We start from the raw sequence: 109,825 nt of genomic DNA, 5'->3' as shown, positions 1-109,825 counted from the left end.
CCTAGGCCATCTTCAGTATTTATCATGTTTCATCGCTTCTTTTTTATTTTGTTTCCAAGAACGTTGTACGTAGTTAAGAGACTGCTAAATCAGAGTCTTTTTCAGTGATATTTTCAGGCCCGTTTTGCTAACGACAAATAAGTAATTATCTTTTGAATTAAAAATAATATATTATAAAAAATGATCTCTTTTGTAAAGTAAAAAATAATTATTTAAAAAATAAGAAATTTAGAGGGATGGATAAATCTTTTCTTGGAATATTTTAGAACACAAAAAATACAAAAAGTCTAAGAACATGCTTTCCAGACACAATTACATTCGAAACTTCGAACGATTCTTACCGCAATTGTACTTTAAAAACTTTCATACACAATTGTGCTAGAAACTGTTCGGCGTATATTGACCAATATGCATTGAATTGACAAATTATACTCCCTCTGTCCCGATTTGTTTGTCCTCTTTTTGACTTTTTTAGAGCGTTTGACCTCTCAAAAAATTGGCTATAATTTTCAATTCGTAATATTTTTAATAAGCAATATGGATCTTGTTTGATAGGTCTCAATTAGTTTTATTATACAAAATCTTCAAAATTATAAAAAATATTATAAAATATAAGATATAAATATATTTTTGAAAGACACGTATTTCGACAATTGGACAAACAAATTGGGACGGATGGAGTATTTCAAAAGGGAGGCTTAATTATCCATCCTCAAATCTCATCCAACTTAAGTATTCATCCTCCATTTTTTGAACAGTTATGATTTCATCCCTGTTTTTTTTTATACCAAAAGTGCCCCTAATATCTATATATATACCAGAAAATGAGACCAAAACATAATCTTTCCCATCCCGTCCCACGATTTTCGTTCAATCCCTAAAATTATGGATCCCAAAAATTCGGGTGGGATTATATATAAGTAAGTATCTCTCTCTCTCTCTCTCTCTCTCTCTCTCTCTCTCTCTCTCTCTCTCTCTCTCTCCATCCAAAGTCCTCCATTTGTCCTCCATAAACAACCGCCGCCATTCACACGTCCTCCGGTGGGCGGCGATCCACTCGTCGTCCGACGTCTTCCACTTTATCGCCGCCGTTTCCCTCCTCCCTCTCGCCGATCAATCATCCTCCGTCATCATCAATAAAGCCGACAGAAATCTCCCTTCGGTACCGTTGTTGTCGACCGATTCCCTCCTCCCTTTCGCCAATCAATCATCTTCTATCGTCAATGAAGTTTAATAGAGAAGTGGGCGTTATCGTTGTCGCCGGAGCAAATCTTCAAGATGTAATTATTTGAAGTTTTTTTTTGTTTATATGGTTTGGGTATTCATGGTTTATTAACCATGAATCGGCGATTGAATAGTCATGTTTTTTTTCTCGTCTTGTTCGTTGATTTTTTTTATTTATAGCTTGTTTGGGTATTCTTACCATGATTATTAATGAAGGTTTCCATGACAATACACAGATTGAATGGTTTTTTGTTTATTTGAACCATTTACCATGAAATATTTGTTCGAATCATGGGATATTAATCGTGTCCACGTAGTAATGTCATGGTAATTTAACAATTTGAATGTCATGTTATATATATTTTTTACAGTAATTTAGCCATGTTCCATGTAATAAGATCAATGAAAAATATGACTTTCTGTTATCTGGTTAGCCAACTCGAAGAATGAAGAAAAAATGCAAATATGTGGTCAACTTATCATGTTATATTCCTAAAAATAAGTAATCAATCATAACCTCTTAACCAGAATAGGAACCGCGTTGAGGGAGTTGCCCGCAACCAACCTATTCACCAAAACGTCTCCGGAGGATATTCTTATTATCACTACGATAGTAGGAATGAATTTGAAGGCGAGTTATTCGAGGGTCATGATGATTATCAGTCGATAAAGCGACAAACAAATTTCAAGTATTACAATAAGTTGCCAAAATTTAGTGGTCTTGAATTTTTTGAAGATCGTTTGGATTGGATATTGGACATTGATGATTTTTTTGAGTATACGAAAACTCCTTTTGAACAAAGGTGGAGGTTTTTATTATTGAAGCTTACGGGCCCGGCGCTACAATGGTGGTTAAAATTACAATCGTCAAGAGATCGATTGGGCAAGCGTCGAATTCATGCATGGTCGAGAATTAAAAAACTTTTGGTGGAGAGATTTTTGCCCTGGAACTATGAGGAATTACTGAAGGAAAAATATGGGCCAAAGCAACAGAATACAACCATTATTGCCAAAGATGTTGAAGAAGTTGCAAAAGAGGTGGGAGATCGGATTGAACTTGGTGACGAAGAAGAAGCTGGCGATGAAGAAGTTGGTGGCAAAGAGGAATGTTTGAGTGCCCTTATGCTCGAACATCGGTTGGATTTAGATGGAGGTGCAACCAATGAGGTAATTGCAAGCAAGGATGAAAATATCGCAACATTGTATCAAGTACGAGAACCAAAGGAAGAGGAAAGTCATAAATCAGGACATATAATTTCTCGACATGATGATGTCTTCCCTAATATTGAGCCTTGTGAGCCACACGAAAGTATGAGTGGTCCCAATGGTGAATTTGGTACAAGATCTCTTAATGCTACATCATTCATACATGATGTACCAATTAATTTTGCGATGGATCAACATAAAGAGAAATTGGAATTTCTGCATGACGTTCAATTTATTGATTTTCTTGGGTTGGAGCAGTTTGAGTTTTTACTCAATTCTCGTATTGTGAAAATTGTCAATCAATTGAAGTGTGCAAAAAAACTATCTTGGCAAGTGTTCCTTTATTGGAAGACGAGCGAGAAGTTGAAGTATTCCAAATATTTATTTATTTGGAAAGACAGATGGCAAGTTTCTAATGAGAACTCGAGGGCGAGTTCTTTTGAAGAAAAGGAGACTGATGTAGGACAAAAATGGAGAGTTTTTGTATTTTATTTTTATTGTTTTAGAATAAGAATTTGACTAGGAATATTTTCGTTTAGGTTAGAATTATTAACTTTATTAAATAAAATCTTAATTTTTGATTTTTGCCTTTATTAGGATTCTTGGTCTACAAGAATTAAGATTTTATTATAATTAATTAGGAAATATGTTTTATTTAATGCCGCTTGTTTTGGCATGATTTATTATTTCTTTTACAGTAGGATTTCTAGGGTTAGGGTCTTATAAAAAGGGCTGTAACCTATTCAATTATTCAACTTTTAAGCTTTTTGATCAATAATATTCAGAGATTTTCTCTTTCTTTCTTGTGCGCAAGAATTGCTCGTTGCGACGAGTTGTTTATCTCGTTTGGACTAGTACGCTAACTAGTCTCTCGTGAATTCCGCTGCGTCAAGTGGTATCAGAGCAAGGCTTTGCCTGGTTCGATGTCACCAAACAAAGTTGAAGACACACCCATTGACGTTGGTCGTGGGCGTGCTGACCTAAGGAAGATGATGGAGGATACCCGAACACAAATGCAGGATCGAAGCACTCAGTTAGCCGAAATCCGTCAAGATACTCGCACTCAGTTTGCAGAGATTCGTGATTTACTGCATGGGTTGACTCTACAAATTCACCAAAGGCCAGAAAGGGTTGAGAAGGATCGCGCGTTGGGATTTGCCCATCGCCAACCTCTTAACCAGAATAGGAACCGCGTTGAGGGAGTTGCCCGCAACCAACCTATTCACCAAAACGTCTCCGGAGGATATTCTTATTATCACTACGATAGTAGGAATGAATTTGAAGGCGAGTTATTCGAGGGTCATGATGATTATCAGTCGATAAAGCGACAAACAAATTCATTTCAAATGTGTTCATAATGCTCAATAAAATTGTCTAAATATATATATTTTTAATTTCTCCTCTTATCTTTTTTTATCCAACATCTCTCCCTTCTATGTTTCCCGCTCTCACTCTATGTAAATTTACAAAATTACGTTAATCTTGCATTAGATTTTTGTGATTATTGATCCGTTTCGAAAATGGAATTGGAAGGACTTATATGTGCTAGGAGTCTGGATTCGGATTAATCCGATTATTGGATTTGAGTTTAATCTGTGTCACTGCTGGTCATTGATGTCATTTTATTTGGGAGGTTGAAGGAAGATTTTTGTCATATCCGTATCAAAATTACACATACCAATGTGCTTAATTGATGTTGTTCAAAAGCTAGATGTTTTTATAAATTTTCCCATATACATATGTTAACGGCACAATGGTAGAAAAGGAAAAATATAGCAACCATGTCAAAAAAGTACTACTCTACTAATATTTTTTGATGCGCGCAAAAATAGTTAGAATCAATCACAAGAGTTGCTATATGGTCATCTCCGACCCTTAATTAAATTAGAATGAAATTTGAGTAATTTAATGACGCACTCTCGTAATTAATTTTGTAAATCTATTTTTAAAAATGTCAATAAATTATTTAGAAAATTCTAAATTTTGATGAAAAAAACCAATTCTAGTAAAAGGGACTTTCACTCGAAGGAGTTGACTAAATATACAGAAATGCTACTCACACAGAATTTTGTGCATAAATCATGCACAGATTGTGATGTGAGGTCCACTTCGGATCTCACACAAACGATCTGACCATTTCATTAAATGTAAAATATTTTTTAAGAGTGCCCTCTAAAATTCAGCTCAATCTGTTATCTATAGATGCTCGATCCAATCATCTAACTTTTCATTATTCTAATATCTAATTGAAAATTTAGATCATTGGATCGAACACGTATAAGCATCAGATTGAGCTTATTTTCCGAGAAAACCTTTGAAAAATATTTTATATTTAATGAACAAATCGAATCGTTTATATAGAATCCGGAGTGAGCCTCACACTCCAGTCTATGCACAAAATCTATGCACAGTTGCTATATGAGTAGCATGACTGATAATATACTACGAGTACTTTGTTGAAAGATACGCTTTACAAGTTACAATCGCTTTCCTTTCCTGGTCCTGATTGGGTGGAAAAATTGGCAGGATCACAAATCCAGACCCTTAATCCAGGGCCGTCGATTATTTGGGTCCCACTAGATCAACGTTAAATGATCATTCAACGTAAGAGAACTACACCGGGACTACAGCACCCAATCTCTCCCCTCTCCTTCAGTTGTGGTTTAATTAAGAAACACTCACTCATTAATTAATAGCGACATTAAATAATGGTCTTCGCAAAACGTAAAACACAGCGCACTGAAGAACCGTCGAAGTCACAGCGAATTCGTAACACGACGATGAACTAATTCTCTCTCTAGAACAGATCTGTTACGCTCTCTAGCAGAATTTGGCTGTGTTCGTCTCTCTATCTAGCTACCATGATTTCGATGCACAAGCTCAAATCAGTGGATTTCTACAGGTGAGGGCATCTGGCTACATTGTCTAAATTTGATTATATTTGACGGAATTTACTGGTCGTAAGTGGTAATTTGTTTTCAGATCCGAGATAGATAGCCATGAGTTGATGAACGTGTTTAGTATTTTATACACTTGTTTGTTTTTCCCGTTTTGTGCGTTTCAGCTGATGTCTGGACTTGTCATCACTCGCGAATTGTTAGGTTCTGATTCTCAATGGAGTTTTCTTTTGGTTAGACTTTGTTTGAAAGGTCAGGTTGAGTAAATTGTGATAGGTGTAGAACTCGTTGGCCAAGTTTGATTGAGTGAACTAGTAGTGAGGGATTAGTATACTCGATCGCAAGCAGTGGCAGATACAGAAATTCGGTACAGGAGGGGCACTTATTTGTCATAAGTTTTGAAACTGTTCTCTCCCTGTCGAGAGCACGACATCATTTTAAGTCAAAAAAATTTAGTATGTGCTTTAGAGATGAGTTTTCTTACTAAATTTAAAAGCACTAATTACATAAGCAATGAACACACAAATTTGAAGATATCAAAAGCATTCGTTGAAATGTGTAGCAATTAAATTAGGAACCAAAGTTCTAAACTCGAAAACACAATATAGTCAATAGGTTTTGTATAAAACTGAGCAAACGATTGGCCATTTTATAGAGGAAGTTAAACACATTGGTTAAGGGGTTGCTTTCTTACCTTTGGAGACTTGTAAGAGTGATATATTTGATAGGTTTTAAATACTAATGGGGCACTAGAGCAATTCCTGTGGAGTTAAATGTAACATACTATCAATTCCTTGCCGATAAAAAAAAAAAAAAAATTACTATAGAATAGATTTGTAGGGATATAAATGAGAGAATCGAAAATCCCCTGGTCAGTGATTGATTTGGTAGCAAAGTGTTAAGAAGTAAAAGTTTATTACTTGCTAGAAGCATGCGGAAAGCATAGGTTGTAGTGCCTTATGGAATGAATTTAAAGGGAGAACTGCAGGTGGTAATTTGTAGTGACTAGAGAAATTTATGCAGAGGAAGGACAGCTTAAACCTGTGTCTCTGGTGGTTGAAGGGGCAGGCAAATGCATCAAAAGATTGGTGGTCAATGTAGATGACTTAGACTTCTTAGATGCACGTTTCTTCAGATGAGCACGTGTGCACTTTGGTTGTGCAAAAAGCTGGTGTATTTTTCTTTATCCCCGAAATGTGCCTCACCGAAAGAAGAGACTTCTTCGTCTGTGAAAGAGGAAAGAGAAATGAAGCAATGATGAAACACACCTCTGTGCCTGTATCTTGCTTCAGTTTCCCCTTCCTGTAAGAACTAAGAAGATTGTTCAACTTTTGATTTTGTTTTGACACTATAGGCAAATGCACTCAGATCCTGAATTTTTGCGCCACAAACAATAGAAATTACTGTTCACTGTTTCCTTGATTAACTTTTTCGTAGAAGGAGACAAGGTTATGATAAACCAATTGCGACCCCTTTATTGTTTTCTTTTTTCTCTTGGTTTGGTTGACTAGCAGAACAAAAGTTTCTCAAAATTTGTTTGTCATGTCGTGGTTATTGATGGTCCTTTATATTGAGGTCATTTTGTTGTGGGTTTCACTTGAATTTCATTCACAACTCTTCCTTTTTTTCTCAGGAAAATTCCCAGAGATTTGACAGAAGCATCATTATCTGGTGCCGGATTATCCATTATAGCCGCCCTTTCCATGATATTTTTGTTTGGAATGGTAGGAAGCTCATTTATATTTCGTTGATGATTTATGGATTGGATATATTAATGTGACTATTCATCATTATTTGGTTATATGTTTGATTCTAGTGGATTGCATTCTCTTTTGCCTTTTGTTGGTTTTCTGTCTTCCTTCTTGCTGTCATTAACTATCCTATTTTCATTGCAAAAATTTGCTTCATTTCCTCACTGCATTATCTATCCTTTCTCTTTTTCAGAGGCTAGAAGGGTTATGGGTAAATTGAACTGACATCCCCTATGGGATTGCAGTGAAGGCATGAATACCCCTGACATACTGCGTATTACTGTCCCCTCCTTGAGGTTTATATTCAGATTACACTTGTCCCCTACTGTTAGTTGACCGTTTAAGTCATCCATTAGAATTTGATTAGACCAGCTCTAAATTTTTGCCTTCATTTTATAAATTCTGGCCTTCTGCAAAATTCTTCTTATCTGTCTTGTCTCCATGAAGGAAAAAAATACAGACCAGTAGTTACACCATCTCTGCCATCAACACATTCTTGGCCACTGGCATCTTTGCCCCGGCCTCCGCCAGACCTTAGCAACACAACAATCCTACCATCAAACAACTCTTCACCTAACTGTAATGGGGTTCGTCCTATGTCTTTACAGGGAGAGTTATATATGTACACATTTCTACCCATATATTGGCATAACTAGTTAAACACTTTAATATGAATGAATATTAACTATACGTTATAAAACCATAACTTGAAAATTCTTAAAATTGCAGCAAGAAGTTTAACACTAGAGAATACGAATGAGCTCTAGATTTCTGCTTTAAAGGGTGCACTACAGAATATCCTGACTTGCACAATGTAAATGCCACAAGCATTGTGATGCTCAACGAGACTGTTGCTTTGGCCAGAAAGATTTGTGAGGGATAGAACGGATTGCCCTGCACCTCTTCTTTCAAAAGCAAGTGTTGCTGCCAAGCTAAGTTCCAATTGGAGGATTAGGAATCAAAGATACAACTAAGTTACTTCACAAACTTTTAGGAGGTTTGCTGATCTTAAAATTCTTGGTATGTCAAGTAACTTCCCTCCATCTAACTGGTTCAAAACTAAGGTTTCGATTCAATGCGTAATTGGACACCTACTTTTTAAAGGCGGCCGCCAAACATGCGTCTCTGAGGTGTTTTGGTCACTGCAAAGTGCACAATTCATTTGCTGCCAATAGAAATTACAAAAATTGGAAGATAATTTGGAGAAGGATTGGATGGGGTTAGTTATGCTGGTTGTGATGGTGATGAAATTGGTCTAAATTGGGGCACGGCATTGATGGACTTGGTGGCTATTGTGATGTGATGGTGGCTGCTTTGCAACATTGTATTTGGATGCAGTCCCATGTTAGAGAAGAATGTAGGTGCTAGCAGCTGTGGAGTAGAGTGGTGATGGTGGAGAAAAGAAAGAGGAGGCAGTGGAGGTGTTTCTGTTGTGGTGGACGGAGAAAGCGGGGGCCAGATTTGGTTTCTGGTGTGGAGACCCCTCTAAAATCTCATATATATGTTGTGAGAGAGGAGGAAGGGAGAATAGTTAGTCAATAGGTAGTTAGCTAATTTATTCTGCAAATAGTAAGGGTACAAATATTGACATTGGAGGTCTGAATGTGGGGGTAATCTGCATTAGTAAAAAATGGAACATAATTTATGCAATGCTTAATTGTGTTTTGCTTTTTGTGTTCTACGGAGTATAAACTCTCAGTTTTATTTTTGCAGGAACTAAGTAGTTATTTGAAAGTGAGCACAGCAACATCTGTAATTGTTGACAAAAGTTCTGATGGGGAATTTTTGCGCATTGATTTCAATATTAGGTATGGTGTAATGACCATCATTCTGTTCCTCACAAAGAATCATCCGTTTTGTGTTCTTTTTGTTATCAATTTTTTAGATACTGTGAGAAGTACTGTTAAAAACGCATACTAGTCTTATTTGTGTAAAACAATTGGACACAAATTCAGTGCTTTTACTAGAATGGAGGTCTTAATTTGTGTTGGCGGGGAACCTCTGTCACATATATCCGTATTCATTTGGTATGTTGATAAATATTTCTCCTGAAAATGTTCTATGAATTTCCTGTGAAGTATTTCTACTCAGTCTTATTTATGTTAGCTGAGATTCGTCCTGCCATGTGTACAGTATGTTGGTTTTGCATGTCATATTCAGTCAATGTCTCTGCTTTCTGTTTGAAATGTCAATCTTCTTTTAATTGTTCTGTTTATCTAAGATTCCCTTCTCTTTTTATTATGTAGCTTTCCTGCACTCTCATGTGAATTTGCATCCGTTGACGTGAGCGATGTCTTGGGAACAGTAAGTTTCACTGACTTAATTCGCTTCAATTCGTTACTTCGCGAAGTGTAAAGTTGAGCATTGAACGTAGTCAAGGGATTGATTAAACAAAAATTGATTGTCCAAACACTTGAATTGCAATGTAGCAGCAAATCGAACTGTGTGACATATTTATGGGTTTTTGGTAGCACGTGCGGTCTGTGGTATGTGGATTTGGGTACAAGTACAAGTTGTAGCTATGTGTCTATGTTGTTTCTGATAATATGCTTATTTCATTTTCCAGGGTAAATTCGAGCATTACCATAGTTAAGTGGGTGCTTATCACAAGGTGCAATAGAGCATTTCACATCTAATATGGGAACGTTGGTTAAAATTGTGTTTACAACTTCTCTTGTTTAGTTGTACACTTGCACTCTTTCTGAAGTCTCCCATGAACTAATCACATCCAAACTGAATGCCTGTGTACTTCAGAAATTCCTCTTAGGGCTTTATTATTTCTTCTGTGGGTATAAGTATAACTTAAACCCAGTGCAATATCCTAACCTTCCTTGGAACTCATCCACTCAAGTCCGACCACATTTTCCACCACCATCTTCTTCCAATTTATCTGACAGTGTATACGCATATGTTCAGGTGTCTTTTTTTATGTGCACACTTGTACGCATTTTTGGTAGTCCCCAATTTATTGTTGCTTAGATTGTGTATCATGGCCTGCGAGTTGTTTATTTGGGTACCATCCTACCTGTTAGACTGTTTTTAAATGTATTGTCCACCTCTCATCCATTCAGTTTTACTGATCGTTAACCACTTGTCAATTTTCTTTTGCTCTCTCTGTGCGATGTGAACTGTCCTGAACTTTTGTCATCTCATTTCCAGAACAGGTTAAATATAACAAAAACCCTCCGGAAATATCCAATTGATTCAAATTTAAGACCTACTGGCTCCGAGTATCTGGCAGGGGTAACTTCAAGAGATATTAAGCACGATGATGAAGTTGATGAAGAGTATTCTGAAGATTCTGTTATACTGAATGGACAGAATTTTGAAAGTGTTGCACATAGGTAGGAGGACTAAATATATTTTCTACAGCCTCGTATGACTGTGTTTTGGTGCTTTGTCAATTGTCGTGGGAGATTTTATAACAGGAGCAGATGAACATTTGTTTTCAGGCACCCAATTTTGGTTGTCAATTTTTATGCTCCTTGGTGCTATTGGAGTAACCGGCTGGTAATTTTCAATCTCCTTTGCTTTCGTATAGAATACTTTGGAGATTGGTTCTAGTTTCAGTGGGCCTGGCTGCTCATACTCGAAGGCCATTTACTGAAATCTCTGGTTGACACTGTTGCCTCATTCATACCAATTTTTAGTTTGTTCTTGGCTTTATGATTAGAAATATCCCCAAGAAATCCTCTTAAAACTTTTTTCATCCAATAAAACCTCAAACATTTTTCATGTGATTTCCCTTTTGGCTTCATATCCCCACAATACATACCGCGTGGTAGGCCTATTTGTATAAGATATCTGTCAAGCTATGATCCTCCATAGACTCCTAGGGTCTGGGTTTCTTCATTTTGGTTGAGTCTGGGAAACGAACTACCACATTGAACAGTTCCCCGGGCAATGGGGAAAAGATGCCCCATAACCTTGGGATTTTCTTGAAATGAAAGTACCGGGAGACAAGAACATAGATTGTCCTATTTGTCTGACTCCGATAAAGTTCCTTTACAGATAATACTGCTGTAGCTTTCTTATTTTGCTTCTCTCTCAAAAAATATTTGCTCTTGATTTCTCTGAGAGTGTCCAACAGGGCTTCCACTCTGGATTATTGCTCCCCGTCTGACAAAATGGCTAGTAAAGAGGCAGTGCTTCTGTCATTGTTTCTCAAGATCCATGAGCCACATTAATGCAACGATGGAAGACCAGTTTCACCTTGTCATATGATGTATTCTAGATTTGGTTTTACCTACTGGGTGGAACTATGGAATATGTTCGATTTATACCTTATCTGTTTCTCCTAAATTATGCTTGCATTTTTGCTTGGCTTTCCATATTCCGGTTTGAAAATAAGCAATGTTTGCTTATCCCAAAGAAATATATTTACTCACATCTTGAGTATTGAAAATAAACTATGTTTGCTTATCCCAAAGAAATATATTTATGCACATCTTGAGTTGTTTAAGACTTCTATGTTACAATTGTTGTCTTTATTTTGCTAATTTTAGATCTTTCCGTTGTTCTTAATTAACTATATATGGCCTCGCACATGAATTGATTGAGAAGTATGCATTGCAGCATTCCACACTTTCGTTGCTGTTTCAATCATAGCTAACACTTATTACTGTCATTTGCCTTCTCGTCTGTTTCAGAAACCTTCATGGGAGAAAGCAGCCAGGATTGTTAGAGAAAGGTCTAGTTGCATCCTGTTGTTTCTTGTCCTGATAATTGGAGAATAGCATACCACTGTATCCTTTTTGACATGCAGAAACTAAACTTATTTTGACTAGTTTCTTATTATCTGATGTCAAACTCATTTTCCAGATATGACCCAGAAATGGATGGCCGTATTGTTTTGGGGAAGGTTGACTGCACTGAACAAGCTGACTTGTGTAGAAGGTCTTTCTTGCATCAATTCTTTCCTGACCTGTATTGGATTTGGATTAGCTTGACAATGGATGTTGTGGTCTACATTGATTGCCAGATTTACTGATATTACCTTGTTACCTTTTCATCCAAGTCCAAATGTCTTTTTGATCTTTGATTTATCTATTGTCACCACTCACGCTACGTGGGTCGTATTGAGTACAAATGCAGTTTAAGTTTTTTTATCCTCTTGTTTTTAATGTTTTTATGTTTCTTCTGCTCTCTCTAACTTATTGAGCTATCATTGGTTCTCTGATATTACATTGCCATCTATATTTGTAACTTCTTTTTTGGTTCCTTCTTGGTAGCATTTTTTTGACATTATTGATTGACATCTGATTAACTTCTCATATAGGTAGTGCTGTGCTTGTGTGCTGTAGACTGATCCTTGTGGAATTTTGCTAGGACTCTAACCTGTGTTGTTTTATCACAATTTTGTTGACTTTTTTAACTTCATTGTTCTTGGTAGCTAGCGTTAGTGACACAATCTTCTTTCTTTGGAGTTTCCAAACGATAATATCCTTCGCTAACATTATATGGTTTACGATCATATCTTGCAAAGACGTATCAATTATGGTGGTAACTCTTTGAAATGGCACACCATTCGCAGATCACTCATGTTGAACTTTTTTCTTCACCGTGATGCCTTTTAAGTTCTGCTAGTGGCTCTTGTAGTCTGTGATTTCTTTGATGTTTGGGTTTTCCAGAAAATGTCTCTACTGAGAGATAAATGGTAATTTCTTAGTTCTTCCATTGACGGTGGTAAATCTTTTGAACGGCATACAACTTTGCTGCTACCCAAGTCTCGTCTGTCAATTTCATTCTTTCTATGCCTTTGTAGTTTGGTTAATTGCTTGTGATTGCTGTTTTTGCTTCCCATTACTTGCTGTTTTTGCTTCCCATTACTTGCTGTTTTTGCTTCCCATTACTTGCTATTGTTGCTTCCCATTAACAGAAACGTCATATTGGTTGTTCAGGCATCACATACAAGGGTATCCGTCTATTCGCATTTTTCGTAAAGGAAGTGATCTTAGGTAATACTCGTACGTATCTTAGATGTCTTCAGTAAACTATTTGTGATTCTTTCAATGGTTCATATGGTTATATCATAGAACTCTATTTTAGGACTTGGACTTTTTTGGATACAACTCCAAATTTTGATTATGTTCCTTATTGATGCATTATCCCTTGTTGTTCTTCTAACAGTTCAACAACGCAACCTTGTGTCCGAGTATGGTATTGAATCTATAGATACGTTGTTTTCTTGACATTCTACTCATGTCCTTTTCCCATCACTTACACAAAACCAGACTTTTCATGATTCTGTACATTTGTGGAGTATGGAACCCTGTATGGAACAATCGGTGATAAGATAGCAAGATAGGGTACAGAGTATTTTTGCATTGAAGAATATAAACTTTTAAACCTCTTTGCGTCATTATACCATCATACGTCCATGTCTTGTGGGTGCTCTAGTTTGTCCTCTTACGGGTTAATCCCATTGTCTACTCTTGCTTTGGCACTGTGGTTACATAGAAATTTCATTTCTGGAGCTTTGCAAAAATTGATAGCTCAGTCACATTCTTCTGGGGAAAATAATGCTTGACCTAAACCTTGCCTGGGTGACACGTAGTTAAATTTGTAAACGAGAACAGTATATGAATTAGATTAGGGAAACGGCAGATACAGAGTGGGAGGTGGCTGATTTCATGTTTTGTTCCAATACTTGTGCCATTACTTTCAGGAATCAGAGACTATGTCTGCCATTATTACCTGATGGCTATAAAAATAACTTAAAAGCTTCTCTGTTCTGTATTCATGTAGTTACTTCTAGGACATCACATTACTTGATGAATGAAGTCTGATTTTGAGAGTTAAGTTCTGCGGCCTAATGGACTATCTTGTTATGTCACTTGCTATAGGGAGGACCATGGGCAACATGATCATGAATCATATCATGGAGATCGAGATACAGACACTCTTGTCAAAGTAACTGAAAGTTTGAGTTGAATGGCTGTTTTCACCTGTTAGCTTGTTTATACTTGGGAAAATCTCATCCCTGCTGTGGTGAATACAACATGACTTGATCTCAAATTTCCATCCCTTTGCAGACAATGGAAAATTTGGTTGCACCTATTCCATTGGAGTCTCAGCGGCTGGCATTAGAGAATGTTCAAGATGATGCAAAAAGACCTGCACCATTAGTAGGAGGTTGTAGAATCGAAGGTTTTGTGCGTGTTAAGAAGGTAAAGTTTCACTTAGAAGTATGTCATATATTTTTGTCTAGAAACATTGTCCTTGCATATGCTTTTATGCCCATATTTATTAGCTGGGATTACACTCTTGACTGCTCCTCGTACTCTTCAGGTTCCTGGTAATCTTGTCATATCAGCTCGTTCGGGGGCCCACTCCTTTGATGCCTCTAAGATGAACATGTCGCACATCATTTCCCATCTTTCCTTTGGTAAAAAGATCACTCCTGAAGTGATGAGGGATATGCAGCGAGTAGTACCTTATCTTGGTGGAAGCCATGACAAGTTGAATGGCCGGCATTATATCACTAACACGCTTGATTCAAATGCCAATGTTACTGTAAGTTCTGTAGTTCTTATCCTCCTTACATAGCTTTGAACTGAAGTGGCAAGGTACTTACCAAAAAAGAACTTGTATATGTTGGGAGTGGTCGTTCTTCCATATTGTTCTTTGCTGCTTGGCCATTAGCATGTCTTTGTGAGGGGACAAGTTATTGGTGTTGTGACATGGAGGGGAAAGAAGATGTGTTCGGTGTGTGTGTGTGTGTGTGTGTGTGTGTGTGTGTGAGAGAGAGAGAGAGAGAGAGAGAGAGAGAGAGAGAGAGAGAGAGAGAGAGAGAGAGAGAGAGAGAGAGAGTTGTGCTTGAAGAATCTTGAGTTTGTAAATTGTGATGAATTCTTAATGTTCGATTTCTGCACTTGTCCATTGATTACTGCACTTTGACTTGTCCATTTTCCTATTTTCTTTATCTTTGTTACTGTTTCCTTTGCAGATTGAGCATTATCTTCAAATCGTGAAGACAGAGGTGATAACAAGAAGAACTCTTCATGAGGACAAAGTAGTCGAGGAGTACGAGTACACCGCTCACAGTAGTCTTGTACACAGTTTGGATATCCCTGTTGCGAAATTCCATTTTCAACTATCTCCGATGCAGGTTTGAAGTACTTCATTACAGTTTTTTTTTTTTTTTTTTTGAGAGATATTTCATTACAGTTCATATAAGAGTGGACTCTATTTTTTTCCCTTCTCCTTTTCATCTTGTAATATATTCTCTATTTATTCAGGTATTAATATTAGAAAACTCGAAGTCCTTTTCGCACTTCATCACTAATGTCTGTGCCATTATTGGTGGCGTTTTCACGGTTAGTTAATTTAACTCATTTTCCTTTTTTCCGTGTCTCTCAATTGATCGGCAATATGCTATTCTTTCTAACTGTCTTCCTGGGTGATTTCAGGTTGCTGGGATATTGGATTCAATCCTGCACAACACCATGAAATTTGTGAAGAAAGTTGAACTAGGAAAGAATTTTTGATAGAAATCTGAAATTTAGTTGATATACATGAATATGCTCCATCGCCCATGTAATTCAAAACTTTAGCTCTAACGAGATGATGGTACTGTATAGTAGATTTGTAACTGAGTACTGGTTAAATATAAGAACCGGAACAGTTTAGCCATTCCAGTTGATAATATAGAAAATAATTTCGTACGACATGCCAATATTTGTGTCTGTTCTAATGTTTTATTTGTTTTGTTTTTTCGGAATTCATTTTATGATCAGTTTAATGTGGAATTACTGATGTTTTGTCCCCAGATTCTCTGTCCCGTTCTCCACGAGGCAGATTTAGACGCGCGTTTGCTGATGTATGTGGGTCCTACATGCATCAATCGTGTCTGGACATTCTGAGTCCGTAGCTGCTTTTTTCGATCGATCCATGTGAAAAATGCGCTTGTGTTGCGTCTTATTACACAGATAATAAGAAACAAAGCAAGAAAATTTCTCGTAAATTCAATTTATTTCCTTTTGTACATTGTTCTTACATGGTAGATTAACAATTATCGAACCCGCAATCTGCAAAACCCAGCTTATTTATCAAATGTATAGCACAACGAACATCAAATACCAACAAACCTTGAAGTAATTAAACCCTGGGATCAAGGTGGCTGAAAATCATGAATAGACAAAGAACACAAAACAATCAATCAAACTCAAAAGCAAATCCTGGAGAAATTAGAGAACCAAAAGAAGAGATGAACCCAGTAAAGCCCCAATGGACCCAACGAAACTCACGACAACAGAAGTTGCACCATTTTTTTTCTTCTTTGATGGAGTCTGATCGGCTGAAGGCCCCGGCGATGGGGTAGGCTCCTCTGATCCAGCTGGCGGAGAAGCTGACGGTGGAGGAGAAGCTACTGGCGGTGGAGGAGAAGCAGCTGATGGCGGTGGAGAAGGTGCAGATTTCTTGCCGCTTCTATCTGCCAAGACAACCACCAGCAGCTTTTCATTCTTGAGGCAGTGGTCTTTGACTCCACTTATGAAGTAGATAGGCCCAGACTGGCTGAACTTGAATTCTGTGTGCCCGTCTGTGTATTTTGCAATGGGTGTTGCTGTGCTGCAATTGTTGTAGTCATCCTTGTTCACTAGAAGCACTACGTCTTTGTCTGGTGGGTACACAAACACTGCAATAGAACAAAAACAAGAACAAACACATTACAAGGTCTTAGGCCGGACATCGAAATGATTAGTAACTCTTGCTGCAGATTCCAATGATCATATCGCGTGTTGAATCGGGGGGGTCCTATACAATCCACACTCACATTGTATTACTGATAAGACTCGGGACTGTTCGGATTATTTACTTTTTCTACGGAGTATTACTTAAAAACAAAAGGCTGAATGTGAGAGTCGGAACGCCTTACAATGTCCCAAAAATCCATGTCTCCCTGCTCAACGCATTGTAATCCGTAAGGATCATGCTTTGAGATTGTACATACTGAAAATTTACACTACATCACGTGGTTAAGAGTGCACCGGAGACGTTAAGTAGGAATTTTTAGGACAAAAATTGCTTAGTGGCGAGAGTACTCTATTTGTCAAACGGAACAGGATAAAAGGTTTTCACTTACACAGAGTGTCTCCGATTTGAAACCGGCTTCTTTCTGCCCATTGATTCAGCGCATTTGAATCACTGGGGATTGTCCAGCCATTCGAGCCACCAACCGTGAACTCATACGCACCACCTTTTTGGACCAACAGAAAAAGACTGAAAAGCCCCAGAGCATAAAATGCCTTCAGATTACGAGCCATTTTGGAACACAAGAAAAGGATGAGCCGGAAAACTGAAAGCTCGAATGTAACTGCGGTGAGGCTAATGGGTGAACAAGAACGTTTTCATGAGGGTTTTTGTAGGCAAAACTCTTTAGAAGGTGTGAAAGTGAAGCTTTTGCTGCTTTTGGGTATATATTCTTCATCTGTGTTTTGATGTCTTGTCTTCTGGTGCAAAGCATAATGGGCACTTTTCTGTGGAGAGGGAGAGAGAGAGATAGAGAGCTAGGCTGTTCTTTGGGCTCTTTTTAAACCTTGTCAGCTACTTATTCTTGAGGTGCTATACTTTGCTTTGTTTTAACAATCTGTGGGAATATTCATATCTTGTTGTTTGGGCTACAAAATGCCACTCTAGCAGAATCCACTTTGGAAATGTTCGATCTGGTTGAAGGAACAGTTTTCATTGATGAAAAGTAACATCTGATCACAGGCTAATGTTCAAGGCCGAGTAACATATATTATGCTCAGTAACCCAGAGGGTAAGCTAAAGTAATAAGAATGACCGAGATAAGTACCTTGTAAGCATAGGTCTCAAGTTCGACTCCCACTAAGAGTAAAATCTCTTGAACCACCCTCCGAGCAAGTGAAATTTTGTGCGAAATAGTTGTGAAAGGGGACTCAGGTTTACCGTGCGACTGCGCTTCCTAACTACAATGGGGGGATTGATTCCGAATTTAGAAGAAATATGTATTCAATACTATTGGGCCCCAGTTAAGAAATGGATTGCACGAGCAGGACATTAAGTCCAAGCATTGATAATTTGATATGGTGAAGGTAACCAAGTACCCATCATTTACTATTAAATAATTGGTTATAGAAGCTAGTTTCTCACTTATCAACCTCCAACCAAGTTGTCAAATTCACCTAATAGTACTACTCAATAACTACTTCCTTCTGACTTGTGGCATTGCAACTTGCAAGTGAAGATCATGAACTCTCAACCTCTACCTTGGATATCCCTTGGCAAAGGATTCTCAATTTCAATCACCGTAAAAAAAAGAGAGGTTGAAATCATTTAGAGCCCTTTTATTTCATATATAATGAGTTTATGACTTGGTAAACAAGGGGAAATTACACCGCAACAATAACTGTAAAATTGGAATGTTGTTCACACGCACCTATTAAAGTGTGGAGTGAAAACCCTCCTATCTCCTCTCGAGTAATTATTGGTGCTGGGTTTAGTGATCTAACACCCTCCGTCACCAAATATAAATGTGATAACAACATATCTAATTTCAAACCCACATAAAGTGTAAAGAAGTAATTATTCACTGGTGTTGTGTTTAGTGTCCTAACAACCTCCGCCATCGAATATTCATTTGATACCAAGTAAATTTTTTAATCTCGGACTCATATAAATTATACTCCAAATAATATAAAGACACCACATGACGAATCGGAAACCCTGTGGTGCAGGACGCACTACAGGGTGTGTAGGGCGTATCACAGTCGTCCCGGGAATGTGTTTCAACGGCCTAGATTCAAATAAAACTTTTTTCAAAAAAGAGTTAACAATGGTCAAGATTGCTGAAAACACTCACGAACGGCCAAGATTTGCCCTACAAGGCGCATCCCCGGGTCCCCACATGACAGTGAAATAAGAGCATCCCATAATTTTTCTCCCCTGTCATGGTTTCATTACAAGTGGCACGAAGTTCCCAGGAACGAAGGCGAGTGGACACCATGTCCGTTATTCTCTTTCCGCTAAACCAATAGGAAAATTACTCAAAACTAGATTTCTCAGCATCAATTAAAACATCTACTCCAATAACACGGAGCGAGACAAGCCAACAGCAATCTAGATTCTAGAGGATCAGAAAACAACTCACCCACGTCGGAGTTTAATTAATACTGCAGTAACACTTAAACGGTCGTCGTTTGATGTCGTCCACTGGGAAGTAGGGAACGACTTCACAAACAAAATATAGCAAAGGAAAAAAATAAAATAAAACCCCTCCAAAAATAGCACATTATTTCCATCTCAGAGCCAGCAGGCCTTGACCACCTCCACCCTCCGCCGCCGGCCAACCACCCCAAATAAACACCAAAAACATCAAACAAAAGCTAAATCCAACAACCCATTTGCATTTATTGTAACTTTCTTGACGTGGGTCCGTTGGTTGAACCATTTTGGCCGAGGAAGCATCTGATCTGGGATCATTTCTTGATTCTTTATCTGAAATCTGATCTGGGTATTTTTCTTTTCCGGTTTTGGGGGGAGATTCAGCTCTCACTGGGTGCGGGTTTTCTAGGGTTTTGATTTCTTTTTGGTTTTCCCGTGAGTGATTTGCTTGGGTACTTTCGAGAATGTGGAGGGACCCTGGTACTCCAGCTGATTTTTTCTATCAGGTGCGGCCTGAATGCGCCAATGATGTTCCAAAAACCAAATTCAAAATCAAGGTTTGTTTGATTCATTAGATGCCAATTATCTTCTTAGAAATTACCCATGATCATTTGATAACGTGCTAAATGCTGAATTTCAATCGGTGTTGGTTGATAACTGGTCAAAATGCTGCTTTTGTATTTATTTATAATGCAAAAACTAGATTGCTGATTAATTTTTTGCCCTGAATCTTATGGTCCAATGTAAGTGCATTTTTGTGCTTGGAACTTATTTTTGCTACTTTTTCGACTGAGACATGGATTTTAATTCTGAATTATGGTGCTTTATATTTGGCTTGGTTGACTTTTGTTGTTGAATATGTAATCTTGAAAAGGGAAGGTTTGGAAGGATGGGGCTTTTCTCTGGAGTCGAAGCTTGTATAGTTAATAGTTGTATACTTCAGTAAATAAAGGTTCTTCGTAAACAGATCAAATGCCATAAATCTGTCAAATGTATCTAAGCAGGATTTTTTCCTCAGATTCGGTCTGAAGTTCTTTAGATTGTCCTAATGATTCTCCAGAGTTTCTTTGATGCCCACTATTGCAGCTTTTGTAAGAAAAGTCATCAATATTAAACTTGTATGACAGGGTTGAGGGGTTTTGGACAATGTTAACGAAACCTAAGTTGAGGAATAGAATTGTTAATCAAACTCTCTCGTAGCCAAATATGCGTGCTTCCTTACAACTTATATGTCCTACATGGAAGGAATAAAACATTGTTGACTGCCCAGATACTTTCCCCATCACCTCCGTACCAGGAAACCAGAGAGGAAGATGGGAGATGTGCGTCCATGTATAGGAAAGAAAGGAATGATAATTTTCATAATGCTTATAATTCACAAAGATGCCAACTCGGCTATTTCAAGAAAATTTTGGTAGTGTTCGCCTATTCGGAATAGACTTTGCACTTGAAGAATATTGCGGACAGTTAAGCAAGCAGGTGGTATCAAAGAGAATGGAACCCTTCCAACTTCCATTGTGCTTCATTGGTTCGTTGCCTAAGCTTGCTTTGTTTGTGTATCTTTCCCATCCTTCTTTTTGGAGTATAAACTCACTTCCTAACCAAAGAATTGATGTCCTTTGTATCTGACATATAAATCTTTTCTCCCTTTAAAATAAAGAACAAAATTCCAGCATTTACAAAAAAAATTAGTGTTATACTGCTTTTTTTATGTTCTTTACCCGTGAGGCAAAGGTAAGAGGAAAGGAATTTAAGTTTGCTTTTCTAGAAATTGCAAGTAAGAACATGCTTTACGAGTAATTTGGTGAGATTTGGATTAGATCATGGGAAACGAGGAGGACTACTCTTTCTCCCTCCTGGGACAGAATGATTGCCCCAAAACTTAGTAGGCAAAGACAACTTTTGAAGTTACTTGTGGAAAAAGAAAATTAGAAACTTTTGAACTAAGGAATTCCTGATCACAACTTGCAGCTCATGTCACCTGTGGACCTGTGGTAAGCTGGCTACTGATCTATGCGATTGTATAGCTTTTAGACTTTGTGGAAATGGTAGAGACAAGTTTTCAATAGGAGCTTTACAATGATTCCTGATGACACAATGTTACTATATTTGATTTAAGTATCACGGGTCACTTCTAAAAACTCATAATGATTTAATTTTCTATGGCTTAGTTTGTAATGATTTTACTGATTTTAAATATTTCATCAGGCTGGCAGAACTCTTAGTGTGCGAAAGTGGCAGGCTGCATTTACTCCAGATGGCTATCTTGATATAGGCAGGACACTTGGTCGAATACAGCGCGGGGTAAGATTTCGTCTCCATGGTTTCAACTGCTATAAAAATATTACCCTAGCATGTAAGATGCTTCACATGGTAAGATGCTTCTTGGAATTAATTGATGTACACTAATTCTTTGTCTACGTGATCTCTGATCAGTCCTCTTTTTTGTTGTTTGATTGGTGGGTAGTGTATGAATATGGTAGAATAATTTTGCTCAAAAGGGAAGAGTGGGTATTAGCCAGTAACCAAAAAGCTAACATTGCTGACTTGCAAGTTTGAGTATTTCTTCTTACAGCCTTTCTTAATCAATTAGGCTGAACTCATGCACTCATACTCCTTTTTTTAGTGTCACAGATATTCCAAGTTTTGGTGTAGATAGTCCTGTCATTTGTTCATTCACATCTTGTGTTTAAGTCTTGTGTATCATGGTCCTTGTGTACACTATGAAATGCAATCCAGTTCCCAACTAACTGTGGTTGGATGCTGCCATGATAAGAATATGAACTTTACCTGGCCATTCACTGTATAAGATTCCAAATATGCGCTAAAGGCATAAAAATAAACTATTTGTTTTTGCTTTGCAAATGAATAATGCGATATGCCACTTAGTGCTTCTTATTTTGATACATACATCTGCTTCTTATAGATGTCTTCCTTCCACCAAATATTACCATTTGTTTTGGGGATTGACGCATCATAATGTAATCGTGGCAAAATTAGGGGATCCATCCTTCAATTCGAGGTGAAGTTTGGGAGTTTCTACTTGGTTGTTATGATCCCAAGAGCACATTTGATGAACGAGAGCAAATACGGCAACGTCGAAGGTGGTTGGCTTTCCTTGCTTCGCTTTCATGCATTAATTCTTGCTAGATATTATTAGGAACGTCATTCGTCACTACACCAGGATTTTGGGTCATTTTAGGCTCTGTTAGCTTTCAAAAGAATATACTGACCCTCCAAACTTTTAATATGGGCAGAATATTAACTTCTGTCCTAGGATTTGAGATCTAGCTGGCAAGATGATATTCTGGGTTCAGGTTTCAGCCCTTGGCCTGTGGTGCCAGTATGTATGAAAGGCTCCAAGCTCCAGTTGTTGTTCCACATTTAAGATATGCATTCGTGGAGTATGATTCTTGGTCACATCCTACTTAATTTTAGCATGCCATTATAACACTAAAAAAGATTCTATTTTCTTTGTCACGTAATTACTACAGGTTCCACTATGCAAATTAATGGCGAACAAGGCTGTATTACTCGATGTAACATAGAAATGCTGAAATTACACCTAGTGCACAGAAAAACATAGCCTGTACTGCTACAAAGCCACTCTGTATCTTTGGTACAAGGAAATAAATGTGCCTTCTGTAATGTAGAATTCTAGGATGAGGGATATGTAGCCCAGAAATCGGCACTTTTATTTACTGGTTTAGGAACACACTTGATTTATGCTTCAAAGCCACCTCTTCAAGCTTTGAGATGAATGTTGAATAGCTCTAAGATCCACCAAGACGTGTTTCACTCAAGTCCCCCTTAGAAGAGACTTCCTGGAGGCCTGCAGAGAGCCTAGTATGAAGTATGTCGTGGAGAATGAGACTCCCAGCATTGTACTTCATGCATTGATTGTACGGATGATGATAAGATGAGGAACAAACCAAACCTTTGGCTTTATTTGACTTGGTGTGTGAAAAATGTTTATTCGATAAGACTGGGACTGCTTCATTTCACCATGCTGGTTAATACAAACTTATTAAGTGACATTTGCCACATAGATTAGTGTATACCCGTTGGCTCTGGTTGCGGCATCTGTTATGTGTACTTGTGTACCCAATTAGTAACCTGCATGTGTTATCTTACTTCTTGTTGTACTCCCATTTGGTGCCTTTTCTCTTCCCATGTTGGGTCAAGTGTTGATTTTGGACATGCAAGGACATTCCTTCCATTTGCGTAAGTTTTCATTTTTGCTTTTGTAGTGGTTGAAAATTTGAAATGTCTGAGACTTGTAATCTTATATAGCTCAGAGATAGTCCTTATGTCTGGAACATTTTTACATTTCCTTGTCCTGAATGTGTTCGAATTTTGACTGCTATACATCCCACACTTTGTTTCTGGGGTGTAATCAACTCATAGGTTGGAAAAAGGCTTTCGATTTTAAAAAATTTCTCTAGACACTGCCGTTGTCAGACTAGTTATGTTACTGCGCGACGTGTACCATTGTCCGTTGTCTTTCCCCAAGATTTATCCTCTAAGTTGTCTAAGCATCTTATGCCTGTAATTGTTTCTTGTTCTTCTGCACATTCAGGACACAATATGCTGTGTTAAAAGAAGAGTGCCGCCTAGTGTTCCCCCTTGTTGGAAGTGGTAGGTTCATCACAGCTCCCGTGATTACGGATAGTGGCGAACCTATTCAAGATCCTATTGTGCTTCTGGAAGCAAGTCCAGATAAAGGACTGGCTTTACTTCCTGAAGAAAATGGTAATGGCAACAAATTTAAGCCTGTAACCGCCTAATCGGCTATTCATCAGATGCTGATGTCCTGAACTTATGCAAATACAGGCACTTCCCACAATTCAGCGACAGTGAAAGAGGTGGACAAGAAAATAATCCAATGGAAGCTTACACTACATCAAATAGGTTGGTGATACATATTAATGATGAATGGAAATTGCCTAGTGATTCTTTATTTTTAAAGATTTCATTTCTGCTACTGGTCCATCTCTATGATTCATGGATTAAGAACTAAATATTTTGGTCATATACCTTGTTTTCACGGTATCTGCTGGTTCTCATGTTGTGGTCCAAAGCCTGATGGTTAAAAAAAGTTATACATAATTAACAATATTCGCCCATGCTTTGAATTCAAATGAAAAAAAAAAAAAAAAAACGAATGCCATCTCATTAATATTTTAATTCAGACCATGTGGTGAAACCCTCTGAAGTTTCCAAATTGTTGCTACTCTTTTATAGTTGGACTGATATTCATGTAGGTCTTGATGTGGCTCGCACTGACAGAACCCTAGTTTTCTACGAGAAGCAGGAAAATTTGTCAAAACTTTGGGATATTCTGGCTGTCTATGCCTGGTTTGATACAGATGTTGGCTACTGTCAAGGTGTGTAGTAAGATGATCTAAACTCTTCCCCCAAATGGCCAAATGTTTTCCCTTAAAAGCAGTAATTAACAAATTGTTGGTGCTGAGATACTCTTTTATGCATATGCTGACCAGGAATGAGCGATCTTTGCTCCCCAATGATAATTCTCCTTGACGATGAAGCAGATGCATTTTGGTGCTTTGAACGTTTAATGCGCAGACTGGTATGTTTTTATGCTACCCACATGACCTAAAATTCTCAATTTAAAGCAGTTGCTTGATTATGAAATGAGCATGTGGAGTGTGGACTTACTTTCAGAAAATGTTCTTCAGCAATATGATATTTGTTATGATGATCCCATGCATCACAAAGATGAGAATAACTTTTGTTCATCGAACTTGCCAAGAGGGAAACGGCACTATGAAACTATTAATCCGTAGACATGATAAGTGGATAACATCTTATTCAAACAGAACATAACACCACTCGTCTCACAACCTGAGAAGGGACAGACCGACATGTTGAAATTTGTCACCATCACCTTGTTCCAGTAAATTTGAGGCTGCAAATTTTCAACTTGAGCACTGTTTCTATGAATTGTTCTCAAAAACTGTTTTTGAAAAAACCCGACCAAACAGGGCCCACCGGAATACATGTAGTTTCAGGGTTTCTAACTTTCTGGAACAACAAAAGCTCTTGCCATCAAGCAAACTGAGCTCAAAGCAGAAAGAGTTTCCATGTTTCCATTAGTAACAAGTAACTGCGTAAAGACTTGACAAGATTTAGCTTCTGTTCCCATTGGCTTGCTCCCAAAGATTTAAGTTAGGCGATTAGTTTCTCTGACCTGTCACTGATGAGGTTCTACAGCAGATTAGATGTCACTCTTTGAACTATTCCAGCTCCTTTAAGATTTAGTTGCATTATGTTATCTCCTTTTGAGTTTGATCCGTATTTGTATATATCAGTTGCACTCTGCGTATCTGGCACAGATTTATCTGTTTTAGCTACCGCAATCAATGTTACCTTTTCTCGATTGTAACTAAAGTTAGTTGCTTATGGTGTGCTCGCTACTTGGAATTTTAAAGCGAGGAAATTTCAGATGCACTGAAAACTCTATTGGGGTGGAGGCACAACTTAGTAAATTGGCATCAATTACTCAAGTTATTGATCCAAAGCTTCATCAGCATTTAGGTACTACCTCTTTAACGCAGTATGCTCAATCCTTAAATGTTTGTTTCCTGTGTTTTGTTTTACAAAGTAAATTAAACGTAGTTACCTCCTCTCTAAGACTCTAAGCCAGCACCTCCATAATATGAATGTAGTTTCTTGTTTGTGAACGGAAAAATCTTGCTAATGAATAAAGTTACTTAGCAACAAAAGGGAAGGACGATTTATACAGAGCCAGCGGAGAAGACATAAAAGATAGAGATACTGAAAGAGTACATTTTAACTTAGGCTGGAAAAGATGAACTTATGTACGCTTGAGGACTTTGCTCAACATAGCAAATGCTGTTTCTTGCTTTATTTCCCTATTTAATACCTTCACTAATGAGGGAAAATAAAAGGTAAGAAACAAAGTAAGATGCGAGTTGACGCCAATCATATTTACTGACTGATACTTTCTTGGTTTGTCAGTTGTCACGATTAGATTGTGGACCAGAGAGAGAGAACAATTCTTGGTATGTGCTTATACCCTACATTTAAGCAGAGACATATAGGAAGGACATGGTAAAACCGTAGGACCTATGAGATGGGACTTGTCCAGCCCACTAAAATTTACCAACTTGTTCCTTTCCTATCATTTATGTTTCATGCGGATATTGTTAACCAAAAATAGACAGAAATCCAAGATTAAGCCAATTGTATCTTTGACGAAAAACTTTTTTGTCTACAAATGGGCAAAAATGTTTAAGTTTGTCTCATTTGGTTATTCAGACGGTATACTGCCCTCCTCTTTTCCTCTTAATTTAGCTGCTCATGCCTGGAGGAATACTAATAAAATCTACCCATTTAATAAGACAGAGTCTAGGAGAGACAATCACGTTACTGATTGACATAATTTGTCAAGGGTCTTCAACATCTTTACTTCATTTTTATTGCTACATAGGTCCACATTTGTCCTCAGTATTATTTAGATTCAAAATTAATGCATCATGAGTTTCTTTTCTTTCTTGGACATCTGTTGATGAAATTGCTGCCTATACTGCAATTGAAATATATCCTCTGGTCTTCGAGCACAGAGACACTAGGCGGAGGCGACTATTTATTTGCTTTCCGGATGCTTATGGTTTTGTTTCGTCGAGAATTCTCTTTTGGTGATTCATTGTACCTTTGGGAGGTATGATCAATCACTCTCTCTTAGATCTTTGTTATTATACAAAATGAAATTACGTGAAGCGAAATCATATTCAGGGTACATTATTTGTAGGTGTTCCTGGAGAAGAAATTTATGTTCCGATTCTCCTGGGGTTTAGACTTTTCTTGTTTCTTCGCTAAGGGAACTATGTGTTCGCTTGTGTTCTTTGTTTAATTATCTTAGAATTCACTGCTATTTAGGTCTTGCTCTGTATGAAAATATTGGTTCTGATTGGAGGTACTTGTTCAACCATTACGACAAGAGCTGTCTTAGACATCTAGAGATCGAATAATACTTTTCTCACATATCAAGTCCTTTACCTGGATATGACTAGTCTTTGATCTTGCAAGTCAAAATTTTGAAGGATTTCAGGTGCACAACCAATCCTCAAATCGAATTTTGAAAAGCAACACTAATGCAAGAGCATGGCAGAGAGATTAGGGTGTTTGTAATCTTTTTTACGTCATTTCATGAATGTCAGACATTACTCCTATTTAAGGATTTGCCTCGTAGGACATGTTGGGGTGGGACCAAGAAGTGTCATTTACCCAAATTAGGAAATTGCATTTTCACTTTACCTGAAAACAAGTACGAAATTCCATCCTCAAATCAGAAAACTTGCACCAAGTGTTTGACAAATGACATGAAAGTCCAGGATTGTTGGTGTCCACCACTTGTGAGTGTCAGTATTTGGAACAATATATGTGCTTTTTTTTCTTCATGAGATTTTCTCACGTTTCTGAACTTGTAAACAGATGATGTGGGCTCTGGAATATGACCCTGACATGTTCTCCGTGTATGAGGATCCTGATTCAGTCACTGGAAAATCTGAGGGATCTAAAGGAAAAGCCAAGTCAACACGGCAATGTGGGAAGTACGAGAGAGAAAATATGAGAAGTGGAGCGAAAGATGATGTGGCCCCACTACCCATTTCTGTTTTCCTTGTTGCCGGTGTCTTGAAAGATAGAAGCACGAAGTTACTGACCGAGGCCCGAGGCCTAGATGATGTGGTTAAGGTTAGTTCGGTGACTTATGGCATTATGTATTCAACGCAACTTGTTAGAAATGGAAGCGACTGTCTATTAGGCTACTTTACCAGTTTGATAGGCCTATACTTAACAATAATGTACAAGGAACCTGCAAAAGTCCTGACCTTCTATCATTGTCTTGGCTTCTGGGAAAGTGTTACTGGTTTTCTCCTTTTCCCATTTATTTCATAAAAGCACTTATTGGAGTTCCTTTAGCTGGCTGAAAAAGTTTCGCTCTCTACGAGTTACCCTTTCTCAAACCCCAAAAAATGTGGGCTAAAACCATCTTATTAGTAACTATATCGCAACATTGCACTCTTTTTGTTCATTTACCTGGTTGGTTATACAACAATTTTTTTTATTTATGCTGTACAAAGTACAACTTTTCATCTCTCTCTCTCTCTCTCTCTCTCTCTCTCTCTCTCTCTCTCTCTCTCCAGATATTGAACGACATAACTGGAAACCTGGATGCCAAAAAAGCTTGCACCGGGGCAATGAAACTTCACAAGAAGTATCTAAGAAAGGTAATTTATAATTCTTGCTTTGTTTTATAGTTGTACTGGATTCCTACAATTGCTGCAATTAATACTTTATAGGAAAATTGATTCTACCAACCACAAAAAATGCAGGAGAAATAGAAAATCCTCACAATTGTTCCAGCCTAAAACCAAAAAAAATTGTCGAAACATGAGGAGATTGCAAATAATATGTTAGTTGCAGTATTTTCATGTTCCAGTAATTTGCTGCAATCTGCATTCTACACCATGGCTCTCTTGTACAGCACACGCTTTTTTAATGGCTGCATCTACCTAGGAGCCCAATGCCTTTTGATTTTACATTTCGATGTCAACCAACTTATGTGCTGCTCATTCTGTTCATAGGATCCAAAATATGTGAAGAGATTTGCCCATAAGCCGTTTTACATAGACCGAACTGTGAGATAGAAAATGTTCAGTTGTATTTTTAACTTCATGTATAAAGAGTTGCACTCGCGAATGCATGTTTCTTGTTTTGGAGTAGTTTTTTCTAGTTAGTAAAAGAAGAACTTTGGATACATCATTATCCGTATCCCCCATTCATTAGCTTATCTATTGCTGAAAGGAAGCAGCCAGCCAAAGTACAACAAATCAAGTTGCGCCAATCATGAAATCTGATTACAATTTCCATTTTCTTTTGAGCCATTTTCCGTTTTCCTGTTTGTTGTTTACGATTGAAATTGGTTTTATTTTTGTTGACTCCATTGCTACAGGCGAAGAAGACGTGACGGCAAGCCTGAAGCTTCTTTTCTGAATAAAGCAATTGATGATTTGGTCTAGTCATGCTGTTCAAAAAAAAAAAAATTGGTCTAGTCAAGAAATAACATGATTATTTCGCATGGCGGGAATTGATTTTTGCAGTAGGAGATACCTTACGCTCAAAGTCTTGTAAGCCACAGCAACCAGCGAAAACACAGTGCAATGATATGTTGCTTAAGGGTTACCCTTAATATGGGGAAGGCGATAATGTAAGGCATGGGGTCAACTAAGGGCCTTCGGACAGCCTGACCCTTTCAAATTGTAAGAAAAAATTTGTGTAGATTGCATATTCTATTCTACTTATTATATTTTTGTGGAATTGCTGATATGATCCAATTGAGTTGAATAAAAAAATTGTACGTTGAAGGTGAAATACTGGAGTTAATTCAGCCTTTTATTAATCAATGAGACCAACATATAAGGCAACAGATTTAAGATATTTAAGTTTCGAAACGATGTCAAAATTAGATGTGGTTTTTTACTGTATTTGATGATCCTAAACAAAAATAAGTATGTAGTTTTCTTCCATTACTTCCTTGAATTTTGGCAAAACAATTAAAAATAAATTGAAGTTCTCTTCTTAACTCTTTCCTAATTCTCAATGAAGAGCCGTTGAGTATCAGAGCTCAATAATAAACTAACAAAAGATTTGTATTTGGGCATTTGTATGAGGCAAACAAATAATTAGTTGGGGAATGATTTCTACACTTTTTTTAACAATAAAGAAAGTAACATTTCAATAATAATAAATAAAATATTACAAGAGAAAGGAAATAGATAAAACAACCCATGAAAACACAAAATGAAGTTGGCAATGTACGAACCTGCATAAATAATTTCTACACTATCCTTTTATTAATTGACACTCTTCTTTTTGTCTTTTTATTCATGTGAATTTACTAAAAAAAGCTTACACATCTTGAGTCATTTTTTTCGTATGAAGGCCAATTTGGTACTTTCACATGAATAAAGGAGGGAAAAAAAAAAGGGAGCGTCAAGGAATAAAAATAGAGTGTCAACATTATTTAACAACTGAATCACTTATCGATAGCAACATGTTCACTCTATTGATAACTACATTAAATAATTGACTAAGCAAATATTGAATTAATTTCAACCATCTTTCATTTTGATGCAGTAACCAAAGCTTAAGGTAAGAGAAAATCAATGAGAAAATAGGGACGAGTGGGGGGGGGGCGTATATGCTATTGTTTGTAATATGGGGAGAAGAGTGAAATTTCAAAACTTTTAGAGTTTGTGATAGGGGGAGAATGGTGATTTCATTCAAAACTTAGGGCGCCGCTATTCGCAGCACTTTATTTTCTCTTATAACCCGTTAAAAATTTTCAATTATACTCGACAGTTAGTTATCGAAATTGAGATATATTTTCAGTATCCAATTACCGAAATATAATATTTTTTTCAACAGCTATTTACTGAAAATGTATGTTCGGTAGTTGTTTACCGAAAGTTGAACATATTTTCGACATGTAGTTACTGAAATATAATTTTGTTTTCAACAGCTATTTACTGAAATGTTATTTATGATTTTCAACAACCATTTACCGAAATGTAGTGGGTTATGGGAGAAAATAAAAGGCTGCGAATAGCAGCGCCCAAAACTTAAGCTTCATCGTTCTCGATCGTCTCCTTCTCAAACAAGCAGGAAGCCGGAGAAACTATAAAACGTAAAACCCCGAATCGAAAAATCCAAAACCCTACCCAGCCCCAGCCCTACCCACCCCTACAATGGAGCCGAATGCCCAACGCTTGGACCTAGGAGATAGCGGAGATCGCTTGAGCGCTCTTCCAGAAGAGCTAGCCCTGAATATAATTGGTCGCCTCCCTACAAAGAGTGTGGTTGCTGTTGTGGTGTGCGTGAAAAAGTGATACGAAGCTGGGCTGTGGAGACAGGTTGAAGATCTTGATTTCGACCAAGGGTTGGTATTTGGAGAGTACCCTATCGATCAGAACACATTTTGTGCTTTCGTGAGAGTACCCTATCGATCAGAACACGTTTTGTGCTTTCGTCGGTCGAGTGTTGAGGTTTCTTGTTGTGCCAGTTCGACGATTCTATTTGGGTGCTTATTACAATATTGCACCAGATCTGATTGCGGGATGGATGTCTGAGGAAGTGAGATTGGGTGCAGTAGAGATCGAGCTCGATTCTTTCGAAACGGTACGTCTCCCAGAATCCTTGCTGTTGTCGACGACAGTTGGGAGTTTGTTCGATGCATCGACCCGCCCACTGCATGCTCAAGGCCCAATTTGTGTGGGAGTAACGACAAAGAGTCCACCACATTACTTGGGCCCAATATACATTGAATGACCCATATCCACTTAAAAGGCTAAGCCTTGTAAGTGATGAGTCATCCAATTATATATTAAGGTCCAACTCTTTTTCTGTTTATCCGATGTGGGACTCAACGTCCACACATGTTCTAACAAATCTCCCTCTCATGTGTGAACCGAACATTAGGCCTTAACCTCTTTCTGCATCCAAGCTCCCCCTTGATTCTGATCTATAACTCTCAACCCTATCTCTTGAACTGTGCTTATTCTGCACCCACTCAATCGATTCAGAGTCATCTCAATTGAGAGCCAACGTGCCTAGTCACCGGCACCATGCTCCCCGACGAGAACTCAATGAGCCAACGTGCTCATTCACCAGCACCATGCTCCCAGACGAGTCAACTCCATCGACAATGAGCCATCTAATACAGCACTCCAACATCGAGCCACCTTGCTTCATCGAGAGTCACCTTTTTGGACTTTATACCGCTCCACGAGTGTCTTCTGTGCAAACCCATTTAATGGTGCGTTGAGAGTCTTCCCATAGATCGTCAACCATCGGCTCTGATACCATTTGTTGGGAGTTTGTCCGATGCATCGACCCGCCCACTGCGTGCTCAAGGCCCAATTTGTGTGGGAGTAACAACAAAAAGTCCACCACATTACTTAGGCCCAATATACATTGAATGACCCATATCCACTTAAAAGGCTCTTTTTAAGGTCCAACTCTTTTTTTGTTTATCCGATGTGGGACTCAACGTTCACACATGTTCTAACAACGACCGTACACACCTTGCGCCTTGAGTCCCACGTGAGTATCACTTTAGCCTTGCCAAAAAATGTGTTTACCGCACTGCACACACTCCTCATGCAAAACCATTTTGATGATATGGATTTTCTGGGTGCAAATCTATTTCGTCGTATCCCTTCGCTTCATGAGCTGTACCTGGATAAATCAGTTTCGGAGGATTCATCGGTGACGATACAGATTGAATTGCCTCAACTCGAGAGGCTAGAGTTGCGTTTGGTTAGTCACGAAGAGGGTGTTGCTGAAATGGGTGATGCTGAAATGGGTGAGTGTAAGGTTATACTCGACACGCCGTGGCTGATATACGTGTCCTTATGTAGTGATTTCGAGGTTTCCTTCGAGGTTGTTGACTCTCCGATTGTGGTCACGGCACAACTACGTTTAGGAGTTTGCGCCCGGGGGAGGCAGGTTTTTGTCGACGAGGAGTATGGAGCGGAGGAGGATCGCGATATTGAAGAGGAGGAGGGGTATGCCTGGAGTGTTTTCAACCTGTTGAGCCGCCTGAGAAATGTTCAGACCCTGTCCCTTTCCGCGCCGACACGTTGTGTGAGTTCTCTTTAATATAATATGTATAGGCTTTTCAAATTTGTTCATCGAATTCTTAAATGTGTTCCATGTTTATTTGTTAGGAAGAGAGAAACCCTAACTTTGGGGTGTATTTCACTCTATGACTTGGGCCCTCGGGTTTTCTAATCTATAGGCGTGCATAAAATGTATTTATACATATGATTCTCATGACAAAACGTTTTTGGTAGGGTCTGTTGTATGCAGTTTTGGGGTCACACGGAAAACCAAGAAACCTGTTGGTATTCGATAAGATGGTCCCAAGTAGGCATGGTCTGGTTGATCTGATCAAAGCAAGCTTAGCATTCTGGGCAAAGTTAAAATTGGGATATTGATTAGTACGCTGTTGGAGATTTGTAGAGATACTTTGTAGGACATATGCTCTTATGGAAAACCAAAGAATTTTGAAACCAAGGAATTGCATTTTCAGTTAAGACGTGAATATTCTTGTTTTTTGCTGTCCATTGAAGTCTTAGCTGATGTTAGGTATCTATTTTTGCTTCGTCATTGTTTTGGATAGGAACTAAAGGGAGGGGTTGTTTATATATATATATATATATATATATATATATATATATATATATATATATATATATATATATATATATATATATAGTCCCCTTCTCCTAAGGACCACCTTAACTTAATAAAATAAGGACCTCCCTTTACCGATCGAATTTCGATGATCTGAGCCGCTCAATGTGTTCAGAGTATGATTTTAAGGGTACACGCGAGAAATCAGCAAAAAAAAAAAGACCGAGAAGGGCTTCATCCGAGCAGTTTTTGTTTATTGTTTATCGAATACCAACAGGTTTCTTGGTTTTCCGTGTGACCCCAAAACTGCATACAACAGAGCCTACCAAAAAACGTTTGTCATGAGAATCATATGTATGAATACATTTTATGCACGCCTATAGATTAGAAAACCCGAGGGCCCAAGTCATAGAGTGAACTACACCCCAAAGTTAGGGTCTCTTTCTTCCTAACAAATAAACATGGAACACATTTAAGAATTCGATGAACAAATTTGAAAAGCCTATACATATTATATTAAAGAGAATTCACACAATGTGTCGGCGCGGAAAGGGACAGGGTTTGAACATTTCTCAGGCGGCTCAACAGGTTGAAAACACTCCAGGCATACCCCTCCTCCTCTTCAATATCGCGATCCTCTTCAATATCGCGATCCTCCTCCGCTCCATACTCCTCGTCGACAAAAACCTGCCTCCCCCGGGTGCAAACTCCTAAACGTAGTTGTGCCGTGACCACAATCGGAGAGTCGACAACCTCGAAGGAAACCTCGAAATCACTACATAAGGACACGTATATCAGCCGCGGCGCGTCGAGTATAACCTTACACTCACCCATTTCAGCAACACCCTCTCCGTGACTAACCAAACGCAACTCTAGCCTCTCGAGTTGAGGCAATTCAATCTGTATCGTCACCGATGAATCCTCAAACTGATCCATCCAGGTACAGCTCATGAAGCGAAGGGATACGACGAAATAGATTGTTATTATAAGTGCTTTAGCAAAAAGGTGGAGGCACCTTTGGCTTTCACTACCCGATCTTGTGATTGATTTGCATAATAGGTGGCCACCTAATGCCAGGGCCAATGTAACCAATTTTGTTGACAGGCTTCTTTTAACCCTTCGCCCTCATTCATCTATTCATAGGTTTCGGCTGTCCTGTGACGGAAGGATTGACTGTACTCGTTTTTATTCATGGGTTTGTGCTGCAATCAGTTGCGATGTTCGCCAGCTCGATCTTGAATTTTTTACCCGATACAATAATGACCGCCCTTTAGTACCTATGCCTGAGCTTGGTGAGTTGCCTCGGAGCCTTTTCACTTCCAAAACCGTAGTGCTTTTAAAGATTCATGGTCGGTTTATGTTTAATGTTCCTGATAATGTTCGCTTGCCAAACCTTAAGATCCTTCATCTCCATTCGCTTATATATCTGGATGATGCATCCCCTCAAAGGCTCTTCTCAGGTTGTCCTGCCCTTGAGGATTTGGAGATCATTAGACACGGTTGGGATTATGCGTGGACTTTTGATGTTTCTGTGCCTTCGCTGAAAAGGTTTACATTGAAAATCAGTAGAAATAAAATGAAAAGGTTTGCAGAGTGTGAGTGCAAGATCATGGTTAATGCTCCAAACATTGAATACCTTGAAATTTCCGATTTTGGATCAGATAGAATTTTGATTGGTGGGTTGCCCTGCCTTGTTGAAGCACATGTGAGCATCTTTATGTTATTTGGATATTGGAAGAAAAGAGAAAAGGAATATGGAAATGATGCATACGGGCTACTTAGAAGTCTCTCAAATGTTAAGCGTCTATCGTTAACTGCTTCTACTTTGAAGGTAAGCATTCTAGTGGAATTCTGCGTGTGAGATGTTTACAGCTTGTTCTTTACATTCTTTTCATTGCCATAGTCATTTAGTTAATTATTTGCTTTCACTTCTAACCAGTAACTTCAATACCCCTAATTTGCAGTCTCTCCGTTACGCTGATCATGCCCATTTGCCAACATTTTGTAACTTGGTCCATCTGGAGCTAGGTTTGGATAAAGAGAATGGCCTGCTTCCGTTGCCGTATTTGCTTGAAAGCTCTCCTAAACTAGAAGTTCTTGTCTTTAGGGAGGTAAGTTTGTAATGCTTTAAATATTACTTTAGCGTTCCACACTTTTCTGTACCTGACATATTTAAACCTAATTTTCTCCCGTTGATTAGGGAATTACCCTCCCCGGGGGATTGACTTACAATTGCAGAGTCCGAGACTATAAATACCACTGGATTCCACCACAGGAAATTCCTAATTGTTTAATTTGTTGCCTCAAGGCAATAGTAGTTCACCAATTTTGTGGCGTTGAAGAAGAGATGAACCTGTTGAAGTACTTGTTGAAAAATGCAATGGTATCGGAGAAGATGATAATTTTCTGCCATCGTGGCTATTCTGTTAACTTTGGAGAAGAATTATCAAATTATGCGAAGTGCACCAGTAATTGCAAATTCATACTTCATATTCCCAAATGCCAAGGAAAAAGGAAAAGGAAGCTGAGAATAGTACCTGGCAGCTGAGCATTTTATGCATGCTTTCTGGACACCAATTTATCTTTGTAGCTGTTGGTTATGTTTTTTGTTTTTTTTTTATGGAACTATAAATGGGATTTTTGTACATATTTCATTTGGACCCGTATTTAATGTAGTGGTTTGTTAGTGCATGATGTGGATATCTCCTCAAACGACTTATTACTTAATTTTGCTGCTTCAGAGTATAACCACCCATCTGTGGAATTCCTTCAGTTAGTGGTTTGGGTTGTAGTTTTCCATCCATTGTGCCCTTTTGATATGTCAATTAAATTGATTTCGCATAGCAGCGGCCAAATTATTCTAGCTCTCTTACCCTACCGATCCGTATTCTACTGAGGGTTTCTTTCTATGTTCTGGATACGGATGCCAGTCTTTGTTTCTGTGGCTCTTTCTTATTCTGTGTGTCTATTCTCCATTTCCACTGACACTAAATTTCTCTTCTGTTTAGTCATGATCCCCTCCCTTGATCTTCTCCTCTCTAGATGTTCCCTCCAGTTCTCAATCACCCTACTCTTCAAGGTGGAACCATTGCTTCATTATCAGGTTTTGCTGGTGAAGACCCAGGCTTAGATAATCAATCTCCCTACTTTTCAGGGTGGAGCTATGGCTTCATCATCTGATTTTGCTGGTGATAACCCAGGCATCGATAATATTTTCCTTGATCTAGAAGATTGGCTCTGGGGAGTGTGAAGACTCTTTTCTGATGTGTCTTACTGGAGAACTTGGGCTACCAAATCTCATTTTGCCATGGAGGATAACCTTTTCGTGTTTCAGTTTTAGGACATGGAGGCCTGCCTATTTATCCTCCAGAACGGCCCCCTTGGTGCTTTTATGGAAAATTGTATGCTTCTTCAAACCTCGATTCCAGGCTTTCAAGTTTCAGATGGAGTTCAACTTGTGCCCTTTCTGAGCACGAGCGCACTGTTTCCTAGCCAGAACATGAACAAGTTTAAGGTTTGGTCAACGTGTGACCAGGAAACCAATGGAAGTAAACCCTCGTTTTTCCTATAGGCACGACAATCTGTGTTGCCGATTCATAATTTATGTCCATCTCAAAACCAATTTTGAAAGCAGCAGTGCGTGCCCGAGTAGAAATCAAATCCCTAAGGAGATAAAACCAGCAGCTTTAGCACATACACCTACACCTACTAGCAGTGAGAATGCGCCATGTCGAGGCTATTCACTCTCTTGCTCGAGGCTTGAACCTTTTTCTTTTTTGTTTTTTCCGTTAAAGGTCCTTGTTCACATGCCCAACTACCATTTATTCTCAATCTTTCACGGGCACAGGACAGCACAGCAGAGCCTCAAGCCCTCTGTTAAGACTTGACAAATAACACAGACCAAAGGAGTAAACCTTACAGAGACGAAAAATGATTGCATAAACAGAACCAAAGGACCCTAGTGCTTCCATTCTCAAATCAAAGGTAAAAGGAAAAGGAAAGGAGAGAAACATTGACAAAAAACAAGGCCTAATTCCACCTGAGCTATTGAGTTTGCTCACCCCCTTGTGGATCTACCAGCACCACCACCATCTCAACCAAACTGCTAACAAGTTTTATTTTATTGGACAACCTGGAAATTTTGTGCGCTTAAGCATCCACGGTTTCAGTGCCCATCCTCCGAGGAGTCTAGGATCAGCTCAGGGTGAATGCTTCCGACGTATGTTCCATCCAGTGCGTTTGGCAGTCCCAGTGACTTCAATGCCAGGTGAGCTGCCTTCTGCCCCGATATCATCACGGCTCCAAATGTCGGTCCCTGCACCACAGTGGAAAACATACTACTATGATACTACTATTAGATATCCGATGCATTTGCTTGTTTGAGTCTTTACCCTGCACACATCTTGAAAATACATGGATCGGAAGTTTGGAACCATGGGTTCCCTTTCCGTGTACCCCAAACACGGGTCTTCCAACCTCAAACAAGGCTTTTTAGTCTATCTCAACGTACAGGAAACAACCCAAAACAATTTTGAAAAACTTGAAGGAATAGCTTAAATAGCCTTTCTTCCCTGTACTTGATTCTTACTCAAGTTCTTCATGCTTGCAAACTCAAAACTCGTCAAATATTTTTATTTGGACAAAACAAACTAAACCACACATAAAGCAGGAGTACATAGTAAAACCAACTCTATGTATAGAACTCAAAATCAAGGATTATTTACACAAGGAATTTAGGACTCTCGGGGCTCCATCAATTTCAGCAACTTCCATGCCACTAACTATCATTCCCGGCACAATCTCTGTTAAACTTAATCCCACATCCACGTGCATCCGGGCTGCACATGCATGAGGGGTCGCCCGAGTCAAATCTCCTGGTTTCCTCAATTCGTACCTCCACGTGCATCCGGGCTGCACGTGAGGAGGAGTGTTAAACTTAATCCCACATCGCTCATCTTAGCCACCCAAGCTTGGTTAATATATTCTAGAGGTTACTCCATCTATTGCCAATTGGTTTTAGGTTGGAACCCTCCAACAAATCTAACTTTCTCCTGTGTAAGCTTCACAATCTCATCCTCAACGGTGTTCATTTCAAGTGCCTTCATCCCGGGAACATTATCTATCATCCCAATACTCTTAAGCGTCTCGACTCCAGTTGTGCCAAACGGTCCGTCGTGTCCACAAGAGCTCACGACAATTGTGGTCTCCATCACATTAGGGTCCTTGCACGACTGTGTGTCATGGTTCATCTACACCAAAGCCAAGTTGGTCACAACACCGCCGACTCTCCCTCCCTTCACGATGGATCAAATTAAGTCCTGAGCTAACACAGCGTTGAAGAGCTTCACATTTGGCTGAAGAGCTTCACATTTGGCATAGCCAAGTAGCCAACAACTTGCTCATGATGGTGGATGCGACAGAGCGGCGTGCTTGATCACCATGTAGGTGTCCTGCTCGAAAACTCCACCACATGCGGATAGCTCAATGAATGCTACCTATTTCAAAGACCATGTGACGCATGATGTCTTGTGCACATTCAGGCCACAATATGCTGTGTTAAAAGAAGAGCGTGCCACCTAGTGTTCCCCCTTTTTGGAAGTGGTAGGTTCATCATAGCTCCCGTGATTATGGATAATGTGCTTCTGAAAGCAAGTCCAGATAAACAACTGGCTTCACTTCCTCAAGAAAATGGTAATGCCAACAAATTTAAGCCTGTGCCGCCTAATCGGCTATTCATCAGATGCTAATGTCCTGAACTCATGCAAATACAGGCACTTCCTACAATTCAGCAACAGTGAAAGAGGTGGACAAGAAAATAATCCAGTGGAAGCTTAACACTACATCAGCTAGGTTGGTGATACATGTTAATGATGAATGGAAATTGCCTAGTGATTTGTTATTTTGTAAGATTTCACTTCTGCTACTGGTCCATCTATGTGATTCATGCATTAAGAACTGAATATTTAGGTCATATACCTCGTTTTAAAGGTATCCGCTACTTCTCATGTTGTAGTCCAAAGTCAGATGTTAAAAAAAGTTTACACAATTAACAAAATTCGCCTATGCTTTGAATTCAAATGAAAAAACCAGAATGACATCTCATTAATAATTTAATTCAGAATTTGTGGGAATCTGCTCTGAAGTTTCCAAACTGTTGCAACTTTTTTATGTTTGGACTTTGTATTCACGATAGGTCTCGATGTGGCTCACACTGACAGAACCCTAGTTTTCTATGAGAAGCAGAAAAATTTGTCAAAACTTTGGGATATTCTGGCTGTCTATGCCTGGTTTGATGCAGATGTTGGCTACTGTTAAGGTGTGTAGTAAGATGATCTGAACTCTTCCCCCTAATGTTTTCTCTTAAAAGCAATAATTTAACAAATTGCTGGTTTGAGATACTCTTTCATGCATATGCTGACCAGGAATGAGCGATCTTTGCTCCCCAATGATAATTCTCCTAGACGATGAAGCAGATGTATTTTGGTGCTTTGAACATTTAATGCGCAGACTGGTACGTTTTTATGCTACCCACATGACCTATGATTCTTAATTTAAAGCAGTCACTTGATTATGAATGAGCATGTGGAGTGTGGACTTACTTTCAGAAAATATGCTTCAACGATGTGATATTTGTTATGATGATCCCATGCATCACAAAGATGTGAATAACTTTTGTTCATTGAACTTGCCAAGAGGGAAATGGCACTATGAAACTATTAATCCGTAGACATGATATCATGGATACCATCTTATTCAAACAGAACATCACACCACTTGTTTCACAACCTGAGAAGGGACTGACATACATGTTGAAATTTGTCACCATCACCTTGTTCCAGTAAATTTGAGGCTGCAAATGTTCAACTTGAGCACTGTTTCTATGAATTGTTCTCAAAAACTGTTTTTGAAAAAAACCAACCAAACGGGGCCTAAGTCACCAAAATACATATTGTTTCAAGGTTTCTAACTTTCTGGAACAACAAAAGCTCTTGCCATCCAGCAAAACAGGTTAAAGAGTTTCCATGTTTCCGTTAGTTCAAGTAATGGCGAAAAGACTTGAAAAGATGTAGCTTCTCTTCCCGTAGCCTTGGTCCCAAAGGTTTTAGTTGTTGTCCTAGGTTGAATGTAGTGGAAATGTTTTTTGTTTTTTTTGAAGTAGTGGAAATGTTCAAGTTTTAGGGCGATTAATTTCTCTGACCGGTCACTGAAGAGGTTCAAGAGCAGATTATATGTCAGTTTATTGTGAACTATTCCAGCTCCTTTGAGATTTAGTTACATTATGTATCTCCTTTTAAGTTTGATCTATGTTTGTATATATCAGTTGCATTCTGCCTATCTACCTCAGTTTTATCAGTCGTAGCTACTACAATCAATGTTCCCTTTTCTTGATTGTAACTAAAGGTAACTGCTTATGATGTGCCTGCTGTTTAGAATTTTAAAGTGAGGAAATTTCAGATGCACTGAAAACTCTGTTGGGGTGGAGGCACAACTTAGTAATTTGGCATCAACTGCTCAAGTTATTGCTTCATCAGCATTTAGGTACTACCTCTTTAACGCAGTATGCTCAATCCATAATATTGTTTGTTTTCTGTGTTTCATTTAATAAAGTAGAGTAAATGAAGTTGCCTCCTATCTTCAACTCTAAGCCACCACCTCCGTACTTTGTCATTTTCAGCTACCTGTCTTTCTTGTTTGGGAATGCAAAAATCTTGCTGAATGAAGTTACTCAGCAACAAAAGGGAAGGAAGATTTAGAGGGCCAGTGGAGAAGACATAAAAGATAGAAGGCTTGCTAATTCTGTTTAGCTTCAAACTTGTTGCGTCAATTCTTGATTGAGATACTGTAAGAGTACATTTTAACTTAGGCTGGAAAAGATAAACTTGTGGTAAAGTTAAGGAGTTTGCTCAAGATAGCTAGGTATGGCTGTTTGTCGCTTCATTTCGCTGTCACTAATGAGAGAAAATAAAAGAAAAGTAAGATGCGAGTTGACGCAGATCATATTTACTGACTAATGCATTCTTGGTTTGTCAGTTGTCACTACTAGATTGTGGACCATATAGAGAAAGCAATTCTTGGTATGTGCTTATACCGTACATTTAAGCAGGGACATCTAGGAAGAACATGGTTAAACCCTAGGGCCTAGGAGATGGGACTTGTCCAGCCCAACTAAATTTTTCTGATCTTATTCTTTTCGTGATCATGTATGTTTCAGGAGGATATTTGTGAACCAAATAGACAGAAATCCAAGATTCAGCCAATTGTATGTTGACGAAAAACTTTTGTCTACAAATGAGCAAAAATGTATAAGTTTGTCTCATTTGTTTATTCAGATGCACATGCTCTACTGCCCTCTTCTTTTCCTCCTGATTTAGCTCCTTATGCCCGGAGGAATACTGATAAAATCTAACCATTTAATAGGACACAATCCAGGAGTGACAATCACGTTACTGAATGACATAATTTGTTAAGGGTCAAAAATGTCTTTACTTCATTTCTATTGCTACGTTGGTCCATATCTGTCCACACTATTATTTAGATTCTATTAAAACTAATGCATCCCGAGTTCCTTTTCTTTCTTGGACACATGTTGATGAAATTGCTGGCTAAACTGGTATTGAAATATATGCTTTGGTCTTTGAACGCAGAGACACTTGGTGGAGGTGACTATTTATTTGCTTTCCAGATGCTTATCGTTTTGTTAGTTGAGGATTCACTTTTGCGGACCATTGTAGCTTTGGGAGGTATGATTCAATTACTCACTCTTAGATCTTGCTAAAATACAAGAAGAAATTACTTGAAGTGGAACCATATTCAGGGATTTTTAAGTTATTTGTAGGTATCCCGGCAGAAGAAATTAATGTTCCGATTCTCCTGGGGTTTGGAATTATGTTTTCACTTGTCTTCTTTGTTTCCTTATCTTAGAATTCACTGCTATTTAGGTCCTGCTCTGTATCAAAATATTGGTTCTGGTTGGAGGTAAAACTTGTTCTAGCGTTAGCCGTTAAGATAAGAGCTGTCTTAGACATCTACTGATCGAATAATACTTTTCTTATATATCAAGTCTTTACCTGGATATGAGTAATCTGTGATATTGCAAGTCAAAATTTTGAAGGATTTCAGGTGCACAAGCAATCCTCAAACCGAATTCCAAGGTTCTTTGCCTGCCTATAGACGTAGACACACTTCACAAACACAACAAGGGCATCCTCACACACTAAATCGTGAAAAGCAACACTAATGCAAGCATGAGCATGGCAGATTTTTTTTGTATAATTTCATGAATGTCAGACTTTACTCCTATTAAAGGATTTGCCTCGTAGGACATGTTGGGGAGGGAACAAGAAGTGTCATTTACCCAAATTTGAAAGTACATTTTCACTTTACCCGAAAACAAGTACGAAATTCCATCCTCAAACCAGAAAACGTGCACTAAGTGTTAGACAATTGACATGCAAGTCCAGGATTGTTGGTGTCCACCACTTGTCTAACAGAGTTTTAGTATTTTGATTTTGGTCTTCTTAATGAGTTTTTCTCACATTTCGGAACTTGTAAACAGATGATGTGGGCTCTGGAATACGACCCTGACATGTTCTCCATGCATGAGGATCCTGATTCAGTCACTGGAAAGTCGGAGGGATCTAGAGGAAAAGCCAAGTCAACACGGCAATGTGGGAAGTACAAGAGAGAGAAGTATGAGAAGTGGAGCGAAAGATGATGTGGCCCCACTACCCATTTCTGTGCTCCTTGTTGCCAGTGTCCTGAAAGCATGAAGTTACTGACAGAGGCCTGAGGCCTAGATGATGTAGTTAAGGTTAGTTCGGTGACTTCATGGCATTATGTATTCTATCTCTGCAACTTGTTGAAAAAATGGAAGCGACTGTCCATTGGGCTACTTTATCAGTTTGATAGACTGATAGACATATACTAACAATAATGTGCAAGGAACCTGCATAAGTCCTGACCTTATATCATTGTCTTGGCTTCTGGGGAAGTGTTACTGGTCTTCTCCTTTGCCCATTTATTTCATAAAAGCACTTATTGGAGTTCCTTTATCTGGTTGAAAAAGTTTCGCTCTCTACGAGCTACCCTTTCACAAACCCCAAAAATGCGGGCTAAACCTATCTTATTAGTCTCTATATGCCAACATTGCACTCTTTTTGTTCATTTACCTAGCCGGTTATACAACAATTTTTTTTATTTATGCTGTACAGAGTAGAACTTTTCATCTCTCTCTCTCTCTCTCTCTCTCTCTCTCTCTCTCTCTCTCCAGATATTGAACGACATAACTGGAAACCTGGATGCCAAAAAAGCATGCACCGGGGCAATGAAACTTCACAAGAAGTATCTAAGAAAGGTAATTTATACTTCTTGCTTTGTTTTACAGTTGTACTGGATTCCTACAATTGCTGCAATTAATGCTTTATAGGAAAATCGATTCTACCAACCACAAAAAATGCAGGAGAAATAGAAAATCCTCACAATTGTTCCAGCCTAAAACCAAAAAAATTGTCGAAACACGAGGAGATTGCAAATAATATGTTAGTTGCAGTATTTTCATGTTCCAGTAATTTGCTGCAATCTGCATTCTACACCATGGCTCTCTTGTACAGCACACGCTTTTTTAATGGCTGCATCTACCTAGGAGCCCAATGCCTTTTGATTTTACATTTCGATGTCAACCAACTTATGTGCTGCTCATTCTATTCATAGGATCCAAAACGTGTGAAGAGATGCCCATAAGCCGTTTTGCATAGACCGAACTGTGAGATAGAAAATGTTACAGTTTTTTTTTTTAACTTCGTGTATGACAAGTTGCACTCGCGAATGCATGTTTCTTGTTTTGGAGTAGTTTTTTCTAGTTAGTAAAAGAACTTTGGATACATCATTATCCGTATCCCCCATTTATTAGCTTAGCTATTGCAGAAAGGAAGCAGCCAGCCAAAGTAACTACAACAAATCAAGTTGCGCCAATCATGAATTCTGATTACAATTTCCATTTTCTTTTGAGCCATTTTCCGTTTTCCTGTTTGTTGTTTACAATTGAAAATGTTTTAACTTTGTCGACTCCATTGCTACAGGCAAAGAAGACGTGACGGCAAGCCTGAAGCTTCTTTTCTGAATAAAGCAATTGATGATTTGGTCTAGTCAAGCCGTTCAAAAAAAAAAAAAAACTTGGTCTGGTCAAGAAATAACATGATTATTTCGCATGGCGGGAATTGATTTTTGCAGTATGAGATACCTTACACTGAAAGTCTTGTATTCCACAGCAAAAACATGGGAATGATATGTTGCATAAGGGTTACCCTTAATATGGGGACGGCGATAATGTAAGGCACGGGGTCAAGTTCAACCAAGGGCCTTCGGACAGCCTGACCCTTCCAAATTGTAAGAAAACATTGTGTAGATTGCATATTCTATTTATCATATTTTTGTGGAATTGCGGGTATCATAGTTGAATAAAAAAATGGCATGTTGAAGGTGAAATATTGGAGTTAATTCAGCCTTTTATTTATCAACGAGGCCAACATACAAGGAAACAGATTTAAAATATTTAAGTAAGTTTCGAAATGAAGTCAAAATTAGATGTGGTTTTCTTACTGTGTTTTTTTTTTATCGGCAAAAGATGAAATTTTATTAAAAACGGAGAAGGGGAAAGGGGATCCAACAAAAAGTTGAAAAATACACCTTAAGGGTAAAGCCCAAAACATCAAAAGGTCTACATGGGTCCAACAACAATTAAACAATACAACACAACCCAAATCCAAATAAAACAGATAAAGTCCAAAGCACCCAAACGTCCAACCAAGGACCGGCCCACCCATACCAACACCCAAAACCCTAAACGCTATAGACTCCACCGCCACACAAATCATTGGAAAACCAATCTCGCCGTTAAGCCAAGCCGGCCCCTTTCAGATGTAGAGACCGACGGCGGAAACCGGCCTACGACAATGAAGAACACAACATTCAAGGCAAGGGAGCACACCACCACCAAACAACTTGCCCCAAACAAACCCCAGCAACTCCGACGAAACCAAACAACAGTAACAAGCTAGAAGGATGAAACGCCAGCCCCGCGCCCGGAGGAAACTCGGAATGGCCTCCAACCGGACTTCGGCACACAAAACGACCTGAGCAAACCACCATGGGGCCACAACCACCTCACCACCACCAGACTGAATACCACCACAGATCAACACCGCATCTTTACCAATCGTTTGAATAACACCTGCAAAACAGAGATTAGAAAAATAAACCTAAACCTAAACGAGACACCACCGCCCTCCGCCTACACACACCATATCCAAACCAACAGCCACCAAACCAGGCCACCAAACAAACAATTGAGGCACCCACGCCGCTAGGCATTCCGGCAGAACCAAGGGACCACCAGTGGAGGCGAAACGCCACACCCTCCCACGCCGGGGAGGGCGGAACCCCAATGAGAATGGAGGAGAGGAAAAGAGGCACGATCTGGAAGAGGAGAGGATAGGAGAGAGAGACATAGAGGGGGAAGAGAGGAAATCGGGCCTGGGGGGAGGAGGGAAGGAGGGCACCTCCCCCTGGTAGGTGGCGGCGGCCAAGGAAAAAGTATGAGAAGAAGGGTTTCAAAATCGCCTGGATAGGAGAGAGAGAGAGAGAGGAGATGCTACCACGATAACTATTTTCCCATGTTTTCTTACTGTGTTTGATGATCCTAAACAAAAATAAGTAGTTTTCTTCCATAACCGCCTTGAATTTATGTTTTTACTCAATGTAGTGCTGTTGAGCATCAGAGATGATAATCTATACTATATACTATAAGAATGTAGTTACTAAAAATAAAACGAAGCCCCCCCTTTAACTCTCTCTCTCTTACATGAATTTTATGTAATACTCGATGAAGAGCCGTTGAGTATCAGAGCTCAATAATAAACAAACAAAAGAATTGTATTTGGGCATATGTATGAGACAAACAGAGAATAAATCGGGGAATGAATTTCACAATCTCCTTTTATTCATTTGCACTACTCTTTTTGTCTTTTTATCAATGTGCATTTACTAAACTATGCTTGCCTCTTGAGTAACTTTTTTCAACATGAAGGGTAATTTGGTACGTTCGTGTGAATAAAAGACAAATAAGGGAATATCAATAGATAAAAAAATGAGTATTAAAATCATTTTCCTTGAGTCACTTTTTTCAACATAAAAGGTAATTTGGTACATTCGTGTGAATAAAAGACAAATAAGGGAATATCAATGGATAAAAAATGAGTGTTAAAATCATTTCTCTAGATGTTGGAGGATAGCAACATGAAGGGCAATTTGGTACGTTCGTGTGAATAAAAGATAAAAAAGAAAATATTAAATGATAAAAATGAGTGTTAAAATCATTTCCCTAGATGTTGGAGGATAGCAACATGTTAGAACAGCTAAACGACTTATCAATAGTGACATTCACTTTATTGATAACTAAATCAAATAATTGACTAAGCAAATATTCAATTAATTTCAACCATCTTTCATTTGATGTAGTAACCAAAGCTTAATGTAAGAGTAAAAATCAATGAGAAAATAAGAGAAGGGGAAAAAAATAAGGCCAGAGCAAGGACAATGTGATGATTGATTGAGATGGTAGATACGTGAAACCAGTTTATAATTTAAGGACGAGTTTCTATAATTTAGAGAGAAGGTGCAAAAATCTCAAAGGGGTATATTCTATTTTTAGAAATATTATGTATATAATTGAAGGGATGAAGATGTGATAAGGGGAGTATAGAACAATTTCAAATATTAGACTTCATCATTCTAAACAAAAGCGGCAGGAGCTGTAAACATAAAATCCTAAATCTGAAAATCCAAAACCAAACCCACCTAAAGCCCATACAATGGAGCCAAATGCCAATCGCATGGCCCTAGGAGATCGCTTGAGCGCTCTCCCAGAATAGCTAGCCCTGAATATCATAGGTCACCTCTCTACGAAGAGCGTTGTTGTGGTTGTCTTGTGCGTTAAGAAGTGGTACGATGCTCGGCTATGGACTCAGGTTCAAGATCTTGATTTCAACCAGAATTTGGTGTTTCGAGAGAACCATACCGATCAAAATATCTTTCGAGGATTCAAGATGTTCGCTTATTACGACATTGAGCCAGATTTAATCGCCGAATGGATATCAAAGGCGGTGAGACTGGATTCGGTAGAAATTCACCTTGATTCTTTAGAAAAGTATGTCTTCCCGACTCTTTGTTATCGTCGACAACTAAACACAAGCTACGACTTTACTCTACTCTCATGTGAGTATTCCTTTAACTTTGGCCGAAAATATGTTTACCAGACTTCACACCCTTTGGATGTAAAACCATTTTAATGATCTTGATTTTCTCGGTGCAAACCTGTTTTGTAATCTTCCTACGCTTCATGGGTTGTACTTCAATGGAACCGAACCTGTTTTGTAATCTTCCTACGCTTCATGGGTTGTACTTCAATGGAACCGTTTCGGAGGAGGCTTCGGTGAGGATTCAGATTATATTGCCTCGGCTCGAGAGGCTGAAGTTGAGTTTTGTGAGTGATCCCGATGCAGAAATGAGTGGGTATGAGGTGATAGTTAACGCGCCGCAAAGGATATATTTGTCGTTATACAATGATTTCGAGGTTCACTTTCAAGATGTTGACTATCCAATTGTGGTCATGACACGATTCCATTTAGGAGTGTGCGCCTAGGGGAGTCGTGTCATGACCACAATGGGTGAGTCAACAACTTAAAAGCGAACCTCGAAACCGCTGTATAACGACAAATACATCACCAGCGGCGCGTCAACAATCACCTCACAACCATCCATTTCTGCATCGGGGTCTCCGTCACTCATGAAAACCAAACTCAACTCCAGCCTCTCGAGCCGAAGCAAAATAATCTAAATTCTCACTCGAAGCCTCATCCGAAACGGCTCCATTGAAGTAGAACTCATGGAATGTAGGAAGATTATGAAACAGTTTGCACAAAGAAAATCAAGATCATTAAAATGGTTTTAACATCCAAAGGGTGTGAAGCATGGTAAACATATTTTCGGCCAAAGCCAAGGGAATACTCGTGTGAGTCAAGTCGTAGCGTGTGTACAGTTGTCGACAATAGCAAAGAGTCAGGGAGACGTAGTGTTCTAAAGAATCAAGGTGAATTTCTACCACACCCAATCTCACCGCCTCTGATATCCATCCGGTGATTAAATTTGGCTCAATGTCGTAATAAGCGAACATCTTGAATCCTCGAATGGGCACAACAAAGCTTATCATCCGATCAACGAAGTCGCAAAAGGTATTTTGATTGATATGGTTCTCTCGAAATACCAAATCCTGATTGAAATCAAAATCTTGAACCCAAGTCCATAGTCGAGCATCGTACCACTTCTTAACACACAACAACCGCAACCACGCTCTTCATAGAGAGGCAACCTATGATAATCAGGGCTAGCTATTCTAGAAGAGTACTCAAGCGATCTCCCAGTGCCATACGTTTGGCATCCAGCTCCATTATAGGGTTTTAGGTGGGTAAAGCTAGGGCTTTAGGTTGGTAGGGTTTTGGATTTTCAAATTTAGAGTTTTACGTTTATAACTTCTACTGCTTGTTTGAGAACGATGAAGTCTAATTTTTGAAATTACACTATTATCCCCCTATCACATGTGCAACTTCACCCCTTCAATGATATACGAAATGTTTCTAACAATAGCATATACCCCCTGAGATTTTTGCACCTCCTCTCTCTAAATTACAAAAACTTGTCCCTAAATTACAAACTAACCTCATGTATCCACCATCTCAATCAATCATCCCATTGCCCTTGGTCTGGCCCTATTTTTTTCTTCCCCTATCTTCTCATTGATTTTTACCCTAACTAATCCCCTCCATAAATAATACCCCAAAACTCATCCCGCATCCCTAAGACTAGACATACACGAGCAAAGGAGTAAGCAGCAGAGACATGAAACTTGCATAGACAGAACAAACAGATCTAAGTGCTTCCATTCTCATGTCCAAGTTCAAGAGAAAAGGAAAGGAGAGAAACATTCTCAAAAACATGGCCTAATTCCACCTGAGCTATTGAGTTCAGCACCACCACCATCTCAACAAAACTACTAAAACGTTTTATTTATTGGACAACCTGGAAATTTTGTACGCTTACGCATCCACGGTTTCAGTGCCATCTACCGAGGCTAGGATCAGCTCAGGGTGAATGCTTCCGACGTATGTTCCATCCAGTGCGTTTGGCAGTCCCAATGACTTCAATGCCAGGTGAGCTGCCTTCTGCCCCGATATCATCATTGCTCCAAATGTCGGTCCCTGCGTCACAATATAAACGTACTACTATTAGACATCAGATGCATTTGCTTGTTTAAATCTTTACCCTGCACTCATCTTGGAAAAACATGGACTGGAAGTATGAAACCATGGAGTTCCTCTCAGCATGGTCCTTATCATCGCCCAAACACTTCTCTTACATCACAAAAACAATGTTTTTCGTCTATCCAAACTAGAGGAAACAGCCCAAAATCCTTATAAAAAAGAAAAAGAAAAAGCAATGGCTTAGCAACGAAATTGCTTCTTTCTTGACATTTGTCTTCTGTTGGTAAAATAACCTTTCTTTCCTGTACTTAATTAGCATTACTCTAGTTCTACGTACTCGCAAACTCAAAACCAATTAAGTATCTTTAGTTTGACAGAACAGAACAAAGATCAGGAAGGATTTAGTAAACCAACTCTATAGCATTCGAAACCAAGGAATATTTTTGCAAAGAATTTACCATTCTCGGGGCTCCGTCAATCTCAGCAACTTCCATGCCAGTAACGATCATTCCGGGCACAATCTCCCTAGTGAGCCTCACAATCGCATCCTCAGCGGTATTCATATCGAGAGCCTTCATCCCAGGAACACTATCTATCATCCCAATACTCTTAAGCCTCTTGACTCCAGTTGCACCAAAAGGCCCATCGTGTCCGCAAGAGCTCACGACAATCTTGGCTTCCATCACATTGGGGTCCATGCACGACTGTGTGTCGTGGTTCATTGACACCAAAGCCCAGTTGGTCACAACACCACCGACTCTCCCTGCCTTCACAATCAAGTCCTCAGCCGCCACGGCATTGAAGAGCTTCACATTTGGCCTGGCCAATAACTTGCTCATGATGGTGGATGTGAATAGAGCGGCATGCTTGATCACCACGTAGGTGTCCTGCTCATCGTACTCAATCTCAAGCTCATCAAGGAAGCGGTGGGCCGGCTTACGTACAACCATGGCCGAGAAGAGTTGTCCACCGAGCCATGCACCTCCTCCCGGGCTTACTGATTGCTCAATAATTGCCACCTATTTCAAGGAATAATGGCCATTTAGGAAAGAAATCGAGAAGGAACTAACAAAACACGTTACATGTCTTAGGGAAAAAATGTCACAAAAATTAGAACAGGCCACGAGTTCGGTAGGTGTGTTGGTGATTGCATTACCAAGCAAACCCAAGTCCTCTATTCTCTGTTCTTTATAAATTTACGGACTGCATATCTTCTTAAAACATGTCATGTTACCAAAATTCCTGTATGAACAAGCATAATTCTATATAACAAGGCTGAGATCACTGGCTCACCCAAAACCAACCCAAATTTCTCCAGATTGGATTAATCACTGTAAAGCTACCCCCCAAAAAAAGAGAGCTGCTCGCAATGAATAAAGTTGAGTTTTTAGAAACGAAGTCAACTTTTGGGGGATACTTAAAAGAAGTTGTTTTGATTATCTTAGGCGACTTTGACTAAAATAGATGAAATACAAATAAATTAGTTTTTTGGTGTGACCAAAAAAAAGAAAAAATTGGCGTTTTTAAGACACAGCCAAACAAAGCCTATGTCTGGTTGTAAAGGGGACAATTGAGAAATTCATTTTTGAGCAGTGATAAAAACACGTACAATTCTGGACACGTAGAACCAATGTTCTAAAAATCGCTTGATGCTAGTCGGGCAGAAAAGGGGCGCCTAGCGCCGACTAGTCGGCTGTCTAATCTAGGTGCCCGACCACCGCCTAGCGCCTACGCGGGGACTAATCGGCCTAGGTGGCCGCCTTTTAGAACAAAGCGTAGAACCATTCGATACATGTGGCTCCAAATTCATCGAACGACTAGATATACACTCTAGAATTCTAGAATTGCGTTCCTAGACTTTTAGTTCGTTCAGAACAAACAAAGCTCCGTATAGGCTGGCCCCACAAGATTTGATTAAGCAATTCATAGACATTTATAACAACTAAAAACAAAAAATCGCACGAAAATCCTCCAAACGAATACCCCACATGTCAAACCTAACCAAAAATAAAACTGCATGTACATCAAATTTCAAATCGCGCGTTGATACTATAAAATAGCTTCCAAAATCCAAAAGTGCAGCGCTTTCTAAATTCTGATAAGAAAAAATCACCTGGACATCTGGGTTCTTGCTGAGCTCGTAAGCGCAGGAAAGTCCAGCAGATCCAGCGCCGACGACGACGACGTCGGTGTCGGCGTAGGTGATCATATCCATCATGTACCTGCGGGTCATTTCTCGCGACACGATCGACTCCTTAATCGGATCGAACTTGAACGACTTGAGATCGTACGGCGGGGGTGAGGCGGCGGCTGACATGGTGATGGAGAGGTTGTTGTTGTTGTGTGCCTTGGTGGGTCGGACCAGGCCATGGAAGGAGGAGGATTGGGGCTCGAGGAAAGAGGTCTTGGGTTTGGTGGAGAGAGAGGAAAAGAGGGTTGTGGTCATGGTCGCCATTGATGGTGGTGATGAATTGTAAAAAAAAACTTTTTTTCCGATGATGGGGTTGAGGAGTGAGAGAGGATTCTCGTGAGAGAGAGAGTGAGGGTTAGGAGTGATATATAGTGGAAGGGAGGAGAAGGGTAGATTAGATCATTCAGTGTTCCTGCGCCACCGGCACGCAGTGTTCCAAGCCTTTTACTCTGTGATAAGGGTCTGGATCCCCTCGCCCAATGATTTGGACTAAACGAGACGGTTCAGATCAGGATTCTCCATTGGTACAATTAGTGATTCGGATTTTGTTATCAATTTTTATCGGTAAGAGTTTAGAAATACATCCAAATCATTGATTGCAGCAAATGAACGGTACGAATCTAGACTATCTCCTTCACTCCAGAATGTAGACCGGAGAGGATCCACTTCCTTGTAGAGAAAAAAAAAAAAGTTTAGGAACACATCTGTATGGGAGTTCTCGTGCATTGAACAAGTCTAGATGCACTTGTGTACACAATTGCGTTTTAATATTGTATATTCCTAACAATTGATCTTTTTTCATCATTTGTGGAGTTAGACATGACCTTGTTCGTTTGGGAAGTTTGATGGAGATTTTTGAGAGTAGAGATCAAAATATGGAAAAAATTTATTAGAGGCCGTGCCAGCGGTTTGAGTCCTCCAAACGAACAAGTTCACATATTTTCGTCTCTGAGTCTGTACGGATATGAGGTGGAAATGGATTTGGAGCATTATGTGATGGAGTTTTGAAGCACTGAATAGTTTTTCAGAGGAGAGGGGAAAATATCAGGAGGTGGTTTGGGTGAGTACACGTGTGGTGGAGATGGTCCGGATGGATAGGATTTGAAGGGTCCAGAGAGGGTTTGGGTACTTGCAACTTGGTCACACATGGCCCATGGGCTGATTTTACCTCTTGTCGAAAAGATCTCGGAAGGGAGAAATTTTTCGGTGCGGGGTATATTCCACGTGATACCCACTTAGCACCTCCGAGCCGTCCAATACAGTTTTGGACGGTTCGGATTAAAATCCTCTCTCTCCTCTCACCCCAATACTTTCCCTCGATCTTATTTTTCTCTCTCCAAATTCGAACCGTTCAAAAATGCAATGGACAGCTCGGATGTGCCGAGCGGGCACCACATGATACTCACCTGGCACTGAAAAATTTCCCAAAGGTAGGAAAATAATTTTTGCAGCATACTTTTTTTTGAAAAATGATTTTGGCCCTCCATTTTTTTATAATAGCACTCTAAAATTCATCTTTTAGTATCTCTTGCTATATATAAATTTTACACTGAAAGTGAAAGACAAGTTTTGGAGTGTTATCATAAAAAAGTAGAGTGCTAAATTTTTTTATTTTTTTGTAAATATAGTTCTAATATTGCTAGTCAATACTTAAAAATTGTGAACAGTACAAGCATTTTTAAAACACATTAAGATATATAAATTTTAGAACATAATTATAAAATAGTCAAGTGCAAGAATCAATTTTCAACTTGAACTATGTAAATATCAAATTTGCTGATTTTATTTGAGAGGTGAGACGACTATTGATACTTTGTAATATCAACTTTATACGTAGTTTTTGGTTCTAATAAAATTAGGTTTCGGAAAAGACTATTAGGTTGAAGGTGAGAGCATCTCACGTTGTGCTACAATGAGATTGAATGACATTATATTGTTAAACGTTCATATCAAACTTGAACTATATACTACTCGTTTCGAACAATAATAGTATTTCAGATCAACTTAGCTGATGATAACCTTAAGATCGTTTATCTTCGCCGATGTCATAATTTAGCAAAATTTGCAAATATGCGTTTCCAAGCGTAAGGTAGCTAGTTTTATTTTTTATTGATATTGACAATGTGAAAGAACTTCTATTGTTTCAATGCTCAATACATCGGATATCGATTTCTCTTCTTCATAAGAAGAAAACCGATCGAGATATCTATAAGTAACCAAAATTGTTTAATCCCGGTTGGTCATTCATCGTCTCTCTCAATGTGGAGAAATTTTTCAGTGCCGGGTGGGCACGGAACACGTAGTGCCGAGCACGTATCTACGCCGTCCAAATGTGGCTTGAGGGAGTATTTTGATAATTTTACACTAAAAAATTACCCAAACAGATCTGGGCCATCCAAAATACGTTTGGACGGCCGAGATCGTGCTCGACACCACGTGGTCCGTGCCGACCCGGGACTGAAAAACTTCTCCTCAAATCTCAATATGGGTTGTGCGAAATTCATTTTGAATTCAATTTATCAATTACTTCTAGTAAGCTTTTTGACAAGATAACAAGGCCCATAAATTAATGGTTGTGACGAGGACAATCAATGAGGCCGTTTTATCATTAAGACCCATCAACAATCTCACTCTCCACACTGGTAGTGGAGAAGTTTTTCAGTGTTGGGTGGGTATATTTCACCTGGTGTCCGCTCATATATCCAAGCCGTCTAAAAGTGTTTTGGACAGTTCGGATTTTAAAAAAACTTTTACAGGAAAGAGTTTAACTTTTCAGGAAAATATATATTTTTATAATCCGGATCGTCCAAAATATTTTTGGACGGCCTGAATGCGCCGAGCGGGCACCACGTGGTACCCACCCGGCACTGAAAAAATTCTCACCTGGTAGTGAGGCGGACTATGATTTTATTGTTGGGTGTCAAACTGTAATTCTTCTAAACTCTAGGGCAAAGACATGTATCAATCATTGAATCCAACTTTTGTACTCCATAAGAATAGTAGCAATACTATTCTGGATGGTTTGTTTTTATAAAGAGAGAAAATTTTAACTGGGCCTTCCGTAAATAAAGTTTACGGAGGTCAAAGTCAAAGATAGAGAGCTTGGAAATCATGAATTGAGCAACTTTCTCTCTTACGGCAGGTCTCTCTTGGATCGTCTCAAATAATTGGAAGTACATCATGTCTTCCGTGAAGCCAACCGTTGTGCTGATTCTTTAGGTAGCCTAGCTTGTTTTTTTTTGCTCGGCAAAGGTAGCTTAGCTTGTTCTGGCAATCATTTAGTAGTTCTTCAAACTTCTCCTAACGGCCCAGAGTAGATGTTATTTTTAGGGGTGAGCATGAATTGGATTGGTCTGATTTTATAGTAATCCAATAACCAAACCACTACTTACGGATTATGAATTTAGAGAACCAAACCAATCCATAAAATTCATAAAACCAAACCAATCCAAACCATTCAAAGGCGGTTTGGTTTCGGTTTGAAACCATGGTTTGCTTAAAATTGAGATATCATTACTATAAACTATTTTAGTACTTAAAATTGCATAGATAACTTAAACTAAAAGTTATATTGAAATTAATTTATTAAAATCATCAAAACTCACTAACATCAACCAACTAAATAAGAATAGAATACATTAGAAAATAAGTTACCGAAAAAAAAAGTAGGAAATTACTTTACTAAGCCCAAACCATGTATGTTTAGCGTAATGAAATTGTAGGATTAGGAAGTTTAGGAAATTAATATTGGAAGTGAAAGAAAAGAATAGGGCGGTGGAATAGAATATTAGATAAAGAATTTAAGTTTATTAAGTATATCTAAACAAACTATATATATATATATATTACACGGTTCGGATCGGTTTGGAACCAAAACCATTAACGTAAATCCATAAACCAAACCATTTAACACGGTTTCTATTTTTTTTAAACCGAGACCTAACCACATCATTAAAAAACCAAACCAAACTGTTCGGTTTGGATTGGTTTGGACTGGATTCACGGTTTCATGGTTATTTTGCTCACCCCTAGTTATTTTAGAGGCATCTTCTTTCTTCCACAATGTTGTAGCCATGTAATATACATTTTTTGACCAATTTTTTTTTAGAGCAGATGTTGGATGATGCTAGGGGAGTTAAAATACACAGTACGAAGGGTGAGGCTGGCCTATCGAATTGAAAATTGATTTTCGTGCTCCACTTTTTACTAATGACGTTCTAATTTTTACTATTACTTGTAACTTCATGAACAAAGTGGAGTGCCATTAGTAAAAAGTTTAGTGCTAGGCTTGGTCTTAATGGCTTAAGGCTTGGGCTGCCTTTGTTTTTCTCCTCATCGCAGTTGACTACTAGAGTTTTCTCTTTTTTTTAAAACACGTTAGAAATGCATTAATAATATGCATTAATAATACCGCATTCCCCACATTCCCTACCTCTCAAAGACAATGCCAAGACTTCATTCAATAAAATTACTTGGTATATATACTATTGAATAGAGAATTCCATGTGCCCAGAAATCAATAAGGAGAGTTGTAGACCATCTCCTCAGGACGACAAAACTACTACGAGGCCCTGATACATTAACTAAAATATGTACTTATTTTTCAAATAAATATTTATTTTTTGAATTAAAGGTAATGTGTTGTGAAAGAACAACATTTCTTGTAAAACGAAAAATAAATTATTTAAAAATAAGAACTTTAAAAGAATGATGTTTGAGGCACGATAGTCGATATGCACACACTCCTAAGAATTTTCCTGCAACAGATAATGATATATACTACTTGGATTACCATTCATTGAGTGCAATCATATACTTTATGCGCACCAAGAGAGAGAGAAACAGAGATCTCATCTAGTTGATACCAATATATAGTCTTCAGCCACATTCACATCTTGCACCAAAATTAGCTTCTTCTTTTTGCACCAGATCACTTGCAGCGAAATGCTTCGTATAGCTGATTCCGTGCAAATTTCAAACCGCAGCATCACAAAAAAAAAAAAAAAAAAAAAATTCATCGGTAATTTCGGTTCAGGTGATTTAACCCCTTCTTTCTGTATAATGACTTGAACCTACCATGCCCATAGCCACACCCAAAAAACAGATTGGCCAAACCTCTTTTTCTTCCCTTCCCATCGGTAGAACCATGACCAAAATCGCCTTTAATTTATATACACACCCACAAACCATTATGTACACACACAATTCCCTACTATTATGTTGGTTTCTTTGAGCACTTCATTCGCTCGTAGAATACCGCGAATTCCAGTATTTCTTAATTTCTTCAGCTGTTCTTCCGGGGATCCTCCCAGCAATTAGAGACCATCTGAATGCACCACGCGCGAAATTAATTCTTTTTCTTACACAGAAATGTGAAAGGTTTTGAAAAAACACAAAGACGTAACAGAGTAAAACAAGGAGTCTAACCTCTCCCCAACAAGATTAAACATCCTGATGATAAGCGTTTCCTCGTCTTCGGAGAATTGAAGCTCTGAGTCTTGACTATCCTCTGCATAAGAGGAAACAGATAAGCGGTTTGCAATGAACAGGGAAAAGAAGAATAATTGAAGTGATGCTGGCCTGTACAATTTAATGAAGAAGCACGGGTAAATTCGAAGGCGGGCCAATGCTTTCTGAGGCCTTGTGCTAAACCTCCGGAGAGCTAGTGTGACCACAATAGTTACGACCCCCACGTACTTTAAGGTACTCATTCGGTGAGAAATCGAACCCCAAACCTTGAGGTTGAGGAGTATTCTCAAAGCCCGGACATCCGGCCGAACCACTGGGGCAACCCTGGGTGTGTGATACACTCAGTTTTTAATGCCTCCTAGTTTAACTCTAGACAGCTATAGTGATTTTTGAATGATGATGAATTTTGAGGAGTAATTTAAGAGACTTATGAGTTTGTATAGACGATAAGGTAATAGTAACCAATACAATTCTAAAAAAGGAAATAAAGTAGTTGACAAAAAAAAACAAGAAACAAAAACCCATTTGGATGCTTGAGAGAGGAATCAATTTTGGAGCACAGTCGATCTCTCTGTCAACTACAGTAGTTGACAAAAATAGGTTTTCTCTAATGTCAGGTTCGAAAGTCGAAACGTGCTATCAACTCTTTGGCCAGTCCATACGGCGAAGTCTGTATAAGCCCATCCGGACACCTGGTTATAAAAAAAAATGGGTTTTTCCTTTTCACCTTTTCTCAACCGCCAAACAGGGGAAGAGTGAAGAACTGTAACTAACTGAAGAAGACATAATTGATTTGGGGACACCAAACCCATGTAGTAATTTTTTCCAAAGGGCAGGTAATAGTTAGTCCATACCTCCAGAGTCCACAGATGTATCTTTCGAGGAGCGATCCAAGTCAGCCATTTTTTCTTTAGGAACAGAGAAGAAACAGAGTGCCGTGTTACTCTGTTTTCTTGGGTTATGGTAATCTGTTTGGTGAAACTCGGAGAGGAGACGTGTTGAAAATGGTGGGACTTGGATGTCTTAATAGGGGAGGAGAGAGAAAGAAGAGAGAGAATCAGAGGTAAAAAGAGAATTTCCACCCAAAAAAGAGTATCTTCTGTAGAAGAATGGAAGGTGGGAAAGGCCAAGGAGAATGGTAGTTGACAAAATGGGGCTGTGGAATGGTTGGTATGGTAGAGCGTCAATGAGGACTAATCACAGCCATCCAGGTGTGTTAAAATAAATTATCTTTGGGTATGCAGCCACTGAGATAATACATACTCCACCTAGCATAATTCAGAATGCTTGAGCTTTTGGTAGGACGGATAAACCAAAGAGGCTCTCAAATTTGAGCTCGTTAAAAGCTCATTTGAGATCATTTTATCTGTTACCTAGACAAATCACCCTTCTGTATTTTATTGTTATGCTCGTTAAGCTTTCAAACCAAATTTGGCAAACTATATAACATAAAAACTACTCGAGTCGAGATCGACTAGTGATGAACTCCAAGATTGTGCAAGCTTGTTAAGATTTCCAACAAAACATGATTCACTGCTTGGCTCGTTGACGAGCCCTAGCCTTTGTTTGCCGGATCCACTGCCTTGGCAGTATTCCCACTGCTCATATTTGCTGCTTCTTTGCAAACCTTTCGCAGAGCTGCAAAATCAATCAACTCAAAGTGCTTCGATTCCTGTTAGGCTAAGACCGAAAAATAGTGCCAACCCAGGTGCTTACTTCAGACAGCAGTACCCGAGAGTTGCAATCGAATCCCATTCCTATGTGAATGCATAGAATAGAACAGCAACGACTACCACATCCCAAGATTATTTGCAGCTCAATTATTCCCACAGAAATACAAGACAAGTAGAACAGCGACGATTACCGCACCCCACTATTATTTGCAGTTCAATTATGCCCACAGAAATACAAGACAAGTATAAGAGCAACACCATACCAAAAACAATCTTTTAAGTTCTCGAATTACCAAGCACTCTTACAACCATTCTGTGTGCCGTGTTCATTTAACTTACTTTTTCCTCGAGTATTTCACTCTACAAAGAACGTCTTTACCTCAAGTATTCCACTCTACAAGAACCTCTTTTCTCCAAGTACTTCGGAGTTCCCAGGTACTAATGAATGCTTTTCTGCTTTTCATACTATGTCAATAGTTGATCAAGGCAGAATCAAGTACCAAACAAGCAAGTCCAATTTTAGGGGGGAGTACTGAACATGATGGGAGTTTTGTGTGTGTGTGAGAGAGAGAGAGAGAGAGAGAGAGAGAGAGAGTAACAAACACAAATCCCATTCTGCTTTACGGTAATCGTAATCTTGCATAAATAAAATCAAGAAGCATCCCATGGCACATTACTGATATGCTGAAAATATTAAGGACACAACAAACACAACTTAGTACCACACAAGCACGGAGATATACTATAATAGTTTGGTCTCCAAATTAACTTGAGATTCTTGCACTGACATAAGAGGCTAGTATAACTGCAGGGGTAATGGCGTGAAGCAGCTCAAAAACCATGAATTTTGATGTTATCTTTCTTCACTATGCCAGCCTGTTAACCATGAAGAATGGGGAGTTCAAGTTAAAACACTCTGCAGAAAAAGTACACAGTAAAGTAACGCACGATACTATGGACTTGCAAGATATTACCTGAACAAGGAAGGTAGAGACATTCTTTCGCTGATCACCTTGAAGCTGGATAACCTTAAGAAAATCAACAATATCAATGTAAGAGGACCACTGAGCCAAAAATACTGAGCCGGGTTATTCAAATATTGAAACAAACCTGGCCTAGTTCTGGGTCCTGGACTACAGTGCCATTGCAGCAAAACTCCTTCTTGAGGTCCTTGAGTATCTTATTATAGCTGAATTCTTTCTTCAACCCCTGGACAGTTGTCAAGCTTTTCCTACCATTCCGCTGTTGTACACGAATGTGCACGTACTCCTTTGACACAGCACCGGAATCCTCAGCATTTGCCTCAGCAAACGGATCTGGACAACCAGATGGCAGCAAAATTTCTTATATTGCAGGCTGAAAATACGATAAGTCTATCGTCTGCTTCAAGTACATGCACAGACTTTTATTCAACTAGTATCCCACTTTGTTAGGGGACAAAGAACTACTTCGATTTTAAAAAACTGAACTCACACTAAAGATTATAGAAGCGTGAAGATATAATCAACACCAGCTGTGAATGAAGGTTACATACCAAAAGTAGTAGGAATCTGGATGTCGAGCTCAGACATGAAACTTGGCTTGTATATTTGAACAGATGCAAACCCAAAAATTTCAAGAGCTGAAGTCCAATACTCAGACCTGGATGAGAGTGAAAGCCAAATTAGCATATGAAACAAAGAATGCTATTCAAATTCATCCACAAAGAGCAACAGTCAAACAATTTAGGCATTAAAGCCTTGTAGTTGTAGACCTTCTTACTCCCCCGTGATTAACATACAACATGAATAACAAATACTCGTACACATGTGTGAGTCATGACTAGCATGCCAATTCCGATCAAAGTTCTAAACATTCAAAAGCCTTTTCTGCAAAGAGGTTCCATGTTTCTCGAATTCTAACAGCTATGCAGAAGTCTTACAGTCTTACCCATTCTCAATTCCACAAGGACCACAACCATTAAGGACTGACCACCACAGCCTCATGTCACCACAGTGGTCACTGCCGCCACTCCAGTGCCAACAGTGTATGTACATGTTCAAAGGATAACTCAACCCCAAAATTTGTATGTTTCCCAATTTCCACTTCACTTGGGTACGAATATCATTCGGCTGTTAAATTGTTAATCTATTTGACCCGTTTAAGATTACCACAGAAGATTTGTCTTAAGAACAAATGCTTATACAAGAAAGTAGTTGGGGCCCCAATTGCCCAACAGCCACGGCTCATACCTTGTGAAAGCTTAGTCGCTCCTCTAAGCGTTTTCTCGGTGTTTATGACTTGAGCTACCTTGTCTATGATTACATGGTATCACATGTTTCCCAAACACAACCTCCTTCTCCTCTTGCTTTGTTTTTCTAGTAATGATCCAACTTCTAAGACCATCTCCAACCCTTATCCTTTTTTAAACTCCGAGTTAAACCCCCTAGATATCACTCCAACCCTTGACTCAAACCCATTTCATATTGAGTTTCCTCAAATTTTTAACCAAGTCAAGGGAGACCCATATCCTTACTCAAAATTTTTAAGGCCGTTTTCGCCCTCTCAAATTTACAACTATGCCATTAATGAAGCTTTTCCTCAAATTTATGCTTCGATTTGAATTTTCTCATCGGACTGCTTCATACCAAATGAAGCTCTTACCCAAACTTAGGGTAAAAAATTGAGTAAGGGCTGGAGAAGACACTTAAGCCAAAAACCACTGTTGGTTGTCGTATACTGATGGGAAAGCTGGAAAGCAATTGCTTTCAATTCTTTGAACTTCCATTTTCAATTTGAACGGCCCTAGAGGCTAGAGATAGCGCGAAAAAAAAAAGGCACTATAATATAATCTTCGTGTTCGCTAAATCTAACGTTATTTCAAGCACCGCAACACATCATGGACCGATTCCCATAAATTTCATGTTCACAGCTCAGTTTAGCAAAAATTGAGGATCTTTACAAGAAAACTAGATAAACAGAAAACGAATAACGCAACCCAAAAGAGCAAACTTTGCAAGCTGCAGTGACATATTTCTCTACCATAAAGCACTGAATCAGAAACGGAAAACAAATAAAAAAAAAAAAAAACTTAAAGAGGGTAAACTATCATCCAAGATCAAATCTTTTCATGTTCAATTGGTTTTATCAGCTACCAAACAAGCAAAACCCATCAAAAATCAAACAGATCTAAGCAGAATTGCGAAGGGTATTCAAGGCATCAGGAGGAGGCTGTTGATGGAGATCGAGATCGAAAGAGAGTACCTGATCCGACGGTGAGGGTTTCGACCGGTAGGAGGAGAAACCCCAACTACGGATAAGCCTGAGCAGAGAGAGAGAGAGATGTTTGCAGTCAAAGGAGGAAGGAGAGAGAAACGAGAAACACGAGTTCAGTTAATAACGACGCACGGGATGGATGCTTCACGAACCGGTTGTCGGGAGACAGTGGGCTGGGCTCATGTGGGATACGGGGCCTATGGGCTGAACAAAAGCCCAAATACGCGTCTTGGATATTGCCTTTGGCCCATTGAGTGAGAAATGTACACAAACGCTAGCAAATACGTTTCGTGAAACTATAAAATAGTTCGGGAACCACTTTACAATTACACATATTCATGTGGGGTCTATTACTAAATGTAAGGGTCCCACAGAAATGTGTGATTGTAAAATAATCCGGAGTATCACGTGGGCGGTACTCCTGGACTATTGAATAATTACTATTGTAGTAAGTTTCAACGCAACGGTTTTTTGTAATGCCATCTCACATGACGTGGGCACAATATGTGTTTGTCCCACTCCATAACGGAGAGACGTTCCAAAATAATTGTCGCATCGAAAATTTTCTCCAAAAGCTTGGCTTTTCGTGAATGCGAAATGTGAAGTTTTATGGTTCGGTCATGTTTTGAAAATTTGTTTGCCAAGGGCATATCTAATTGTCTCTTTAACCTACTTTTTAGTGTCAAGTTTTTACTAGCACAAATTAGTTTATACGTGTTTTCTTTCAAATGTCATTCATTTGACTCTTTAAATGGGCGTTTTTATGTTACTCACTTTTTTAGTGTTTTTAACTAAAAGTGCTTTTTTCGATAGTGAAAGGGTTGTAGAGATAGAGAGAAGAAAGAGATAAGCTAGAGGGTGACGAAAACGCAAAAAAACATGCGTGCGGGTGGAAAAGTTTTTAGGTGCAGATAGGGTATAGTCCACGACGTATCTGAGCGCACATCCGAATCGTCCAAACGTGTATTGAATTGTTAGGATTTGAGAGAGAGAGAAAGAGGAGAGAGAGTGGTCAGCTAGGGGAAGAGAGAGTGTTCAGATCCGTTTGGATGGTACGGATCGATGTGCGCTGAATACGGCCACGTGGTACCCAATTTGCACCTGAAAACTTCCAGGGTACTATAAAAATATCTTAGAATGTCAAAAGTACGATTTTTTCATTCTCTATCTAATCACACACAATTTTCGGTTCCACTTTTAACACTTTTTGTCATTTAACGTAGTCTTAACAAGCATATTCGAAAAAAAATCAAATGGAGATGCTCCAAACAAAGACGAGTAAAGATTTGAACATTTAAATTTATAGAAATTTCTCAACTGACTACCAATTTTTTTGGGTAATAGAGAGTGGTTCCCGGGCCAAGCTTGTGTACACTACAGGACTAATCTCTCCCGCTCCCACCAGCCCTTGCTAACCCTAAGGGTCTTTATTGTCTTAGGATTTCGTTGGCCTCACATCTCCTTCTTTGGAACCCTGGATGAATTAGATACAAAAATCATCTTAATTATCAAATGCATATATATCTGCAACATATATAGAAAACAGTTGTTTAGGTAATCTGTTTCTTGGCTTCTACCAAACAGTTCCATTTCTTTAAACACAAAAACAAATTTGATAAAAGCAACAAAGCAAATGCATTCATCAAGTACTCCAAAATCTTCACTGTATTATTATGGCAGCATTTGCATGTCAATCCATGTGGAAGCACCTGTCCAGCTACCTCAACTTCCCCCAAAGCCCCTGAACTTACCTTTCCTCCACGTACTAACCATGCAAGCCCCAAAACACCACTATAAATTCAACCCCCTGGCCACCACCACATCTCACCACACCACAGCTAAATATTCAGAAACCCCACCAATTTCAAAGCATGGCCAAGTTCACAATCCTAGCAGCTGCCCTTGTAGCCTTCCTAGCCATTGCCGAGGCCACCCGGACCACCATCACCACCACCGTGGTGGAGGAGGACAACCCCGGGCAACAGCAGCGCTGCCGCGAGCAGATCCAGAGGCAGCAAAACCTCCGCGACTGCCAGATGTTCCTGCAGCAGCAAGCGAGAGGAGGAGGAGGAGGGTCCGACGTCGCGATGATCACCGCCGACGTCCCGAACCCTCGCCAGCAGCAGCAGCTCCGCCGGTGCTGCCAGCAGATGGAGAACCTCAACGAGCAGTGCCGGTGCGAGGGCGTGAGGGAGGCCGTGAGGCAGCAGAGGGAGCAGGGGGAGATGCAGGGGGAGGAGATGAGGGAGATGATGCAAGAGGCCGAGAACCTGCCCTCCAGGTGCAACCTCAGCCCGCGGCGATGCCAAATCCGAGCCTCCTTGTACTAAATGATACTATATCATGAGGCCACAAAATCTACTACTGGGTAGACTTTGCTCTATGTGCATGATAATAAAGCTCACATCTCTTCCTAGTCTTTTTAGCTGGAGATCATAGGAGGGGTAAAAGGTGACTATTGTAATAAGCACATTATCGTGTGTGTATTTTGTGTTTTCAACTTCGAGGCCTTGTACTAAGAATGAGTGTTCGTTATATGTAGAAAATATGATATCCTTTTCAGAAAGTATTCCCCTTTTTACCCGATGTTCGAATTTCGTTCAAATAACATTTCCAGGAGAAGCACCACTGATCTCTCTTCTGATCACCTGTACAAGAAAAGCTTTAAATATTTTACATATATATATAGAACAAACAGAAATTCAACTTGTCGGTGAAATTACCGTAGATTATATGTTTAATAAATTCAGAACAATACCAGAATAGCTGAGGCACGGGCGAGAAATCTCGTTTTCTTTAAGGAGATATAGCCTCTGAGGTGGGTGAAATCCAAACAACCAATGCAGCAGACAATAACTATTCTCTCCTAGGATACATCAGCCCAACACTCAAGTTGTATGGCTCTCACACACTCTGTACCAATGGTGTGAGCCCAAAGCTCCACCAAATAAAAACACGTTTCTTTGCCCGAAATAGTGAAAATAGTTTTTCCTTTTGTTTTTTTACTACTTCACTTATTTTCCTTAGAAACACATGAAGAAGACCTCTATATAGTCCATAGGTAGAATCTCAATTAACTACGTACATGTATAATTTAACACATTAATTAATAAGACTTCAGTTAAAAAATGAACTTAACGTTAATGACATTAGATTAATTAATATACTTCATTTAATATGAAAATGTAACAACACAACTTCTTGCATATAGCGCAATGCTAGGTACTCCGAAAAATATACCCATCCTGAACAGGAGAACAGGTATTTCTAACCGCTAATAAAAGTCTATTAACGGTTATAAACCCCTCTAAAAAGTCTATTTGGGATAATTTCGCTAATAAAAGTCTATTAACGATTATAAATTCTGCTAAAAAGTCTATTCGGGATAATTTCGGGGTATATGTTTTGGGCTTTGTTGCATAAAAGTGAGAACCAACAGAACACGGCCAATAGAAAGAAATAAGACCAATTTCAGAAAGAAAAAAAAAACTCAAAGAAAAATGAGAGTCCATTTTACCCATGTTGAATAGGCCTGAGTGTGGATCACCCCCTCATGCACAGGGGTAAGATGGACTTCTCCAGCTCGGCTACACCAAGGAAATTTAGGTCCCAGTGGGATTTGAAGAAAATTTGGGAGAAAGTACTGAGAACAATACATTTTCAAAAAATTTGAGACCCCCACATCATGCAAAGACATGAAAATTGCACATCCGTACCAGGCAAAAAAAACCAGGAAAAAATAAAATAGTACAAGATCATTATTAATATTCCCACAAAAAAATGGTCCCTTGACGACGATTCCGTTTTCTGACTAGATCGTCGTAAGGTCCATGAAGACACCAAATCCGATGTCTTCAAGGCCTCTTAAAACCTTGAGGACAAAGCTGCTGAACCCGATTTGACGTCATTGCTACCTACCCATGTACAACAATGAAACAAACATAGTTCATAGTTCTACCTGTGATATATTCAGCTCCAATCGTGCGAACTTGGTTCATGTTGAAAACGATTCAACCTCAATTTGAACAAACTCTCGAGATGGTATTTTTTTTTTTTAAAAAAAAAAAACCATCTAGAGCTGGAAAAAACGTTTACCCGTTACACGACAGGTCCACAAAACCTGATATTTCCGATTAGTTTTAAACATAGTACCAATTATGAAACATGACCGATATATCAACACGATTGGGAATGTCTCCAACATCGTCATTCATTTCGTAATGCACTCCAGAAAACTTGATTCTACTCAGAACCTCCCATCTGAAAAAATAAATAAATTCAGTACCCATATCTTCTTTCAGAGCAAATGGTCACATACCCACTCAGGAAACGTCAAATGCCTAACCATCTTGTCAATATTTGGCTTCGATCTCCCAATAGATGTCTTCGGCTGAGAAGCTTAAACCACAAATGAAAAGATTGTAAGTTGTTCCAATTACAAAATATAATAAAATATACACATATCTGAGTAGGTAAACCCAAAACCTATTATCCCAAATAAAACCAACAAGGCCACAAGATAATTAACAAACAATATACAAATCAATTAGCACGCGATATTAGCACACAATATGCTTTTTGAGGGTTTTGCTTTTGGAGAGGTGTTTCTATTTTGGGGTTTTTTTTTGGTGTCATGGCTGGCTTCTTGCCGTCAGTGAAGTGGTGTTTTTTCCCTTTGGGTCCTGGCGGCATGTGATCGTCAATGTGTTGGGGTGCCTCCTATGTGGGTTCCTCGCGTTTTGTTGTGATGTCTCGTGCTTTGGATTCCTTTAATCTTTGTAACTTGTTTCCAAAGATCAATAAAATCCATTTTTACCGTTCAAAAAAAAAAAAATGGTGTCTGGATGTTCTGTTTTTGGCTCTAGCCAACATTTCCATGTCCAACAAGTAATTTCACTTCTACAAAAGAAACATCTTTTTGTGCAAAAAAAGATACTGCCAAAAGATATTGCCAGCAACTAAAAAATGGATTCACCAAAATTCCAAAAGCACTAAATAACGAAACAACAACAATTATTGGCAGCATTTGCATGCAAATCTACTTGGAAAGCACCAGTGCTCCCAGCCTCAGATCCCTCCAAAATACACCCAACTGCCTGTGACTTTGGATTCTCCACGTCCCAACCATGCAAATCCTAAAAACCCCTATAAATACAGACCACCCCCAGCCCTGTTTACCACCACAACTCCCACTTTTATCACCAACATCAAAGAGTTACAATGGCCAAGCTCACAATCCTAGCAGCAGCTGCCCTTCTAGGCCTCTTGGCCCTTGCCCAGGCAACCAGGACCACCATCACCACCACGGTGGTGGAGGAGGACAACCCCGGGAAACAGCAGCGCTGCCGCGAGCAGGTCCAGAGGCAGCAAAACCTCCGCGACTGCCAGAGGTACTTGCAGCAGCAGGCGAGAGGAGGAGGAGGAGGGTACGACGTCATGATGATCACCGACCCAAACCCTCACCAGCAGCAGCAGCTCCGCCAGTGCTGCAAGCAGCTGGAGAACCTCAACGAGCAGTGCCGGTGCGAGGGCATGAGGGAGGCCGTGAGGCAGCAGAGGGAGCAGGGGGAGATGCAGGGCGAGGAGATGAGGGAGATGATGCAGCAGGCTGAGAACCTGCCTTCCAGGTGCAACCTCAGCCCCCGACGATGCCAAATCCGAGCCTCCATGTTCTAAATGATGAGGCCACAATCTACTGGGTAGACTTTAGCTATGTGCATGATAATAAAACTTATCCTTCTAGCCAAGCTTTTTAGCTGGAGATAGGGGTAAGGTGACTATTGTAATAACCACACTATCGTGTGTTTCAACTTCGGAGGCCTTGTACTAAGGAGTCTTTTGTGATCCATATTATGATATCTGTTTTCAGTTGTTTTCTTCCTTTTTCTTAGCTGTGTTTCTAAGTTCTTTTGTTGTGGGAGTAACAAGTTAGCAGCAGTCAAAACAGTTAACATGCCAGCAACCACAACTACGAAGAAGCTTCAAGTTTTGGATGCAACAAAGAGAAATTGACTTCTTTTCATAAATCCGAAAACCAGCATTTTACAACAGCCAGTGGACAGAAAAATGAGACCATTATCAGAAGATTCAGAACAAAAGCAAAAAAAAAAAAAGGAGAGCTACAGAAACACGACTATGGAATAAGAAAAGGCTGATGTAGACTTTACAGATTCGGTTGGACAGAGGAAATCTACTAGGTTCTAGTGGAATTGGAAGGAAACTGTGAAGATTGATAAGATTACAAGAATCAGTTAAAGAGACCGAAACTTAACTAATACTAAGTCATTAAAAAAAAGACTCATTTGGAAGCAGTTCAACTGAGAGTGACCGTTATGTAACCAAAGTCAAACTTTTTTCGGGTGGTCGATAGCTAGAATATAATATTTTCCATCCATACTGCGAATTACATGAGAAGAAAACTACAAAGTTCACAACAATTAACGAAGCCCAACAAATTATCCCATAGTGAGAGAGAGAAGTGAATGCCTTGGAAGCACTTATAAAGAGAGAAATAATCAATCTCATGACAAGGAAGACCTGTGCTACCAGAAAGTGCACAATATCGACGAATCCAGGCTAATTGAAAAGTTAACCAAGAAAAGCTTCAACAATAGATGTGAGTAGCTTTTTGAGCTTGCTCAAATTTAGAATAACACTACAATACTCCCTCAGCTCATCATTAGCTTGATTAAAACTTGTTTTGACATCAGTTGAAAGTGACAAACAAGTTAAATATGAAAGAGTACAATGTCTTAAAATGTAGAAATAAAGAACTTCATTTATCGTTAAGGAGGACGATTTCTTTGCTAACATTAGAGAATTATATAAAGATTTATAAAATTAAAACAAGAAAAAGAGAAACATTGGACAACGTAACTCAAACAAAAAAAAAAACGAGAAATAACACAATCCATTAACCGCTTCCAAAACACTTAAAAACAGAACAAGTGAACAACTTAACAACACCCTTTATTGGCAGCATTTGCATGCCAATAATGTACGTGGAAGCACTAATCCTCCAGCCTCACCTCCCTCCAAAACCCACCCAACTGCCTAGACTTCAGATTCTCCACGTCCCAACCATGCAAAACCCAAAACCTCCTATAAATACAGACCACTCCCACCCCTCTCTACCCACCACAGCTCCAACCTATAACAAACACATCGAAAGAATCACACAATGGCCAAGCTCACAATCCTAGCAGCTGCCCTTATAGCCCTCTTAGCCCTTGCCCAGGCAACCCCGACCACCATCACCACCACCGTGGAAGAGGAGGAGAACCCTGGGCAACAGCAGCGCTGCCGTGAGCAGATCCAGAGGCAGCAAAACCTCCACCACTGCCAGATGCACTTACAACAACAGGCAAGAGGGTACGACATGGCAATGAACCCGCAGCAGCAACAGCACCTCCGCCAGTGCTGCCAGCAGCTGGAGAACCTGAACGAGCAGTGCCGGTGCGAGGGCCTGAGGGAGGCTGTGAGGCAGCAGAGGGAGCAGGGCGAGATGCAGGGTGAGGAGATGAGAGAGATGATGCAAGAGGCTGAAGACCTGCCTTCCAGGTGCAACCTCAGCCCTAGAAGATGCCAAATCCGGGCCTCCTGGTTCTAAATGAGGCCGCGTGCTATGTTGGCGGACTAGATGTAGCTATGTGCATGATAATAAAGCTCACCGTTCTAGCTAGCTTTTTAGCCAGAGGGAAGGGTAAGGCGACAGTAGTACTAAGCACATTATCGTGTGTGTTTAAGTGTGTCTTGGGTTTTTCCAAATTCGAGGCCTTGTACTAAGGAGAGTGTTTATGATCTAATATTATGATATCAGTTTTTCAGTTTCCTCCTTTTCTTAGTTGTTTTAGATGCCGGCAATGACAAATAAGAAGCAACATACTTCAAACCCAGACAGAGAAAGCTTCAAATTTCACATACAAGAAAGATAGATTGAAATGAATTCTTTGCATAGATTTGGAAACCCATAATACACCCAATAATAAAAAGAAAAAACAAGACCATTTTCACACACACAAAAAAGAGAGGCGGAAATAAGACTAGAGGATAAATATAGACTCCAATTGATTCATAAAAGAAAATGGAGAATGTACTGAGGCAATTTTGGTTCCAGTGGAATTGAAAGAAATACTGAGACTGATACATCTGCTAAAAATTAAAGATTTGCAAGACATCACAAATGCACATATCATCTTACCCCAAAAGATGCACGTATAACCTTTTCCAGCGTCTTTACCCCAAGTGTTTCCTTCAGGTAATTTCAACCACAACTGCGGTAACACAAAAGGCAAAAACTAAGATTATGAAAAACCGAACGAAATGGGAAACACGCTACAATGATGTCAGAAAAGAGAATCAAAGACATTCGTGTTCGGCAGAACACTAGCGCAAAGGTGGGAAAAGGACAACAAAAACATGATCATTATGCTTGATAAAGGACGATAAAAGAAAAGTTGCTAGAAGCATCCAAGATTTGGAAACAAAAGTGCCCATTCCGTTATTTCCCAAGTTACCGCAAATCTGTGGTAAATCAATGAGATCACAGAGAATTACGAAGAGGGAGGAAGGAGTACCTGATCCGATCGCAGGGTTTTCATGGGAGAAAGCTCACTATCATAGAAGAAAGAGATTGTTACTTCTTTCCCAAACCATGCACATAGGATATGAACCTTATGCCATCAAGAGAGGTAGTTTTAGTAACAGAATAACATCTGAAAGGCCGAAATAACAATTCAACTCCTCTCTGTAATCTGAATGAAGTTCTCCTATCATGCAAGAACATGAAAAAAAAATGAAAAGTGCAGATATTGGAACACGAGAAAGGTAAGAAAAGAATAAGATCCAAAGGAAACCAGAAAAGTGGGAACACTTTAGTAGCTGAATTCAGAAGACATTGAAATTATTCTTATTGTCTTCATTACTTAATTACCCAAAAAAAATGGTAATGTTACTGGTACACTCTTAAAGTCTTAAACAAATGACAGGAAATATAACTGTTGAAACTCTACTTATAGTTAGGTCATAAAAACTCAGGCTCGTTTGAGATTGGTTTATTTTGGGAACAAGTCAGCCTCAATCTGAATGACTTTCCAAACGATTTGAGGGAGACAAAAACACATTGGTCCACTTCATAAAAAAATCACCAAATCAAACAATCTTGAAAAAAAAACTCTGCTTTTTAGGCATTTCAAATAAGGTATACATGTCAACAGGATCACAAACATGAGATTGTCGTCTCCAAAAAGTCTTTATTTTCTTTAATAAAACCCACGGTCTGTTTCTTAGCTCCAGCATCAGCAGAAACTTCCATTTCCACCAAATAATGGGTGTTTTGCAAGAGAAACATTGTGCCAGCAACAAAAAAATGGATTCACCAATTCCAAAAGCACTTAAATAATAAAACACCCATTGTTGGCAGCATTTGCATGTCAATCCACATGGAAGCGCCAATCCTCCATCCTCACCTCCTTCCAAAACCAAACCAACTGCCTAGACTTCCGATTCTCCACGTCCCTGCCATGCAAAACCCAAAACCTCCTATAAATACAGACCACCCCCACCCCTTTCTTCCCACCACAGCTTCCACCATACCACCCACATCAAAAGAATCACAATGGCCAAGCTCACAATCCTAGCAACTGCCCTTATAGCCCTCTTAGCCCTTGCCCATGCAACCCAGACCACCATCACCACCACCGTGGTGGAGGAGGAGAACCCCGGGCAACAGCAGCGCTGCCGCGAACAGATCCAGAGGCAGCAAAACCTCCACGACTGCCAAAGTTACTTACAACAACAGGCGAGAGAGTATGAGGTGGCAATGATCACCAACCAAAACCCACAGCAGCAGCAGCTCCGCCAGTGCTGCCAGCAACTGGAGAACCTAGACGATCAGTGCCGGTGTGAGGGCATTAGGGAGACTGTGAGGCAGCAGAGGGAGCAGGGCGAGATGCAGGGGGAGGAGATGAGAGAGATGATGCAACAGGCTGAAAACCTTCCTTCCAGGTGCAACCTTAGCCCTCGACGCTGCCAAATCCGGGCCTCTTTGTTCTAAATGTAGCCCCTGTCTTAGCCATAAGCATGATAATAAAGCCCAATTTCTCTAGCTGGTTTTTCAGTTAGACAAAAGAGTGGCTATAGTAACAAGCACATGATCCTGGGAGTTTATTGGTATGGTTTTTATTTATGTGTTCTCAACTTTGAGGCCTTGTACTAAGAAGAGTCTTCATGATCTAGTATGAAATTTGCGTCATTATCTTCTTTCCTTCTTTTAATTTGGAATTTTCGGTTTCTTGCGTAGCTATAAAGTTTGTAGCAGCTTATACGTCATCAAAACGCAAGCAACATGTCATGCTTCTCACCCTTATAGCAAAAGCTTCAATTCCACTTACGACAAAGAGAAATTCTCTTAAGTGCATAAACTTGAAAACGAACAAAATACATGTAGACAGAGCTATTGCTTTGTAGAGACTCCACTTGATTTGTGAAATAACCAAAAAGTTAAACCTCGGCTCGAGTGAAACTTGAAGGAAATTCGGGAGAAAATATAGACAACAATGCATTGGCAAAATTAGTTATGCCTTGGCAAAAAAAAATTGGGACTTTCATGCCACGCAAGGACATGAAAATTGAACATATCACCTTTTCATGCCAAACCGTTTCGTTCAATTTTTTTTCCAGGAAATTTCTTACTCTGGAGTTAAACAATAAAAGGGTTTCCAGGAAATTTCTTACTCTGGAGTTAAACAATTGAAGGGCCAAAAACCCTCCAGAAATCCAATGGAAGCCAAAATAATGGGATCCACTTGACAGTAGCTCAAGTGAGAAAAAGAAGAAAGAACAAAACATTCACACGAAGGCATGAATAGCACAAAACGTAAAAACAGCATTACAAACGCATACCCATTACGCTTAACAAATGACATGTAACGCTTAATAAACAAAATGTTTCACTACACTTTTAAGTGTGTCCATCTAAGATCAATTTTCTTCTCAATTTCATTACTGTTACCAGCTACCAAACAAACTAATCTGCAAAAAATCAAAGAGATCAAGGGACACAAGGTCATGAAGAATCGACAAGTATTAGGAATCAAGAACCATGAGAAGGGAGGGAGGGAGAGCATACTCATGTGGGAGCTGGACTGGACATGCTTGTACCATCAAGAGACATTCAAGAGAGAGATGATGTTTCGTTAAGACCAAAATCACAATTCAACTGTTCTCTGTTAAGATCCTTTAACCTCAATGAACTTCTTGCCTTCATGACCAAATAAAATGTCCAACCAACTCATTATACTGGTTAATGTAAAATACGAAATTCGGAATACAGAAAGCGATTCTAACCAATAGAGTACTTTCTGTTTACTTGTGAGATGAAAATTATAGTTTTAAATTCTTGGAAAATGAAATAATTTATTCTACTTATTCTCTCATTGTGTACTTGGCCTCTCCTTTAATAACATTTAATGTCTAAGTTGAAAGTAATATCACTCTTACCTTTTTGTATGTAAAGAACAATACGAGCTCCGCTAATATTTAGCTAACTAAAAGCACGTTTGAGACCGGTTCATTTTGAAACAAACCGTACTCAAGTAGGCGCATTCCTAATTGAACTTGCAACAAAACAACACCTTCTATTGGCAGCGTTTGCATGTCGACCAACGTGGAAACAACAATCCTCCCACCTCAACTCCCTCCAAAACCCACCCAACTACCTAGAGTTGCTATTCTCCACGTCCGAGCCATGCAAACCCACAAACCTCCTATATATACTGACCACCGCCACGCCTCATTACCTCCACAACTCCAACTTCTCACATTCATCACAGAACCACAATGGCCAAGCTCACAATCCTAGTAGCTGCCCTTGTAGCCCTCTTAGCTCTAGCCCATGCCACTAGTACCACCATAACAAACACTGAGGTAGAGGATAACCCCAGGCAACAGCAGCGCTGCCGCCAGCAGATCCAGAGGCAGCAAAACCTCCGCGACTGCCAGAGGTACTTACAACAACAGGGAAAAGAGTACAATGATGCGATGTCAAATGACCAGAACCCGCAGCAGCAGCAGCAACAGCAACTCCGCCAGTGCTGCCAGCAACTGAAAAACCTTGACGAGCAGTGCCGGTGCGAGGGCTTGAAGGAGGCCGTGAGGCGGCAGAAGGAGCAAGGCAAGATGCAGGGTGAGGAGATGAGAAAGATGATGCAGCAGGCTGAAAACCTGCCTTCCAGGTGCAACCTCAGCCCCCAACAATGCCAAATTTCTAAATGATGCTTCTATGGGCCCTAAAATCTGCCACCAACAATGCTATGTCTGTGATAATAAGGCTCACCCTTCTAGCTAGTTTTTAGCCAGAGAAATGGGTAAGGCGACTATATAATAAGCACATTATCGTGTGTACCTTGTGTTTTCAACTCTGAGGCCTTGCACCAACTAGTAGAGTCGTACCAAAATTATGATCTAGTATAGTTATGTTCCCCAGTTTTTCATTAAATTTTTTTTCTTCAAGCCTGTGTTCTTAAAGCTATCCAAACGTAGAAAATCTAAACAGAAAAGATAAGGCACTACAACTTGAAAAATGTAACATTGCCTGAAGCACCACACTAATGACGGCATTTTTTTTGGAGACAATAAGCACATCATGCACCAAAAATGCATCCCCAGAAATTACATGCACATCTTAGAATCGAAAAACTAAAATTGAACGTTTACAATAAAAACTAGGATCCACATAAAAAAGAATTACATACCCCAAAAAGGGAACTCCATAAGCTACAGTGGTAGTGGTAGAGTATTTCATGTCATAAAGTGAGAATCAGATAGGAAAACTGCAAACCATCCCATCCAACAAAGATCAACCCTCTTCCAAGTTCCATACATTTTATCCACTACATAACAAGCAAATACCTCAAAAATCAAACAGATCTAAGCAAGACAAGATCATGGAGAAGAGTAAATGGTTTGGGGATCGTCTCTGGAGAGAGGGAGAAAAGAAAATACCTGACCAGACGGCAGGGGTTTCAACCCAGGAGTCAGTGGGAGAAGAAACCCCAGCTATGGATTGTAAAGATTTGAACCCTCACCGAAACACATAGTTGCAGTTGAGCTTAAGCAATAACTTGAGCATTGGCTAGGTGAAGCAGCCCCATTTACAGATGGTAAAGGAAATCAAGCCTTAGTTGCAGTTCAACTTAAGCAAGAACCTGAGCATTGGATAAAACATATTACATCCACTGAAAGCAAATGTACTCTTTAACTTATGGGCTTAAAAATGAACTGAAAGGAGATCCCTGAACAGCTGAAGCCGGAATGGCGCTTAGATGCAGAAAATGTCGACACGCATACAAAAATGCCCACACCAAAAGCAATCCGTACGGCCCAAAAATCTGAAAGAAGCATCACAAACTATGCTCCAAAACTGAGGAGACAACTAGCAAAATATAAACACATAATGCCCCGAAACCCCACAAATTACATGCACATCATAGTTTCCAAAATCACAAGGATCTCTACCAGAAATTTAAGAACACAGATAATGAACTAAATAAAAGAAAGAGGAAACTTCATAAGCTACATACATAGTACATTCCGATAACATAAAGCCATGATCAGACTAGGATTAGAGAACACCTAGAAACGATGTAAACCACCCGACCAAGAACAATTCTACTGGATGTAACCATTATTTATCTGCCTCACAACAAGCTCCCCCCCAAAAACGAAACAGATCTAAACAATACAAGACCATGAATAATTCGGATTAAAAAAAGACCATGAATAATCGCAAAGCATCCAGGGACCATCAGGGGAGAGGGAGAGAGAGATTACCTGATAAGATGGTAACAGGGATCAAGTATCAGCAGAAGGGGGAGAGATTATGATAAGATGGTAAAGTGCTCCCAACAGCTCCTGGAAGAAATCATAAGTACGGGTGGCAAGGTTGAAGCTCATTTGTTCCGCTTGAGCTTAAGCAAGAACAGGGCCATCGGATAAAACATAAAACAAGCACCGCCTACCGGTGGTTGTTGGTTATTGTCAATTGAGGGGAACCCTTAGAGTCATCGGGGTTGAAAGTTGGATTATCTGCACTGAAACTGGGAGTTCAAACCAAGTCTGCCCTAGGGACTTTGATATATTAGGCGCACCCTCTTCACTTGGTTGTTCAATTTCATCAGGAAGACTCTTAGCCCTTAGGTGACCCCTCGTCGCTTGGTTGGTCACTTCCATAAGGAAGACCGTTGCTTGTTTTGCCTCCTTAGTCGCTTTGACCTGGCACATCAACCAAACCAGTCATCCCGCCTCGAACGTGACCTGGCCCTTGTTAGTCCGACTCCTAGCTTTTTGCCACCATTCTTGCATCTCCACAAGTGTGTTGGTGGTCGCCAATTGAAATTTTCTACACCAGGAAACAAAATGAACTCTAGGCAAGTTATATAGTGAATAGAAGTCAATAAAACTAGAATTCGAAGATTGTACACTCCATGCATGAGCTTAATGACAACTGTTGTGAAACAAGGCCCCTGACACAAAGTTTTGGAGCTTCAAGACCTTGCCTACAAATTTTCAATGCCAAGAAGACTGCAAAAGTTAGCCTAGAATGAAGAGTTGAGGTCGTATATCTCCTCTGAATTATATGCTTGTGGGGTGGACCGAAGGATGAGCCTCTCTGTTACTTTTTGATGGTCTGTTTATTGGCTCTACAAAACAACTTTATATCCCTTCCAAACACTTCAAATTCTGCAAGAGAAACAGCTCTTCAAAAAGCCACTGCTAGCAACAAAACAATAACTTCAACAATCCAAAGCACAATCACAGAGAACATTGTCACTAAAGACGTGAAACAGATTTGGAAAGATAAGACCAACTCATATAGAAAAATGTTGTTCCCCAGTAATATAATTCACTCCAACTCGTATAGAAGTGGTTATTTCTGTCTGTTATTCCAAGAATTCATTTTGGTAAAACTTATAAGCTCTTGTGCACGAGGAAAAGGTACATATCCAGCCAAATGGAGTTTGAAGTAACAGGAAACACAAAGCATATGAGAAGCACAAAGCATATGATCATGACTTAACATTCGCAACAAAGCTTGCATCTAATCACCTACATGCAGCTCTTTAGTTTATTGACTTCAAACACACTTGCATGAATGAAAACATAGGTAAAGAACATTAAATATGGTTTCAACATTACTCAAGTGAAAATTTACTCAAGTGCGTTAACATGAGGAAAATCAGATCACCAGCCCCAAAAAAGTTTCTAATCACAGGAATGCTGTTACTTAACCAACCAAATGCACCAGAATCTGATAACATTTGCCGAAAGTTCTAGAGGTGTAAATGAAGTTCTGGTGAAACCTGGAAATTAGGAATGGATGTGTAAATTTTAAAGCTTACCATGATGTGAGAGAGCTCAAATAAAACCATACAAGTTCCTTTAGCAACTCAGCTAGTCTGTTTCCAAAACCTTCAAACCTCTACGAAATTATACAAATTGGAGGAGTAAATATGCTTCTATTCTCCACATATATGATAGCCATGGCCAATACTTGTTCTAATACTCGTATTTCAGTAGCTGTCTAAACTACTCCATCTACTGTGCGAGGGAGAATGGGGGAAAGGCCATAAGGGTCAAAATTTCTTTAGGTCCTATTGAACTGATCACAAGACCACACCCTGCTATTGAATTGATCCCTTCGTTAAGTACTTAAAATATAACATTCACAGACTTGTGATATACTTCAATGCATAAAATTAAACAACTGTAAGAGAAGTTCAAGGATAGAATTTTCACATAAAACCTAAACTACGTTTATTATGGAATTGAACATTGACCACACATGCCAGAGTCTGCTTCAGATCACACACATAAACTTTCAACGGAAAAACCAAAAGATAGTTTTCAAAAGCCACAGAACAATGGCTCAAACCCACCAAACCAAAGAACACATCCATCCAATCACGCAGAAACTAAAAGATTTAACAGTTCTAAAAAGCCACTACACATGGCCCAGACCAACAAAAACCACCACCACACAGACTTCGAACCAACCACTAGAACCACAAAGACCACATCACCAATTGCTCAGAAACCACCTCGGAGGCGCAGGACAAGATGCAGAGTGGACTCCTTCTGGATATTGTAGTCAGCAAGAGTCCTCCCGTCCTCCAGCTGCTTCCCTGCGAAGATCAACCTCTGCTGATCTGGTGGAATACCCTCCTTATCCTGGATCTTGGCCTTGACATTATCAATTGTATCAGAACTCTCCACTTCCAAGGTGATAGTCTTGCCCGTCAAGGTCTTCACAAAAATCTGCATCCCACCGCGAAGACGAAGCACCAAGTGAAGGGTCGACTCCTTCTGAATGTTGTAATCAGCTAGGGTCCTTCCATCCTCCAATTGCTTCCCAGCAAAGATCAACCTCTGCTGGTCCGGTGGGATACCCTCCTTGTCCTGAATTTTTGCCTTGACATTATCAATTGTGTCAGAACTCTCCACCTCCAAGGTAATGGTCTTTCCAGTCAAGGTTTTAACAAAGATTTGCATCCCACCCCTTAAACGGAGAACCAAGTGAAGGGTTGATTCCTTTTGGATATTGTAATCAGCTAAGGTCCTTCCATCCTCCAACTGTTTCCCTGCAAAGATAAGCCTCTGCTGGTCTGGGGGAATTCCCTCCTTGTCTTGAATCTTCGCCTTCACATTGTCAATGGTATCCGAACTCTCCACCTCCAGGGTTATGGTCTTCCCTGTCAACGTCTTAACGAATATTTGCATCCCACCCCTAAGACGGAGAACCAAGTGGAGGGTGGATTCCTTTTGGATGTTGTAATCAGCAAGGGTGCGACCATCCTCGAGTTGCTTTCCAGCAAAGATAAGCCTCTGCTGGTCCGGGGGAATTCCTTCCTTGTCTTGGATCTTTGCCTTAACATTATCAATCGTATCAGAGCTTTCCACCTCAAGAGTGATGGTCTTGCCGGTCAAGGTCTTTACGAAGATTTGCATGCCGCCTCTGAGACGGAGGACCAAATGGAGGGTGGATTCCTTTTGGATGTTGTAATCCGCAAGGGTGCGGCCGTCCTCGAGTTGTTTTCCGGCAAAGATGAGCCGTTGCTGGTCTGGGGGAATGCCCTCCTTGTCCTGGATTTTGGCTTTGACGTTGTCAATGGTATCGGAGCTTTCCACCTCGAGGGTGATGGTCTTGCCGGTTAGGGTTTTCACGAAGATTTGCATCTGTAGGGATCAATGACCAACCAAAATAAGAAACTATCCAAGTCCACAGAGAACAGATAAATCACTAATTTTTAAATCTCAAAATCCAAATCACTTTCAACAGGTGTGCTAGATTTGTGATATAGTGAAAAACAAGAGAGCTTGATTTTCTTAAGAAATCAAGAGCTAAGCAAATTAACATGCGCACGGATCGTGAAAAAGCAAAGTAATCAACAGATCAGGGCAATATCTAACATCATCAAAGCAGATCAGGACTACATATATCTAGCAAATTTCAAAAGAGGACCTAGAAAGCACTAAGGTAAAAGCAAATAAGAAACCTCAAAATCATAAACCATCATAATTAACAGGAAATCCAAAATTACATTTGACAGGTGTGCTAGATTTGCAACCAAAAAAAAAACTCAATATACTTAAAACAGATATGGATTATTAAGGGGAAAAAAAAACTCAACGGATGAAAAGAATTAGATATCTACGCATAGATCGTAGAAGAACAAAATTATCAAAACAGATCATGACGATATGGTCGATATCTAACATCAAAACAGATCAGAACAATATCTATCGATCTACAAAAACAGTACCTAAAAAGAAATTACGAACAATCGCGCACAACTTCGATAGATCTGGCCATCTATCAATTGAATAACTGAATCGCGAAAATTAAACAAGTGGCACAAAATTAAGCGATCTGAGGGCCTAATCCAGCGATCGAGGAAAATATTATCTACACAAGGATCGTGGAGAGGGAGAAAGGACGAAAACGGATCTCAAGGATATTTCACAAATCAACAAAACGGGATTTTCGAAAAAAAAACAACAAACTATTTACCGATAGAACCGTGTTTATATCGATCAATCAATCGAAGCATCATTAAGCGCCACAGAAATTGAAAACGAAAGGACAGAATAAAGGAGAGAAGAAACCCTAGTACCTTGAGAGAGAGAAAGGGCTTCGATCGAAACAGGATATATCTGAGAGAAGGTACGAGAGAGAGAACAATGGGATGAAGGGTTCGGGCTGGGAACGATTCTATTTAAAGGCTGAGAGTGCCTGTCCTTTGACGAAAGTGCCCCCGGAGAATATACGAATTGTCAGGCGCTACGTTTAGTAAATGACGTGTAATGCGCCCACCCAACACGCAACGGCAGCGCTACCTTTCTTCGTCGATTTTTAATTAGGCGGTGGAGATATTTTAACCTATGGCTACGGTACGTGCATGTCTCAACTCTTTCTTCATACACTTTTTTCTTCATACATTAACCAATGGCTACGATAGGTGGATGTCTCAACTTCTTTTCATCGCACATTTGCGTAGGGTCTAGCGCATTTGTGGTAAGAAACTATTTTAATGAGGAGTCCACCGCACAAATTTGCGTTGAAGAGGTTGTGCCCAACAACATTGAATAATCACTCGTCTGGAAATTATCACAGAATTACAGCACCTGCTTTACTTTTTGGCCCCGTTCGATAACAGTGATAGATGGATGAGATTCGTAATGAGATAGAATTAGGATTGAGATTGGTAATGAGAAGTGAATGATAATGAGTATGTTTGTTTGGAATGAGATTAGATGATGACATTATTAATATCATGTTTGAGTATGTTTGTTTGGAATGAGATTAGATGATGACATTATTAAGAGTACTGCTATGGGTACCGACGGTACCCATAGGGAAAATGCACCGACGGCCACCGGACGGCCGTCTCCGGTCACCGGACGGCCGATCCGAGCCGTCCAAAAATTTTAAAAAATAAAACCGAGGGGCCCTACGCGAGAATCAATGGCATCCGAGGTGTGTAGAGTACTTGATCCGAGTACCCCTTTTTCGTGTATATACACGTATATACAAATATATACGAAAAATGGGTGCTCGGATCAAGTACCCTACACACCTCGGATGCCATTGATTCTCACGTAGGGCCCCTCGGTTTTATTTTTTAAAATTTTTGGACGGCTCGGATCGGCCGTCCGATGACCGGAGACGGCCGTCCGGTGGCCGTCGGTGCATTTTCCCTATGGGTACCGTCGGTACCAATAGGATTTCTGCATTATTAATATCATGTTTGTTTGAGATGTGATTAGATGATGGAATTGAATTGATAGAAGGAATTAATAATGAGAAGGGGTTGAGATTGGACTACAAATATCAAGTCCCAATGGTTGTTAATACCCCTATGGGCCGGATTGTTTATCCCATGAGATTATCAATCCGGACCAATTTTGAAAATCAAACAAAGTATTATTAATACCATCATCTTAGCAATCAAATCTCCTCCTCCAATCCGTTTATCAAACTGGGGAATAGACCTTTTTAATTTTTTTATAATCAGATTTTGTTTGTTTGGGAAAAAAAAAAATGAAGAATTCATTCTCAAAACTAAATAACAGTAAAATCTACCTCCTATAATTATTGTAGAGGGAGTTGTATCTCCCACGCCTGAAAATCCCCAAAAGGAGTTTATTAAAGTACCCCCAATGATTTCAAGAAATCACTCCCCTAGAAATTACTAAAAAGGATGATATGGTCAAAAAATTAGTACTTGGAATCTATTCTCTCAGATTTTACCCTTAAACACTATTCCAATGCAAAATTTATTTTGCACATGCTATCCAAACACTTATATTGTTATCATAATTGAAATTTTCAATTTGTAATTTAAATTTACAAATTTAAAATTTCATTAAATTTTAAGGAAAATAGCTCTCTAACTCACCAAATGAATTTCATAGTGTCTATTCTTTCGATCAGCTGGCTAGTAGTATTTCAAAAGCGTGGGAGGTACCTTCTGCAGTCTTTTTTTTTCCAAAATGTTAGGAGGTTTCATTGATAGGAGAACAATATATGCATCAAGAAGAGCAAGATCCCTATAACACAACAAGCGAATCAAGCCACAAGGGAGAGACCAGTAAGAAAACACCCCACTCCCACACACAAACCTTCCGGGCACAACATTCGCAGCAGAAAAATCGTACAACCAAACCAATGGAAACCCCCGAAGGAGAGGAAACAGCCACATCAGGGGTAAGAAACCAAAAAAACAAACGTAGTTGAGAAAAACAAACCAAAACTTACCAAAACAGATCTACACTCCTAAATCTGATTACCGAGTTCGCAGATCACCACAACAACTCCACCCCACTATCAAAAGCAACACCAACAGCTAAACTAGTAAATAGGGATGGAAAACATTAAATAATTCCGGATTATGCCATTTGTTGTAGCAGTTGACCTTACGGAATCAACACGAACTCACCAACAATACATGGAAAATATTTTTTGAACCCCATCTCTTTTTTTATAGAACCTTCACAATTTGACTTTTAATGCTAATAATCAAGCTTAGTTACCCAAAAGTGCTAAAACTGCTTATTTTTCTTTGTATTTTGGAAAAAAAATAAAAAAGAGAGTCCTTTTAGCATTTTTCGGAAGCTTCATACTATCATCAAAGACTCAAGCTATGCAGGATGTCTCGTGCCTGTTGGATTGACTTGAATACTTAATTTCTTCCTAATATCAGTAGAGAAACACCATTTCATAACCCTTTAGACATATTTAGTTTTTCTTCCAAAAGCAAATCGATCCCTACTTTTTTACATGGCAGGCAGCAGTTGCAATGTTGCAACAAGCTAGCCATTGCTTGAATTGCACACATCAGACCGAAGGTTTGTCATAAAATGTTGGCTACCAAATCTCTAGGGCCACTTGAAGTTTGCCAAAGTCGTTAATTTTAGAATCTCGAGATTAATTAAGATGCGCACAAATTAATTGGCTCAGACACCCGGTTATAAAAAAGTTGGCTACCAACTCTTATACAAAGTTTAGACGGATGGTATTTGATATATTGATTACTACAAAAAGGGCAGGAATGGAAGTGGAGGGCAATGGGGACTGAGGAGGACGAAGAGCATAGAATGGATTCCATAATTGATAGTATTATTAAATACCATTCATCAACTTTTTCGAGCCAACAAATTAGATAGATATTCATCATTTCAATTAAGTGCAAAAAATATACAGAAATTCTTGACCCCAAAATCACTGCATTTACAGGATAATAAAGAAAAAGGACCTTCACCAATGAAAGCAATCACGCAATTTACTAAGTTTCCGTTTAACGAAAAAAAAAATCAGGCAATTTACCAAATGGTTCAGATTACGTAACGCACATGACCCAGCAAACAAGCGGGTTCTAAAGGCCAGAGTTTGACCTTCCGCTGTCACTGATGTTGGCAATATAATGAGAATTTTTTGGGTGCCGGTCGTACTCCGTCAGCAATTCTAGCTAGCCATCCAAATATGTTTTGGATGGTTCGAATTTTTGAAAGGGAAAAAGAGCGGTGAAGTGATGAGAGAGAGAGAAAATAAATCTAGACCGTCCAAAACAGGTTTAGACGGTTGTGATCGCCGATCGGTACCGCCACGTGATACCCGCTCGGCACCCAAAAATTTCTCCATTATACTAGTACTCCCACTAGTAGTATTAAACTACCAATCCAATAATTCTTCCCTCTAAGTGCAATCATAGTGCAAAAGGAATATATGACCAAACATATGATTATTTTAGCCTTGTGCAAAAAACAAAGACTTTACAAAGCTATCCCTAATCTAACTTCAAATGGCTCCTACTAATAATAATCTTCTTCTTCTTCTTCTTCTTCTTCTTCTTCTTCTTCTTCACTAAGTTGCTCCCGAATTCAAAAAACAGAAAAACCACTTTCAATTTTCAACATGTCGGACTCCGGCGACTGCGGACGTTGCAAGTGTTGCAGCGTCATAATAACCTTAGGCCTAACTGCTCTCTCCTTGTGGCTCATCCTCCGTGCCTCCAACCCAATCTGCTCCATCCAAGACTTTTACGTCCCTGTCCTCAACAAAACCCTCAACTCCACCACCGCCACCACCTCCATCTACTTCGACATCGAGCTAGACAACCCGAACAGGGACGAAGAAATTTACTACAACACCCTCGACCTCACCTTCTACTACAAGTACTCTAACCAAACGTACTCCCCCGTAGCCAACCAGACGTTTGTTGGATTCTACCAAGGCTTTAAAAAAAAGGCTCGCCGGAGGGGGACGGTGAAGGCCACTGGGGTGCCGTGGGGGGAGGTTTTCGGGGCGGTTTCCAACGGGTCGATGCCGGTTTTCAGGGTGGGTTTGGTTACTTCGTTCAGGTTCAAGGTTTTGTCTCGGAAGACTAAGGAGCATAAGTTGGCGGTGGGGGCTGACGTGGCGGTCAATGATTCGGGGGAGAAGGATAACCAGAAGGGCGTTAGACTCAAGTCCGGTGCACCGGAGATGATCCGGCGCGGTCCAACGCGGCCTTTGGTTATTGATAGTGTTATTTTGTTCAATTTGTTGTTTATTAGTACTTGACTTTGTCATTCGTCTCTATTTTATTGTCATTTTAATACTTTGGTGGTGGAATACGAAATGGGGATTAAAATGCTTCCTAGTTATAAGGTATAGTTATAAGGTTTTAAATTCATAATCTCAAAGGGGTTAGGTTGCGTGCTGATTAAGGCTTTGGAATTTAGGAATATTATTCTTATTCATAGGTTTTAGTTTCGAAATCTCTCCAGTGATATCAATTTTAATGGGCTAGTTCACATAGGGCATCTTTGTTTCGGTTTATGACTGCCTCTGTTGGTGAAAAATGAGATTAGTCACGCAAAGATAAATCATGTGCGTGTAAATTGACCCAGACATTCGGAGTCGTTTAAAAGAAAAAGATTTTGACTTCATCCAGAAGTGTTGTAGTAATAATCTTGATGAAGCTGAATGGGGGTGGAGTTGGGGGGCCAAAGTCATCTCAATTCATGAAAGAAGCCAAAGCAAATCCAAGGACAGATTAACACAAATTTACCTGAAAAGGTTAATTTTCTATAGCAGAAATGGTCATCTGTGGACTGCCAATTGTCCATTGCAATGCCAAGTTGTGATTTCCTTTTGTTACTTAATTTGTGATTGATCGTGATCTCAGTTAGTCATGTTTAGCTTCTGGAAAATTGAATAATAGGACACTATATTAATTTCCGAAGTACCCGAAAAAAAAAAAAAGGTCAATATATTGGCCAATCCCAGACGGAGACTCTTTTAGTAATTGCCAAATTGGCCAAGAAATTGTCACATTGGTTTTCTTGGCATCTAATTGTTGGTGCTCCAAGATTATTGAATAACTTTTCGATAAACTAACCCAGTTGTATAGTAATTGAGGTAAAATGTTGGTGTTTGCTAACCAGAGGCCCAAGATTTTGTCTTTAATTATTTTTCAATTTGTATCATCAGGGAATGTAAAATAGGAATAATCCACAAAATGAAAGGTGATAGAAAACGAAAATTCAAAATCAGTTTTTTTTTTGGTCAAAATGGTAAAAGTTTCATTGCCAATCATACAAAATAACAGAATCCATAAAATAAATAAAAAAACAGTTTTCTCAAACTAAAGTAAAGGATTTGACGTAACCCAGCATATCGGAATTTAACAAGAAGGCCAAAAAAAGGGCAAATTTCACTCAGACCCCCTGAGGTATTTGACAATGACAGAAAATACCCCTCAGTTTTAAAAAATAACAGAAATCTCCCCTATTTCACAGTTTGGGTTTCATTCCGTTAGTTCCGTTAGTGAAATGTACGGAAAACGTACGGAAAATGAAATTTTCAATTTTATTTAGTTCTACAGCTATCTTAGGGCTCTTATTGAACGTCCTAGAGCAAAAAATTAATTATGACCCTTTTGGATAAAATGATCAGAAAAATAAGATTTTCGCACCGATTCAAACGAATTAATAATTGGAGCACTTAAGTATCTTCTCTTCATTTGGTTTTATGGCTCTCTCAGGGCTCTCATTGAAAGCCTTGGGGCCAAAAATTAACTATGATCATTTAGGATAAAATGATAAAAAAATAAAAATCTTTGCACCGATTCAAACGAATTAAAAATTGAAGCACTTAAGTATCTCCTCTTCGTTTAGTTCTACGGCTATCTTAAGGCTCTCATTGAAAATCTTAGAACTAAAAATTAATTATTGCACTTTAGGATAAAATAATCAGAAAAATAAGATTTTCGCACCGATTCAAATGGATTGAAAATTAGAGCACTTTAAGTATTTGCTCTTCATTGAAAGCCCTAAAATCAAATAAAGAACAAAATTTTAAATGCTCCAAATTTTAGTTCGTTTGAATCGGTACGAAGATTTTATTTTTTAATTATTTTATCCTAAATGGTCGTAATTAATTTTTAGCTCTAGGACTTTCAATGAGAGCCCTAAGATAGCTGTAGAACTAAATAAAATTGAAGATTTCATTTTCTGTACATTTTCCGTCCACTTTACTAACGGAACTAACGGAATGAAACCCAAACTGTGAAATATGGGAGGTTTCTGTCATTTTTGAAAATTGAGGGGTACTTTCTGTCATTGTCAGATACCTCAGGGGGTCTGAGTGAAATTTGCCCCAAAAAAAATCTAGAACTGCCACGTCCCCATTTACTAAATTCATCGTCAAATCCAACGGTGATTTGCTCGAACGGGTCCCCCAATTTGGAGACAGACGGTTGGATGTCATCCTACAGAGGTAAAAAAGTACTGTACTCGTTTCGTCCCACATCGACCAGCTAGTTAGAGAGAAGCGTTTATAAGGCTTCGAGAAGAAAGAGAAGAATGTCCCTCTGATAAAATTGGAACAATACATAGAAAATTAATATGGCTCCTGTGCAAGGATGACACGCACAAATCGAAAAATAGTCTAAATTTTTCTGGACCTTTTTGCCCCTGTTCCCCGACCCTGGATTACCATACTATCCCCGAATTCCTCTTCTTTCCCAAATAACCCTTATCCGCCGATGCACCTTATTCCTCTCCCTCCTTCCTCGTCCCGACTCTGCTCAAGTTTCAAAATCTAGGGTTTTAACGAGGTTTGTTCTCTTCTCTGGATTACCATACTTCAGGATGGTGTTTGCTTCTATGGTTTAATTGGGTATTGAGTTCATTTTTTCTACTTTCTTGTTCCCTTGCATGTTGCAAGAAAGATCAATCTGTTGCCATGGTCACCCAAATGACCTTAGTAGTAAAAATAGGAAACCAAATGTTAATAAAACCTTGAGAAAACATAAAACCTTCACAGTTTGCAGTATAATTTGAAAGAGCCATCTGCTGATTACATGTGCTGGGGATATATCAGATCAACATTGAAGCCAGATGTTAGTGTACAAGTTACTAGGTTACTACCACCCTGGGTGGTGGTAGCCAAGATGGCAACGGGGGAGTAAGTGAGTAACACATTGGGTTTGGCTCTCATGCAGTCACGGATTTGAGGTGTTCCGACGACCCCGCGCTTCCGTTTGAATTGCATGATCCGTCTATTGCCTTCTTCAGCCTCGGGTGGGGCAGTGCGCACCTCTGATTTTAGGTCTTCTTCTGGACCCCTCACCGCTGGTATGTAGTTCCTATGGTCACGTCTAGAGAAGGGTTGCTATGCCCAGTCACCCCTCCTCCATCCTTTGGCTTAGCAAAAAAGGCTACTAGAATACTGGGAAAATGAAGAAGCTGCGAATAATCTCTGTCAAAAGCCAAAACGTACCTGGGTATTTCTCAGTTCTCGCCAATCTTCCAAATGACTAACCTTAGAATCAAACTTTTAGGACCACTATTATGGTTCAACTCATGTGTTATGACCAAACAAAAGATTGGCTAGTCATCTAGAGTATATTCTACATAGGTGTATTGATGAGCAAATTTTTTTTTTTTACGCTACAAGTGAGCATCTTAAACTATTGAGGAACTGACCCGTCGGAGCAGGCTATGACCTTTACTAGTCAAAGAAATAGATGGGGTGGAAAGGATTTGGAATGTTCTTCTTGTTCCTATCATAAAACCAGTTTCGGCCACTTCACGGTTAGTAACCGGAGTGAAATACTGGAAGATTTTGCTGGATCATATCCTTTCCGGGGTTACTAGTGCTGTGGTTGGGACAGAAAAGTAGTGATTGTAACGTCGAACAAGTGACTGATGCACAGGGCCGGTTCTGGACATAGGCTCATTAGGCGACCGCCTAGGGCCAAATAATTGGGCCCCCAAATCTTAAAATATATTAAATATTAGGTATGTGAAATATTTTACAATCAAGGTAACATAACCCGGTAGTAAGCAGTGTTTGTCTAGAATAGGAGTTTGTGTTTAGAGTGCCGAACTCCTGACATATAGTTCTAAAGGTTTGTTTAACTACATTGCCACCGAACTACAAGCTACACTACTTTCTTCTATCGAAACAAATAATTAATATACTACGTAAAAAGTAAAAGGCCCCATTTTTAAAACCCTGCCTAAAAAGAAGGCTGTTTTTCAGCACTCAGGCCCTTCGAAGGCCTAAACTATCTTTTGTTTATTGTTTTTGTTATTAGGAATTAACATTTTCCTTTTCTGTTTTGTAAATATGCAATTTTCATTCCTTATAAATATTATGAGTTCAGTTAATGGAATTTCTTTTTGCATAACTACTTTATTATCTCAACTGATAATGAGGGTTTCGAAACATCTAATGTTTATTCAGAAATAATAAATATCAAGAAAAGGGTATTATTTCAATCCCCTTTTATAAACTAAAAGCTCACACTGATAAATTGTAGACTTTGGACTGCTTTCTGGGTTCACCTTTGAATACAAGGTTCTCTCGAGAAAGTCCTTGGGATCTTATCCATTGTCAAACTCCAGCATACGAAAAGCTAGACCATGTTCGAAGTGATTGACAGATACTGATAGCAGAAAGAAAACAAAAACCTTCATCCTTTAGCGTTATTATTTGAATGAGTCATTTGCTCACATGTGGCTAAGGATATACCAGATCAACATTGAAGCCAAATGTTGGTGGACACGTTACTAGAGTTACTTGGAAAACGAAGAAGCTGCGAATAATCATTGTCAAAACCCACACCTGGACCGCGGGTTTCTCAGTTCCACCAATCTACCAAATGACAACCTTAGAATCGAATTTTAGGACCACTAGTTTGGTTCAACTCCTAGTATTAGGATCAAATTGAAGGATTGGCTTATCATCTACATCTACAGGTGTGCATCTATTATTATAAGGTAAGCAGTTTTTTTTTTCCCGGTTCATGCTACAATTGAGAATCTTAGACTATTGTGGAACCGAGTCACCCAACCCTTTGAAGCGCTATCACCTTTACTACTCACAGAAAACGATGGGTGGGCTGGATTTGGAATGCTTTCCTTGGTCCAATGCCTAAAACTAGTGTCGACCCTCTACAGGGTGAGTGACCTGAAGGAATTGAAGTTGTAATAAACTAGGCTTACTGGAAGGTGCTGCTCGATCACCTCCTTTTAGGGATAGCTAATGCTTGTTGGGACAGAAAGTGTTGTTTCCAGTGGTCCGGTGAGTGGATAATGCACAACATACTGTTTGAGGTAGATGACGATTCATGTCAGCCGTGCTCAAATATTTTCTAGTAACTTTCAACTGCTTTCTGGGTTTGCCTTTGAATAAGGGGTTCTTCCCAGCGGAATAACCCATGTTGTGTGCTACATTATCAGAGATCTTTTTGAACCATATCCTTCTCCAGTATACAAAATATAGAATGTCAAGTAAGTATATTCTTGAGTCTAGTCCAATAGTTGAATCTTAACCAATAACCACTGAAAATCATGACACAAGTTTGGTATGTTCCACAAAGCATAACATGCCCGGTCAACAACTCTGCTGCATTTCAATTTTCTTTGTGAAGGCGAAAGACGATTTTGAACAGAAGTCAAGGCATCATTAACTATGAAAGTCTGTGGACCTATTATTGAAACTGACAGTTGTTGAACGTCAACTTTTGAACTAGTCTTTCTTTAGTCTTTTGGCAGAAAATCTAGAACGCAGACATTGCGAACGCAGACATTGCGGCCCAGAACTCCTCTCCCACTTGCAGTATGTAGCATTCCTCCTGGTTGTTCGGGATGGTAAACAAGCCGAACTATTTGAGTCCGACTTGTGTTTGACTCGTAAAAAACTTGTTTGAGATCAACACAAATTATGAATAGGCCAAGGTCGAAAATGTTTTTAAGCTCGTCAAGTTTTCAAGTTTATCTTGAACAACCAAGTACTCGGCTGCTTATCCAAAAAAAAAACAAAAAAAACCGAGTACTCAGCTTGATATAACTTACACAGTACAACAAAGACAAAGTAGCTCAAGGCTGACTTGGATCGGCTTGATAAGATGTTGTCTAAGGTCGGCTTGAGTTTATAGAGAAATAAAGTTTGAAGACATTTTTTTGGCTTGTTGAGTTCTCGAGCCGAGCTTAAATAACTCGGTACCCGAATTGATGTCCCAGCTTACGTAGGAGTATGAAATTGAAGGTCATACACTACGGAATTAAAAGTCCAACTTGACAGCTTCATTGGTTTCATTAGTGCCTCCTGCCTGCAAGTCAGGGCATCTAGCATCCTTATTCAATGTGTAGAAGACGTGTGGTCAATGCATTCACATTTCATAAGTTGTCGAGACTTTGCTTGGCACCGACAGATATAATTATATTGACAAACAAAACAACCTTAAACTAGAGCCACCCGCGTAAATTCATGTGCCGGTGGATTGCAAGGAAACCACCATGGATCCAAGACTATACCGCTCAGCAAAAACAGGCAACACTTTACTCCTCATACAACTTCTGGATGAGAATCCTGGCCTAGTTCTAAATTTGACGCCTCACGAAAACACCCCACTTCATATTGCAGTGCGGTTTGGAAACAAAAATGTTGTTTCGGAGATTTATAACCGACGGCAGTTCCTCCTCACCCGGCCAAACTTGGACGGAGACACGCCTCTGCATGTGGCAGCCAGAGCCGGCCACTTTGACACAGTTTGTTTTATTGTTGAAGAGATCTTGTCTTCATCTTGTAGAGACATCGAAAATAGGTTAAACCATGGAATGGAGATGCTGAGGTTGAGAAACAAAGGGAACAATACAGTTATGCATGAGGCCGTGAGGAACCATCATCTTAGAGTGGCAGAGTTTTTGATAAAGCTCGATCCGAGCCTGGCATGTTTGGTTAACAAAGTGGGAGAGTCTCCGTTGTATCTAGCTGCTAGAGATGGAATGCTGGAAATTGTGAACAGGATACTGATGGAAGCTCCCTCCTCAGCACACGGTGGCTCTGACGGCCAAACAGCTCTACATGCTGCCATTGTCGAGGGGCACTTCAGTAAGTTTGTGCTTCACCAATCTCTCTGCCTACATATTTTAATATGGATTCTGCATTTGTTAATGGCAAGAGTATCCCAAAAGATTTTGACCTACTAATGGTTAACTATCTTTTGGCCTACTAATGGTTAACTTCATGCCATTTTCTAGTACTATGCTGGTCGATCATGTTTCACCCTTTTGTTCAATAACTTCCTTAGCCTTGCACTAGATGTTAGAGCAAACTAATTTTCACCTTATGATGGACAAATGGCTAATTTTCATCTCCCCTGGCCCTTCCAAACAACTCTACAGTTGCCTACAGGTGAATTTTCGTAAATTTGTATCTCGCCCATCATTTTCTATATATTTCTGCTATGTTGACACATTAAAATTTAGTCTGCATTTCCTAGTTGCAAGAGTATCCCAACAGGAATTCTACTACAATAGATTACATGCCATATTTCGGTTCTATGTTGGCTTCGACAAATTTTACCCCCAGGATCCATGGTTTCCTTACCCCAGCACTGGAATATCCAAGTAACCTAATTTTCACCTTGTACCTGCTTGTGTTAGTAATCAAGCTTCATTTTGTTTGTTACTTAGAAGTCATGGATGCCCTTGTAAGAGCAAAACCACAGCTAATTAAAGAAGCCGATCATCATGGCAGAACCCCACTCTACTATGCGGCGTCCTCAGGAGACCCCAGAATGGTTCAAAGACTGCTTCAATTTGATACTGCCACTGTCTACAAGTCAAATAAAGAAGGCCAGTCACCACTTCACGTCGCAGCCTCCAAAGGCTACACCAAAGTACTCAAAGTCATCATTTGTCATTGTCCCGATTCAGGGGAATTGTTGGACTCAAGAGGCCGGAACATTCTTCACATTGCTGTCTTGAGTGGAGAAATTAACATTGTTAGGTATATTTTGGGAACATCGGAGCTAGAGGGGCTTGTAGACCAATCGGATAATGAGGGAAACACACCACTGCATTTGGCAACAATGGAAAGAAAAACCCAGATGGTACGGTACCTAATGTGGGACAGGAGAGCGGATCCAAGAGCCAAGAACAATGTGGGCCAACGAGCGACAGATGACTGTGAGTCATTCAAAAAGATTTCCCTAAGCAAAAGCGAGGAAACAGAAGCTGCTAGCAAAATGCAAACTTACAAGCAAATGGGCCACACCCTCCTAATGGTCGCGACACTAATTGCAACAGTTACATTCACTGCTGCTTTCACTATGCCCGGAGGATTCAACAACAACCCGGGACCCAACCAAGGGGAGGCTCTTCTGCAATCAAGCGAAAGCCTTAGGTGGTTCATCATTTCCGATTCTGTCGCAATGAGCTCCTCCATGGTTGCGGCTTGCATTATTTTCTGGGGATCTGTTATTGCCAAGGAAACCTATCTTTACTACTTTGTTAGCGCCACTTTGCTCACATATATTGCGCTCCATTCAACTGCTGTTGCGTTCACTACTGGTGTTACCGCTGTCATGCCAAATCAGCCGTACATCAGAATCATGTCCCATGCAGTAGGGATGTTTTTCCATGTCAATACCTGTTTGTTTTTCTTCCAGTTGGCAAAGATCTTTTCATGTTCTGAAGTTTATCAGTTCTTGGTTTATCGCTTGTGTAAGCTCAAAACCAAATTCATCGTGAGATGACCATCTATTTCAGCAATTTTTACTCATTTGACTCGGCATGTATTGAAAAACCGGATGCAACTTGGATAATGCAAGTTATTGTCTATTGAGTATTGAATTTGAGGTTCAGTTCAATTTTCATGAAAGGAAACAAAAAGGATGAACACCATTTTCCTTCATACTATACTTGTGTGTTTGTTTGTCACTAGAAACTGTAACCCTCTTTCTTTCTTTTTTTGAACGGCGAAAAATAAATTTTATTAACCTTTAAATTATTACAAAGATTAATAGGGTAAGGATAGCGACAACATAGTGTCCGATCCGAGACCCTACCCCTTGCTACTACTTTCGAAACAAATGTATTCTCAAAACTTGCTGTCTGCTTTATGTAGAGGATTAGCATCATTGGAAAGATAGAAAATTTCAGAGTACTATTTTGTTTTCTGTAATTAGAGTTCCTTTTCATTTTTTTCATCTTGAACTTTTCTTTGTTTCGAAAGAGAGCCAAAGATTGGCTAGATAAAATTGAATTTAATGGATTTTTTTTCGGGGTCAGAAATATATGTTCGTATCTTGATGAGTGGAGTTCGGAAAATATATCTTTTTAATCAAATGTTTAAAAAAATCATGAAACCGAAATAAGTATAAAAAAGAACTATAGGATCGGTTAGTATGGAAAACGTCTATAGGATCGGTCCCTGCAGGGAATAAAAGGTTCATAAAATTTCTATACTAGTATGTGTTAAAAAAACTCTCGAAATTTTTAAGTTATCAATAATTTTTTAGCTATACGTACAATATTAAATGGCGTTTACATATACACAATCTCGTCTCCTTCTCGTAAGTAGCTAGTAACAATATATATATTACAAGTTATACTGTTTTATTACAAATGTAAAAATACATGTGATTCGGACCCTGATTGAATCAGCCTCCGCTGCTCACGGCCGAGTGCCCAATTTTTTGACACTCATATTTTCCAAGCCTTCCAACGTAGCCCATATGTCCTTTGGTGAGCCCAAATAGAGATAAATACACCGTCGGATCCAATGGCGGCTGGCTCGAATGGGACCCACAATTTAGAGATAGACGGTGGGATGTCATCCTAAACACAGAGGTAGAGAAACTAGAATTGAGTGATGCGACTGTCAGTGCTGTAGTCGTTTCGTCCCATATCGACCAGCTAGTTAGAGAGAGAAGCGTTTATAAGGCAGCGCGAGGCAAGAAAAGAATGTCCCTTCGGGGACATCCGATAAAATTGGAACGATACAGAGAAGATTAGCATGGCCCCTGCGCAAGGATGACACGCACAAATCGAGAAATGGTCCAAATTTTTTTGGACCTTTTTGCCCCCTATTCTCTCATACATGGTTTGGACTACCATACTGCCCCCGGATTTCTCTTAATTATTACTTTCATTTTTTTTTCTATCTCTCTTCACTTATCACAAAAAATTCATGTACCAAAACATACATGGTTTGGATTACCGTATTGCCCCCGGATTTCTCTTTCTTTCCCTGGATAACTCTTGACGCAGATGCACCCTATTTCTCTCCCTCCTTCCTTGTCCAGACTCTGCTCAAGTCTTAAAATCTAGGGTTTAAGCGAGGCTCGTTCTTTGTCCTCTAATAGCAAAATTCAATTTTGCTCCGGAAAATGATTCCACATTGTGCGCTTAATGTGTAACACTGTAACTATGAGAATATATATCTAATTTATTTATTTATTTTAATTAGCCTCACGGTGGCAATCTCGGAAACTTATTTGGGCAAGTGTAACAAAATGGTTTTTGTTAGGTGATCATTGAACTTAATTTAACCTATCGGGGACTATAATCCGAAAAAGCTGCTGTGATGAAACTAGGATGGAGACTTCATTCTAAATGAAGACTCTTGATCTCAATTAGTCACGTTTAGCCTCTGGAAAATTAATTAATAGTAGGTCAATATATTGCCCATCTCAGACGGAGACTCTAGTAATTGTCAAATTGGTTTTCTTGGCATCTAATTGTCTATGCACCAAGACCATTGAACAACTTTTTGACAAATTAACCCAGTCGTATAATAATTGAAGCAAAATCTTGGTGCTCGGTAGCCGAAGGCCCAAGAATCGGCTTTGTTTGGTTTACATTTTAAAAAGTTATTTTTGAGAGTTGGAGTGGTAATGAGTGGAGAGAGATAGAGAGAAAAATTTATTAAAAACTGTGCCAAGAGTTGAAAGTAACTCTCAGAATGTTGAACCAAACGGAGTGGTCTTTCATTTTTTAATTTGTATCAGCAATAGGTGTAAAATGGGAATAATCCTAAAAAATGAAGGGAGATAGAAAATGGAAATTCGAAATCAGTTGGGTTTTGTGTGTGTGTGTGTTAGAGTTTTTACACGGCTTCAAAGTTTCTTTCTTTCCTTTTTTGTCAAAATGGTAGTAGTTTCATTGTCAATCATACGAAATACAGTAGCATAATCCATAAATTAAAAAAGAAAAGAAAAGAAGAGTTTTTTCAAACTAAAGTAAAGGATGCCTTTAAAAAACGCTAAAGTAAAAGATTGGAGATATAATTATTTTACAACAAAAAACACTTACACAAACTCACTAGTATGGTTTCTATGATCACGCCAAGGGAAGGGTTGTTACGCCTAGTCGCCCTCTCCTCCACCCTTTGGCTTAACAAAAAAGGCTACTAGAATTACTTGGAAAATGAGGAAGCCGCGAATAATTCATGTCAAAACCCAAAAGCCGAACCTGCGTATTTCTCAGTTCCTGCCAATCTTCCAAATGACTAACCGTAGAATCAAACTTTTAGGACCACTAGTATGGTTCAACTCATGTGTTATGACCAAACAAAAGATTGGCTAGTCATCTACATTCTACATAGGTATATTGATGAGCAAATTTTTTTTTTACGCTACAAGTGAGCATCTATTTTAATATCTATTCTAATATATAAAGAGAGAGCACCACTTTGGTATCTCCCTTCTTTGAAACCCTGTTATGCCTTTTGTTTTCCACAATTACCCTGAAAAGAATCCCAATATTATACATGATAAAGAGTGAGAGAAATTAACTGTTAGGATTAAATTGCCATTTTAACAAAAGTAACTACCCAAAGCAGTTACCAAAATCCACTCCCACTAACCCTCTCTTTTCTCACTTCACTCTTCATCTTCCACTATATTTTGCAGATCAAATTTTCGCTTTTCCTGAAAGTACATCATTTGAAAAACCTCCATTTCGAGATCCCAGTTTCCAAACAGCTATTGGTAGTTGTCAATTGCATACCCTATCAACTGCAATTGGTAAGTTCCAAATGTCCTCTCATTTAATGTAATCCTTTACCGTATTAACTTATTTTTCCGGTTTACTCTTTCCCGTGGACACATATTTGTATTTGGTTTGCCATTTGTGTTCTCTCTGTCACTTATAGTTTTTGGATTTAGAATTTATTACTTAGCTGTAGCGTTTTAGGGTGATGGTTTGGAATCATACTTAATTAGTATTTAGTTTATAAAGAGAGAGACGATCCTAATTAATTGGGATTTAAAACTCTGTATAATTTAGAATAGATAAACCGACTGATTTGGCATACAAACCACAGGTTGTACAGGTACTTTAGATTTCTACTTTATCTGATTTCATTGCTTTCATTTTACTACATTAAGAATTGACTCTGTAATGCAGTGTTTGATTTCCTAAAATAAAATGATAATGTCTAATTCCTCTCTGTTTATTTCCATCTTTTTTTCCCCTTCTTTATGGGTAATTGAAGTATAGAAGTGTGGGATGAAAAAAAATACAGAACTGATAATGTCTAATTTCTCTGTTTATTTCCTCCTCCTATTTTTCCCTTCTTTGCACAATCGATGCTAAGGGTGTGACCGGGTATCTTCATAATTTTAGTTCAAAGGAAAATGATGAATATTTAACTTCCACTTTGAAAATCAATGTCACGCCCTCGATTTTCAACATAATTAAGTAATACATTTCAATAAAAGAGAAACCTCGCATATCATATACGTTACCCAAATGAGTTTCCCACCTGTTTAACTTACAAACAAGTCCTTAAGTTTAGATAATTACAACTTTAGTCAAAAGAAAATTCAGTAATAATTAGTTACAAAACCACCTTTAACAAAATGAGATCTTCACAAAGATGACGAAATAACCAGTGATGTCAGCTTCCAAAAGTCTTTTACTGTCAAGCACATAATGCATGCAATCTATTGCCCGGCATCAGAACCTGAAAAGAAAGATTTGGTTGAGCTACACTAGCCCAGTAGAAAATTCTAAACTCAAGCTATATGCAATTTGAATGAACCATGCACCGAGAATGAATGAGTACTGACAGATACGCCTATACCACAAATGACTACCAACAAGCTGCGAATTATCGCCTAAGAGTCCTAGACTTCACATCAATGTCACTAGCCGTTTACTTCTTTAACTAGTTACATTATTAAACTCACGTCATCTCACACTTGTCTATAATCAAATCAAAACATCTTATTATTCTCCGTATGATAGTACAATCTTTCTCGTGTCCACATTGATCTTCATTAAATCCCTTAATTGCAAAACCTTTCTTTTCCTTTAATCCGGTATTTCCCATCAAATAATCACTAGGGTCACCTCGGGTCTAGTTCCCTCGAGCGCAGGGTCACCCCGAGTCTTTTCCCTCAATAACAATAATCAGGTGGGGTCACCTTGGGTCTAGTTCCCTCGAGCGCAGGGTCACCCCAAGTCTTTTCCTCCAATAATATGAATCAGTTGGGTCACCTCGGGTCTAGTTCCCTCGAGCGCAGGGTCACCCCGAGTCTTTTCCCTCAATAACGACCACTTGGGTCACCTTTCACACTTTTCACAATCGACATCATTTCATAATCAATTTCATCATCCCTTTAACGGTTATACCACTGAATTTTAATTAATCATTACGTGACTCCACAAATATACATGTTCATGCCTTTTCATTAATTTAGCCATTCACATTTGACATAGCATACTAAGCCCGTACATATAATCCTACCATACTTTATCCGTTAGTTTCTACACTTGAGCCTCATAGAGAGAGTGTCAAAAGGATTAAAAGGCTTGACGAGTCGAGAGGACACGAGTTATTTCCTCATTTCAAACAATTCTTTCTCACATCAATTTTCACTTCAAGCATTCCAAACAATCTACCAATCTACCACGTTGACTACATCTCAAACCGTTCCTAACTGTCATCCATATCAAGACTCGGACTAATTAATTATTACACGCCTATTCCTTTAAGTACACCATAACCTCACGCGTCCTCACCGTACCTCTAAGTACATTTCCCGTACCTTCACACGCCACATATTAACCCATGACTAGACTTTACGATGCCTGATCATCTAGTTTCTATACTTGGAGTCCGTAAAAGCATGTACTAAACGAATCTAAGAAATTTACGAATCGAGAGAGGGAACGGATTGCAACACTACTCATCGAATCCCTAGACATGTTCACTCTAGTCCATTGGATGCCACTCTAAGTGAGAAATGAGTAATACTCATCAAAACACTTGGAAGAATACACAAACAAGCTCATTAGAGTCGATGAGAGGCTTTGACATGCAAGTTGAAAGATATAGGAAAGCAGCTGAAAGATACTGCAGCAGCTCAAATAAGCAGGTGAAAGCAGGTGAAACTTCTAGTCTCCTACCGGTAGGCAAGCAAGTCCTACCGGTAGAACTTGAAAACAGAAAGGCTAACATTCCGATAAAACCTAGACCTACCGGTAGGTGAACAAGTCCTACCGGTAGAAACTCCAATTCACGCAACCTACCGGTAGGCAAGCAAGTCCTACCGGTAGAACTTGGAAACAGAAAGGTCAACATTCAAATTCGAGCGTGACCTACCGGTAGGCAGGAAATTCCTACCGGTAGAAGTTCGATACATTGAGCAGCTTTTGAGCTGCTGCTGTACGTTTGAGCTGGTTGACAAAATTTCTCAATCGTTCTACCGGTAGGGTAAAAGCTCCTACCGGTAGGAGGAGTTACTTACAGACGATTTCAACAGATTTCGACAGAAAATTTTAAGTTTCGATCCAATCTCAACGACAACCAATACCAGCTCGAATAAGGCATAAAAACACTCAAATAGCATATAAAGTGAGGTAGAATTCCCTACCTCGAAGTCGGAGCACGAAACCCAAGAAGTTACAAGCCCTAGCTTTCCGAAAACCTTGTTCCAACCGGAATACAACTTCTCCGAGCTCGAACCGGAGCGATACGGACCACAATACACGAGTAGAAGATGGAATGGAGGTTATTTGTTGTGGGTTTTGAATTTAGAGGTGAGTTTTTGGGTGAGGGAGTGAGAGAGGTAGAGAGAGCCGAGAGAGAGAACGGGAGAGAGAATGGGATGGGGTTTTGGGAATTATTTTCCCCTGGCACACACACACTTATACACACATGCACCTTATCACACTAACACCCACATATTTTAAACTCTTGCACATTGACCCACAATTAAAATAAACTCAATCAATTTCACATTTTATTTTATTATTATTTTTTTTTTTTTTATAAAATGTTCAAATAATATCCGAAAAAATACGGGTCCTTACACCCTACCCTCCTTAAAGAAATTTCGTCCTCGAAATTTGCTAAAACTAATCTAGCCATGCCAAATAACATATCAACACACTCGAACCGTAGCACTATCCATCACGCAACAATTCAATAATCATCGAAGTCCACGTCTAGATTCATATCAAGCAAACCACAACAAACACGCGTATATCTTTCGAACTTCGTACCCCCATTTCCACGTAACCATGCACTAACAACATCAGCTTACCTTTCAACAATGGACTACGCGAGTCTAAGGTACGCATCGGTTTCTTTTCATAGGACACTTGAGCTTCTAATTCAATTTCGGACCTCTCTAACACATGCAATGGATTTATTTCATACCTCCTCAATCTCCGTATACATAATGCATCATATATTTTGAAAAAGTCAGGCGGTAACGTCAAACGGTACACAGTTTCTAAACTTTTCTTTATTATACAAATCCTATACACAATTATCTATCTCACCATGGAGATCTTACCTCCTAAGTATAATCAGATAATCCATTTGACTTCCCGAGACTTCCATCTAGAATGGGCGGTGATCAAGCGCCTCTTCCAAGTGGATTTCACCGGTTGTCGCCTGGGTATCCCAAAACACGCACATAGTGTCCGACACTTAGACTATCCTTCTTACGGTGAACGCTTCCTTTCTGCCAGAACGAGACAAGCCCCAACGCAACTATGCTTTACGAAATTCATGATTTCCCTTCTTCAAATAACATTGGGTGACGTCGACGGTCAACACAATCCTTTGGTCAGCCCTCCGCAGTTAGCAATCTTTGACGATCTTTACCTTTCTCTTTTCGGTCATTCTCCCTCGAGCTTCCAACTATCGTTGGCGAATCGAATTAATTGTTTTAGCGGGTCCATAACACAAGCCAATCCTTCTAAAGGCCGCACCAAATTTTCACTCTAGGTTGGGTCATTCTATATTACGAGAAGGATTCGATTCGTCATCTCAAATGAAACGAATAAGCTACAAAACTCAAGCAGCATTAATCAAGAATTTGAAGAACAGCAATAGGGCATCTGAAATTTAGAGAGCACTTGGAATCTTTACGGCGGTTCGGCAACAAACTCGAAGTACCTATTTATGCCAACTCACGAAATTTGAAGTGACAGGTCATAACTCTCTTATTGCTTTACAAGTCAGAGGAGTCAACGGATAACATTTTTCAAACGAAAGATTTCGATATTATGAATAAGTTCCAGGTAATGAGACTGATCTCGCGCAAACCAATTGATCCAAAATAGGAAATTTTCCATACTAGAAATGAGTAGAACTTTCAACAATTTGAGACTAAGCATCACAAGATGAATCATGTGCCTCCAGAATCGAGGAACCACGACAGAGTAAAATACCATTGAAAGTAATTTCCACAATTGAATTTGTATTGAACGGTGTCAATGAATAGACATCAATAGATATGTCACCACAAGATTTGACTCCAACAATGGAAATTCGAACCAACCAAATAGGCAAGGGCAAACAAATAGATACAAAGAGGATATGAGTTCAAATCATATGACTTCTTAGTCATGGGACCACAATGAATGATGGCCCAAGCAGGCAATGATGGGTACAAGGTCTAAATTTTGATAGTGTTAACGAATTTGTATTTCATACGGTACATAGCTAAAGGTTGGGTTCAACAGATTGATGTTGCAAATTAAATACTCATATGGAATAACGGTTATAAGCAAACGACGAAAATGATAATCGCATCAAGGAAATCTAAACTGACCAATGAAAACTTATCTCAAGCAGGATGATGTCAAATAAGACCTCGAATAGGGAACGAGAAACACTTGTCAAATTTGATAGCAACAGTGTCATAAGATACTTCGCTATAAGAATTTAAATATGCCCAAGAAAAGTTAGGAAGGGATCGCATGACAATTGACTCAAATACTGAGAATTATAACGGGTCATCCACCCACTGGATTTCATGGAAGAATAAATTACGATACAATTCTGGCAATATTCAGCTCGGCCAATGAAAGATGGTAATAAAAGAAACAACTCTTCTAAACTCACATTTGAGATGTCACCAATCATCATGGATACAAACAATCCCTGTCCAAATCAGACCAAATCTCGATATAAGCAATTTAAAGAGGTCAAAGACAACACTTCAATACGGAATGATTAACCTCTAATCTCGGCAAATATGATCTATCGATATTTCTCAACACGCGTGGACTAAGATTTCTTATTTTCTATTCCAAACATGGACAAGAATAGGATTCTCAATGAGTGAAATGCTTCCAAATCAAAAGTATTGTAGAGAATGAGTAGCACAACTAGGAATAAATGATACCTCAAACAAGTGACGCTTCTAAGAGCTAGAGAATAAGGGGGGGTGGTAGTTTAGCGGCGGAACTGCATCTGTTGCTGTTTCGACGTATGTGTTTCCTGCTGCATCGAGCTCGACTCACCATGTACTCCCAATCCCCGAGGACAATTCCTTGCCATGTGGCCACGTTCACCGCAAGTATAACAAGATCCCCCACGCCGTGGACATTGAGAACGAATATGGCCAAACTGACGACATCGATAACACATAGTCTGACACTTGAGAAGAGCTCTTGGAGTCCCGATATAAAGAGGTGGCTTAAAGCCCTGCTGGTCCTGAGTAAAGTGATTTAATACTCTAGGTTTCTGCCTTCCTGAACTCTCAACACTCTTAGAAGATGATTTTGTGCTAACGACTCGATGCCTAATTTCTCCCACATTCACACCACCTTGCGCACCTTCCAGTGTCTCGACACCTTTTCCGCACTCAGCAATCTCAGGAAACATCGCTTCATCCCTGGTACATTGACTCACTTCATTCTCCCCGTTTGCACTACAGCCCTGGTGCTCACGATCCCCAGTCTCACCACACCTATCTCCACGTCTCGAAGACATCCTACTATGGAAGCATAAGAAATGAAATCATCAACATTAGCCACCTAATTATGTGCTACAGGTCTCCAACCTTTCCAACCGAAGTCAACAACTTTGTGCCACTCTATGTGATATATATATGCAATGTCACATCGACATACTGACTCTTCATGCAAGCACACATGTGATTTTTGTAAAAAGATGCATCGATTTTTTTGAACCCATGAGACCAAAAGTCTCCCCACGGTCTCGAGGTGTTCTAAACTTATGCTCTGATACCAAGTTGTCACGCCCTCGATTTTCAACATAATTAAGTAATACATTTCAATAAAAGAGAAACCTCGCATATCATATACGTTACCCAAATGAGTTTCCCACCTGTTTAACTTACAAACAAGTCCTTAAGTTTAGATAATTACAACTTTAGTCAAAAGAAAATTCAGTAATAATTAGTTACAAAACCACCTTTAACAAAATGAGATCTTCACAAAGATGACGAAATAACCAGTGATGTCAGCTTCCAAAAGTCTTTTACTGTCAAGCACATAATGCATGCAATCTATTGCCCGGCATCAGAACCTGAAAAGAAAGATTTGGTTGAGCTACACTAGCCCAGTAGAAAATTCTAAACTCAAGCTATATGCAATTTGAATGAACCATGCACCGAGAATGAATGAGTACTGACAGATACGCCTATACCACAAATGACTACCAACAAGCTGCGAATTATCGCCTAAGAGTCCTAGACTTCACATCAATGTCACTAGCCGTTTACTTCTTTAACTAGTTACATTATTAAACTCACGTCATCTCACACTTGTCTATAATCAAATCAAAACATCTTATTATTCTCCGTATGATAGTACAATCTTTCTCGTGTCCACATTGATCTTCATTAAATCCCTTAATTGCAAAACCTTTCTTTTCCTTTAATCCGGTATTTCCCATCAAATAATCACTAGGGTCACCTCGGGTCTAGTTCCCTCGAGCGCAGGGTCACCCCGAGTCTTTTCCCTCAATAACAATAATCAGGTGGGGTCACCTTGGGTCTAGTTCCCTCGAGCGCAGGGTCACCCCAAGTCTTTTCCTCCAATAATATGAATCAGTTGGGTCACCTCGGGTCTAGTTCCCTCGAGCGCAGGGTCACCCCGAGTCTTTTCCCTCAATAACGACCACTTGGGTCACCTTTCACACTTTTCACAATCGACATCATTTCATAATCAATTTCATCATCCCTTTAACGGTTATACCACTGAATTTTAATTAATCATTACGTGACTCCACAAATATACATGTTCATGCCTTTTCATTAATTTAGCCATTCACATTTGACATAGCATACTAAGCCCGTACATATAATCCTACCATACTTTATCCGTTAGTTTCTACACTTGAGCCTCATAGAGAGAGTGTCAAAAGGATTAAAAGGCTTGACGAGTCGAGAGGACACGAGTTATTTCCTCATTTCAAACAATTCTTTCTCACATCAATTTTCACTTCAAGCATTCCAAACAATCTACCAATCTACCACGTTGACTACATCTCAAACCGTTCCTAACTGTCATCCATATCAAGACTCGGACTAATTAATTATTACACGCCTATTCCTTTAAGTACACCATAACCTCACGCGTCCTCACCGTACCTCTAAGTACATTTCCCGTACCTTCACACGCCACATATTAACCCATGACTAGACTTTACGATGCCTGATCATCTAGTTTCTATACTTGGAGTCCGTAAAAGCATGTACTAAACGAATCTAAGAAATTTACGAATCGAGAGAGGGAACGGATTGCAACACTACTCATCGAATCCCTAGACATGTTCACTCTAGTCCATTGGATGCCACTCTAAGTGAGAAATGAGTAATACTCATCAAAACACTTGGAAGAATACACAAACAAGCTCATTAGAGTCGATGAGAGGCTTTGACATGCAAGTTGAAAGATATAGGAAAGCAGCTGAAAGATACTGCAGCAGCTCAAATAAGCAGGTGAAAGCAGGTGAAACTTCTAGTCTCCTACCGGTAGGCAAGCAAGTCCTACCGGTAGAACTTGAAAACAGAAAGGCTAACATTCCGATAAAACCTAGACCTACCGGTAGGTGAACAAGTCCTACCGGTAGAAACTCCAATTCACGCAACCTACCGGTAGGCAAGCAAGTCCTACCGGTAGAACTTGGAAACAGAAAGGTCAACATTCAAATTCGAGCGTGACCTACCGGTAGGCAGGAAATTCCTACCGGTAGAAGTTCGATACATTGAGCAGCTTTTGAGCTGCTGCTGTACGTTTGAGCTGGTTGACAAAATTTCTCAATCGTTCTACCGGTAGGGTAAAAGCTCCTACCGGTAGGAGGAGTTACTTACAGACGATTTCAACAGATTTCGACAGAAAATTTTAAGTTTCGATCCAATCTCAACGACAACCAATACCAGCTCGAATAAGGCATAAAAACACTCAAATAGCATATAAAGTGAGGTAGAATTCCCTACCTCGAAGTCGGAGCACGAAACCCAAGAAGTTACAAGCCCTAGCTTTCCGAAAACCTTGTTCCAACCGGAATACAACTTCTCCGAGCTCGAACCGGAGCGATACGGACCACAATACACGAGTAGAAGATGGAATGGAGGTTATTTGTTGTGGGTTTTGAATTTAGAGGTGAGTTTTTGGGTGAGGGAGTGAGAGAGGTAGAGAGAGCCGAGAGAGAGAACGGGAGAGAGAATGGGATGGGGTTTTGGGAATTATTTTCCCCTGGCACACACACACTTATACACACATGCACCTTATCACACTAACACCCACATATTTTAAACTCTTGCACATTGACCCACAATTAAAATAAACTCAATCAATTTCACATTTTATTTTATTATTATTTTTTTTTTTTTTATAAAATGTTCAAATAATATCCGAAAAAATACGGGTCCTTACAATCAAAGTCTGTAATTGTAGTTTTAACACTTTTAATGCTTCCAAGGGACACCACAATGGTGGAGGAAACAATTCCAAGTTCCAACACGAGGCAGACCAGAATCCTCAAATACAAGGGACACCACAATGGAGGAGGAAACACGAGATTATAAGGGACAACACTATGGAGGAGGAAACACAAGATAGGTCAGAGCAAATATCTACAGAATGGCTACAACGTGTAAAAGAACAAAATTGTGACAGCCAACGACGCCGTCGACAATGTCTCAATCCTCAACAAGTTGTGCAAGAAAGACAGACATCTACGCAAAGTTTTACTACTGATCAAGTATCACAGAGAATGTCAACTAATCGTACAAAACAACCCACTCCACCTACTCATGATCAACACAGATTGAGATGGCATGACAGAGCTAGAGAAAGACGAGTTGCTTTAAGCAATGAGCAATGTTAACAACAATTTGGCACGACGACGATCAAACTACAACTAACGACACCACCCAGGTTTGTAAATAAAACTAGAGGCCGGGGCACACACGAAGCGTGTGCAAGTTGAATTTTAATAATTTTTTTTGAAAATTTGATCAACCAATAAACGGGAAGGTATTGTGCATATTTTGACAAAATTCAACTTGCACACACATCGCGTGTGCCCCGGCCTCTAATCTTAAACTATTGAGTGGAGAGGTCCTAGATGTTATTAAGTGATCACTCATTCCACTCCCAAGTAATGTGGGATGCATTTCCTTAACATCCCCCTTCACGTGCAGCCACGTTTGTGGTCTGTCACGTGTGGGCACTTTTTGGGTCTGTCATGTGTGGGCACTTTTTGGATCCTATCATCGTGCAGCCTTTTCGCTGGTCTGTCATTGCGGGGTGTGGATTGTGAATTTTTAAAATGTGGGGTGGAATGGGCCCCGCTCTGATACCATGTGGAAACTTTATGTCCATCTCAAAGCCAATTGGCAAAGAATGGAGTGGTCCCAAATGTTATTAAGTGATCACTCATTCCACTTCCAAGCAACGTGAGATTCATTTCCTTAACAGAACTGACCCGTGAGAGCAGACTATGACCTTTACTAGTCAAAGAAATAGATGGGGTGGAAAGGATTTGGAATGCTCTTCTTGGTCCTATCATAAAACCAGTTTCGGCAACTGCACCGTTAGTAACCGGAGTGAAGTCTTAATAAGATAGTCGTACTGGAATATTTTGCTGGATCATATCCTTTCTGGGATTACTAGTGCTGTGGTTGGGATTGGAAAGTAGTGATTGTAACGTCGAACAAGTGACTGATGCATTACGTTTTAACCTAGATATTCATCCATGGTTTGTAATTGTTAAGAAAATGAATCCCATATTGCTTGGGAGTGGAATGGGTGATCACTTAATAACATCTTGGATCTCTCCACTCATTGCCAATTGGCTTTGAGATGGATATAAAGTTTCCACATGATATCAGAGCAGGGCCTATCCACCCCATATTTTATAAAATTTACAATTCACACCCCGCGATAACAGACCAACGAAAAGGTTGCACGATGATAGGACCAAAAAAGTGGCCACACGTGATAGACCTCAAACGCGGCTGCACGCGAGGGGGGATGTTAAGGAAATGAATCCCACATTGCTTGAAAGTGAAATGAGTGATCACTTAATAACATCTGGGATCTCTCCATTCATTGCCAATTGACTTTGAGATGTATATAAAGTTTCCACAGTAATGTCTTATAGTCTATTGACTTTGGACTGCTTTATGGGTTCACCTTTGAATACAAGGTTCTCTCGAGAAAGTCCTTGGGATCTGATCCATTGTCAAACTCCAGCATACGAAAAGCTAGACCATGTTCGAAGTGATTGACAGATACTGATCGCGGAAAGAAAACAAAAACCTTCATCCTTAGCGCTATTATTTGAATCAGTCATTTGCTCACATGTGGCTAAGGATATACCAGATCAACATTGAAGCCAAACGTAATAATCCATGTCAAAACCCACACCTGGAACTCGGTTACTCAGTTCCAACAATCTACCAAATGACAACCTTAGAATCGAATTTTAGGACCACTGGTTTGGTTCAACTCCTAGTATTACGATCAAATTGAAGGATTGGCTTATCATCTACATCTACAGGTGTGCATCTATGATTTTAAGGTAAGCAGTTTTTTTTTTTTCCCGGTTCATGCTACAATTGAGCATCTTACACTATTGTGGAACCGAGTCACCCGACCCTTTGAAGCTCTATGACCTTTACTACTCACAGAAAACGATGGGTGGGCTGGATTCGGAATGCTTTCCTTGGTCCTATGCCTAAAACTGGTGTCGACCCTCTACAGGGTGAGTGACCTGAAGCAAGTTGTAATAAACTAGGCTTACTCGAAGGTGCTGCTCGATCACCTCGTTTTAGGGATGGCTAATGCTTGTTGGGACAGAAAGTGTTGTTTCCAGTGGTCTGGTGAGTGGATAATGCACAACAACATACTGTTTGAGGTAGATGAAGATTCCTGTCGGCCGCGCTCAAATATTTTCTATTACCTTTCGACTGCTTTCTGGGTTTGCCTTTGAATAAGGAGTTCTTAATTCCCTGCGGGATAACCCATGTTGTGTGCTACATTATCAGAGATCCTTTTGAACCCCGATACATCATATCCTTCTCCAGTATACAAAATATAGTATGTCACGTAAGTATATTCTTGAGTCCAGTCCAATAGTTGAATCTTAACCTCAAAATCATGGCAGGTGTTTGGTATGTTTCACGTTGTATAACATGCCCGGTCAACAACTCTGCTGCATTTCAATGTTCTTTGTGAAGGCGAAAGACAATTATGAACAGAAGTCAAGGCATCATTAACTATGAAAAGTCTGTGGTCCTATTGTTGAAACTGACAGTTATTGAACGTTAACTTTTGAACTAGTCTTTCTTTAGTCTTTTGGCAGAAAATCTAGGACGCGACATTGCGGCCCAGAACTCCTCTCCCACTTGCAGTATGTAGCATTCTTCCTGGTTATGAGGGATGGTAAACAAGCCGAACTATTTGAGTCCGACTTGTGTTTGACTCGTAAAAAACTTGTTTGAGATCGACGCAAATTATGAATAGGCCAAGGTCGAAAATGTTTTTAAGCTTGTTAAAATTCAAGTTTATCTTGAACAACCGAGTACTCAGCTTGATATAACACACACAGTACAAAAAAAGACAAGTAGCTCAAAGCTGACTTGGATCGGCTCGTTAAGAGGTCGTCTAAGGTTGGCTCGAGTTTATAGAGAAATAAAGTTTGAAGACATTTTTTAGCTTGTTGAGTTCTCGAGATGAGCTTAAATAACTCGGTACCAAAATTGATGTCCCAGCTTACGTAGGAGTATAAAAAAGACAGGCACTCAAGCTTGACTTGGATCGATAAAAAGTCGTTTGAGCTTGCGTGAATTTATAAAGAAATAGAGTTTGAAGACACTTTTGAGCTTGTTGAGAAAGAAGGTGGAATGACAAGGTCATAAACCTATGAAATTGAAGGTCATACACTACGGAATTAAAAGTCCAACTTGACAGCTTCATTGGTTTCATTAGTGCCTCCTGCGTGTAAGTCAGGGCATCTAGCAATCCTTATTCAACGTATCTCCGGTGCTTGATTTCCTGGGTATCTTTCTGTGTTTGATGATAGGAGTCGTTATGATATTTTATGATCAGTATGATTTGGAGCTAATTACCCAGAAAAATGAAATGATCTGAAGCTACTGGCTACTGCAATCAGAAAAGTGCTTGGTATTCGAAATCTTGGCCAGTCTTTGACCAAATATAGAGTGGGAATATTCTGAAGTACCAAAAAAAAAAAAAATATATATATATATATATATAGAGTGGGGAATGGGCAGTCGGAAAATGAACCAGAAGCGCATGTTGCTCGATCAGTTTCAGCTAATCTACCAAATGAACCTTATCATAAAATTTTAGGTCCACTAGTTTGGTTGACCTCAGAGTATTACGACCAGAA

General features: G+C 39.4%; 15 protein-coding genes, 2 non-coding genes and 1 pseudogene across 20 annotated transcripts in view; 13 read left to right on the top strand and 5 right to left on the bottom strand.

The window, feature by feature from the left end:
* Positions 1-72, bottom strand: part of LOC131330441 (electron transfer flavoprotein subunit alpha, mitochondrial) — a 6,959-nt gene extending 6,887 nt beyond the window's left edge. The window contains exon 1 of the mRNA XM_058364017.1: positions 1-72. This exon is cut by the window's left edge and continues 126 nt beyond it. The gene's annotated coding sequence lies outside the window, so the exon portion shown is untranslated.
* A 5,043-nt stretch (positions 73-5,115) lies between these two features.
* LOC131330439 (protein disulfide isomerase-like 5-4) lies at positions 5,116-15,755 on the top strand. The gene is made up of 15 exons (XM_058364015.1): positions 5,116-5,332; positions 6,961-7,051; positions 8,792-8,886; positions 9,325-9,382; positions 10,238-10,422; positions 10,531-10,588; positions 11,728-11,768; positions 11,900-11,974; positions 12,979-13,035; positions 13,924-13,990; positions 14,113-14,247; positions 14,369-14,593; positions 15,027-15,188; positions 15,319-15,396; positions 15,490-15,755. Exons 1-15 carry the CDS (start codon positions 5,292-5,294, stop codon positions 15,565-15,567), a joined length of 1,446 nt encoding a protein of 481 aa, XP_058219998.1. The 5' UTR covers positions 5,116-5,291; the 3' UTR covers positions 15,568-15,755.
* Positions 15,756-16,032: 277 nt separating this feature from the next.
* Positions 16,033-17,531, bottom strand: LOC131330440 (early nodulin-like protein 9). Its single transcript, XM_058364016.1, has 2 exons — positions 17,163-17,531; positions 16,033-16,715 (listed from the first exon to the last, which is right to left on the bottom strand). The coding sequence occupies exons 1-2, from the start codon at positions 17,341-17,343 to the stop codon at positions 16,267-16,269; spliced, it is 630 nt and encodes a 209-aa protein (XP_058219999.1). The 5' UTR covers positions 17,344-17,531; the 3' UTR covers positions 16,033-16,266.
* Positions 17,532-19,237: 1,706 nt separating this feature from the next.
* On the top strand, positions 19,238-29,623 carry LOC131330437 (rab GTPase-activating protein 22-like). The gene is made up of 12 exons (XM_058364013.1): positions 19,238-19,761; positions 21,413-21,508; positions 22,205-22,308; positions 23,784-23,956; positions 24,038-24,115; positions 24,469-24,591; positions 24,706-24,794; positions 25,657-25,762; positions 26,812-26,909; positions 27,683-27,943; positions 28,396-28,479; positions 29,205-29,623. The coding sequence occupies exons 1-12, from the start codon at positions 19,669-19,671 to the stop codon at positions 29,217-29,219; spliced, it is 1,320 nt and encodes a 439-aa protein (XP_058219996.1). The 5' UTR covers positions 19,238-19,668; the 3' UTR covers positions 29,220-29,623.
* Positions 29,624-34,432: 4,809 nt separating this feature from the next.
* Positions 34,433-36,139, top strand: LOC131330438 (putative FBD-associated F-box protein At3g50710). Its single transcript, XM_058364014.1, has 3 exons — positions 34,433-35,279; positions 35,413-35,559; positions 35,649-36,139. Exons 1-3 carry the CDS (start codon positions 34,728-34,730, stop codon positions 35,994-35,996), a joined length of 1,047 nt encoding a protein of 348 aa, XP_058219997.1. The 5' UTR covers positions 34,433-34,727; the 3' UTR covers positions 35,997-36,139.
* A 2,720-nt stretch (positions 36,140-38,859) lies between these two features.
* On the top strand, positions 38,860-44,598 carry LOC131328743 (rab GTPase-activating protein 22-like; annotated as a pseudogene).
* Positions 44,599-49,413: 4,815 nt separating this feature from the next.
* Positions 49,414-52,403, bottom strand: LOC131330436 (thiamine thiazole synthase 1, chloroplastic-like). The gene is made up of 3 exons (XM_058364012.1): positions 51,875-52,403; positions 50,220-50,780; positions 49,414-49,758 (listed from the first exon to the last, which is right to left on the bottom strand). The coding sequence occupies exons 1-3, from the start codon at positions 52,214-52,216 to the stop codon at positions 49,597-49,599; spliced, it is 1,065 nt and encodes a 354-aa protein (XP_058219995.1). The 5' UTR covers positions 52,217-52,403; the 3' UTR covers positions 49,414-49,596.
* A 7,310-nt stretch (positions 52,404-59,713) lies between these two features.
* Positions 59,714-62,496, bottom strand: LOC131330435 (protein translation factor SUI1 homolog 1-like). The gene is made up of 5 exons (XM_058364010.1): positions 62,338-62,496; positions 60,629-60,735; positions 60,205-60,410; positions 60,069-60,122; positions 59,714-59,970 (listed from the first exon to the last, which is right to left on the bottom strand). Exons 2-5 carry the CDS (start codon positions 60,663-60,665, stop codon positions 59,926-59,928), a joined length of 342 nt encoding a protein of 113 aa, XP_058219993.1. The 5' UTR covers positions 60,666-60,735; positions 62,338-62,496; the 3' UTR covers positions 59,714-59,925.
* Positions 62,497-64,175: 1,679 nt separating this feature from the next.
* Positions 64,176-64,915, top strand: LOC131330429 (2S seed storage albumin protein-like). Its single transcript, XM_058364003.1, has one exon. The coding sequence runs from the start codon at positions 64,221-64,223 to the stop codon at positions 64,677-64,679; it is 459 nt and encodes a 152-aa protein (XP_058219986.1). The 5' UTR covers positions 64,176-64,220; the 3' UTR covers positions 64,680-64,915.
* A 2,251-nt stretch (positions 64,916-67,166) lies between these two features.
* LOC131330430 (2S seed storage albumin protein-like) lies at positions 67,167-68,226 on the top strand. Its single transcript, XM_058364005.1, has one exon. It carries the CDS (start codon positions 67,570-67,572, stop codon positions 68,023-68,025), a length of 456 nt encoding a protein of 151 aa, XP_058219988.1. The 5' UTR covers positions 67,167-67,569; the 3' UTR covers positions 68,026-68,226.
* Positions 68,227-69,243: 1,017 nt separating this feature from the next.
* On the top strand, positions 69,244-70,175 carry LOC131330433 (2S seed storage albumin protein-like). Its single transcript, XM_058364008.1, has one exon. The coding sequence runs from the start codon at positions 69,530-69,532 to the stop codon at positions 69,956-69,958; it is 429 nt and encodes a 142-aa protein (XP_058219991.1). The 5' UTR covers positions 69,244-69,529; the 3' UTR covers positions 69,959-70,175.
* Positions 70,176-71,928: 1,753 nt separating this feature from the next.
* Positions 71,929-72,623, top strand: LOC131330431 (2S sulfur-rich seed storage protein 2-like). Its single transcript, XM_058364006.1, has one exon. The coding sequence runs from the start codon at positions 71,966-71,968 to the stop codon at positions 72,401-72,403; it is 438 nt and encodes a 145-aa protein (XP_058219989.1). The 5' UTR covers positions 71,929-71,965; the 3' UTR covers positions 72,404-72,623.
* Positions 72,624-74,187: 1,564 nt separating this feature from the next.
* Positions 74,188-74,709, top strand: LOC131330432 (2S sulfur-rich seed storage protein 2-like). The gene has a single exon (XM_058364007.1). It carries the CDS (start codon positions 74,188-74,190, stop codon positions 74,620-74,622), a length of 435 nt encoding a protein of 144 aa, XP_058219990.1. The 3' UTR covers positions 74,623-74,709.
* Positions 74,710-78,137: 3,428 nt separating this feature from the next.
* On the bottom strand, positions 78,138-83,947 carry LOC131330423 (polyubiquitin). Of its 3 annotated transcripts, none has more exons than XM_058363998.1 (2): positions 83,938-83,947; positions 78,138-79,583 (listed from the first exon to the last, which is right to left on the bottom strand). In XM_058363998.1, the coding sequence occupies exon 2, from the start codon at positions 79,579-79,581 to the stop codon at positions 78,436-78,438; it is 1,146 nt and encodes a 381-aa protein (XP_058219981.1). In that variant the 5' UTR covers positions 79,582-79,583; positions 83,938-83,947; the 3' UTR covers positions 78,138-78,435. The 3 variants fall into 3 exon arrangements, with proteins under 3 accessions (XP_058219981.1, XP_058219979.1, XP_058219980.1); XM_058363996.1 differs by lacking the exon at positions 83,938-83,947 and adding an exon at positions 80,520-80,635 and having other exon boundaries at positions 78,138-79,581; XM_058363997.1 differs by lacking the exon at positions 83,938-83,947 and adding an exon at positions 80,417-80,517 and having other exon boundaries at positions 78,138-79,581.
* Positions 83,948-84,197: 250 nt separating this feature from the next.
* On the top strand, positions 84,198-85,159 carry LOC131330427 (protein NDR1-like). The gene has a single exon (XM_058364001.1). It carries the CDS (start codon positions 84,320-84,322, stop codon positions 84,965-84,967), a length of 648 nt encoding a protein of 215 aa, XP_058219984.1. The 5' UTR covers positions 84,198-84,319; the 3' UTR covers positions 84,968-85,159.
* A 2,088-nt stretch (positions 85,160-87,247) lies between these two features.
* LOC131331685 (U6 spliceosomal RNA) lies at positions 87,248-87,347 on the top strand. The gene has a single exon (XR_009201485.1). It is a non-coding gene; the product is annotated as a U6 spliceosomal RNA (small nuclear RNA).
* A 25-nt stretch (positions 87,348-87,372) lies between these two features.
* On the top strand, positions 87,373-93,577 carry LOC131330421 (ankyrin repeat-containing protein At5g02620-like). 2 transcript variants are annotated; one of them, XM_058363994.1, is made up of 3 exons: positions 87,373-87,506; positions 91,325-91,792; positions 92,377-93,561. In XM_058363994.1, exons 2-3 carry the CDS (start codon positions 91,519-91,521, stop codon positions 93,438-93,440), a joined length of 1,338 nt encoding a protein of 445 aa, XP_058219977.1. In that variant the 5' UTR covers positions 87,373-87,506; positions 91,325-91,518; the 3' UTR covers positions 93,441-93,561. The 2 variants fall into 2 exon arrangements, with proteins under 2 accessions (XP_058219977.1, XP_058219976.1); XM_058363993.1 differs by lacking the exon at positions 87,373-87,506 and having other exon boundaries at positions 89,251-91,792; positions 92,377-93,577.
* Positions 93,578-94,652: 1,075 nt separating this feature from the next.
* LOC131331680 (U6 spliceosomal RNA) lies at positions 94,653-94,755 on the top strand. The gene has a single exon (XR_009201481.1). It is a non-coding gene; the product is annotated as a U6 spliceosomal RNA (small nuclear RNA).
* Positions 94,756-109,825: the final 15,070 nt, after the last annotated feature.

The sequence above is a fragment of the Rhododendron vialii genome, chromosome 6a, assembly GCF_030253575.1.
Source record: "Rhododendron vialii isolate Sample 1 chromosome 6a, ASM3025357v1".
Lineage (NCBI taxonomy): Eukaryota > Viridiplantae > Streptophyta > Magnoliopsida > Ericales > Ericaceae > Rhododendron > Rhododendron vialii.
Note: the sequence above shows the minus strand (reverse complement) of the source record. Positions and strands in the feature narration are given on the sequence as shown.

Coding starts and splice junctions, on each gene's coding strand:
- LOC131330439 (XM_058364015.1), top strand. CDS start 5,292: ATGATTTCGATGCACAAGCTCAAATCAGTGGATTTCTACAG. Junction 10,589..11,727: donor GCTATTGGAGTAACCGGCTG/GTAATTTTCAAT, acceptor CGTCTGTTTCAG/AAACCTTCATGGGAGAAAGC. Junction 15,189..15,318: donor TTCAACTATCTCCGATGCAG/GTTTGAAGTACT, acceptor CTATTTATTCAG/GTATTAATATTAGAAAACTC.
- LOC131330440 (XM_058364016.1), bottom strand. CDS start 17,343: ATGGCTCGTAATCTGAAGGCATTTTATGCTCTGGGGCTTTTCAGTCTT. Junction 16,716..17,162: donor TCAAATCGGAGACACTCTGT/GTAAGTGAAAAC, acceptor GTTCTATTGCAG/TGTTTGTGTACCCACCAGAC.
- LOC131330437 (XM_058364013.1), top strand. CDS start 19,669: ATGTGGAGGGACCCTGGTACTCCAGCTGATTTTTTCTATCAGGTGCGG. Junction 24,795..25,656: donor AACGTTTAATGCGCAGACTG/GTATGTTTTTAT, acceptor GGAATTTTAAAG/CGAGGAAATTTCAGATGCAC. Junction 26,910..27,682: donor ATTCATTGTACCTTTGGGAG/GTATGATCAATC, acceptor ACTTGTAAACAG/ATGATGTGGGCTCTGGAATA.
- LOC131330438 (XM_058364014.1), top strand. CDS start 34,728: ATGCCTGAGCTTGGTGAGTTGCCTCGGAGCCTTTTCACTTCCAAAACC. Junction 35,280..35,412: donor TAACTGCTTCTACTTTGAAG/GTAAGCATTCTA, acceptor CCTAATTTGCAG/TCTCTCCGTTACGCTGATCA. Junction 35,560..35,648: donor AAGTTCTTGTCTTTAGGGAG/GTAAGTTTGTAA, acceptor CCCGTTGATTAG/GGAATTACCCTCCCCGGGGG.
- LOC131330436 (XM_058364012.1), bottom strand. CDS start 52,216: ATGGCGACCATGACCACAACCCTCTTTTCCTCTCTCTCCACCAAACCC. Junction 50,781..51,874: donor GCAAGAACCCAGATGTCCAG/GTGATTTTTTCT, acceptor TCCTTGAAATAG/GTGGCAATTATTGAGCAATC. Junction 49,759..50,219: donor TTGACGGAGCCCCGAGAATG/GTAAATTCTTTG, acceptor ATTGTGACGCAG/GGACCGACATTTGGAGCAAT.
- LOC131330435 (XM_058364010.1), bottom strand. CDS start 60,665: ATGTCTGAGCTCGACATCCAGATTCCTACTACTTTTG. Junction 60,123..60,204: donor AGGACCCAGAACTAGGCCAG/GTTTGTTTCAAT, acceptor GATTTTCTTAAG/GTTATCCAGCTTCAAGGTGA. Junction 59,971..60,068: donor TCTCTACCTTCCTTGTTCAG/GTAATATCTTGC, acceptor CATGGTTAACAG/GCTGGCATAGTGAAGAAAGA.
- LOC131330429 (XM_058364003.1), top strand. CDS start 64,221: ATGGCCAAGTTCACAATCCTAGCAGCTGCCCTTGTAGCCTTCCTAGCC.
- LOC131330430 (XM_058364005.1), top strand. CDS start 67,570: ATGGCCAAGCTCACAATCCTAGCAGCAGCTGCCCTTCTAGGCCTCTTG.
- LOC131330433 (XM_058364008.1), top strand. CDS start 69,530: ATGGCCAAGCTCACAATCCTAGCAGCTGCCCTTATAGCCCTCTTAGCC.
- LOC131330431 (XM_058364006.1), top strand. CDS start 71,966: ATGGCCAAGCTCACAATCCTAGCAACTGCCCTTATAGCCCTCTTAGCC.
- LOC131330432 (XM_058364007.1), top strand. CDS start 74,188: ATGGCCAAGCTCACAATCCTAGTAGCTGCCCTTGTAGCCCTCTTAGCT.
- LOC131330423 (XM_058363998.1), bottom strand. CDS start 79,581: ATGCAAATCTTCGTGAAAACCCTAACCGGCAAGACCATCACCCTCGAG.
- LOC131330427 (XM_058364001.1), top strand. CDS start 84,320: ATGTCGGACTCCGGCGACTGCGGACGTTGCAAGTGTTGCAGCGTCATA.
- LOC131330421 (XM_058363993.1), top strand. CDS start 91,198: ATGGATCCAAGACTATACCGCTCAGCAAAAACAGGCAACACTTTACTC. Junction 91,793..92,376: donor CATTGTCGAGGGGCACTTCA/GTAAGTTTGTGC, acceptor TTTGTTACTTAG/AAGTCATGGATGCCCTTGTA.